At 39.8% G+C, this 115,481-nt stretch overlaps 6 protein-coding genes across 11 annotated transcripts; 3 read left to right on the top strand and 3 right to left on the bottom strand.

The window, feature by feature from the left end:
• Nucleotides 1-218: 218 nt before the first annotated feature.
• litafd (LITAF domain containing) lies at nt 219-6,787 on the top strand. Its single transcript, XM_032587960.1, has 5 exons — nt 219-346; nt 3,779-3,819; nt 4,348-4,443; nt 4,565-4,769; nt 5,693-6,787. The coding sequence occupies exons 2-5, from the start codon at nt 3,783-3,785 to the stop codon at nt 5,808-5,810; spliced, it is 456 nt and encodes a 151-aa protein (XP_032443851.1). The 5' UTR covers nt 219-346; nt 3,779-3,782; the 3' UTR covers nt 5,811-6,787.
• A 2,629-nt stretch (nt 6,788-9,416) lies between these two features.
• On the bottom strand, nt 9,417-36,767 carry usp7 (ubiquitin specific peptidase 7 (herpes virus-associated)). 5 transcript variants are annotated; one of them, XM_032587146.1, is made up of 32 exons: nt 36,655-36,767; nt 35,839-36,108; nt 31,479-31,583; nt 30,199-30,397; nt 29,680-29,818; nt 29,337-29,425; nt 29,124-29,232; nt 28,784-28,914; nt 28,579-28,633; nt 28,415-28,495; nt 28,096-28,186; nt 27,844-27,926; nt 26,473-26,582; nt 25,797-25,974; nt 24,025-24,169; nt 23,803-23,933; nt 22,184-22,318; nt 21,139-21,240; nt 20,287-20,392; nt 19,649-19,741; nt 19,507-19,574; nt 19,314-19,414; nt 17,968-18,121; nt 17,559-17,626; nt 15,202-15,304; nt 14,460-14,537; nt 14,248-14,348; nt 13,052-13,151; nt 12,692-12,811; nt 12,537-12,608; nt 12,335-12,425; nt 11,037-11,208 (listed from the first exon to the last, which is right to left on the bottom strand). In XM_032587146.1, the coding sequence occupies exons 1-32, from the start codon at nt 36,686-36,688 to the stop codon at nt 11,102-11,104; spliced, it is 3,549 nt and encodes a 1,182-aa protein (XP_032443037.1). In that variant the 5' UTR covers nt 36,689-36,767; the 3' UTR covers nt 11,037-11,101. The 5 variants fall into 5 exon arrangements, with proteins under 5 accessions (XP_032443036.1, XP_032443037.1, XP_032443038.1 ...); XM_032587147.1 differs by having other exon boundaries at nt 15,202-15,310; nt 25,818-25,974; XM_032587144.1 differs by having other exon boundaries at nt 15,202-15,310; nt 36,655-36,766.
• Nucleotides 36,768-41,111: 4,344 nt separating this feature from the next.
• Nucleotides 41,112-49,529, top strand: hapstr1a (HUWE1 associated protein modifying stress responses a). The gene is made up of 5 exons (XM_032587484.1): nt 41,112-41,531; nt 42,513-42,593; nt 43,522-43,589; nt 43,813-44,023; nt 46,448-49,529. The coding sequence occupies exons 1-5, from the start codon at nt 41,336-41,338 to the stop codon at nt 46,768-46,770; spliced, it is 879 nt and encodes a 292-aa protein (XP_032443375.1). The 5' UTR covers nt 41,112-41,335; the 3' UTR covers nt 46,771-49,529.
• A 712-nt stretch (nt 49,530-50,241) lies between these two features.
• Nucleotides 50,242-52,348, bottom strand: dctn5 (dynactin 5). Its single transcript, XM_032587485.1, has 6 exons — nt 52,184-52,348; nt 51,990-52,058; nt 51,779-51,897; nt 51,398-51,509; nt 50,939-51,041; nt 50,242-50,842 (listed from the first exon to the last, which is right to left on the bottom strand). Exons 1-6 carry the CDS (start codon nt 52,229-52,231, stop codon nt 50,745-50,747), a joined length of 549 nt encoding a protein of 182 aa, XP_032443376.1. The 5' UTR covers nt 52,232-52,348; the 3' UTR covers nt 50,242-50,744.
• Nucleotides 52,349-52,552: 204 nt separating this feature from the next.
• ndufab1b (NADH:ubiquinone oxidoreductase subunit AB1b) lies at nt 52,553-55,424 on the top strand. 2 transcript variants are annotated; one of them, XM_032587487.1, is made up of 5 exons: nt 52,555-52,764; nt 53,904-54,023; nt 54,191-54,278; nt 54,462-54,563; nt 54,641-55,424. In XM_032587487.1, exons 1-4 carry the CDS (start codon nt 52,594-52,596, stop codon nt 54,551-54,553), a joined length of 471 nt encoding a protein of 156 aa, XP_032443378.1. In that variant the 5' UTR covers nt 52,555-52,593; the 3' UTR covers nt 54,554-54,563; nt 54,641-55,424. The 2 variants fall into 2 exon arrangements, with proteins under 2 accessions (XP_032443377.1, XP_032443378.1); XM_032587486.1 differs by lacking the exon at nt 54,641-55,424 and having other exon boundaries at nt 52,553-52,764.
• Nucleotides 55,425-56,014: 590 nt separating this feature from the next.
• LOC116735530 (trinucleotide repeat-containing gene 6A protein) lies at nt 56,015-80,563 on the bottom strand. The gene is made up of 23 exons (XM_032587483.1): nt 80,296-80,563; nt 74,779-76,767; nt 74,502-74,673; nt 73,507-73,961; nt 73,259-73,390; nt 71,666-71,821; nt 69,098-69,286; nt 68,848-69,008; nt 68,657-68,731; nt 67,740-67,904; nt 67,087-67,230; nt 66,711-66,830; nt 65,427-65,561; nt 65,245-65,316; nt 65,015-65,156; nt 64,245-64,394; nt 63,974-64,144; nt 63,749-63,889; nt 63,166-63,273; nt 62,784-63,014; nt 62,598-62,668; nt 62,350-62,489; nt 56,015-61,213 (listed from the first exon to the last, which is right to left on the bottom strand). Exons 2-23 carry the CDS (start codon nt 76,523-76,525, stop codon nt 60,865-60,867), a joined length of 5,226 nt encoding a protein of 1,741 aa, XP_032443374.1. The 5' UTR covers nt 76,526-76,767; nt 80,296-80,563; the 3' UTR covers nt 56,015-60,864.
• Between the last annotated feature and the right edge of the window lie 34,918 nt (nt 80,564-115,481).

Genomic DNA, 115,481 nt, shown 5'->3' with positions numbered 1-115,481 from the left:
CGGAGAGAAAAACAGGTTATTCCCACACGAAGAAAGTAACAAATGTATGCACTCGCTCAATAATCCTTTAATAATCAGACATCCAGCTGGTCATAAAAAATAAAAAAAAAGCTAAGACCAGTACAGGCTGTTCCATCAAAACTACAGAGTGAGTCACTCGTGCTTCTTGTTCTTTGTTGTGGCGAGGGCGGCGCTGAGGGCGGGTTGGAGGTGAGGCTCATAGAGGTAGAGGTGAGACAAGCTATCAGCTCAGCTTCAATCCTCAGAAGTCACCATCCGCAGGAGGAGCTCACACACACCTACCTACACACACCTGTCTGCAAACTCACTGCAACACAACACCAAGGTAAGACTGTAAGAATATTTGCACTTTATTCCTAACTAATTCTTTTTTCCTAATTTAATTGCTATAAAGTTTAGGAAGTCACATACATATATACATATTTTTTATTACTACTGCCGGATTTTGGATATTGTGATAAATAACCTTCAGATTTTTGATTTTTCTGCCATATGAAGCTCTCAAGAAAATCTAAGGTTTTTGCATTTTTGCTTTTCTTTATTGAGATATTTAATTGTAGCAATTTGTCATATGCAATTTGTTTGGTTTGATCATTGGCTCTCTTTCAATACAACAGAATGGAAAAACAAAAAAAAACGACAATATCACCAAAGTTTAATATTTAAACACTAAAACTTAAAGTGTAAAAATATATTAACAACTTTGCTCAGGATATTTAAAACTATTACCAAAACCGTTCAATAAAATCAGACAAAGTTGGCGTAGCTATAGTTTCCCACCCATAAGATCAGATTTTAAGTTTGTTTCATCATTTCGTTGTAAAGCGATATAAAATCGACCCGCCCAAGAAAAAAGCGTCTGATGACATCACAAAAGGCACAGGGCGCCACCAAGTGGTTATGAACCATTTGAAACTCAAGTGCAGGATGTCTATGAAGCCTGTCCGGAAGTTCCTCATGTGGTTTAGTCTTTACTGATGCCAGCTGACCAGCTTGATTCTTGCACCTCTTGTGATGTCATCAACCCAAGTAGACCAAAAGTAGAGCTGGAAAGTTTATTTTGGTTTTAGGACGGAAGTCAAAAGCCTTGCGTTTCACACTTTATTATCCATCTGTGTTATTCTGGACATAGTACATATATTAGTGTAAAAAAAATTAACTATTTCATAGTAACTTTAATTTTTACAAGATGGGTAAAAATCACAGGCAGCGACAGAGGCACTGACTGGAAGTTCGATTTTATTCACTATTCAATGCTGTTGTTTGCTGTGTTGTAATTTTGTGAAGCACCCTACATCTTGTGAAAACTTCAAGGTACACACGTTTTTAAGTTTTAACAAAGGGCAGGAGCAATAAGAGAGTCGGTCTTTGTTTTTGGAGGCACTTGAGATGCTTTCTTTGGCCCAAACGCAAATTTTGATCAGACAGATACTGCCAGGATGAGAGGTGAACTGGGGAACTTACTGTTCCACTTGTCTCCAGTTTCATCAGATGATGAATCTAATCAAAATGCATTTACAAGCACCGTCACATTCAGGTTGGACCAGCACGGGTGCCACATACTGAACAGTAAGAGGCCACACCTGATACGGTCCGTGGGATTACCACGAGAAACAGGACCGTTCACAATCACAAAGGCAGAGTTAAGAATTTATCTCCTGGCCAAACTTCTCGTCTGGTAATCACCTAAAAACCTGCTTGGCAAGAATTTGTTTGTTTTCCATCTATCTTTTTTTGGGCAAAACTCAGGGCCATAGCTGCAAAACTCACAATGCACTTATTTCACACTCTTAGCGGCAATACCAGCAAATTTATCACACAATGGATTGTTTAACCCTTTGATTTTCTCAGATGGTGGCTTGAAAGCATCAAAGCAATGTGGTTAACTAGACTTTCTGAATGCCACACCTCACCGTTATCTCCACGACCTGTCAGATTTCCCGCTTGTGTCAACAAGCGGCCTTTCTAGAAGGAAAAACACGAGTCTGAAACTGATTTAAATATCTTCAACTGTTTTACTTGAAAAACCAGAAACCGGTGCCAAGCGTGAAGGTGACGAGGGAGCCGGTTACCTGGCCTCATGCCTTCGCAGCCGGCATGCGTTCTGATGAACGAGCGCACTGAAGTTACAGCGTCAAAATCTTAAGCACATGCAAGTGGACCAGACAAATCAAGACCTATTTCTCAGAGATCTAACTGTGCACCCTGAGTAGAAACGTACAGTGACAGCGTCGGGGGTCTGTCATCGCTAAGTTTGAATGACACACCCTGACTTAGTCTGACTCAGAGAGAAGCATGCTGCTCTGTAGCATTCCTCTGCTGGTTAAAGGGTGTATGCAGGCAATGTGCATGACACACTGAGATCTTTTGCCAACCCACACCAGAGTAAACAACTGTTTTGATGCTTTTAAGTCAGGGTTGAAGTTGGAGCTCATTAAAAAATATCATGTAATTTATTCTTGAACATTCTTGCTATTTTTTAGAGACCAGATAAGGGTGCTTTTACCCTCGTTTGCAAGCACCAGTATTACCAGCAAAAACCCACAAAACCCAATAGACACTGCAAAAACTTTTCATATTTTGATGGTATTTTATGTGCTGGAATGCATTTTTCTGAAATATTCAGGGAGAGAGACTTCCAAAATTAAATTACAATTGGATTGTTTTTGCAGTCATTTGTTTGAATTTGAAAGCAAAAGAAATATATTTTATTTGGTGCACCTGTGCCACCCCAGGTGGAATGGCGCCCTGAGTGGGGAGCCATACTACCTGTATTAAAGACTGCCACTACTTCCCACTAAGTGTTTTGCACATCATCATTTGAACAAATGCACAAAATATTTGAGAGTAAATGGCAAATTACAACACTAACATCACACTTAAGTCTAGCTTAAAGTTGATATAATAGAAGATTTAATAATTTACGGCATGTTTCTGTACAGGTTCTGAAAGTTAAAAGGTTCAACAACCAACTTAAAAGAAAAACATCTCTCCCATAAAAGAAACTGAATCAAAACCATGTAAAACCTACTTTCATACTTTACTAACTGTTTAATAACTTCAGATTGTTCTTCCATTCCACCATTTATCACCAATTCCACTGGCCAATCGGATCTGGTCATGAGGAGTACAGGACAGAACTGGGACATACAGTAAAGGGGAGATGAGCAAAGCATATTTCAAAACATTATGAAGCTCAAAAGAGATGTATTTCAACATACAGTGGGGAAAAATGTGTGTTTTAATGTTAATCTATTAAATCTATTTCAGTTTCTTTCAAATAAATTATTAAAAGGGTCTTTAGATACTTGTGCACTGTGTTTCTGCTCTGAAATAATTGTTGAATCATATGTAACAATTAGTAGGTATAGATGTTTTGGGGTTTTTTAAAATCTTTTTGTGGCTCCAGCGGTTTTTATTTATTAGTCTCTGGTCGAAGACATGCAGCAAACAGACATGACCTTGTTCCCGAAAGAAAGTGAAGAGAGTTTCAGTCAGTGGCCGCACCTGAAACCTGAAGGCCCAGACACACCCAGGCGTTTCCTGGGGACGCAGACATAATGGATGCACACAATGCAGAGCCAATACTGGCCCGGGACAGTGTAGTGGATGACAGATGTTTTCAACGAAGAGCAGAAAAATGGTTGTCAGCGGAGTTTGGCTCCCCCTGGTGGCGGTCTTGATGTTGTATCTCTTGATTTTGACCCTGACATCAGAAGACCTTCATATTCATTTCCTGTATTTTCTTTCTGTGTAGCAACATGAGCGCAAGGGAACCTCCACCCTACCTCAACCAAGGTACGTCAAACACACACATCCTCGTGGACACTGCCTTGCAAATCTTCATCCACCGTTTCGCTTTTTCCACATTGTTACAAGCAAAAACTTTGGATGTAGGATTACCATAATTGTGAAGTGAAAGAAAAATGATTTTCCTCAGCCTCATTTACTCTAATACTCCTAACTAAAATCCAGTGCAAGATGTTGAAATGACAAAAGTCATTTAGCCAGTGGATAGTTCACCTGTATGTATTTCTTACTTTATATAAACTCCATGTAAAGTAAACTTGTGCGTTCCCACAATGCTGTGGGAATCCTTTTATTGAGAAGGCATGGAGAAGGGATAGTCAATGAAAGGATGAATTCAAGTAAATGCAGTGGGCAATGGCCTAGTCAAAATCCAAACCTTGGAAATGACCTTTTCTCACATAATGACTGGTGGCAATGTGACAAAGGGTGAAATGGTTATTTTTGCGAGCGCATTAAGAGCGTCTTACTGGTCGTTAATTCCCTCCTTTTTCCTCTCCTTTGTGTTTGTTTAAGCAGATACTCAGGGGACAGGAGTGAAGGTTTACCACGTCCACACCCCGTTCACCCCTCCTGACCAAGAGCAGGTCGGCGCTTCCTCTGTGGCCAGACCAGGTACGGCGCCACTCAAATAAACACAGAAAGACATCAGTTCCTTTGTTTTGTTCCTTTTATTTTAAACCAGAAACTTGAGCATCGGAGTGACCCTCTAACCTGGTTCCCTTTTCCCCTTCAGTGTACACCAGTGGAGGGGGAGGCACCGGCGGAGGGGGGACCGGCAATGAGCAAGACAAAAAGAAGTTTGTGAGCTACGATGTAGGTCTGGGTCGTAGCCCTGGCATGACGACCTGCACATCCTGCCAGCAGCAGGTCATGACCAACGTCCATTACAAAGCAGGGACGTACGCCTGGCTCATGTGCATACTCTTCATCTGCTGTGGGTGAGTGTCTGGATTAAGCCACTCGCTCCACAAGGCTCCAAAAAAAAAAGAAAGAAAGAAAGGAAAACAGATTTGTGATTGTGAAACACAACTAACCGCTTGACTTTGCCTTCAAGGAGAGCAGCTTTCTTGTGATATTTTAGAATGGTCTTTAATAATAATAATAAAAATAAAAAGCTCTCGAGGCTTTTTGAAGCCCTTTCAAACTGTTTTTCAGGATTTTGAATACTTTCAACTTCCATATCCAAGTAGAACAGTGGAAAAGCTGGGAGGGCGTTTATTATTTACTGTGCAGCACATGAAATATTGCTATCATGTATTTCATGCTGTTCAAAAATGTGAATTTATTTGCTTCCTATTTAAATGCATGCATATTCTAAATAATCACATATATTAAACACACTATTTGTTTATTTGTTTTTCTTTTGTTCATTTATTAATAGCTAACCCCAGTCTTATGCACATGTTTTAATATGAAATTAGAAAATAAGAGTATTATTTCTTATTAATTGATTTTTAATTTTTAAAAATATGTTATTTTGATTTTATTATGATTTGCATTTTATGTATGTATAAATGCTAAGAAATATGAAATATATATATTAGATATTAGTTATTTAAAGCTAATATTCATTCACTATTAATTTATTAATTATTACATTTTAATCACTGATTTTTGAGTGTTTTCATATAGACCTGCCTTTGAATGACAAAAAATTATCTTGAACTCTTCAAAATATTTTTAAATAAAAGAACAAATGTAATATTTAATCTGATAAAACACATTGAAGTTCGTTATTAAAAGGTGACAAAACCTGGAGAGAGAAAAAAATCAAGAAATGTTCATACTTTTGCAACAGGCAGGGTGAATCTCGAATGTGCCGGTATGAAACTCAGCCTGTTTGTTGTTTTGTTTTTTGCAGATTGTTCCTGTGCTGCTGCTTGATCCCGTTCTTCCTCGACAGCTTCAAGGACGCGTACCACACCTGCCCCCGCTGCGAAAGAGTCCTGCACGTAGAGAAGAAGGAGTGCTGTAAATGATGAACAGCTGGGAGAGATTAACCCGTAGAAATAATCAGCGCCATCTTGTCAGCTTTGTCTTGCCTCTGGATTCCCCTGAAACCCGGAGAAGCAAATCGAGCGGTGTTTTTTTTTTCTCTCATATTGGGACATTGACTTGCTTACCGGTATTTCTATGGACAAACCGCCGATTTTTAATCGAGGCAAAAATGAAAAAAAAAAAAAAAAAAAATCAGACATTAAACAAACTTCTGCAATGCTTCAAAAATATTAGCAAATATACAGAAAATGATTGTATTGTCAGATATTTAAACAGTTGATAAAAACCTCCGGTAGGTTTACCATTCCCTACATACTGTTTTTTTTTTTTTTTTTTTTTTTTTTTACAGATCTGTTGTATTTTTCAATAATCTTTTTTTTTTGTTTGTTTTTTGAAATTATGCTGGTAAAATGAAGAATTGTTTACAGATCTCATGTTTCAAAATGCTGTTTGAAATCTAAACCAATCATCTCGCCACTCGGAGGGACTTTTAAACAATTAAAATAATAAAACAAATCAACACACTAAAGAAGAATTACAGGGTAGAGGCGAGAATAGCTGCTGGAGGAGAGTGATTACACAATAACTTTGTGTTGGCATGTTTTGTTGAAGGATTCTGCCTATGAGACTCTGCTATGAATTAACCTGCATATGAAGGTGTTAGTCAGGAAAAGTACACTTTTTTAAATCAGTGTGTGAAGAGCCGTTCACACACCACACCATCGTTTTGATTTATACCTCCAAACAGAATAGCCAAATCAAATTATGTATTTAAGTATAATATATCTATATGTGTAACCTTCTGTCTCTAAATAAAAAAAAACTAGCTGCTTAACGATACACTAATATGCTAAATCTCAGATTCATTTCTGGGTGAAACTGATGATGCTTGGATCTCCGTTATTCACTATATCTGCTGGAAAATGTTGCACTCCAATAAAAAGTAGAATATATAGATCAGATGGCTTGTCGTTTTTCTGAATGTAAAAACATACTTTTTAAAATTGATTTGTGTAAAAATGCTTATTACATGAACTCTGCCCTCAGTTAAGGAGGCTGTTTAGACTTTTTATAAGCAAGGAAACTGGACCTCCACAGCTGGAAGCAGATATTTATGTATGCTGTATAAAAATACACCTAACTGTTTTATTCTTATGTCTGACATTACAGAGAATTTGTTGAGTATTCACAGCTCTTCACTTTTTCCACCTTTTATGTTACGGCCTTATTCCAAATTGTGTTGCCAATTAATGTCTTTCTTTAAAATTCTACACACAAATACTGAATACTAAGAAAAAGGTTCTGAGTGTTTGTAAATGTATTCCATCCATCCAAGTATTCACAGCTCAAAATTGAGATGTTTCTACAATTTAAATGGAGTCCACACCTGTAGTGAAATGTAGTTGATTGGAGGTGATTTGGAAAGGCACATACCTATGTATACAGGGTCCCACAGTTGACTGTCCAGGTCAGAGGTCAAAACCAAGCGTGAAATCAAAGGAATTGTCTGTAGTCCTCTGAAACAGGATTGTCTTGAGGCACAAATCTGTGAAAGGACCCAGAAACATTTCTACTGCTTTAGAGGTCGGCGACGATGAGCTCAATGGCCTCCATATTTGGTAAATGTAAAAGAAATTTGGATCCAGCAAGACTCTTCCTAGAGCTGGCCGGTCATCTGAACTGAGCGACTGCAGGAGAAAGACCTTAGTCAGGGAGGTGACAAAGTACTGAATTATCATTCTGTCAGAGCTCCAGCATTCCTGTGTGGAGAGAGGAGAGCCTTCTAGACGGGCAACCATTTCTACAGCAATCCATTGATCAGGCCAGTGTGATTAGTGGCCAGACCCCTCAATGAAAGACACACGGCAACCCAGCCCATCTAGAGTTTGTCAAATGGCAGATGAAGAACTGTAGCAAGACTCTCTGGTCTGATGAGACAAAGATTGATCTCTTTGAGTGAATGCCAGGTCAATACCATCCCTACAGGGAATACAGTGACTACCAGGAACTAGCAGACTAGTCAGGATAGAAGAAAAGTGTACCAAGACGTCCCGGATGAAACCCTGCTCCAGAGTATCTTGACCTGAGATTGGGGCGACGGTTCATTTGTCAGCAGAACGACGACCCAAAGCACATGGGCAAGATCTCAAAGCAGTGGCTTCCGAACCACTGTAAGTGTCCGGCAGAGGCCATGCCTGATTTCTTAATTTTTCCCCCAAATATCACACAAAGAAGCAGCATGTTTGAGGTGTTGCCACAGGTGTACCTCAATATCTTTCAACCTGTAGGTGACCTGTAATCAGAAGCTTACAGAACCATGCAATAATCATCTGGGTTGTTCCAAATTGTTTAAAAACTAGTGAATGGAAGTCTCTTTGCACCAATCCACCAGTAGTTTAAGGCTGTGAAGACATGACAATAGCAGCCGGTGAGGACAGACACAGCTGGATCAATGTATATTAGAGCAGGGATAATGGAGCAACTATTAAAGTAGCTCTCAAGAAACTGGCCAAAAGAAGCAGTAGGATCAACTACATGTCTCTCCAAGAGAACATCTTTACTCAGAGCTTTCTGCAAAACTTCTCAGTCAGTGACTGGAGAAGGTCTATGAATATTGGTTTAAGACAGAGGTGCTCAGGTCCAGTCCTCGAGAGCTACCATCCTGCAACCTTCAGATACTTCCCTGCTCCAATACACCTGAATCAAATGAATGGCTTGTTACTAGGCCTGTTCAGAGCTGAATGACTGCTGGTGAGGAAATTCAACCATTTGATCCCAGTCTGTTGGAGTAAGGATGCATCTAAAAGTTGAAGAGATGGTAGCTCTTGAGGACTGGACATGAGCACCCCTGGTTTAAAATATGCCACAGATTCTTTGCAGGATATTTGACTAAACTTTGAGCTAGTCTAAGACATGATTATAATTTAATCTAAGGAAGATGAAAATCCACCTCATTTTAAGAGAAAGGCATCAGACCTCTAACACGTTTTCTTCCCAGATTGGCCTGTATTTAGCACCACCTATCGTCACCTTTCCCTGCTTGAGGAAAGCATCAAACAGGCTGATGTCAGCACTACCGCAATTCGCTCTAAGGATGTTGAGTTTTATTTCCCTGGTGGCTCAAGGCTACAAGGCTCAGAGCAATGGCTCTCTTTTTGTTACCCTTCCATTAAGCCCAGATTTGGGTGATTGACAAAGATCTAAACTTTGAATATCTCCAAAGTAATCCTGAGGATCTTGGCTGATTAGATGAACGGTCATGCCTCAGTGGGATTACAGTCGATAAAACAGATCTTTAAGTTGTTCAAAGCTTTGGATCTCATCCTGTAGGCTACCCCTGCTTTAGACGTCATCCCATCCTGATCTTTCTCATGCGTTCCTTGGTCTTCATGAAGATGTTTGCTTACTAATGCCCTCAAAGAAGGTGCTGCATATAATTTATTTGGGTCCTGCACATGTGGCTTTGTGTGTACTAATCAAATGATCTTGTAATGAAAAGCACAGCAACATCCTGATGGATGATAACCACCAGCTACTGCTTCACCAGCGCGTTGCCCCATATGGACCAGTAGCAGTCGAGTTTGTTGTTTTTTTTTTTCTCATTTTTATAGAAAATTTTTATTCAACATATATTTTCCAGCAAAAAGGCAATATACAGGAATAGTTGTCGTACACTGCTGCTACACTGATGATTTTCAACCGGAAAAGATCAAATCAAGGTGATTCTGCAGGTCATCTTTGTACGCAAGGTTTTTAAACAAGACAAACCACTGCAGTTAGGTTTTTTCAAGAAAAAAAAATCTGTAGGTAACAGAAAAAGAAAAGATAGTTGTCAATGGTACATCAGGAACAAAAAGAAAATAATAAAAAAAAAAAATCTACACACAAGAAATATGAACACCTGGCTCCTTCTGTACCCAACAAGAAAAGGCGTTTCTCTTAAATTTTACACGTTCATATTTTTAAATATACAATTCTTAAATGTCGTCTTTACAGAGCCAGCTATGCGTTTTTAAGGGGTGCATTCCATCTGTGCTTAAAAATAATAAAAAGAGACAGGAGGGGTGGGGATTCAGAGGGCTTAAAGTGTTTCTTACAATGCTGGTTTTGGCTCTACACAATCCTCAAACTTGGAGGGACTGCAGCTCGACCAAGCACGATGCAGTTCCTGCTTTTAACCACCAGAGGGCGACAGAGTCGAGAGAGATGAGGGAGAGTGGGGAGGGAGGGAGAGAGGAAGGAGGTGTGTGCGTGTTTGTGTTTCGAGGAATGACTGAAGAACTATTAAAAGAGGATGGGCGTGGAGGGCAAAAGTGTTTGTGCACGTGTGATTCGAGAGGAATTATTGTTACGAAAAACAGACGGTCCTGAGAAAGCTGCGACAGTAAGTGCCAACTCTCAAGATTAAAGAGACAATTCTGGGTTTTCTCCATTTATTTCCAACAGATGCCGATTTGCAGATTTTTTTTTTAAAGTTTTATCATACAAGATCTGCAAAAAAAAAATAACAGATTTACTGTCCTCCAACCAAACTAAGTGAGAAAGAATTGTGTAAACTTGGAAATACTGCTTTTTATTTTTGTTGCACTATGGGATGGGAGAAGGAACTACCACGAAGCTCTGAGCAAACATCTTTTCATCAAATTCAATACATAGCGGTGCAGTTCCTCTCCAAGCAACTTCATTTAAAACAATCCTCCTTAGCCCAGACGGAAAAAAAAAACAAAAAAAACAAGTGGGGAGAAAAGACGCAGTTTCCGCTTTTCAAATTCATCTTAAAGCCCAGTTTTACATGTCCCACTTCAAGACAGGCAACAAAAAGCAGGCAGTGAACAGGTAGAAAAGCCGAACAGCTTCAAACGTAAAGGGAGACAGTTTAAAAAAAAAAAAAAACAACCCTAAAATGTACAACAAAAATAAACAGTCAGGAGGTGGTTGGTGCAGTTTATTTTTCCTTTGAAGAATAATCTGTCAGCTGCAGCGAGATCCTGTGTCGCTGAAGACGTAGTGCCGGTGCGGAGCTGTAGAGGTGTCCAGGCGGGTGTTAAAGAGTGATGAACACACACAGGCATACAAGCAAGCACGCACACCCACACAGCCTCGCACACAAACACGCACACACACTCACACACACGGTTGGTTACAGTCTGTGGTTATGGTTTGTTAAAGTGGGAAAGAGGGAGGGAGGAAGGATTTGAGGAAGATGAGGAGAACAAAGAAGAGGAGGAGGAGGAGCAGGAGCACGAGGGGTCAGGAGGGGGGCTAGGCTGCTTTAGTTGTGGATCTTGATTGCTTTCTCCAGGTATGTGTAGCGACCTCTCTTTGGAGCTTTGTTGAAATGATCCAACCCTAGCCAGGGCCGCGGGTGGGACATGTTACCTGTGGAGGACAAGATGCCACAGAGGGTGTGAGGCAACTCGGCTGCTGCCCGATTAAAAAAAGAAAAAAAGATACAGAAACGTCTCCTGGAAATACAAAATTAAGAAAATGTGTTTCAGGCCAAAACAAGGCCCCATCACCAGCATCTCTGCACCAACTCAAATTAAAGACCTTTTAAGACCACTATGAATTAAATTTAAGACCTGTATCACAACAGCAAATTATATTTTGCCAGGTCTTTTTTTCTAGAATGTATATCGCATCGCACGTGTTGGCGACAGAAGTGAGCCGGTGCCAAAGACGAACGTCGCCCGGACAACTGGCAATAGTTTACACTTATCAATGATAGACGCAAACAAGACAACTAGCTAGCAAGGGTATATTAGCAGCTAGTTAGCGGTAGCATCAACTGCTTGAGTCACATAGACCATTACGTGCGACTCAAAGTTCTGCCTCACAGAAAAGTCTGACAAGAAAAATAAACTAGATAAGAGTAAATAGTTCTGCCACAACAAAAAGACAAACATTTCTCTGCAGTACTTTCTTTTTTCTCGTACTTATCTACGGTTGGAAAATCATAAAAGCAAATTCAAGACTTTTCCAAAGAGTTAGTAGCAACCTTGGCCTCCCCTTTCCCCGTTTTCCATCAGCCAGAGGCTTCTTCACAAGTTCTGTTAATGCTTAAAATAGGACGTTTATTGGCAGAGCGTCACTGTAAATAATCTCCCAAGTTTAATAAATGACCACACCAATAATTATTTACCACATGTAACTAACTGTTTGAAATCCCGAAATACCGCTTTAAAGTTTGCTCTCCCTTTCATTATATTAGGCAAAAAAAAAAAAGAAAAAAGAAAGCTTATTTAGAGGTCACCTAAGATCCTTTAAACCTATTTGTGACAGAACGTGGTTGAACTGATAACGCAGGGCAGCTTTCGGTTGCTCAAATGTTACTGAGAGTTCTTTGTGGAGAGGAAATCCCTTTTGAACGATAGTGACCTCAAACCCAAAACTGAAACTCGTATACATGGAGACATTTGTATATTATTGTGATGCTTAACATCCTGGACTGTGGATATTCCTGCACAGCTGTCGGCACTGGAATAATCTCAGCGACAGGAAATACCTGGCTGTGGCTCAAAGTCCTTCAGGTTGACCTCGTACTCGTCTTCGGTGAGGTACTGATGCCGGCCCATCATCACAATCGCAAACTTAAACTTGGAAAAAACAGACAAAAAGAAAAAGAAAAAAAAACACGCAAAAATAAATAACAACAATGATGCATATTGTTTTTACTTTTATTTCTTTAAAACAATATGACACCACACCTTCTCAAATTCTTTCTCCTGGATGTCCAGCATGGTCTGGATCCTCCTCATCACCTCCCTAAACGGCTCCCCCTGCAGGGAGGATGCAGAAATTTAAGTCACTTGATGAAGGAAAACAATCTGACAAACATTCGACACGAAGCGGCGCCACATGCCTGTCTGATCTTGAGCAAGAAGGGAATCCCAAAGGTGCCAAAGACTTCCTTGTGGAAGTGAGCGACTGGGATCAACATCTCAGTGTCCTTGTCCAAGTCCACCTGGTCCAAAGGAATCTCCTAAATGTAGAAAATGGGATTTTTTTTATTTTATTTTTTTTGTGTGTGTGTGTGTGTGTGTGAAAAAATTCTGGGTTGTATTTATTCTGCAGCTGGAATATTACAAAAACCAAAGCAGCACTAATCTGATTCTAAAGAAGCAAACTGAACCGGGCGCGTCAGGGCTGGCAGCTCTGCAGCGGAGATGCAGCTCAAGGAGGCGAAGCGGCTAAAAATACACACACCTCCAAACACACTTACCTCTATTCTAAAGGTGCGACTGGCAGCAGGAGATAAACATTCTAGCAGCTCGTCCTCCTGGTGAACCCCGATGATTTTATAGCTTACTATCTCTAACAGCCTGCAGGGAGGGGAGACAGAAGAGAGATTGATGTGAAGCCGCAGATGTTCGAACGCTTTCAAACTGTGAAATACAAGAAATTATGAGGAATTAAAAATGACAGCATAGTCATTAAAAAGGTGAAAAATATTCTTGTGGTTCTTTTGTTTTTATTTCAAGGTTTTTCAGGAAAACGTTTCCATTTTCCAACTAGATAAACTTACATCAGCTGAACACATTAAATAATACATTTAACATTAAATATTTATCCTTATGGTCACGGTTAGTGAAAGTATCAACATGTTGATTGGTGTTTAAATCAAACCAAGTCTAGAAATAAAGCAAAAAAAATTTGTAGAGATCAGTTTTTATTTATTTTTTCCAATTAATGCATATTTTGCAGTTAGTAACTCAAATCGCAAAATGATCTAAAGAGACTGACAGAAACCCAGGTTGTGATGTTAAGAATAAATGTCCTTACCCCAGCAAGAAACGGCTCAGTAACAGAAGACATAAAGACGTCAAGATAGCCAATTTACATTTTTCCATACTTATCCAGAAGTGGAAAATAAAAATCAAACATTTAAGGCATCTGTAGGAAATGTCTATTCTAGTAAATGTCAGAGGAGAGAAGATTTAATATTTGATGAGGCTGTAACAACCTCAAAAGTCACACCAAATTAGGACCAACTTCCACTTTGATTTTTATTTTAGAAAATAAATTAAAAAATGAAGAGTTTTGAAACTATTTGGAAATAAAAGACTATAATAGCAGCTGCACCTCTGTGTGTGAGATATGAGCCACTCAGGTGAAGTTATGTTTCTTTTAGACCGCTGTGTGTGAGAGAGACCAGTCTTACTTCTTAAAAAAAAAGATCAATTTAACCCTCAATTGGCTGTAAACCTAAAAAAAAATACAATGTGAGTGAAGTTGACAAAGAGCAAATCAGTGCACCTAACTGAATGTAGAATGTTTCTCAATTATTAATCCTGGCAAAATAAACAACACTACAGAAAAAATAATCCAGCAATTCTGCTGTTCACAATGAATCCTGATCAAGTTCGTATTTTTTCTAGTTTTAGAAAATCGGTGTCTCGCATATTCGGGGATAAATACCTGAGCTTCTCAGAGCCGTTTTCAGACAGCTCCACTGCCTTTTTACATTCTTCCAAAAGGTCCCGTACACAGCCATGTTTGTCAGGGTACAGGGTGATCTCCTGCAACAAAAGTGTGTGAGAAAAAGTCAAACAAACATTTGACCAATTGTATAAGTAACACAGAAATATTACATTTTTAGTTGAACAAAACAATCAAAGCATGTGGCTTACCTCCTCTCTGAACTGGCTGTTGAGCCATATGCATTTAAAACTCCTCCTGTTCTCAAAGTCTGTTATCTTCATCTTCAACTGTGAGCACAGGAAGAGGAAAACGCGTTTTTATTCGATCGCACAGGCTGCCTGTGATTCACCTCTTTCCATCACTTACGTTTGTACTCATCTAAAAAGGATTTGACCCAAATGTGATCATCAGAATTAAAAAAAAAAAACGCAGTAATGACTCATGGATAAACCTGGGAGCAAAAAAAAAAAACTGGGGGTAATTCCCCAGAACGTTTTTATTTTCTCTCTTTCCCAGCTGTTAGGCTACAGGTGGTTCACATTGTACCAAACGAAAAGCTACAGACTTTAAAACAGAGCAATTGAATGTATAACTACAATAGGATTAAACTGATTATGTACTTAAAAACACACCGGGCTCTCGTATTTTCTAACTTTAGCTGGTTGGTGTAAGCCTTCTGAGGTAAGCCCGAAATCTCGTTAGCTCAGCCTGGACAATCTACCGACAACCCACTGAACTGCATCCGAGTGCGAAAGCAGAACAGCGGGTGACGACACCTTCACGATAAACGGGAAAACAGAGTTTTAACACGTCTTTCTAGCCGATGTAATTCAGAAAAATGTCTTTCAAAATCCAAATTCGATGGGGGGGGGAATAAACTGATGGCACAAATGTGGCTAATCGGTATATAACAATTAAAAAGAAAGAAATCAAACATCCAAGCATTCCCACCTGCTGGTAGTAAAGCTTCTTGGGCTGCCGAGGTTTGAAGAATTGCAGCAGGTCTCGCAGTGTCCCATCATAGTTGTGTCTGAGAGGATTCCCTGGACCGTCCCTGTACCTGGCCACCACACCACCAGGCAGGGGGGGCAGGGCGGTGAAGGGAAGGAAGAACGGATGGAGAAAGATGGGAGAGGGCGCGGGGGAGTCATGGAGGAGAGAAGATGTGTAAGTTGGCATGGAGAGCAAGATGCACAGAAGAGTGAGAGGTGAGAGGGAGGAGTTACAGAGGAAAACAAAGAGAGAGGTGGAGGGGGGACAGGTTACACAACATTTCTCACAGCTGGAAATGACCAAACAGAAAGCAAGCAAGTCCAAGATGCAACTCAATTAAGACATTTGGAAAATGTTTAAAAGACTGGATATTGTAGATCATCTAAATCAAGCTTTTTGCCCCGGGGGACAAAAATTGGGAAATTTAACCTACTGTATTTTCCGCACTATAAGGCGCACCACATTATAAGGCGCACCTTTAATGAATGGCCTATTTTAAAACTTTTTTCATATATAAGGCGCACCGCTGTATAAGGCGCGTAGAATAGACACTACAGCAGAGGCTGGGGTTACGTTATGCATCCATTAGATGGAACTGTGTTAAAGGGAATGTCAACAAAATAGTCAGATAGGTCAGTCAAACTTTATTAATAGATTACAAACCAGCGTTCTGAAAACTCCGTTCATTCCCAAAATGAACAAACAGCTGTTTTATTATTTTCCCCGAGGTAAAGTAAGTGACGTGGTATTTTCGTGACACAGTTTATCTTTCAACAACAGCAAGATATAACATATAGTGGAGGGGAACTTTTCCTCGATTCAATAAACACGTAAAAAACAGTCTGATGGGCGCGCCGTGGTGGCGTAGCGGTTAGCACGACCCATATTTGGAGGCCTTGAGTCCTCGACGCGGCCGTCGCAGGTTCGGCTCCCGGACCCGACGATATTTGCCGCATGTCTTCCCCCCTCTCTTTCCCCGTTTACTGTCAGCCCACTGTCATATAAGGGACACTAGAGCCCACAAAAGACCCCCTGGAGGGGTAAAAAAAAAAAACAGTCTGATAATGTTACGGTAAATCAAACGTTAGTGCAATCACAATATATATCCACTTCCGCACCATTGATTCGTTCATGTTAAATTCTCTCTGCTGCTGCTCTATTCCCGTGTTCTACTGTGTGACTGATCGCCTTGAGCTTAAACTCTGCGTTGTAAGCGTGCCTCTTAATAGGAGCCATTTTAGGGTCTTTACACAAAACCCAGCGTGCACCGCACGCTTCTTCTTCTATGGGGGAAAATGAAGTCGGCGGCTGCTTACCTTATTTCCGAGACCTGTTGTGGCTCAATATTGGTCCATATATAAGGCGCCCCGGATTATAAGGCGCACTCTCGGCTTTTGAGAAAATTGAAGGTTTTTAGGTGCGCCTTATAGTGCGGAAAATACGGTACTTGTAGGCGACAAAATTTGTTAAATTAAAAAGGCAAACATTTGTTTATTGTGGTTTTTTGGTGTTTTATTTTACTTGCTCTACAATAAAGCTTATTTGTTATTAAATCTGTACATCACAAAAGAGCCAGAACATAAAAAAGGGCGTTGGACTTTAAAAAGCATCTTAAAAATCGGCTCTTGGAAAGTAAAAATGTCAAAGCTGAGCATATGGAAAGACGTACAGCTTTTAAGGTTTTTTCCTGTATTTCTTATTTTGCAGTGTTTGTGTTTTTAATCTCGGTATTTATTATTGTGCTCAACATCAACCTGCCAATGGGACTAGATACGGAGATCAGTCACCTGGCTAATATCTCATGTATTTACATGTGAATATTCATTCATAGGAATTGTCCCCTTTTTTAAAAATTTAACTTTAACTGTTGCCTGAATTGCTGAATAAAAAAAGGATAATTTTCAAAAATTTGGGGTCTTAACTTTTTTTCCATTTTAGTATTTTTTTAATTTATTTTTTAACCATTGTTGACTTGTTGTTGGAGGCCGAATAAAATCACTTCAGGGGCAATAAGTTGGCCCAACCTGATTTAAATATTTTTACTTTTACTGCAGCGAAAACTGCAACACGTCAAACGACTGAATGAAATGTATATATATTAAAAAAAAGCAATAAATGGACCAACAAACAAATTTAACCCCTACCTAAATATAATTGAAGACATTTTATGACTTTAGATTTAGATGACTATTACGCCTTGTTTATGTTTTATTAATTCATTTACAGTATACACATATTCTATACTTTATTTTAAAATAAAAAACTATTATGACGAATTATTGTGTGTCAGTGTGTGGATGGGACAAGCCTCCTACCCCTGGGACTTGAAGAACTGCAGCAGCATTGGATCTGTGTTCAACCTCTGTGCGACTGTCTTGGCCACCTGACAAAAACACACACATTACAAGAAGGTTAGCACCTGTCAGGCAGCGTCTATGCCTCGAGCAAATAAGATGAATAAAGAAAGGAAATAAAGATCAGATTTATACGTCAACCAGAAAGCTTCACATATCCTTGCATCAATAAGAAGATTTTCAAAGTGCTAGCGGGTTAACACCCGAGAAGAGTTCAACTTCGATTAAATAAGTAAATTTAACTTTAATATTGTTAAACGTCCTTTCAGCATGAGAAAAAACAAGATTTTTGCTCAATTTAGCTGTATGAAGGGATGAAAAGAGGTCACCTCTCAATTCAGGCAGCATTAATCAAGCTGAGCAACCGCACCTGAAAATAGTTCATGCGGTTCGAGAGCGTGACCACGAAGCCAGGGTCGTTGTGGATGGTCTTGTCACAGAAAATGACATCAACTCGGTGGTACAGATCCCGGAAATAGTCCTTTGCTGTGGGCAGCTCACTGCTGTCGTTCTCTGGGTCGTCCCTGTGTGGGAGCGGCAAGAGAACGAGATTAAAGCGCCGCTCACAGAGCAACAAACCGTACAGATCGATTAGAGACACAACGATCCATCAGTGTTACCACATAGAGGATGTGGGATGGCAAGACAGGGGAGTTGTGTTTTTCTTTTTTAACAGAGCTGCTAATTTTTTTTCTGTCACATTTATGATAATGCATTTTTTGAATTATGCTTCCCTGAATACCCCCAATCCCCTTTTTGCAGAAAATGGCTTGTAGGTGTTTCTGTTTCTGTTTTATGTGGACAGAATCAGTCATAAAGCCAAAAAGGCACACACACACATCTAAAATCACAACAACTTCAGATTAAAAGATGAACAAAGTTACAGATGACCACAGTTTTTCAGCTTTAAAAAAACTGGAGTAGGGAGCAAGTATCCAAACACGGTTCCTAAACCTGCTTCATGTCAAAACTCCCCACTTTTCCAGGCTAAAATTTTCAGATTTCTTGTTCTGTTCCAGTCTCAACGTGCTGCAGTAAAAGTAAAAAGGTCTGAAATATCAAATTGAATTTACTGTGAATATTTCTACAGTTTAAAACATGAAATATGTAAAAACTATAACATGTAAAAAAGGAGGGAAGGACGGAAAGGAGGAATATAGGATGGAAAAAATGGAGGGAGAAAGGATAGGAAGGAAAAAGCACAAAAGAAATGATAAAAAATGAAAGTAAAATAGGACAGAAGGAAGAAGGGGAAGCAAAAGAAAGGAAGGACACAAAGGATGAAAGAAAAGGATGGAATAAAAAAAGCATTGATGAAGGAAAGATAAAAGAACGCAAGACAAAAAAGGATACAGGAAAACTAAAAGGACAAAAAGAAAAAGAAAACAGGAAGGAAGGCAAAATAGTAAGAAAAGAAGCTAAAGACAAATTATGACTTAGCAGATAAAAAGATGGACAGACAGATGGACCAGTGTAGGAAGGACAGATGGACGAACGGTTGGAGAGACCTTGTAGACAACTCCAGAATTTTCCTGTTAAATTCTGGGAATATTTTTCTCCTTTCCATTCCCACACACATCCAGATCTGACACGTCTAAAACCAAACCCCCCCCCCCCCCCCCCCCCCCCCTCTCTTCCAGGCTGCATAGAAACAACATTCTGACCCGAGTGTACAGCTGGAAAACGCCACTGATTGAAATAAAGGGCAAAACTCACTTCTGGAAGACAATTATGTCCCCGTCCATGAGCTCGTCCAGGGCCTTGTCCAGAGAGACGTCGTAGTCCTGAATCCGCTCTGTTAGGTTGGGCTTTACTTCCTGCAGCAACGAAATCATCATCAAAGCAGGATGAAGTCAAACCGGTGGAAACCTGGTGAAAATCCAAACCGACCGCCACAAACAGAGCTCACCTCATAGAGGATAAGGCTAGTTTCCTGCTGAAACCCTGCTCTCTCACACATGACTGGCAGCAAGTCTCCTGGGCAGAGCAGAATAAATTGTTTTAGTACAAAATAAAAGATATTAGAGATAAACTTCCAGAGATATTCTTACTAATTTTGCAGGATATAGGTGTGTAGATATGTCCACAATAATTTAAGCTTCTGGTTTTGGGGTCGTACATCTTCAAGAACAACATGACATCATCTACAAAAAAAAGGGGAAAAAAAGCATATTAATTTTTAAAAATACATATTAACCAACCAAGTTAATTAAGTTCAACTGCAGACCAATTTAATAAATTTGAATATTATTGAAAAGCCCCTTCATTTCAGAATAACATATAGACTAATTACACAGAGATGGACGTTCGAAAGCCTTTATGTTTGTTAGTGATTTTCCATTTACAGATAGAAACATAATGTTTAAAATTAGAATATTACATCAGAACAATAAAATTAATGTTTTTTAAAAACAAAAGTGCAACCTTCATGAAAATGATGTTTAATAAATGCTTAAAGGTTGTTATTTTCAAAAGATGCTTTAAAGATGTATATTCTAATCTCCTGTCTTGATCATTCAAGTTTTAAAGCATAAAGATGGAATGGATTGATAACAAAGAAGGAAGGTTTACAAGAACATGTCGACTTTCTCTATTGAATCTGATCAAACATGCTTAGAGACCCTGAGATATTGATATTTAATGTTACAGAAGGATGCGTGATTGGATGACAGACATGAGTAAAACTCACGGTCTTTGTCGAACTTGGGTAACGTGGCTCCGCTGGCTGCCAACTCTGGATCCACAGTCTCCAGAAATATTGTCCAGGGGTTTTCATTGTCACTCAAGTCGATCATCTAATAAACAAAACCAAACATCCAAAATGGTGACCTTTCGTCATAGTTTGAGGCATTTCCCAAAGAATAAATATATAAAGAAGCAGCAAATATTTATTTCTCAGGGTTCGTACACCTTACCCACAGGAAAATTCAAGCACTTTTCAAACTTTACCAGCACCACACTTTAGAGGTAAAAATATCAAAAATTAGCTAACAAAAAGAAGTCTCTATTCCCTAAATTTTCTGGTACTTACAAATAATTTTGGTAATTCTAACCGAACCTAAAACCAGAAAGGTTTAGCTTGACTTAACTTCAGACAATGAGAGGAAAAAAATATTTGTGTTTTAATTAGGTGTATGAAATCATCTGGTTTCAACTGTAAAATAACATTTTCCAAATTTATACTTCTAATCAAACGTTAAATTGCACTTTATTACAAACCATGCAGTTTGAATATCAAGCACTTTCCAAACCTTGAAAACACCCAATTGAATTTCAAACCCTGATTTGAAGAACTGCTACCTGGTTTGTCCTTTAAATAACGGACTACAATACGGGAGCATATTTCTGAAGATCAATGTTTGATCAGAGTGCTGACGCCGCAATATCAAGGATTTTTATTTGTGGTTTTTAGTTGCGTCTTTAAAAACACTTCCTCCTAAATCAGAACGACTAGAGGTATGTGACTCGAACAAAACCTGATCAACTCAAGTGGCTCTGCTGAAAACACACCCAGAAAAACCTTTCCAAAGCAAACACGTACCGATTTGTTACAATCGGCCTCGTAGTCAAGCATGGCGGGTCGCTTGGTTCCGTTACTGCGGGCCTGCATGGGCCAAAGCCTCATCTGGTCCTGTGGGAAACCCTGTAGCACAAAAATGCTCGACTTTAGAATACTTTACAGAGACATGTTGTAGTTGTTAATAACAAAGACAGAAGGAATGAACGTTACAGTGAATGTTTGTGCACTTTTTTTTTTTTCTTCTGACAGTTTAGATTCTACTTTGTAGGCAAACAGGAAAAACGACAAGCCTTCAAACAGTGGTTGTTTTTGGCAGAGCTTCGAGTAAAAACAGAACTAGTTTAATCTGCAAGATAAATTACTGTATTTTCCGGACTATAGAGCGCACCACACTATAAGCCACACCTACAGATTAAAAAAAAAAAAACTGGAAACGTACATATATAAGCCACATTGGTCTATAAGCAGCTTTTTCTTTCTGCAGAAAAGCCGCTCTCCGCTTTTCTGCAGCAGAGGGCAGCGTCCTAATAAATCTGCTGGATTTATTAAGGCGCAGCCCTCTGTCTCCTAAGTTGAACCATGGTTTCGTTCATGCCGAGTTTACGTACAGCGGCTCTATTTCCCTCCTGTACTGCCAGATCGATATCCTTCAACTTAAAAGCTGCATCATATGAGTTTGAAGAAATTTCTCCGTCGTGCCTGCTGCTAGCATGTGCTTGTTCTAAATGAAAATTAGCACTTTCTTTGATTTCCAATTTTGACTTACAATGATTCACTTCCTGCTAAAGAGCCCCCTGGCGGTTGAAGAAAAACCCACAGAAAAGCTGCACCGGGCTACAAGCCCCATGGTTCAGAGTGGGGAAAAAGTAGTGGCTTATAGTCCGAAAAATACGGTAAGTTCCACCTTGACTTGAGGTTAAAAAGCAACAAATACCGGCATGATTTAGAGGTTCAGCTTTTTTGTGCAAAGTGAATTTTGTGGTTTTGATTTAGAGAATATATTACGGTAAAAGAAGCTTTTATGTTTTGTGCAAATCTGCGCCTCAAGCGAACATGAGCGACTCACCATGGTTTGGGAGAGGTTCTGGACAAACTCCTGCAGGGTGGAGCTTTTCAGGATTTTGAAGACTGTGTACTTTACTTTCTCTTCATCGTACATATCATTGCCCTGATGTCCACAGAACTGGTCCTCTGTCACCATCTAGATGTAGAAGATAGATAAACATATAGAATAAGAATGATGGAATGTTTAGTATTTTATTGAATGTTTAGTATTTTACACATAAATAAGCCCAGAAGAATAACCTCATCTGAGGACTGACTAGATCTGCATGTGATCTAATATCGACATAAAACTGAGAAAAGGCTATTTTATTATATTTCCAAGAATGTTTTGATTTCTCCGTTTTATTTATTTACATTCTAGATCTGTCACAATAACAAATTTTGCTGGATGATAAATAGTCACAGTATTTAGTTTGATAAAGATAATGTTGCTGTTTTGTGGATACTTTCAAGTAATGTTGATAATGGCACAATAATGCAAGTTCAATCCTCTGAAAGACCAACACACTTTAACTTTGTAAAGAACACTTAACAGTGGAGCCAAGTGATATTCTAAATAAAAACACAACAACCAAAAATAATAAACCAAATAAAATAAAAACCACACGCATCTGAAACCACAATTAAAATAGTTTATGATGTCTAAACAAAGTTACCCTTCAAAGTAGAAATTATTGCACTGATTTTAATTTGTCATGCGTTTGATTAATTGCAACAAGCCTATTTGCAAGTAAATATTAAAAACAATGCTTTTTAACAATTATTTGCTTTTATTTGTTCCGCTTTTTATTCATTTGTACTTTCATTCAAAAACAAAAATCAGATTTCACATCCCGTGGCAGAAAAATAATAGCAGTAAAACAAATCAGCTTTAGCTCTTTTCCTAAGGAAGTAAAATATTTAAACCAAGTGGTCCATCAAAGTAGAAGTGGGTTAAATAACCACACAAACTCATGCGAGGCAAAAAAGCCAACAAATGAACACAAACTATATTAGTTTGGGCTGGGAGAGGACCCCAAAGTATTAAACTAAAACCCTGCATGGACCTGAAGAACAAAACTTCACAAGTTTCAGCCTCAGGTCAGATTGAAAAGATCAAATTTGTCACCGAAACGCTACAAAACCAACTAAAATAATCACTCAAATTGCTTCTATTAAATGAGTGGTAAACAAACATGAAAGCACTTTTAATTACAGCCACATTCATCTAAACACACATATACACCGATGCACAGGTCAAGTACCAAGCTGGAATCGAACCCACAACCTTCTGATTGTCCCAGAAAGACCAATGATTTCAAGCTACAGAGATATAAGTAAAACGCTGCTTTTATTTTTCCCTGAAACTTGTATTCCACACATCTTGTTCATGATGACATCCACTTTTTCTTCACTTCCAACCATTAAACCTCCTCAACTTTTGGCATCCAGCAGGCTGAGTGTATTACTGCCATGCACAGAGTGAACTAAGGACAATATTCCAAATGGTCGTTTGAAATATTAATACTGCAGAGGCTGCTAAGATTGAATTAGAAATAGTTGTTGTGATTGATCGCGCAGCCCCATCAAAGACGGGGGAGTTCCTACATATTGCATAAAACCGCCTCGGTGGTTTCCTACCTGAACCTGCATGTAGAGGTGCGCCTCTTGGCGTTCCTTCCTCTTCTGTGCTTCCACCCTCTTCTCCTCCTGCAGACGCTCCACCAGCTGCTGGGGGATGTCCCCATCAGTCATCGGCTGGAGAACCTCACCTGAGTTAAAAAAAAAAAAAAAGAAGAAGAAATTACATCCATCAACCAAACTCACTTGAGGCTTTCGACTTAATTGAAGGGTTTCACTCACTGAGCTTGGATTCACGGATGTAGACCAGCATGTACGCGTTAGTGCAGTGACGGACCGACAGGTCGTCGTCGTGCCCACCATAGTTGTGTTCTATGGCCTCCTCCTTGGTGCACCGCGACACTACGTCGTCGTCGAACTTACACCACTGCAGCGGAAAATTAAGTGATAGGTGGAGACGGGGGTCAGGTCAGGAAGTGACTTTTCACACCTCTATGTGCAGGTTTTTGTATCCATACCCCTTCAACTGTTTCACATTTTGTCACTTTACAAATAAAATCGGTTTTACTGGGATTTTGTGTCACAGACCAACACAAGGGACTGCATTATAGAAGTGCACACTTTTCTGGCCAACCGCCGATCTTTAAAAAAAAAAAAAGAAGAAAAGACTGACCTATTCCAATGTGCCTGTCAGTTTATGGAACAGTTCTCACACTGAGAACAAACGATCTAAATTTCTTTCTGCATTTTAAAGAAATCCTTATAATGGAGCATTATCATGGCATTAAATAATCTGATGTTTTATGCATTTGAAATATGGCTGGTAGTGGTGTTTTGAGTTGAATAGCTAACAGCAGCGGTAGAAATATGTGGTACCTGCTGGCTTCAGCCAGCCAAATTGAAGACTTTGAGACTTATTTCAATTGAGTTTGGATCAAATTTATGGTTTTATATATATATAAAAATATCGGAAGTGATTAAGGGGGTCTTGCTGACTCATAAGAGTTGGCAACAGAAGTGAGCCAGTGGCAAAAATTGACATCATCCAGCCAACTAGTGATACATTTGCACTTATCCATGATAGACACAACAAAGCTATCCAGCAAGCGAAGGTATCTTAGCAGCTAGGGTTAGGGTTAGGCTTGAATCACAGGAAACAACGATGCCTGCGACTGAAACTTTTGACTGTCGAAAAAAAGTCACGCAAGAAAGAAAACTACATACAAGCTTAAACAGCCCTGCCACGACAAAATTTAAGACCTGTGATTTGTGTATTAACATCTAAAAAAAATTTTTTTTAGATGAATTTAAGACATTTTAAGTTTTAGGTGGATATATTTAAGACTTTTAAAGGATACGCGGACACCCCGAAGCAAATACCATGAGGGAAAGCTCCTAAAGCAGCACGAACACTGATATTGAGTTAAGGAGTCAGTTTGACAAGTTGTCGTTAACCAACAAGGGTGCTCTTTTATCTTTCAAGTACAACATATAAAGACTAACAACGTCTTTAAATGATTTAGGCTCATTTAATTTGCAGCAAATGTTGGGACAATTTTGTTGGAAAAACAAAATCCAAAAACATCCCCATGTTGAGTATTTTCCTTCGGTTGCAGAATGATTTACATTAATAAATAATATTTGACCAACATTCTTATTTTATAGTCTATTGTTATTCTATTTTATATTGGCCACAGTAGAAAAGCTGGGATATAATGAAATGAAATTACTGATAAAAACTGTAAATGAGGAATAAACTACACATCTTTAAACATAATGAAAACCGTAAATTGAGAGCCATGAGTCTCTGACTTGAATTTCTGTCGAAGCGGTGCAGGTGCAATACCGTGTCTTGGTCTGTTTGTGCTACAACAAGGAGAATGAATATGTTTGCAATTTTTTTGTCTCATAATGCTTTAATTTTAACATCACAAAATAGACGTTATATGTGGAACAGATCTAAAGCTTTAAAGCCTTATTACATGTAGCATAAACAAAACCCCACACCCACAGAATTTTTGGTGCAAAAGTGCGTAAAAAAAATTTGTCCTCACAATTGGTTCCTTGACACTCACTTTGCCGTCTCCTTTGGGGTTAAGATAGACGACGTAGTGACCGCCGTGGTTGTCCCCGCTGTGCACCAACACGGCGTGTAGAATATAGTTTGCGGGGTCCTTGGAGTCTGGCTTCTGCAGGAATTCGTCCAGAGGTAACTGGTCGGGAAACTCGAATCTGCGACGATGGGAGGAATCACAGTAGGAAATGATCGACAGGTTAACATCAGCACGCATGTCAAAGAAGAAACAAACATGTAGCGTTCAGGGAGGAAAGCAAGTGATGGCTCATGCAGGAATATGACGCAGGAAAACGTCACAACAATCTTCAGCATACTCATTTGGTTTTATTCCATTCGCTTTCATCTTTCAACTAAAGAAATAATCTGAGCGGAGAAATAATCTGAGCGGAGTCCATTCCTGCCATCGCAGGGCGTAGGTGGGGTCAGGCTGTGCTTTTCTCTCTGTTCACACTTTTCTGGAAATGAGCGGCACCCTTTAACCTATGGTAATATGGAGCAGACGCTCTAAAATTATACCCTGGCATCAGCCACCGTGAGGCTGGAAATGATCCACTTTGAGGAGGGCTTTTTTTGTGAAGCGATGCACGAGTAAACCCAGCAGAAAAGACACGGGAGACGGAGAAAGAAACAAAAAAAAAGAAGTCATGCTTTACCTGTCATTAATCTTGATATTTTGGTCAGTCTGTGGGTCATACATGAACCTCATCAGCTGCAGGTGAAGAATTGGAGGGAAAGTAAGGAACTTCACACCCTTTTCTGCCTCCTGCAAAACAAAATTACACGTTAAGACATTTGCGTGGAAGATTTACTGATGCATTTTGTTGCGGTGTTGGTTTCAAAGTGATACAGGAGACAAACTAAAATACAGAAAAATCCAAAATTCACATTTTTCCATACCAGACAGCCAAAAACTTCACTGGCCAACATGAAGTAGAAAACATTTATAAAGTGAGCGGAAAATGATCAATGGTGTTTGAAACTTAAACTTTCATTTTGTAAAGGGTACTTCATGGAAATAGAAGATATTTTAAGTATCAAAATTAAAATATGATAACCAGAAACAATTGAAAAACAAAACAAAAAAACATTAAAAACCACTTGCAACCAAGACCATAAATAAATCAATGACCATGTCTTTGTAAACAAAATTGACCTTCAAAAAAATAATCATCAGAATGGAAATTATCCAGCTCATTTTAATTTATCATGCGTTTAGTTGATTAATTGCTCATTGCAACAGGCTATGGTTCAGATCCAACCTATGATAGGAAGAGCTCTGGTCCAGATAATCCAAAAAAGTAAGTTTTTCAATCTAAACAACAACCTGAACATGTCATCCCCAACACGAAAACAGGTGGTGGTGGCAGCATTTTGCTATGATGATACATTTTTGCACTAGAGAATAAGAAACCTGGTCCGAGCTGATGGGAAAATGGACAGCAATAAATAGAACGTAACTATAGGGGGGGGGAAACTAATCAGAGTGGGTGTAAAACTCTGATCCTTGAGGCCTGGTTTCCTGCAAACTTTTAGATGCATCTCTAGTCCAAAACATGCCAGCATGCAATAAAGTTCTTCAGAGCCCTGCTAATGAACTACTTATTTGATTCAGTGTGTTGAAGCAATGAAACGTCTAAAAGCTGGAATCTGATACCCGTGTTAAAGGCTGGAGCAGAGATTCACCGCCTTAAAGATACAACCAGACCCGATGAAATTAAATTATTTAGATAAAAGCATATTCATGTGGTAGATTGGCTTAGTCAAAGCCCAGACCTAAAGCAACTGGAAGTCGGGCTAGATTTGAAATGAATGCTCATAATCTTACATAGACAAATAGCAATTCTTTAAAATCCATTCCTAAATCATTTTACTTCTACTTTATAAGTGCATCCTTCAGGAAATCCCAGTGCAAGACATTAAAGTTTGTGGTTGTTCAGCTAAAATGTGTGGGGGAAAAATATGATTTTCTGCATATTGCAAAAAGATGTGAATAAGCAGCCATGAGCCAAAACTATAAGACTTACTTGAAGACCGTGCTCTCCTGCGTCGTACTTGTTGTCTCCGTCTAGCTGTTCAGTCGCAACATAATCTTTAAATGACTCGAATACTAGGAACAAGATAAAATTAGGAGGAAAAAAAAATCAATTCATTTCTTTGGTTTCTTTTCACTTTACTATCAATTTTAGTGAAAAAAAAAATTAAACAAAAAAAGATATTTATGTAAATCCTAACAAATAGAAATTAAAAAAAAATAAAGAATGGTCTTGCTACTCAACTGTTCTTCTTTCCTTTTATGCTAAGCTGGATGTCGTAGTAGTCCTCTATCCGCTCAGACCGGTAGTCCACATGCTTACACTGGATATACGACTGAGGAAAGAACACAAACGGGTCAGAACGCGTTCTGCAGGACGAGTAAAAATAATCGTTCTCACAGGATCATGTCGTGATTTAACGCGCTTCTATTTTTAAACCTATACTGTCCAAAGATCCATTTGAAACCACGTTAGTCTGCTTCATGTCGGTTTGTTTACAAAACTATACAAGTTTGGAGCAAAACCTGAAACAGACAACAAGAGAAACTTGGGACAAACTTACCACCATCTTTCCTCTGAACAGCTTGGGGATGGTTCCTTCAACACAAGTGCCTTTCATCTTGTTCTCCACGTTGTCCAGCAGCTGGAACACATACGACATGATGCGTTTTAGGAAATATCCAGCAAACATCCAGGGATACTTTTAACACTAACGAGAAAACTTACAACTCTGCACAGCTCCTGTACGTCGTGCTGCATGAAGCTATCCAGTGTTTCCCATCTGCGCATTAAGAATACACAAAAAGAAGTTTAGTTAGACATAAAATCCAAATGGATGTTTTAGATTTCACTCCAGAAAGAACAAATCTACAAACATGAAATGCTTGTCTTTAGTCAATATATGTAAAAAAAAAAAAAAAAAAAAATCTACCCAAAAGACTTTGTGAGTTTCTTGGTGCCGACTGGTTTGTCGCTGTGTTGCAGTTCATAGAAAACCCTCTGCAGCGCCAGGGGAACGCTCTTGGATGAGTCGTCGCCTTCTGTGGGCATCATGTACACCGCCTACGAAATGAACAAGTTTTAGACAGCAATATTTTAAGACAGAGGTTGTTTCTTAATGAGATGAAACATTCAAATCACAAAAATTTCATGTGGTTAAAAGAACATGACTCGAATCTGAGAAATGCTTCAGGACTTTAATTCAGTGAATGTGGATTCTGGTTGACGTGTTTATGTAAAAACAATGAAGAGATTCCAGGAAAAAGCCGTACCCGTCGTAACTGGTTAGTGAAGAACAGTGTCTGTAGCAGGCTATTCATGTAACAAGTTGCTCCCTGGTTCTTTAGTCCAACATAGCCTGTGTGTTTCTTGGAGTCCCAGCTGGTTTTATCAGGCAAAAAAAAAGGAAAAATAAAAGATTTATAATCAGAGTTTCAGTTCAAAAAGATGCAAGTAAAGCCCAGCAGAGGGATAAATCTACTTACGCGACTCCGTGTGGAGCGTCTGCCTGGACATAGACTTCAAACGTGACTTTGTCGTCATCAATAAAGCCTCGCTCCGGATCCGTTACATCCTGCAATATAAAAAGAGGACATAAATTCAAACGATGAACTAAATTAAAATTGAGCAAACATGCATCACCCGGCAGTTAACAGGGAAACAAGCAGCTGAAAATTTCATTTCCGCGTACTGTCTGTATAGACGCTGCGAGTCGTCTGTTACACTCCCGTTTTGTGATGGAAAATGATAGGAAATGGTAAGAAATTTTTTTTTATTGAAATGCCAACCTTTCCGAACTGTTAGCTCTCATTGGGTTTGCGTACTTACACTCCAAGACATGAAGTTAGAGAAGCCCCAATCGTTTTCCTTGTGGAAGAATAGGTGACTGATCCTGCGGCTGAACGACTTCTCGTCGTCTTTGTAGTTAATGATTTTTAGCATGGCCTGAGCATGGCAAGACCACGACCTGGAACGGAAACAGCAGGATTACTTCCCAAACACTGAAACACAACCTTAAAAGAGAGAATCTATGTAGATGTTTTTTTTTTGTTTTATTGTAGTGCGATTATAAAGAGGAGACGAGAATGTTCCTGCACTTATAAGTGCTTAACGGATTTTGTGAAAAACAAAGAAAAATCTTGTTCAACAACGAAATTGGACCTTTGTGTTAATGTCTACTTTTAAAAAATTAAGGATCTACATGTAGATCATGTACACTAGTTATTGGATCAATTTAATCCTAAAGTAACAAAATTGACTAAAATCCGACAGCCCCTAATCACCACCAACCAAACATAATACAAAAACAAATCTAGAGAGAGAGAGGATGGAACCAAAGTCACATACGTGGAGTCTGACTCTGCGTTGCACTGCAGGAAGAAGCCGACGCTTTTCTGGTGAGGCCGGTCGGGGTAGAACCGCGGCATCACCATTATCTTCCAGGGCAGGTTCCGGACGAAGCAGGCCGGGCTGAGAACGGACTCGCTAAGGCGACTGAAGCGCTCCACGACGAACCGAAAGGTCGCCTCCGATCTCCAACTGGTGTCTGCGAGGAGACGGCGAGCAAGAGAGGACAAAATATAAAAACTGCAGCAGCTCTACCCGAGACTGAAACAGTGAGGGAGGAGAAAGTTGAGTCTAAATGCATTTTATCACGTTAACTCTATAAACTAGCTTGTATTAACACACGGCTCTGGTTCAGTCCAGAAAAAGTTCAAATATATTCAAACAGTCCTCAAAGCAGACCTAAGAAAAACAGAGGTGTTGCATTTAAAAAGCTGAAAGCACACTTTAAATTTAAATGACTAATGTTAAGTTAAAGTAATTCGTACAAACGTAAACAGACTGGTATTGTGATCTTGCACACTTCAAATATCGATTTGTTTGCACAATAAGGATATTTATTACACTGTACTTCAAAACAGACTACGGTAGCTAAATCAAGGCAGATAACCAACATAATACCCCTTTTGTTCAGTTTGCAGAGTTTCTACAGATCTCACCAAGTCAAATTTAAGAATTTTTAATACCATTATGTTCTGTATCGCAACAGAAATGTAGCATATTTAGCATATATTATATGGTAGTGGCAAGCTTTTTTACCCTGAAAACATGTAGCATTGTACAGCTTAGCAACAGAAGTGAGCCAGTGTCAAAAACAAACGCTGTTCATCTAACTGCCGATTAATTTACACTTGCTAATAATAGGTGGAAAAGAGCGAGGTAGCTAGCAAGGGTATATTAGCAGGTAGTTAGCGGTAGCCTCAACTGCCTTGAGTCACTTCTGCCTTGTGTGCGACTCAGACTTTTGCCTGACAGAAAAGTCTCACGAGAAATAGAAACTATATAGAATTTATGAGAGTAAATAGTCCTGCCATCACAAAATGTAAGACGTGTCATTTTTAATGTACGTTTTTTGTACGAATTTAAGACAGATGCTTGGATGCATAAACAGAAACAAAAAAAAAAGAGCGAAAGTAGAGAAACAAAACCAGCAATAAATAAAAACACTGATTGGCTCAACTTTAAAAAATTTGTTATAGTCAAAATAAAATATATAAAAATCATAAGATCTCAAAGTATTTCTCCAAGTATCATCTGTTAGCATGAGCGTTCATCCTCCTCACCGTCCTCCATATCCTCCTCTGTGTTGTTATGCCCGTCTGCCATGGCCACGTTACCGTTGATCACCGGGTTGGCCGGGATTCTTGGAGGGTCATCTGTCTCCCCAGCTGTGAAAAGGGGGAAAAAAATGATGACAACACTGCATGGATAAAGAGAGAAATAGAAACCATCTGAAAAACATTTGTGCATCATAAACAATGTGCTAGATTGTTTTTTTTCTCCCACTCTTTAGTAATTTAACTAAAACCTCCGAATATAAACACATTAAATCGAGTTTTTTTTTTTTCCTGATTTAGTTGCAACTCCTGGTCAGAACAAAACATATTATGCTCCACGGTGTTACACCCTGTTGGGGAAAAACCATGCCGAGGCAACACGACAAGTGTTTCCCAATGTGTGTGCGTGCGTGTGTGTGTAGACAGCTTGATCTCATCAAGAAGAATGTGTGTATGAACGCAAAAACCCCACAGAAAAGACAGAAGGGAAGAATGGGGTGGATAATTATGGACAGGACGCAGGATTAAGAAGCAAGTCATTCTTTAAACAAAACACACGACGCGCTCGCAGACGACGTTACTTATTCCATCTGAATGAGACGACTTGGCAGAGGCTGATTCAGAGGAACATGGATGGTAGCAGCGTCGCTTCCAGGTGGGAATACAAATCTGGAGAGGATGACAATGATGCTATGGTTTCTTAAATATGTCCCTGAGTGTGTGACATCTCTTCTCCTGCTGAGTTTTGTTTGTTTTTCTATAGACGCTGCTCTGAGCATTGAGTGCCACCAGTCAATCTGGTAACATGACTGAACCGTGCCTTCAAGAGGCTGACCTGGTTTCCCCCAAGTGGATTACACCACATTAACGGAGCCCGTCAGTCAGGTGCATGACAAGTTTGTCCCGCTTATGGCAGGAGTCTCGCCTGGAACCCATAAAGGTTTCTGCTTAAGAATGCAACAATTATTTCAATTATAGCTTCCCATTATTTCACCGACAGCAGGAAAAAATATAAACTCATTACTACTACTTAGATATATATTCCCACGTAGCGGAACAGTGAAATGTCTAAAGGGCAGCTTTGATTTAAAAACAAAACATTCTCAGGAAGCGTGTTCACAGGTTCAGGAAAACAAAAGCTTTCTGACCTTCCTAAATGTTTTAGGAAAAGCCACAGCATTAAAAGTAATGAGGGGAAAAACTGTTCTGACGAAGATGGCGAGCAACATTTAAGTGATTTCAAATATCAGCACTCGACTGCTCTTCGTAATCATGAATTATAAGCACATGCTTTTTACTGTGATCAAGGTGGTTCTACACATATTTGACCATATAACGCCCCCACTGAGATAGTGGTTTCCTAACAAGGGGATGCTCGAAACACCAGAAAAAAACAACTAAAATGAAAAAATAAAAACAGGCAATAACAATGCTTCTATTATTTTTTTTTCACCATTTTGCCAATTTGAAAAATAAATATGGGCTCAATTTTGTTGTGACATGTAAAACCAGGTAAGTAAATTATGTCTTTTTAAAAAAAGCCCATCTAGGGACAAGTGCTGCGAATTAGCTGTTGCTATTGCACTATGACGTAAACATGGGATTGCTGTTTTGTTCAGTTTGTCTATGTCGCTGTATGTCAGTCCCTACCAAATAAACTAATTAAAAATAATCTACAAATACAACTTTTCTTGAATAGTTATAGTGTGTCACTATTTCTCCCTCTTAAATTCAACTACCGGTACAAAGATTGATATACAGAGGTAGTGATCAATATAAACCCAAAGAGAAAAATATTTTTATACTCTCACAAGAAAACAAAAAACTTGTTTACAAAAAAAACAAAAAACAGGTCAGTCAAATTATTGCAACTTATTCTAATCGTTAAAACACTTTTTTTTAAACTACAGTTGGCAGGCTAAGAGATGGCTAAGAAAACATTCAATTATTAAAATATATTTCACAATTTTCTTACAAATATTGGTATTGAAACCATGAAACTATTATATTTTTTAATCAAGAGGTTATCTATTTATTTGGTGTTGGTTGCCTTAAACAGCCCTGTCAAAATAATCTGATATTTATTCTGGCCTTGACTGATGTCAGTACAAAACTATTCTGGTCATTAAGATAAAAGGCACTGGCACTTTGTAAACGACACTATGAAGATTTTTCAAATTATAATTGATAGGACAAGAAATCCTGGTTGTAAAGGTAGTTCATTTTTACACTTCCAGACTGATATGATTTAGGAATTAGGCAATGCTTAAAAAAATCTGGAAATAAAATAATTTTTTCTTATTCCATACATATTCAAAGCTGGGAAACAGTAAACACAAGCTAAATAAAAATTAAGCAGGAACCTTGAACGCATCATAGTTCACCTGTGGTGATGTAGATAAATGACTGTGGGATAAAACTGCAATCAACTGTAACTAAGACATAGTACAGCAAATAATAGCAATGTGTTAGAATAAACTGTGAAAAAAAAGTTAGACAATTTGTTTTCACACTTGTAAGGGTATAATGCTAAAAAGGGGCTGACTAGTAAATGCACCTGCTACAAGTGAGACAACTATTAAAAAAAACAATGATTAATACTGCAAATAATGAACAGACATGCTTAGTCACTGTAAAACAGAATAAAGTAACTGGTATTGCGTGTGTTACACGATTATCAATAATGTGTATCAGATTAGATAAGAATTAAATCACTAAGGCTAAATGACGCAGCGAGGCTCTCTTAAAAGAGTCTGAACGGACCCTAAAGTTGACATCGATAAGAGAAAAACAAAAGTAGCAATTATGCTGTTGGTATGTGGGGGAAATAGTCCACACACGTTTCAATAGCTCGTCCCGACTGCAAATCGATCTAACAAAAACACAGATCATTAAAAATGGCGAGAGCTCCCAGCCGTTTGGTCCTCCATACAATGAAGCAGCAAATCCCCGCGCTGCCTCCTGTGTGGGCCTGGCTTACCGCACCACTAACAACAGTCACTTTTCAGCTCTGGCAAACGGCTCTTCTGAAACACCGTTAAACGTATAAAACAACGGACTTATCCGGGAGGTTGAACTGTTGTTGGGGTTCGAAACTGTTATGATTAAAACGTAAAACGACAAAAGTGCATGTATCGTGGTGAACACAAGCTGGTACTGACGCATCTGCGTTCCCGTTAGCCACCTAGCAACCAGTAGCAACAAAATGATCTGCGGGGTCCTTATTAGGCAACATCAGCTGTACACACAAACACTAACTAGCATGCTAAATTCAATACAAGGTGAAACATGTAATAAAACGTCACCACTGTAGGATAGGAATTGAGAAAAACACATAAAGAAATCCCCACCGGGTTAGCAACCAAGGCCCAAACGCTCTAGCAGAATCGAAAAGGCCACCATTTTGGAACGCCACACACCCCCCTCCGTTAGCCTAAGCTAACTAGCATGCTAACCAGCGATGACAAAACGAACTGGGCCTGGGAGCTAATTTACCCGTTTAGAATTGCTCGTCATTCAAACTGTGTTCATTATGTTTGAGAGCCTTATAACTACAAAAAGAAATAGTTTACTTTCTCTGACTACGTATGTAATTTTAATAAAATGCTAATTTATTGAATTGCGGAGCGTTTCACTGTGCAATTAGCAGCCTTCAATTCCAACACGCTACTAGCATTCATCCTCTTCAGGCTAGCAATGCTACCTATCGAATAGTTACAAACGATAGAGTGGCAAACTACAGTTTAATCACAGAAACGTTGATGGACTATGCAGACAGGTATTTTTATCTGTCAAGTTCAACCCGGGGACTACACTGAAGAAAGATTAATCTACCGTGAAATGGATTCATGTGATTTGCAAAACTAAACAACGTTGTTTACAATTCTTTAGTTTATCAACGATCAACACGACCTGAAATCTAGAGATTGTGTTCCCAGTCTACACGACGTTTAATTGATAAACCACATCAGATCGCTTGTCACAACAGCGTCGGCGGCGAAAACTGAACGGCAAGAGAAATGCGGTAGCCGAGCCGAATGAATGATTTATACGGCCAATCTGCAGGTTTAAAAGACACCCAAACCAATTGGGTTTTATTTTCAAGCAACTTCTAGTTAAAAACATGGGAAGATAACTTGAGCACAGTTTGCTTATAGCGCAAAATGAGGTCAGCTCCGCGCGAGTCTGCTGCAACGGGCGCACAATCAGCAGAAATCCAACCGGCTATCCCAGCCAGCCTCGGGCCTTGTTGTTTACTGTAATGTTGCGCTCAGACTGCACCAACAAAACTTCACTTATTTGCCATGCAGCAGGAGAAAAATGTCAAGCATTTTGCAAAAAAAAAAAGTCTGTTCACCCTTCTTACCTTCCATCTCCATGTCCTCTGGTTCGCTGAGCTGCTGCTCGCCGGCTTTCTGCTGCTGCTGCTGCGTATGGTGGTGGTTCATGTTGGCAGCTGCTGTTGTGATGCGGTGCTCTCTGCTATCTCCGTCACCCTCGACCTTGTCCGGGGCAGGCTCGGCGGGGAACCGGGTTCTGGGCTGCTGGTGCGGTGTAGCCGCGGGATGTGGAGGTGGGGTGGACAGGTCGAGCCTCGGCGGCCGGGCCTGCTCTGTTGCGACCTCGGCCTTGTCCGCTGTCAGCGCCGGGGAGTGAGGAGGGGAGGTCAGCTGGGGAGCGGGTAGAGAAACGCGGACGTATTTGCTCGCTATTCGCCCAATCTCGGCGCTTTTGTTGGGTACAAGTCCCTGGCTGACGGCGGGGGATTTGGGACTCCGGGGACGGAGACCCGTTGAAACGAACTAAATCAATCCGGTTCAACCCCGGGAAACGAGAAGCAAATACCCCGTTTGCAGCTAGCGTTCAGCTACCTGACACTAGGCAGCCAAAAGGTAATACAGCTGCAACAATAAAAACAAAGGCTCATTTGCTAGGACACAATTAGCAGGTTTGCCAGCGGTATTCCCAGTCCGTCTGCTCCTCCGATTGCCCAACGACCGGGGGAGAAGGAAGGGAGAAGCTATCCATTCAAACCAGTTTCCACTAATGCTGATTTGGAAGTTCACGGAGACAAGAGTTACCAGGGCCTCGACATTAAACTATTCCCATCAACAACAACAAAAAAACGCCCCTAAAACGATCAACGACACGACGCGGCTCCTCGCTGCATTTTTAAACTAACCTCTCGACTGTTTCTGAGGAATGTGCCCGGTCATACGATGCTGTGCAGCGGCTCTCGACCCGCTCCTCCCGTGGTTTGTGATGTGTTGGGTCTGAGGGAAATCTCAAAATGGCGGCCGCGCTCTTCTCTGAAATGTCACATCCGCATGGTGATCCAAACACGAGCCCATCCCCGGCGAGGTTCTCATCTGTGTTAACTCATATGGGCCCGGTATGTTCCTCGCATATTGGACATATTACACAAAAGTGCATTTATGACCTGAAAAAAACTAACACTAATAGTATAATGATAATAATAATAATAAAAAAACGTTTATCCACATTTTTGAACGAGCGTGCTATGGGAAACAAAAACGATTAACGTCGAAGTAATGACACAAATCTTTTTTGAAACAAAACTTGATAATATTCGTAGCTCTTTCCCAAGGCATAAGCAAACTTAGCTGCTGCTGAGGCCAGCAGAGGGAGCCAAAGAGCAGTCTATTTTCTCGTTCTCAATGTTCAGGTATCATCAGTTTGATTTGTCTCAGAACTTGGACCTTTTTATTAGGAATGATGTCAAAACCAACTTAACTGAGTTGTTGCAAGTAGAAACAACAGTTGGATTCATTATGTATTGAAATGCTAACTGCTTTTAGCAATACATCACCATAACAATTATTTTTGCTTCATGTTGTGCTGTAAAGATAAATATTCGCGAATCAGTATACTGCAATGTGGGAACCCTTGGTGCATCCTGTTAGAAGTCCTAATAAACTTTGTGTTACATGGCAGTGTTAAGGAAGAATAATTTCCATGTTAGATATTAAACTCATCGATGCTAGGAGACCTGAGACTGTCTCATCTAGTCTATCATTTGTTAATCTTTTCTGCAGTTGTTACCTGTGCAGCAATGTCCATAAATGAAAGTTTTCATTGTGCTTTTAAACCTAATCAATTACATTGACATATCCATTTGCTATTGGGAGTACATTTAAATATTTAAATTTTGAGAAATTACATTTCCTATGCTAGTCATTTACCATTATTTTATAAATAATATAAAGTGATTCATTTGGGAATCAATGAAAAACTTTTAAATGTGCAAACAACAAGATTTACTAATTGAATAGTTTTACAATTCGCATGATCTAACCACTCAAACCACATACATTTTATAATAACTAAAACACCCCAGATTTATTTCCACTTAAACTGGCCAAAATCACACACAGGTGTATCAACATGGGTGCACAAGATTAGAAAATGTTTGGTCTGCAACAAGCTTCTAAAACCTTCAAAATGAAGGTTTTAGCAACTTGTGAATTTGACAAAGGTTTTAAAAAAAAAATAAAAATCTTGAACACTGTGTATGTCTGGGGCATAGTCTAAAAGTGAAGGATATTCAAAGCAACTGCTGACATGCCCTGTTCTGGCTGCCTAATGAACTCTAAAGGCAGACCATAAGGTGCTAAGAGAAGTTTCCAAACTCCCGTAATGGAACTACAACAGTCTTTATCTTCTGTTGAGTCCAAACCTTCACAACTAGAATGAGCTAAAATTATGTTTTTATAGAATGTGTGCAAGAAGAATAGTATCACTCTTAAAGGTAAACAAGTAACCCAGAGTAAAGTTTGACAAAGAGAAAAAGACCTCAACCTCTTCAATAACATTCTTTGAACAATAAAGAATTGTAAAACTGAATTATTTAGATCCTACAGCAGTGAACATGCTAGGTATGAACCAAGTTCAGCACTCAGGGGAATAAAAAATTAATACCAGATTTATTTTTTATTCACTGTTGCTTGATGACTAAAACAGAATTATTTTTGTTAGTTAGCTCCGGTTAAATTATTTTATTTTACAAAGATAAATTTAAAAAAAGGGTCCTAACTTTGATGTAAACTTGTTTTATTTTATATTTGCTGTCATTTTTATTTGCTATAGTTCTTTCATTGTTTTCCATCATATCTTCATTTTCGAAATTAAAACATTCTCAACATCTGCTGAGCAGCCTCAGCCTGTCCTTCAGAATAAAGCTTAAATTGTTAGCTTTTTAATGAAAAAGTCTCTATCTAGCAGGCAATAAATGCAGATTTTTTACGCTTTGCAGTATGTAAAAAACTACTTCGTTTACAAAAAAAAATGGAAAAGCAAAGTTTTAGCCATAGTTAATTTAAACAATAAAATACCTGTTAATTTATAAAGCATTGCATTGCAATTTAAGTTGCTAATGCAAATGCATGTTTTAGTTGTCAAAGCTGTAAATTCAGATTTTTTACTAAATTGAGTCATTGGGATATATTTTTTTTAATTTTCTGTAATACTTCCTTCCTTTGTGTTAATAATGGCAGATATAGTGAAAAAAGGGGGAAAAGTATAAAATGAATTTTTCTTCTTCCTGTTTGAAAAGAAGAAATATTTCCAAAAGTAGAGACAATCAAATATAACAATTATTTTCTTTTGTTTCTTGATATGAAGCACATTTAATTTTAGAATAATTCTTGATTTTACACTACTTATGAATTGAGCAAAAAATAATAAAGGGCCATTGTGTGAAAAACCTAAAACTGTTGATTTACTAACTTGGCATTTTGTGAAGTTCAAAAAGGTATTCAAAAAGGGTATACTTTCTTTTAGCTACAACTAGAGCTAGATAAGCTGCTTAAAAAAGTTAACTGGCAAGAGAAGAATTTGAGTAAAGTAAGAAATATTTTAACAATATTTAGATTGTTAATGAAGAAGTATCAAAACATTACTTAGGACCAGATTTTTTGAATCTTAAGATCTGAGTTTTAAAAAAGAACCCACAAACATAATTTATGTATTAATTGTTTCAGAGTTTTACTTTTTTAATCATTGTCTCCCAGCTGAAAGGTGGAAATGTGTTGCTATATCTATAACTTGCCAATAAATGTACATTTAAATAAAAACAAGCTAATATGTTGTTATGAAATAATGGCTCAACAGAACCACTTGCACTGAGCTTTCCTCCCTTGAATCCAGAAATTATAAAAATCATAATATTGGAAGTGGAAATGAACTGAAGTCTCTAAGTTTAATTAAACAAGCTTCCATTGCTCATTGCTAGCTCGTGAGGTGGGATAGCAATGTGCTCTCCCTAACTTGGGTCCTCCTGAGTTCCAACTACTGCAGCGGGCTGTTGCCTGTCTGGCATGTTGGGGTCTCAGGAGAGGTCTCTCCTGCTCGGTGCTGGGTGGTCTTTCTGGCAGAGCTGTGTGCATATGATGGGCTGTCATGGAGACTGGGTTCTAGGTCTAGCCTGTGTGGTATATGTGGCAGCTTTAGCAGTGTAGGCAGCAGGTAACAGGGCCAGGGGGTCCTGCCAGTTTTGCAATGCTTTCTAAGTTTCTTACCCTTCTAACTACTTTGTACCTTCAGGTGACATTTTCATCTAGATACTGTACCACAAATAATGTGAATATTTGAACATATGTTACTATTACAACAATTTGGTCTGCCAATGTTGATGCTGGCTACAGTCTTGATTTAATAAAGTCAATCGAGCAATTAGTATTCCAACGTGAAGGAACCTTTTTGTAGAGCAAATCTGCCCTAATGCATGTGGGCAACCAATTTCTCTATTCAGGAAATGCCAGGATAAGACAAGTGAAAAAAATGTATATGTAAATGTTGCTGATTGAGTTGTATGTGTATTATATTATGTTCTCAATTTATCAACTGATGGGACCAGAGTAACAGATCTTACAAAGACATACATCATAGCTAATCATATGTCTGTTTGTTTCTTTTCTTAATTTTAGAGATGCAGTGAGAAGTTTGAATGAAATACAAGCAAAGAAATAGCTGAAAATGTCTAATTTAGATTAATAAATTTTACTTTTGTAAAAATGTAATAACTTATTTAATTTGAGGTGAAGATAGCAGATAGTTTTTCATTCTTCTGGGTCACCATAATAAAATAGTAAATCTGAATAATTTGGATAGTTATGTATATGTACATAATACTTTGGATCTATGACATACTTTCAGTATGTCATACTGAACTTTGCAAAAATCTAAATATAAGCTATTTGATATCAAAATTATTAATGTATTTTATTGAATAATCTCTTTTATTTTCCAAAAGTAACTGACAGATTAGAACATTTATTGATAATAATATATTTAAGGTTTTTACATTCATTTTCAGCATACGAATATGACCTTTAAATTTTGATTTGTATAATATAATATAATATAATATAATATAATATAATATAATATAATATAATATAATATAATATAATATAATATAATATAATATAATATAATATAATATAATATAATCAAAGCTCCCAACAAAATTGCCTTTGAAAGTCTATTTTGCCAGTTTCCGGACGGACATGTTGGACAGCCAATCATAAAGCGTAAAGCCCTAAAGCCCACCCACAATGCTGATGTGGCCAATTGTTGTTGACATATGTAGCAATGGGTGGAGTGAAGTACATAACACGATAGTGTGTCATGTATATATCCCGACGTCGGCAAGTAGAGAAAAATAGTTAGCTAGGCTTGTCTTCTGAGGTAGTCGGGAGAGGCTGCGGTGCTAAATTAGTGAACAAAAAGAAAGAATACATAACAGTATTTATGACTTTATTTATATAACTCTATATATGCTGTCCAAATATTATCATATTAAAACGTTAGAAACGAATTTCCTCCGAGCTCTCTTGCATTAAATGGAGGAGAAGAAGGAAGACGGGGACTCGGAGATACAGGAACACGGACCGGAGCACTGGTTCTCAAAATGGGAGCGGCAATGTTTAGCCGAAGCCGAGACGATGGACCCGGGCGAGGAAGAGGCCGACAATGACCAGGATAAACTCTGGCATCTCTTCCAGAACTCCGCCACTGCCGTAGCCCAATTATACAAAGGTAAAAAAAAAAAAAAAGGCAGCACTTTCTTATCAGCTTGTAATAACTTAGCGAGAGATATGTAGCTATTTAACAACTGCTAGTGGGTTAGCAACCCGGATCTGTATCTACTGTAACTGTGGGCTAAATGCTAGCTAGCTTATCCAGCTTGCTAGCCGGTATCAGGAGTAGCGTTCACAGGTGACTTTTTTAAAGCTAAAGTTAGCTGGCTTGTGGTTGCCAAGGATTAGCATTTTCTTGTTTACGTAAAAATATATATAGTGTTATACGTTGTTTTCTGGATAAACAGAGCATAGCAATAAATAAACGATAGTGGCTACTTTTTTTTATATTATACAGTTTGTTGACATTAACTAGATCGTAGCTAACTTCACATTAGCCAAGTAGTTACAAAATGGCGATGGTAACAACAGTCGTAGCTACGCGACATTCCCAGCTGACTGTCAGTGTTAACAAATGCTATGAAGTCAAAGTGGATATTTTTAAACGGTTCTTTACATATTTAACGAGAATACATCACTGTACGGTTGTTGATAAAACTCGCGTTTCCCTGCTAATTCGGAGGCTGCTTTTGGCGAGCGTTAAAATTACAAGATGGCGAGGAAAATATTGGTTCCCTGCTTTCACGGTCTAGTATTTTACATATATAGATACCCCAACAGCAACGAGTTTGACGTGTTGTTTCTCTCGTATGTGTATTTCGCATGGCTTAGGAACTTTACTGCTGAGAGTGCAGTTAAGTTCGGTACTTTCTCTCCGCTGCCCTGTTGGCCGTCTCGCTGCCTGCTGACATCTATTTTTATGCCAAACCCCATCTCTGCAGTTGTAGAGGCCAGACAAAATGGCGTTTATAAGTGAACCTCGCTTCTTCAACCCCAGCCCTCGATGTGCTTTAGTCACATATTTCTCACAGAGTCCATATGAAAAAAGCCCAGTGTTGTGAGATATATCGTAACTCTCCATTTCTCTTCTCTTCCACAGACAGGGTATGCCACCAACAGGGCCTGTCATTGTGGGTGCCATTTCAGAATGCTGCTACTGCAGTAACCAACCTTTACAAAGGTAACTGTCCATGTGATTGGCATGTGCTTTTTAAGCTGCTACCCTCTCGATTAGACTTGATGGCATCAGTTTAAACGCCGAATAGAAGTGTGCCCACACCAATATTCACTCAGATGATGAGATGAACAGGTATCATTACTGTCCTTGTGTACTTCACGGTGAGAGGCTAGTCTGTCAAAAGTTGTATTGATCGCTGCATTAAATGAATAAACTTCACAAAATCACGTCATTACAGATGAAACTAAAATACTTTAACAGAAATAAGAGTGAAATTGGCCAGAGCTGCAATTTATCCTAAATTCAGGTCTGTGTAGTTTCTTCTGCAGTATATGCATTTCAGTGCCTTTAAAAAGTATTCACACTTGTTCATGCCTTGTCACATTGCAACTACAGGCTTCTATTTACATTATTGTAATCCTGTCTAGACTTATAGAAAGTAGTAGGTCTCCAAGATATGAGAATCACAGTAGTAGTAAATATTTACGATATTAACAGCAATGTTTGCCTATTTTATTCTGTCTTGTTTGTGCTTCTGTCCCTCTGTGACCTTTAGCATTTTGGGCAATGCTATTCGTTTCCAGTGTTTTTCATCTGTTACTGTGAGATGCTGTCCAACTGGTTGAATATTACATTAGCATGTCGTATGCAAGTTCATAGCACTTAAAATATATTGGTCAACAATTATTGCACTGCAAACAGTCCCTTTTGATATAAATTTGATATTATGATGTCGATGGTATATTTGTGCAGTTTATGGACTTAACGTGTTGAGAGGTTCAACGTGTACTAATACTTCTGTAAGGCACAGCATGTATTATTGTTGGACAAGTTTTTTTTTAAGTATTACACTATTTAGATTGACTAAATTATTATTAGATCCATGATTGCAGAATTTTTGGAAAATGATCAGTGATGTCTTCCACCTCAGAAAGTGTTGAAGCCCATCAGAGAAGTTGTGACCGGGGCATCCAGATAGGTCACCAACGGCGTAACAAGGTGGGTCTACGTCTTTGTACATGATTTATTTATTTATTTTTTTCCTCTTTGTGAACTTGGTAACCTGTGTCCTCAACATTGCTCTTTACATATTCCTCTCATATTTGTTTGCAATGCAGAAAACGGTTGATTTCAGATTACAGTTAAATGTCCACAGCAGCAGAAAGACCAGAGAAACGTATCAAGCTTCAATCGGATGATACAACTGATTGGTTCCTTGCAGGATATGCTGGCCTGGGTGAAAAAGCGCCGAAGAACCATTCGCAGGGAGGATCTGATCAGCTTCCTGTGTGGCAAAGCCCCGCCACACAGGAGCAGCAGGACCAACTCTCGGCTGGCCATGGTGGCCCCCAGCAGGGCTAATTCCCCAGCTGAGACCGGCTCATCTGTGGAGACGGACCTGCAGCCCTTCAGGGAGGCCATAGCTCTGCATGGTGAGGAAAGCTTAGTCTTGCTTTGACACGGCAGATATATTTGATATGTTTACTGGAACATCTGGGAGGTGTCAGGTAGAAGTTGGTTGGTGTTTTTTTCCTTTTTTTTGGTAAATGTTTCATCCACTAACATAACAAATCCATTAGATCTGTGGTAAAATTATTTATTTATAAGCTGAATGCGTTTCCTCCTGGTCGGCGTTATCTCCTTCTACATAAGTAACATCTGAGTTGTGGTGTGTGAGTTTATATATAGTTGTTGGTCACGTGATTCTGTTTCTTGCTTCAGTCATGCTTCTCTGCCACATGTCACCATTAGATAAGTTTGTTTTGCTGGGGTGTGTCGGCACCAGCCAATCCTAACTGCTGGTCCCGTTTTAACTCTCACCAAGGGAATGTCACAGAGCACAGCAGACTAAATCAAAAGTTTGTTTTTTTTTCTTTTTAAAATTTTTTTTTAATGAACTTATCCCATTCAGATGCATGCATACATGTTTGATTGCTCAGTAGCTTACTTTAAAGAGTTTATATTCTAATGTAAACAAAATCAGGTGGATCTGATGTCGAGTTGAAATGTGTGTGAAGTATTTTAGTCTCTGTCAGGAGATAAGGGAGTGTCCCTCTCATATTGGTACTTCTCTACTTTAGTGATTATTGTGTATGGGGACAATAGAGACAATTTTATGTTACTGTTGTCTAAATATAAATGACCCAAATGTAATAACTTTACCTGTTTAAGTTCCATACATTTTTAAATTTTTTAAGGATGATCAACTTGAGATTTTTATCTTTTATTTTGATTTTCTTGCAAGCTGTTTTCTTTAATTAAAATGTATTTTTGATCACTTCTTCCTTGCTCTGCAGTCCACAGTTTAAGAAACTTTCTGTGTTCACATTAAGTCTTTGGACACTTTGCTGTGGATGCCAGTGTCTCAACAGTTTTCACCTTGGACCATCAAACTAAAAGCTTTAATATATTTGATTTACTTTTGAATTACTTGGACTGCTTTGATAGCACCACTGATGCTGGTGTGTAGACAGCGCACATGTCGTCTTGAAACCGGGATATTGAGGAATGATTCATGGGACACGGATGATTTTGAATCCTTCCTACCAAGTCTTGATCAGACATTATCTCATCCAAAAGATGAATGCTACACACAGTTCAGTGTCTGACGAAAGTAATTTTTTATTTATTTTTATTCAGTAGGGTCCATCAGTGTGTAATCTAACTTAAGTGACTAGAACTATTATGTGAAGGCTTTGACGTTTTAAGAGAGAGAAAAGTAGAAAATGTAGCAGATGAGGTATCAACTTTTGAAATGTTTTAAAGCTGTTGGGTAGAGCTGAACGCTACATTGCATTACAATATGTGCAATTTAGCTGCTGAGAAGGACTGCTTGGGTGCATTGCAGTGGAGTTTCACTTTGTCATTTTCATAACTTCATTGTCCAGTGACCAAGATCAGAAAGCAAAAACTCAGGTGGCATCATGGGAAAGTGTTGCCTTAGAAAAATTATACACTGATGCATTATAGTAAAATACTGCTAATACCATTGGATTGTCAACGGATGCTTCTAGGTTTCAAGAGAGAGCTACTCAATCCAGCATCCTAGCATGGCAAACTGCAGATCTATGAAGACATGGCAGCACACATGAACTTGATTGGACACAGAGAGCATTAATCCAGAGACCCATTGTAGCCCTTTAAGAGCTGCAGCGCTTTGCAGCTTGGACTGGAGAATCTGCTGGCAGGAAATTAAATAGTTTGTCTTCACAAATCTCTCCTTTATAGAAGAAATGTTAGAAGGGGGAGAAATAAAAGACGCTGTCTGTGGTGGAAAACCAATCAGTGTGAAACAGGATACCACCTCATCTTGGTGAGGGGTTGCTTTTCTTCAGAGGAAGCTGGATGGAGCGGTGGAAAGATGGAGTGAGATGTAGCGTGAAAGATTTGAGACAAAAAGAGGGCTAACAGTAAAGGTTTAGATGAGGACATTAATCAATCAATCAACTTTTATTTGTATAACACATTTCAGCAGCAAGGCATTTCAAAGTGCTTTACATCATATCAAACACAGAAACAATGCAACATAGAATCAAATTCAAAACATGACATTAAGTCAAGTTCCATCAATAAATTTGTAATTGATTACTTTTCAAATGCAATCCTAAACAGGGGGGTTTTTAGTTGAGATTTAAAGGAAGTCAGTGTTTCAGCTGTTTTACAATTTTCTGGACGTTTGTTCCAAATTTGTGGTGCATAGATGCTGAAAGCTGCTTCTCCTCGTTTGGTTCTGGTTCAACATTAATGTGTTGGTAAAGTCCAGACTTAAAGCTAGATGTTTGCCATTTTTCGTTTTGTCGTCTTGCTTATTGCTGTCATACCAATTGAAGTTCGGTGGGCCATCTTTTCCTCCTCAGGTCTGAGCGGCGCCATGGCGAGCATCAGCGTGCGCTCTGGCGCTCCGGGTTCCCCGACGCACGTGAGCGGGAGCAGCAGCAACACGGGGAGCGTGAGCGGCGGCGGCGGCGCGTCCTCCGGCTCCGGGCCTGTGTGCCGCAGCAGGCGCAACGGCCTCCAAGACGTCGACCTGAACACTTTCATTACAGAGGAGATGGCCCGACATCTGGACTCTACTGGCGCCGGTGCCGCCGGGGGAGGAGGAAACAGGAAGCGCAACTCCACCCAGTGCAGCGACGTCATCACGGACTCCCCCACGCACAAACGCAACAGGGTGATCTGAGGTGTCGCCTGCGTGATTAAGGTGGGATGAAGTCTTCAAAGCCAGAATGGACGGACGGATGGGTCTTTTTAGTACATATGTGCTGATGTACAGACTTCCAAACATCTGGACTGGAAATGAAAGTGAGGCCTGAAGGCTCTCGGTTGCATTTGTTCATGAATTGTGTTCCTTGTCTCCTTTTCCAACACTAAGTACAAATCCACAATGAGAGCAGTGTGTGTGTGTTTGTGTGAGAGAGAGTGTAACTAAGTGGGAAGTTTGGACGGCCTCACACATTCCTCAGACCAAGCTGCCCTGGAAAGGAGTCAAAGAAGGAGGTCACTTACTAATTCTGGGATGCCGACGGTTCTCAATGAGCGGAAAGTACGGCGTGCAGCTCGACGAGCAAAAAGCCACTTAATCTCTGACACGCGTGTGCGCTTCCCTCCCTCAGTCTGTCATCCCCCACCCATCACCTTAATAAGGAAGAGAGGGCCATGATCAAACGTCGGACTCACCAAAAAGAGAAAGAAAAAAACAAACAAACAAAAAAAACAAAACGGACAGAGCATGTCGAAGGCTCGACGTCAGACGGTGTGTTTTCTGTTACTTCCTGTTGCCTGACAGCGCTGCGGCTCGTTCACCCAGCATCACATCAGTGGCATTTGTAGCCAGTTGCCGGGCGGATGATGTCTAGCAGGTGGAGATTAATGTTTGGACACTTAGACCATGTTTTTTCATCTTTCTGCTGGTTCCGCTTTGGGTGTGACTCGATGTTCTGCGGTTGGTTTTCCTCTCTTCGCCCAGCAGTGTTAAAGTTACAGGCTCATCGCCTCCCTGCAGCTGGAACAGCCAAGTGGATTCTACACAAATCTTTTTTTTTTTTTCTTTTTTGTCATATTATTATGATAATGGAAATTGAGTCTTATGCCCTTCCTTCTCTTTCCCTGCGTGTTATCATGAGATCCGCTGCAGTTTTATGTGCTCGTGTGACAATTCTGATGAGTTGCAATAAATATTTTAGGTTTTTTTTGCACTTAGCCTTCACCTCTGACTCATGCAAACAAATCGGCACTTCCACTTTCCTCCCCCACTTGAAGTTGGTCTTTAACCCCCAGCAAGTGCTTAAAAAGTGAGTAAAACATTTGATTCCACCCAATGGAGCATTTATGCATACATCCCTGTGTGAGAAATTATTTAATTTATTATAAATATCGTATTGGAAACTTGGTGCACATGAATCGCTCTTAAGCTGGACTTGTGTGTCGAAGCACTTGATAGGAACGGGGGGTTTTTTTATGTTCTTTTTTGCCACTCGTATAAAACAATCATTTTTGTGTTCACTTCATTCATAAAGTGGTTGTTGCTTCTCCTCTACTAATATGGATTACATCAGACACTGAGGTCACATAAATGAAGAAATTTGATTGTTTTTGGTTCAATGAATAGGAAATGGACATGGAAGGAGTTTATCAGATTGAAAAAAAGAGCAGTGCAGCCAAACGTGAACTTGTCTGTGGTTGTAATAATACCAATAATTAGATATGCACTGATCAGTCTTTTCCTGGTTGATTCAGTTTTTTTTTTTCTTTCTTTGTAAGGACTAAATAATTTTTTTTTAAAGTAAGAAATTAAAGCATTGGAATCCATTTATGCATCAAAAGCACAGATCCTGAACCATTATCTGATTTTTGGTGAACTCGGAAATGAATCAGAATACGGGCTGGTGCATTTATGGACTCAAAAAGGTGGGAGTTCTTAATTTTATACACATTTAATAGGAAAAAAACAAACGTGACTGATCAACGCCAGCTGAATGAAGCAAAGCAGATGTAACACCTGTTTATAAGTTAGAACATTCTGAGACTGAAAGTTTTTCATTTTGCTGACTTGATGTCTCATGCTCTCTGCTCTTCTTTGTGACTTAGTTCACTCCTTTCGGATTATTATTTTCTTTTAAGGATTAAAAATAATTAAGTTTTCTTTAAAGTGGCACGGCAGGGTATGCTGCTTTCGTCGCAGATTTCATTGTGTTGATTATTATGACATTTTACATTTAGCTGCTGCTGGCTGAAGGAAGAGCTGATTTGTCGATTCTGTCGAAGCAAAGTCCAGAACCTGGAGTTTTAAATTGATATTTGTTGAAACTTTAGGTGGAAATGGAAAGAACGTCCTGGTCAATAGGAAGTAGTTTTGTCAGGTTTTCCTGTTGCCATAATGTTAACATTTCAAGTTGGTTGTGGTTCAAGATACTGAGGAGGAATCTGAAGTGAATCCTGACCTGTCCACATCCTCTCTGGTGTCAATGTCCCACTGACACTCCATTTTGGTGTTGGTAGGGTATCTGACTGAAAACTGAGAGCATTGACCACCTTCTGTTGTTATGGCAACGTGTTGGTAAAGGAGATGGCGTTTTTCTTACCAGGAGATTTAAAAAAGATTTTTTTTTTCATCTTCCCTAAAGTTGAACTACGTTACCCACAATTCCGATTGTTATCCAAGCCCCTGTTCAAGTTGCCAGCCCGTTTCCTATTTTTTGGTTTGTTTAGAGTTGACATGTTTTTGTTCTTTTTCTCAGTCGGTCATGGCCTTCATCACCTTCATCAGACTGACTCATGCCACATGATGTCTTCAGAGCCAAAACTATGATCAGCTGTTTCTGGATACTTATTTGTCTAAAATAAGATAAATGGCTAATCTATATACTTAACAAATAATTGTTGGTATGATATATGTGGTTCACATTGTAAAATAAATAAAGCAGTTCAGTTGAAATGGTATGAGTTATGTGTTTTCATTTTTATTTTTTTAAAAAGATATATATTGTGGCACGGAGGTCTTAATTTTCTTTTTTTTTTTTCTTTTAAGAAAATGGATATCTAAACTTGAAGTCCTATGATTTAAAATAAATTGGAGTTTGCATAACTATATTTTTATGTGACGCAAAATTCTGCCCCTGCAACCCACGCTCCTAAACTCCTAAACCCCACATTGATTGGACAATGAGCAATGTAGCCAGCCAATCAGAAAAAGGATCTCGTTTCGGCCGTCTCACTTAGCTTTTAGCGAGGAAAAGTATAAACGGTTCTACTTGGGCATAGCCCTATTTTGACATACCCAACAAAAGATCCAGATTTAAATATTAAACTGTGAATATACTCCTAAAAATACACATATAATGGGAAGTTTCAACCAAAGTAACAGCATTTTCCATGTGGTAACGTCAGTTTATCTTAATTTCTCAAAACGTGTTTTTCTAACAGACGGAAAAACTAATGGTCACCTGAAGTTCTTCTTTGAACCACCAGAGGGCTCCAAGATACCGTATTAAAAAGATGCGCCAGTCCCTCCTCCCCCCAAAGAGTCACAATATTGTTTGATTATGTATTTCCAAATGTCAAGTGGACATTTCCCATGAAAAGATTACACTGCAATCTAAAGTTGGGCTCTGTACTAATAGAACTCAACATTGACATTATTAAAGATCAATAGTTTAGACAATTTCACACATTTGCATTTATTTACAGGCTTAAATAATTGAGTGTTGCAACAACTGTAAACTTAAATGACAAATGCAAAGCAGGCCCAACCTTCAACAACGAGATCAAATAAAAAAATAAAAATAAAAACAGGGTTCAACAAAGTCTGGGGTACAGTAGGGGAAAAAAGCAAACTAATGCATACTGTTTCATTTTAAGGGCGAAGGTGTAGGGTTACATATACAGCCAACGCTGCTGAAGATCCACTGGCTGAATTTTATAAGGTCTTGACCTCTCCTTCACTTACGAGCAGCAGATGAGGAAAAACATTGGTGTATAAAATAAATCAGGAGCCAGGTTGTTTCTGTATCTGACATGTTGGAGAGAATGTAAGGATTTGGAAGAGCAGTTAAATGAAATCCTAGTGTGACGTTTTGATGAGAAAAGTCCAGTGCAGTTCTCCAGGAGCTCCCACCCGTCTGAACGCAGGGCTGGCTTAAAGTGTAGCAGTGTGGTTCAGATCTGGCTGAGCGGCAGGAACTTCTGGTAGTAGCTCTTGGTTACATCAATCATGAGATCCTGTGTGCATTCTGGGAGCTCTCCTGAAAACAGACCTGGAGGAGCAGCAGAGTGAGAGAGAGGGAAAAAAGGACTTAAAAGCAGATTTGGTGGAAAAAAAGACAAATAAGTCTGCTGTGTGTCCTGCTGACCTGGACATCCGGAGAAGACGGTGAAAGGTGGCACCACTGTCTCAGGAGGAAGCACCGTGTTGTCTAGGATCTTGCAGCAGTCTTTCAGCACACATCGACGACCCTGCAAGACAGAACGAATACAATTAACAAACATCTCTGAGTTAAAACCTTTCACCGCCTCCAGAAGTCGTATAGATTCAGATTTGGGGGAAGTTGTGGGTCTTTTAATTTGTTATATGTAAACTGTATTTCTTCATACTCTATTTCCATAAATATTCTCTGCATGTCCTCCATTTGCCCCCCCCAAATAGACACATATTAATCTGATGTTTCGGCGCTTCTTGCTATTTTCTTCTCTTCAAAGCATGACCACCATGTGACTGCAGAAGACTGTAGCTGGGAGACAGTTCCACTTTTCTTCTCCTTTTTTTTAAGATAGGCTGTCTTTTCACTCCCCCCACCACCACCACCACTTACTATCACACAGTTCTTGCCGATGTGGACATAGGAACCGATCTGCGCTGCATTGACCACACAGTCCTCCTCGATGAAGACATGGTCTCCAATGTGGAGCGGGAAAAACGCCACACTGAAGCAAAACAGGGTTAAGGCTGAATGAATGATAAAGATACGCTGAATGAAAGAACATAAAAACAAACATAAATAAGACTCTAAAAGCCCGCAGAATGACTGACTGAAATAAAGTTTGGTTAGTTTTTTTTTCTGGATTACATACAGAGAGATGAAGACATCTGCAAAAACTCAAGCATCTGAATCCGTTTTAAGACAGAACTAAAACAAGATTAAATGTGACATGTTCAGCTTGAAGCCGTGGAACATGAGAAGAAGGCCTCTTACCCTTTGCTGAACTTTTTAAAAGGTGGTCGAATAACACTCCGGCTTTTTACAACACAGTGTCTACCCACTCTTACATTAGCCAGGTCCCCCCTGATGATGCAGTCATTCATCACGATAGTCTGCAGAAGAAAAAACAACAAGCAAAGCATTAAAGCCAGATTTCTCTTCTTGATAGCAGCGTTAGCTCGGCGCGTTCTTGTTGTTTTCTCACTTTGCCGTTCAGTACGATGTTCTGACTCCCGCACAGCACGGACTGCCTGCTCACTTTGTTTCCAGAAGCCTGTAAAAACCACAACATATTAAACCCCTCTTCTTGCATCCGACGCCCTTCTCCACATTAGCAGACAGCTAGTTAAAAGAGCCGCTACTTTAGCTACTAAAGGATTCAAACGCCGCATCTATTACCGTTTCAATGTACTCCGCTTTGTTGTACAATATTTCAGACAGCTCCATGGTTAGTAATTAGTTATAATATCAACAACAGAAGTGGTTGTTATTTGATAAAAAGCATCTAGTTATTATTTCTAGCTCTGAGTTCAGCCCTTTTCACTTCCTGTGTTCTGCGCATGCTCATTCAAGGATCGATTAGTCTGCCCTAGATGCTTCCATAGTTTTCCCTTTCTAATAAATTATTATTCGTATGAATGTCACATTTAAAAAGTTTCTATAGTACAATATAAAATATTAACCAAAAATAAACAGCAAATTTTTTTTTTTTAAGAAAAATAGTCTCGTATTTAACGCGCATGCGCAGATTGGAGCCCTTGACCTGGAGTCTTCTAACTTGCCTCCGATTCAGCAGGTTCTCCTACAACATGGCGGCCCGTGTCCTGCAGCAGTGTGTCCGCTCGCTCGGCCGGCCCTCGTTGAGGCTTTGCCCGGTCAACCTCGCGCTCAGAGCGGCTGTCGCCCCGGCAGTCCCCGTCCACCGACCTTTCTCCTCCGCTGCAGACAGCCGGAGGACGCGGTGGCTGGGGCAGAGCAGGGTAAGTTGCTGCTAGCGCGGGGCAGAGCTGCGGCCTAGCTGTGTGACCTACCCGATGTCTTTCAAAGCTCACAGGCTAATGCAGTCTGCTGCGGGTTTACTGGGATGTGTGACCTTTGTTTTAGCTCGCCGACTAATTTTTCAACACGATTGTGTGGTCACCTTTATGACGGAGTGCTATTACGATACAACTGCTGAGTTTTGTGGCTGGTTAGCACATAAAGCTAGCTGTTAGCAAGGTTTACTGGCATGTGTTGTTGTACTTGTGTTGGGTAAGTCTGCACCCCAGACATACATTAAATTAAATGCCTCTAACAGTGGATGAAAACCACTCTCTAAAGGCATGTTTTTATACACTCAGATTGCGAAGGAATAGCAGAAAGCTTCAGTTTACACAACAAACAAAGACATCATTATGGATTTGTTATTGAAAACTGGAGTCTTTGGGGTTAATTACTAAATATTCTGTGCAGTACACGTTTGCTTCACTGCTTTTTACAGGTGGAGACGAGTAAAAATGCAACTGGTTTAAATGAAAAGAGGTATCTCTTTTCCTCTCAGATTTAGATAAGTCCAAAACCTCGTTCATCCTATCCTCTCTGCAATGTAGTTAACATTTATTCCTACTTTATAACAATTTCTTAAGGAATTAGATCATAAAGCGTAAGTACACCAAAGGCAAACTTTTACGAGCCTTGTTTATGTTTTATCTTTTTTTTTTTTAAATCTTGTTTATAATATTTTTTTACTATGAACCTTCTTGTGTGTCTGTGATAAAGACACGATCATCTTCTCATAGTAGAAATTAGCATTACAAAACAATTCATTTGCCCAATAACTGCTGAAATACCTTTTCTAGCAACTTGAACGAACCATGGAAATGCTTGAACACGTCACTTGGTACATTCCTGTTCATTTCGCTGATTGTGGAAGTAGCCTAACTCAAGTCGTCTTCTGTCAGTAATGACTTCCCCACTGAAAAATGATTGTAAAAAGATTAGATTTTTGGGTTCCCAAGTGTCTGTTATTATCAGGATTTTGCTGAAAGTCAGTGGATCTTTAGTTTCTTTAACAGTGTAGAGAAATATGTTGATCTGACGTCCTGAGCTCTCCTGTCTCTTTCTCCCGGGCCTTGCTTAGATCTCATCAGTGGGGTTGCTGTGCCGACAGTATGGCGACCTGCCCCCTCTCACCCTAGAAACCATCAAAGACCGTGTCTTGTATGTACTGAAACTCTACGACAAGATCAACCCAGAAATGGTGAGTTACTAAGCAAGACAAAGTTTCTGTTGGCTCTTTAAGAAGTCTAGAAAACTCTGGAAGGTAGTTTCTATATTTTCTACTTATTGACTTTAATAAGTCAAGATAACTTATTAAAAAAAAGAAAACAATGAAATAAGTCACTAAATAATTGTTTTATTCTCCAGCTTCAGGTAACCTCTCATTTCATGAAAGATTTGGGATTGGACAGCTTGGACCAGGTGGAGATCATAATGGCCATGGAAGACGAGTTTGGTGAGAGCTGGTTGGTTAGTAAGCCAGGTTGAGAAGCAAAGAAGGAGAGATCGCCATGCAGAAATCAGTGGTTTATCTTATAGCATGAGATGCTCTTGAGCTAAAAAAAAAAAAAAAAGATTTGGATTTCAGTTTATTCCGGCTCATCGTTTGTTGGACCTCCCTATTCCGTTTCTGCTGCAGGCTTTGAGATCCCAGATGCAGAAGCGGAGAAGCTCATGACTCCTGAGGAGATTGTACAGTACATTGCAGACAAGAAGGATGTTTATGAATAATAGTTCAAAGGCAAGTACTTCCACTCTGCTCTCAGCTTCTCTTTAGTACACCTTCATTGGATTTTTCACATCACTTTCTACTTCCAGAAGGTGCCCACCCCATGGGAAGTACTTACGAAGCAGATCGGCGGCAGTTTTTTTTTCCACTTCAACACCCCCTCGTTCCCCCGTCAAGCTCTTCGCTCCATCGTAGCGACGTCTGCAGTCGCCTGCCGTGTCTTGTGTTTCACTGTATTTAAAACGAACATGTGCTTGGGAGCTTGGATGTTAAGAAGCTGTATTAAACGAGGATCTATCACAGCCCTGAGTTTTATTTTACTTCAGGTTCAAATTGTCAAATTGATGTATAATTTTCTCATGAATAGATCAATAAAGGCAGGATGTTGGGTTCTGTAAAGGCGGCTGTGGTCTCGTTTCATACGAAAACAGATGCGATTTGTTCCATCTGTTGTGTACAAGAATTAAGTTCTGTATTAAACACCCAGTATAGATTTCTCATTGTTTCCATTGACGAAAGGACAGGGAAGCAAAGCACTTTGGAGGAAAAAGGGAGCATATTTAGACAACGGGTTAGAATAGTCTGCTTATGCTTCTTACCTGGAAAACACTGAACATAAAATACCAAGAGCTTCCCAGGTTGTGGAGAAGCCGTGGAAATAAAGATGCGGTGAGCTTGAGCGTTTTGTCACTGTTAGTCTTTTATTGAGGGTTGTACCCAAGTTATACAGCTTTGTATGCTGGCTGCAGGAGCCAGAGGGTTACAAACAATAATCAGTATACAAGTACAGCCAACAGAAGACCTACTAACTACTACTCTACACCTTAATACAGATTCTCCTAAGAGTACTAAAATCCAGAAAATTAAACAGGGGGGGGAAAAAAAATACAGAACAAACCAAGCAACAACAAAAAAAAAAGGATAAAAAGATTAAATGAACCCAAACATAGACAGCATCAGGAGACATTCATTATTAGAGCACACTGGAGTTGGTTTTCTATACCATGTAATATCAGGCGACTTAATTTTTTTTTTTAATGTTTTTTTTTTTTTTGTCAATTTATACCCATACAAATAAAGATTGTCCTTCAAAAAGTGCAGATTCCACTGAAGTTAAGATAAAATCCTTTGATGAGCCAAGGAAGACATTTGGAAAATGAAAGCAAAAGGTACTTCCTGTTCTGTTTGTTGGAAAGGACCGCGTCCTCTCGATGATTATAGACACTGTAAGCTTATATTTATATATATATATGTATATATTATGTATAGTTTCAACAGTCTCCCCAAAGCAATGTGCATAATAGGTTTAAAGGTGATCCAACTACACACTGTGGATTGATAGAATCTCTATAAAAAACATTGTAGTTGTGTAAAATTTGCAGTTTCACCGGCCAAGCTGGGAAAATAAATGGACTTTGCAAATCTTAACCTGTCCTCTTTCTGCTACAACTGGCCCTGCTAGGTAATAAAGGTTTATCAGGTTTTGTGTTTTTTTTTTTTGTTTGTTTTTTCTTTGCTTTATTTTTAAAGTTTATTAGAAGCAGTACAATTCAAAGATGGCACATGTTTGAGGAACGTTATTGGGAATCCCATCTCGAGCTGCGTTTCTACAAAGGGATTTTTTTTTTTTTTAAATTTCTTTTTAATATAATTTAGAGAACAGAAAACCCAAGGTGGACATGGAAGCCTGGGTTCAACACTCCACTGCATAGTCTCTCTGAGCAACACCCGACCCCGAGAAAGAGAAAGGGGAACAAAAATAAAAGGTAAAAATAAATCCCACCCGCCCCCGACCCACATCTTTGTGCTGGTTAGACTAAAGCTTTTCAGGGTTTGTACATGTGTGGTCATACTAAGTGTAAAACAAAAGACAGCAGATTCTCACAGTTTTTGTTTTTCTTAAAAAAAAAAAAAAAAAAGCCTTAGCACTTTTGATCGACTGTAGGAGCCGTTGGGTGTGTGTTATGATGTAATATAGCATTTTAGTCACAGGATAGTTAAGAGAAATAACACAAGTCACATTATTTGTACTTTAAATATATATAAAAAACAAAAAGTAGTAGAGTATCACCAGTGACCTTCCCTCCTCTCCTACCAATCTCTTTCCTTCTTTCCTCCCCTCTTCTGGCCCTGTCGTCAAGCTGCTTGGCAGCGTTTTGGGGATTGTACATTGCTCATGGTGGTTTTCCTCATGTCATCTTTTTGCAAATGTTTTTGTTTTTTTTTCTTCAAGCATTTAACATTGTCCAGCTTTTTAAATACACATATGCACACATACCGCTTTAAAAAACACAACAACAAAAAAAACAAATCCCTTTCCTTCCCTAACAACCCTCCCTCCTCGATTTGGCATAAGTTCACTCTCTCTCACACACACACGTGCATCTTCACTCACACACACACTAACAGTAGATTGAACAAGACAGAAAGATAGAACAATTCTGCTGGGAACAAAAAAAAACAACAATATTATTACCGAGAGGCGTTTTACAGACGTTGCTTGTCCCTTCTCTAACAGCGCTAGCGATACCACCTCTGGGGCTGCTCAGAGCTCAGTCATCGTCCCACTAACGTTTAAGGTAAGGGTACTAAAGTAGGACAAAACCGCTCTTAAATAGCGCAGGAAAAATGTGCATTGCTAAAAAGAAAACAAAACCATCCCACCCCCAAAATAAATCAGAATGAACAAAGTCCTTTTAAACGAGCAGAAAGGGAATATGGACAGATTGGGGTTGACTTGCCCCATATTTTCTTGTCAGTTTCTTTTTCACTTTTGGATCGTCTCCCCTGTAATTGAGCTTAGGGTTTGGATGTGGGAGAGTTGATTCAAGATAAGCCAGCAAGGAAGCGAGCGGAACCCTGTGTGTCCCTGAAAACGAGCCTTATAAGTCACATCCTCTTGCCTGAGTCACAAAGGGGTTACAAAAAAAGGAGAAAGAAAAAAAATATCCCCCAAAAAACCAACTATTTTCAGTCATAAGAATCTCCCGCCATGATCGCCAGGCATGGTCAGAACATTCCCCCTGCTTTTTAACCCCCCACCTCCTCAACAATAAACCACGAGCAGCAGCTGCAGTTCCTGCTCCGTCCCATGCGGTGGCGACATGGCTGAAGATGCAGAATGGGTCAAATCGGAGCTCCGCTGAGCCTTTTTAACCGTTTCCACTACAATCCGAGGCGAGGAAAAAACAAAAACAACAACAAAAAAAAACTAAGCACCGTCGTCTGCAGCTGCAGCTCACGCCACACAATAGTTACCCTGTCGCTAAGCTAAATCCTCGCCCGCCCGTATGACCCCGACCCGAATGACCCCGACCCGACTCCGGTGCTTCCTCCAATCCGCCCAAGTGCAAAATCCAAGGCTCCTCGGTTCATTCTGTCAATTTAAGTTAACTAAAAAAAAAAAAACCCCTAAAAACACAGTTCAGATGTTCCACTTGATAACTTCACCAAGACAAAAGCACAAATAAGATATATATTTATATATATATTTATAGTTTAAGCAAAGAGATGTGGAATTAAGTAAACTAATCCTTGTTTTTGTATGATTGAATTATTTGGTAGAGAGCATTCAATACTGGCACACACCACTGTCAAGTCTGGCTAATACTCGAGGTTTATTCACTACATACGCCTTAAAGTCGTTTATTGTATATATTCACGGTGAAACTTCAAAAAAAAAAAACAACAAAAAAAAAAAAACAAAACACAACAAAAGCCGAAAAGCTTGTAGTACTTCTGAAATAAAAACTCTATATTGGTGTTGGGGGGGTGTTAATGTGTGCACGCCAACACACACACACACGCATAGCAGGCTGAACACGGGAAGAGAAAAGTAAAAATAACACGAGAAAAAGAAAATTAAGGTCCATGGCTTCGCTAATGCTGATCTCTCGTCCAACGTGCTCTGAAGCTTTCGCTCTGTCGCGCTAAAAATTGTGCATCATAGTAACTCAACAATCACTGGTATATAGGTAAATTTAATGTTCACGCAAGTATTTCTTTTGAAATCAACAGTTACATTCACACTGTTCTCTCGCTTTCTCACACACACACACACAAACAAATTTATGACGTCAGAAACTTCAGATGAGTACCCCACCCTTCCCAGACGCAAAGGATGGGAAGAGAAAACCAACCAACCAAAAACATGAAAGAAACAAAAAATAAAGAAAACAAAAACAGTACAACAATACAATCATATTCTATTTGTAAACAGGTAGAAGCCACTTGACTTGTTGCATCTTCGGACACATTTAGGATCAAGGCAATGAAATGTGGACGACTTTTGCACTGTTAAAATATCTTCAACCAAATATTTTTTGTTGTTTTTTTTTCTTCGTTTTTTGTTGTTGTATACCTTTTTTTAAAACACATTTGTGGCAATGATTATAAGCAACAAAACTAAACAAAAAAAAAAAAAAGCGTGTAGTCGTACTTAATGAAACATTTCAAACATTTCTTCTTTTGAGAGACAGGGAACAAAAATGAAAAGAAAAACCTCTCGGCAGGCCTCGTGAATACGAGAGGCTACAGTATGCATAGATACAGATTTTGCCTTTTCTCTTGTTTTTGTTTTTTTTTATTATTATCATAAGTGACCAGACATTTTACACTCACATTAAAAACAGTCCCCAAAGTTTCTACAACAATGGAGTGGAGGAGGAGGAGGAGGAGGAGAGCGGGATGGAGGAAGAGAGGGAGCGCTGGGATGATTTACAGTCCCTCCTCCGTCCTTCCCACCGTCTTTACCGGGAACGCTCCTCCTCCTTCAAAAAAAGACAGCATATTGAAAGCAGTGTGTGAGCTTCTCCAGCTTTAAAGCAGTTATTTGGCAGAGGAAAAAAAAAAAATTATAAGAAAAAAAAAAAAGACCTTTACATAGTTTTCAGTGCTAGATGTTGGATTTTCCTTTCCTACAAGGAGTAGTAGTAATTTTATTTTTTTTTTTGTTTGTTTTTGTTTTTAAATTCAACTACAAGGGGCGAGGGGGAAACTGGCTTGATTTCCTGAGAACCATTGCTGGTTATTTAGCAGACAAGAAGAGGAATAGTTTAAATAACCAACGCCATGGCCAAGAAAAAAAAAAAAAAAAACAAACAAAAAAACACTGATCCGAATTCCCAGAGTTACAACGCATCGTCTTCATCCTCAAGAGTTTTTTTTTTTTTTGTTTGCTTTTTTCTATTTCTTTTTATAATTTTTATATACACTTTTTTTTTTTTAGCTTTTTAAATTTTTTTTATTGTATTTTTATTTTAGTTTATCTTCTCTTTAAAATGAAGAATGGACACACGTTCTGCCTCCTAAGTCTTGTAAACAAGAGGTTGCAGTGTGGCACCTCCAAAAAACATTGAAAGCCTATTCTGAAAGTGCTGTTCCCTCCCCGCCCCGCTAGGGGGCGACCGGGAGGGCTTGCTAGATAGGCCCCGCCCACTTACTTAGAGCGGGAGAGGCTTGCTAGTCCCAGCTGCGGCTACAGTCCTTTGCACTGCAGAGCTCAACTTTCTTTAGTTTTAAAACAAAAATTGGTGCAATACTTTTAAATGTCACTTATTCTTTTCATTTTTCTTTCTTTCTTTCTATCACCAGATAATCATCCTAAGTCAGGCTTTTATTCTTGAACTTATCTGTTGATCTTGAACTCCACAACAACCAGTAAGGTAGGTGTGCCAAGGCAGAGAGGAGCGCACATATACTCATTCACAATGCAATCACAAACACACAAAGTACTCGCGCGCACACGTACGATAAGGACCTCAATGAGTAAACAGCTACACTGGAAAAAACTGGCTGCTCCCTCTATATTGCAGATTATATATACTGAGAAAAAAACCACATTCAGTGCAAAGTTAAAAAAAGCTCATACTCCAACATTGTCAAACAAAACGCCAAAAAAAAAAAAAAATGAAAATGTTGAAAATAAAAGAATTGGAATTCAAATAAACATGACGAATGAAACAAAATATATAATAATAATAATAATAATGAACTTGACTGAAGCTTTTTTCGGTCTGAAAGAGCACTACCTGGAAGCAAATATCCATCCGTTCACATTATAGAATTGGCCTGCATGATTCAAGTATTCTGACTGATATGTTTTTGGGCTAAAACAAAGTGGACATATGTGCAGAAAGAGAAACGTAACTTGTATTCCACAGGGGGAGACACCACGGCCCCCCGTTTTGTTGAATATCTTCTAAGTGAGAAAGAGTCCCAACCAGAGCGGTTGCGTTTAGAACTACTCTTTTCTTTCCGTTTTCTTCAGCTGATTATTGACTATTCTCTACTGACCCGTCTCCCGTCTGGCGCTTCACATGGAGTCCCCGCCCCCCGTCAGGTGGTCCACCGGGAGGAAGGAGCTGATTGGAGAGGGGCTGCTGATCCGCCCCGGCTCAGTGGCGCTGGGGTTCCCCCACAGGCTACTGGAGTAGTTGGACCCGCCCCACAGAGAGGATCTGTGCAGGTCGCCGCTGTTCCACTGGTTGGGCTCAGAGGCGCGGCTGGGGAAGGGGTGAGACTGATCCATTCGACTTTGAGAGGAACCGATGGCCTGCCAGCCAGAGGAGGGCGTGGCCAGTGACTGCCCTTGTGCAAAGAAGCGGCTGATTTCCTCCTCGCTGGCGAACTCAGCCAGTATAGTAGTGTTCCCCAAAACACACCTGCAGGGAGACGAAGACGAGTTTATGTTTGCCCCGACACAAAACCCTGAGTAGAGCTGTTGAAAGCAAAAAGGAGGGTTCATGCATTTTTTTCTACAGTAGAATTTAAGCACTTTTCCAGGATTTTCAGTCGTTTTTCAGACTTTTCCAGCATCGCATTTGAGACAAAAACAACACATAGAAACTAAAAAAAAATAGATAAATTCAATTCATCATTATATGATGTTTAGTACTGTTAATGATATTGTATTTTACATTCTACATCTAGGACGAGATAAACTAAAATATAACAACATTTTATGTTTTGAAATGTTTCCTTCACACCGGACAGATCCAAGAACAAAACACCAATTTAACTAAAAACCTTCCCAATTTCAATAATGCTGTTTAATGTATAAAATACAAGTCAAGCTTTATTTCAACTACACAGATCAATAATTCAATGAGCCAATATTTATTATATTGGAATAATCCAAATGAAGCACATTAAGGTAAATTGCCTTCCTGCTCAAATTAATTGGTTTAAAGCACAATACGCAAAAAAAGTTACAAAATAAATCATATATAAAAACCATATATATATGGTATTAAGCAAATAGAAATAATTTAGGTAATTATAGCTGACCTAAAACAATAAATGTTTGGTATAATTTAACTTAAGACAGTAAGAAAAAAAAAGTGTGTGTCTTTTTATTAGGCGTATGAAAACAACGATTTCCAAATTTAGGCTTTTAATTTAACGTTGGATTGAAATTTATTATAAAACTTTGCAGTTTGAATATCAAGCACATTTAAGAACTTTTTTACTTCAGATAGAAAGGGGCTTAAATACAAAAGCTCACAAAACTTCACATTTATATATATATATATATATATATATATATATAAGAAAAAGAAAAAAGTTTCTTCGTACTTTACTTTTAAGTTGTGTAGGTCTATCATATTATATCTCAATGCAGTAAATTCAAGTTTGTGGTTGCAAAATGGCAAATTGTATAAAAGTTTAAGGAAATAAATATTTTGCGATGTCAAAGCTGATGGAAAGAAACGTGTTCGCGAATGATATGAAAAGTTGTATGATTGACATTCTATAAAAAGTCTGTTGGTGAAAATAAATGTTATTAGTTCCTTCTTACATGTGCAGGCTCTTCTGGGCCTTGGCGGCTTCATCCTTTGAGCTGTAGCAAACCACAGCGTTACCATGTGGCAGGTTGAGGTGGAATGTGATCAGAGGGCCATGCTGCATGCACAGAGTCCTCAGAGTAGAGCCGTCAATCTGGGAACCCAAAATGAGCACGTAAGCTAAAACATCAAGCACTTGGATAGTAATAAACATTTAATTTGGGCTGTTTTTTTTCAGATTTATCTAAACTACTTTGAGTACCTGAGGTGTGAGATTTTTCAGAACAAGCCACTGGGTTCTCCCTGAGCTGCTGCTGTCACCCCAACTGGAGCCTGATTAATAAAAAGACAATACATCATTTAAAATATCAACAAAAAAAGAGAGAGAGAGAAACATCTCACTCTGTCTCCCAATAGTAAAATTATAGAAACATCCATGCTGTCTCACCAGGTGTGTATCTGGACTCAGAGGAGCTCCAGCCTCCCAGCCTCAGGGCAGAGCCGTCCCAGCCGGAGGAGGCGGGGCTGGGCTTCTGGCTAGTGAGGCCGGGCGGTGGTCTGGAGGGGGCTGCTACTGGCAGCGGCTTAGGAGACAGGGGGACCTTCCAAAGCTCATGGGCTAAAGAGGAGTTGGACACAGAACCGCTGCCAGGAGACCACTTTGACTCACTGGGTCTAGCTGCAAGGAGGGGGGAGACAGAGTTTGATTTTATTTAGAAAATGCAGAACTATGGACGTCTGATCCTTGGAAAGAGTATATTTACAGAAAGACGGGTTGATTTAGAGCCACGACGTGATTCCTGAGTCCTGAGATTGAGTGTGAAACGTACCTGAAGTGCTTTGTGCTGTACTGGTGAGGGAACCGCTGTGGCTGGAGGCACGAATGGATGACCAGGCACTGTTAGAAGGCATCGTGGTGTTCAGTGATGAGGATGGCCCTGGGAAACCATAGCAACAGCGTTATTTCTATTCTGTAATCCTATTTAAAGGAGTGCAAAGTTTGGAGTTTCTGGTGAATCACCAATCTTTAATGAAAAACCTGATTTGCCAATTCCGATTTTGGTGGATACCATTTTTCTTGTCTACAAAGTCGCTAAATGGGCAACAGTGGGATGACTTTTGTTAACCGTGTAGGTGCAGACGTGACCTGGTGGGCGGGTCAGTCAGTCAGTCCTCTTTTACAGCAGAGAAAAAAGGGGATAGTGGCTCAATTTCAGACCTTTGCAGCGGTAGATAAGGTCAGTTTCTCAAGTATCGGTTGGTCTCCGATCTCTCAAGGTTAAATAGAGGCCAATTTATTGGTTGACTTGACTCCTCCGAGTACCCTTATTTACAAAACTTACAATCACATCTTCGCATTTGAAGAAAGGAAGTAAGATGGGCGACATTTTAAAGACGTTTGCTGTGGCCTACCGTTGTTCCTGTCCCTGAGGAGGTCTGTGTCGCGGACGGTGTTGATGGAAAAGTTGTTGATGACACTACCAGGGGTCACATAAGGGTCAGTCTCAGGGTCGATGTTGGGGTAACCTTTCCAAGGCTCCCCGGGCCGGAACTCTGCAGATAGTCGTCCACAATTATTAGCAGTCATTCAAAAGAAACTATTTAAAAATAATTTTCCTATGCTGACGGGGCCTCTACCTGGGGGCCAGGTGACAGTATTTCCATGGGGAGGAGGGGAGTTGGCACGGGGTGGCCAGCCATCCCCCACAGAGCCCATTGATTGACCAGGAGGACTCAGGGGAGACAGGCCGGGAGACAGGAAATCATAGAAAGGAGAGTCGTCCAGACGGAGTCCAGACGACATAGCACCTGTAGGATGAAATCTCAGGCTTAGAGACGCAAACAAGTCTACAAGCAGACAGCGGTTTTTCAATGTGCCGTTACTAAATGCACTTCAGGAGTCACGTACCAGGTTTGCTGTTCTGCTCCAAGGGGTCAGCAGCCCAAAGTTTCTTCAGTCTGGACTGGGGCAGCTCTTTGTAGTTCACAGCTCCTCCGCCACTGCTGCTTCCACCCCCAACACCCATGTCAAGGTTTACATTCTGGTTAGAGTTCAAGCCTGATGGCAAGAGATGGAGGCAGAGGTCAGGAACAGCGAGAGTACCATCAACTTGATGAAAAGTATTCACGCCATTTTAACTTCTTCACATTTTTCACGTCACAACCACAAACCTCACTGCTGAACTGAAACGTGGAATGAATTTGTTTCAGTCAATCTGAGTCGAATCTTTGCAGAACATTCAGTCTCTACAACTGAGTCTTTTGGAATATTTTTGCCCACTTCTCTTTGCTAAAACAAGGTTTCCCTCTGGAAACCTGCTCAGCACAGTGGTAAGTCCACCAGCGGCCCACCGTGCAGCAACTATAAACGTAGCTTAATCCATCTAAAACCCTATCTAAAATAAATGACGCTTCCCCTGGTGGGAGTCCCGCCAGGCTTATGGTACACTAGGAGAACCCTGCTAATAAAGCTCAAGCTCAGTTAGATGAGATTAAGATTACTTAGCATCTGAACATCAGTTTTCATATCTTGTTACCAACAACAAGTAAGATTTCTTATGGCTTCCCTTCCTTCTTCACCCATACTTCAGTAAACCACAAATAAAAATATGGCAACCCCATTTGAAATCTGAGAAACTCTGTCTGGTGATTTAGATGATTGACTAGGAATCGACATACCAAAGGAGAAGTTGCCGAAGGACCCAATGGAGGAAGCGTCCTTCTGCAGGTCTGGGGTGTTTTGGGACAAGTAGTTGTCGGGGTACGGTTTGAGTTGCCGTGGAGGCTGCATCATTGATGGAGACGAACCAATGGGACGTGTCTGTGGAGGAAGGAAGCAACTTTAAGACATTTTACCTGCATCTGGTGGAAGTTGGCTTGAAATTAGGAAACATGTTGGACCAACTCACCTGTTCAGTCTGACGACCCATGGGCATGGCCCTCTGGCTTTGAACCTTTTGCTGTTGCTGAAAGAGAAGACGCTGCAGACAGACGACAGAGTCAAAACACAGAACAAGAATCACACCAACCCTTTAATGACAGTTTGAGCATTTTAAGCAAGCGGGGTCTATGCAAGCCTCCAATTTCATACTTGTAACTGGCTGATCTGGTTGAGCTGTGTCAGCTGGTTGAGCTGGGAGAGTTGGTTGAGCACAGCCACCTGCTGACCAAAGAGAGGGTTCAAACCACCGTTAGCTCCTGGGTACTTCAGCAGAGAGGGAGGGACCTGGACCAACAGAGAAGGATGCAGGTTTAAGTTAAGATCTGGCGTCTTTGAAAGATGAAATGAGACAGAAAAACACCATGATGTTCTTCCTCAAAGTGAAGTGGCTTGTAAAGCGCCACCTAGCTTGTGACTCCATTTGCTGAATTAAGCTCTGACTGGATATAAAGGCTGCATTGTCTTTATTTGAGACGCAATTTAAGTAAACAAAGCCAGTAGTTCTTCCGGTTTTGCAATGTTATCTTGACCATATCAACGAATATATTTAGATGGAAATTAGCTACAATAAAACGGTATAATCTGGAGTGCATTTTGGAGACAGAAAAATAAACATAAAATTAGGTGAATAAAGGTAATTTTTCATACTGCAATCGGCTAGCAGAACTTATAGATGTGTTATTTAACGTTACATTTGAAATGTACATACTGAGCAAAATGTCACAAAACTCCAATAATAGTAAATAAACAAGTAAATAAATTATAATGAAAACTATCAATATCAATATATACAATAAAGATGAATGGGAGCTTATTAGTCTTATGCAAACAGATGGTCATAGTTGAAAATGAGAATTTGTTCTTCTGCCAAAAATAAAAGAAAAACTAAAAAAAAAAAATTATGACTAAAATTGATAATTTACGGTTTTTATACTCGAGTCTGGACTGGATTTTACTCTTTTATATACTTTTTGATACTGCAATCAGAATGAGCCAAACACTAAAAGCTGCAATCTATAGTCTAGTCAAAGCTTGTTAAAATAAAAATTGTGATTCTTATGTTGGCATGAAAAATGTTTTGGTTTCTCCCTCAAAACTGTAAAAATGTCAGGTTTTCCATCTTGAACCAAATCTTTTCTATCAAATGAATGGGAATTTTGGCATCGCATTTTTTCTAATTTCTTGCAGATATTTCAAGCATTAGCTAAAAGACACAAACAGGAGATTTACACAAGACCTTCATGTAATTAAAAAATTCAACAAGTTTGTTCTGTTTCTTTTTTTTACTTGTTTTCCAAAAATAAAAGATAGAAAAGTACAAATTTCTGGCAGGTTTAAAGAGTCCAAGAGTTTCAAAAAACAAAAACAAATGGTTAACAGTTGATGAATGCCGCATGATTATAATACAATTACTGCATTGTTAGTTTGTTCTACCTGAGAGGGAAGGATGGTTGGAGGCACTTGGTTGCGAAGATTGGGTTGAGGTGGGGGTTGGGACTGGGGGCCTCCTCGGCCCTGTGCTGCGCTGCCGCCACCCAACATGGGGTTTACATTCTGAGGAGGAAAAAGAAACAAAAGGAAAGAAAAAATAAACCATTTTACATAAAGTTATTTAAACAACCAAAATGTAACAAGAAAAACGACCAACCACATGCTTTTTAACAGTTTAAGGTCTAAGATTTAATAAATGCCAGGAATTTAGTGGAAAGTAAGTCACAACGCCAGCCACGTAATGTGAAGAACAAACAAATCTGAAAGCTCAAAATAAAAAAACAAAACAAACAACCACTCATCATCCTTCCACACTCACCTGCGGAGCAGCCCCAGAACTAGAGTGGGAAGGGGATGGCCCGGAGTTGAAACGGGGGATAGGCTGAGCAGAATTGCAAGGGGAAAGGCTCATGCTTTGATTGGAGGAGAGCTCATCAGAAGCAGGGCTATCATAAGCGGAAAGCTGCAGAAATAAAGGCCCAGCGCGCACGGCACATGGACGGCAAGCACAGAGGGACAGGAAGCATGTCAGCAGCCAAATAAGCACAGAGAGGGAAGGGAAGAAAAGAGACAGTAATTAATTTTGCATAACGAGGAGGGTGAAAGAGAAAATTCTGGACTCTAGGGTGCGAGAGAAAAGTGCAGCGAAGCAAAAACAGATTTGGGATCGAGTCGAAGCACAATAGAAAACAGACCCGAAAATTTAAACTAAAAGGAAAAGCATGAACCTCGCAGCAATCTTGTCAAACTCCATATGAGAGGCCATTTATCAAGTCAAATTCGTGACAAAACTACAAGTAATGCTGTGCAGCAACTGAGAAGAGTTCAAACTGATAACATAAAAAAAACAAAAAAAACACTGCAGACATGCAATGTGTCAGAACAACCACTTAGGGGCAGAAGAGTGCAAAGAAAGCAACAGCTAACCAGACATCCCTCCCATCTAAAGGCTTCATAACTGAAGCTGCGTACCTTCTCAAAGTAAGGACGATCTACGACAGAGTCCTTGTGATACTGGTGTCGAGAAACTGTGTTCTTCCCCATGACGCCGTTGTAGTCCCCCATGCTGCTCATGTCCATACGTTTGTCCGTCCCCATGCCTGATCCTGGTTTCATGGACTCATCAGGAGAGTCCCTCTGCAAAGGCAAGAAGATTTAGATTTAACCTACATTGTTTGAGGAATATAATCAAGAATTTATACACAGAAAGCATTTGGCAGGCAGAAAAACTTAACATAAATAAACACCAAAAGCCAGTTTTGTTTCTACAAGTGCATCTCCTATTGAAAATATCACTGAAAATCTTTCAATTTCCTACATAAAAAAGTTGAGCCTCTTCACTCTGCTTCCAGACTCAGACCTTGATTTTCAAATGGTGTGCAAAGTTTAAATTGAATCTAAAATGATGAAATTAAGAGTCCTTTATCTCTTTAGCAACAGGTAACTTCTGACATCGTCTCTGGTCCAGGAATGCAGCAGCTGCTGTATACGTGTGTCTGTGGCTCTTAAAGCAATAAAATCTACAAACTTCTAAATTGGCGTTTTCTTCACATTCCCATCAAGACAGAATACGTTTGTACAACTTATTCTACCAGTTTTTCCTTTCCATAAAACTTTCCATTTATATGCTGAAAATGCAGCAATCTGAACAACTAGCGTCATTCTGTGCAGACCATGATATCTCTGGGCTGTATATTTGTGTATGTATATTTTTTGTATATATTGAATTACTGAAATCAATTTCATTTTTTAAAGTTCTTAAAAATATACCTATATTTTAAGCATGTTTTTCCACTCATCTCTTCAGTGTCCAAGTTGTACTAATGATGTGAGATTATTGAAACATTCAAACAGAAACTGAACTTTGAACAGAATAGGATGAAGCTTACAGAGAAAGACATGCTGTTGAACTGGGTGATAAAAGGTTTCCAAGGATCGTCCTGCTTGTTGACTGGTTTGTTCATCTGAAACACAGATTTAAAAAAGCAACAGAGACTCTTAGTTTGTCAACAAAAAAAGGGGAAAAAAATTAAAGTATTTCTGCCTTTTTTAATATAATTGTGTGTGTAATTCGACAGACCTTGTTGGGGCCTTTTTGCTTGTAGTTCCACGTGTTCTGGTCATGAGACCGGTTGTCCTGTTGGTTGTTGGTCCACATCCCAATCTCTACCTCCTCTTCCTGGTCCCAGCTGTTGCTCATGGACACGTCCTCACTACCCCATGTCTCCATAGGCTTGGGACCTGCAAATATTAAGAAAAGATGTAACGACAAGAAAACAAAAATAGGCAGTACGGTACATATGTGAGGTGAAAACCTGCCATCCACCTACCGGACTTGTGCTGATTGCCCCATCCTGACCCAGATTCTCTGACGTCCTTGTTGGGTTCATCCCAGCTAGCGCTGGTGTCCATGGGCTTCCCCCAGGCAGATGTCCCGTTGTCCACCGTCACAGGTGGACCAGCAGAAGGTTCCCCCCATGAGGAAGACTCCTTCTGCTGAGAGTAGGGCTCCCCCCAACCTGCAGAAGTGGAGAACACCATATGAGCCGCTGTGAAATTTCTAAAGTGTCCTCTTCAGTAGTTGAGACATTGTTGGCATTCAGAAGCACTTCTCTTTTCTTAAACACAGGGAGCTTCTGCAATCAGTCAAACCTCTGGTGTTTAGACAGCTTTTTTAGTCTGCTTTAACTAAGAAAGGGTTACGCCAATGCCAGTTTGATTAAGCAAGTGTTTATTTAGATGTTTAGCCTTTATATAGTGAGAAACGGGTTCAAAAGGCTCTTGTTACAGCTGACCCCACAGACCTGCAGCTTTCTCCTTCCACAGGAGGAGTTTGGGGGGAATGCCAGGGATAGCTTCTTATAAAAATAGGACTGACCACGGGGTACCCAGAGGTTTCAAAGGCCCTCCAGTAAATGTGCATACAGTTGTAAACTTGCATAAGCCAACATTCATTAAGGGCAAATCTTGATATTGATGGACACTAGAGGTGGGTATTATATTGTTTATCATTTATCGTGATACATTTTGTCACAACATACAATGTTTCGTGATACAAACATTCCAATTAATGTTTAGAAAATCCAAAAAATGTCCGGCTCATCGGCAATGTGACATGCATATTGTGTTGGGATAGTGCAATTTACGATTATGCAGACCCAATATGCACGCCTTGTAGCAGAACACCAAAATTTCCAAGTCAAAATCTGCTATTTAGATCGTTAACCTTTCAGTTTATTACAAAATAACTCAATTTAACATCAGTCAGAATTAGAGGTGGTTGTTACATTAGAGTCCATTTAAACCAGAGTTTCAGCAGCTGTCACCAACTCAAATGTAATACCTTTGACACCATTGTCAGATCTATTGTCTCCAAAAACATGTACAAACTTCGTCCAGTCAACTGTTGATAAATGTGCACTTTCCAATGATGGACACAAAAAAAGCTAGCTAGCAAGAGTAGGTTAGCAGTGAGTCACAGGGTGTAATGAAGATGTCTGCATGTAACTAAAGCTTTTGCCTGACATAAAAGTCCCACAAGAAAAAACAGACTATGCAACATTAAATAGTCCTACCAAGACAACACTTAAGATCTGTAATTAATATATATAAACCCAACTTATTTTTTAAAATTAATGTAGGACTTTTTAAGGCCTTCATTGTAGGTACACTAACTTAAGACTTTTTAAGGATGTGCAGACATCCTGTAAACAGTCCTCCAAATGTATTCTGCCCATTTTGTAGCTTTTAGTAACTTTAAACATCTGGGTAAAAAAAAAGAAGCATCCTCACATCATGAGGTTGTTAGCATCTACCATTTTATTTCTAAGAAGTAGAATTTTTTTCTCTTTGAAATTGTGCAAAACATTGTGAGGCTCTATTCCTATCATGCAAAAATATCTTAATGTTTATGAAAAATATGACAAATGAATATGTGCAAAACACTGAGGTTGTTGTAGTTGGTTCACTGCACAAGGACATCTGAATGGGCTCAACACCCTATTTGTGCATTTCTCTTTCTCAGGCCCTTTCTGCAGAATAGCTGCCTTACACTGAAAACGTTCCCATTACCAACGCAGAAGACCTCCTCCTTTGCCATTCATGTTCTCTCTTGCTCTTTTCTACTTCAACTTAACAAAAGTGTATGTGCAGAATTGCTGGGTGAACAAAAAACAAAAGAAAGAAAAAAGAAGAGGTGAATGAGAAAAAGAAAAAAAAAGTGATGCTCTTAGCATTCCAGAGGGATGACTCAACTAGCTTTTGGAAAAAGCTCTCAGCGCAGGCAACACAGTAAGAGGACTGAGAAAGGGTTTTACTGGCTCAGTTTTTGCCCATGTAGCTCTGAAAAACATGCACGTGTTATTTGTGAGCATCCGCACAAATAACACATTTTAAGTCAGAATTTGATGAATAACTGCTCACTTAATGTGATATATTTACCTAAAAGTTGAAACTTGCATGCATGATCTGCTTTGAGATTACTTCATACAATTTAAGAATATACCCCAAGTTCCATAACTTGCATATACTAGGTAAGGTCATTTTATTTATTTATTTTCAGTAACAAGGCAATTCAAAGTGCTTCACATGAATTATAATGAAATACAAACACGATACCAAAATAAATTGTTCTCCCAAAGTTATAGTTGTTTTCCTGTGGGTCCAATCAAACTGTAAATCTTAATATTTTTATTTCTTAAAAATGACAACTTTTATGCCGTTTTTTTATACATCATGTAAAAACAGAAATATCTGTCATGTTTTGGATTTATCCCTTCACTCTCTGTAATGAAATGTCAGCCTGTCAAGAGTTTTCCTCTTTATTGTATCAACAGAAATTTAAATACAATAGTGAAAAAGGCCATTCGTATGTGCGTGTTAATATGTTTGCAACCTACTTGAAGTGGAGGTTTTGTCCTGGTTGACGTGCTGCACAGGCGGCGGCATTGAGCAGTGTGCTGGGTGGGGTTTATTCTGAGAGGGTGGGGCCATGGGCTCCGGATCTGACTGAGTGGTCCTGTTCCACATGTTGACAGCGCCTCCACTGTATTTACCTGTGAAAAGTTTCCAATATTTTTATAAATAGTATGTTTTTATTTTTCAGGCACAAATATGCAAGGACATTTTGGATATTTTTTTTTCAATGAGCCTACTCAGCTGAATAATTCTTTGAATACAAATATGCTACTAACATACAGCCTTAAACCTTGTGCAAATCTGAAAGCTTCATTTGTCTGTCACTTTGCAATAAAAAAAGATTTTCAATCATACTTAAGTGCTCAGCTGTTAGTTACCTTTAATGGTTTAATGTAAGGCCTATTTTTTTAAAATCAGTCTCTTTAACTAGGATAGCTCAGTTTTCGAGTCCTTCCCATATCGGCTCACCAGGGCCAAAAGGCCGGAGTCCACCCTGACAACTCTGATGGCTCAAATTAGCATCCCTTCTTCAATTGTAAATGTGGTCGTTGACCGTCAGGCCAGAAGGTAGGAATGTGAATAGTCCATGTTGGGGGTGGGTGCAATCTATGATGGAGGCAGCTCTACAGTAGACTCTCCTGTAGGTAGTGCTCTTCAGTTTAGTTTTGAAGCATACATGAAGTGTTTTTGGAGAGATGTGACCTTTTGCAGCTGATCCATGATGTTGTGCTGCATTATCCAGGTCATTTTGCCAAATGTACATAGAGTTTGCAAAACATACAATCTGTTTCAAGAAATGTGCAAAGGTTTTTCTAAAAGAAATTAGTAATGTTTCTCTTTGAAATAAAGCTAAGAGGGTATAAAATGACAGTTTAGAAAGAGCAGCATGCACAGCGTGGTTGAGACTGAGGATACCACCAAAAGGAAGCCAAACACGGTCACAGATTACAACAAAACAAAGTGTGGTGTGGATGTGATGGACCAAATGGTGCGGGAGTACAGCGTGCGTGCAGGAACACGGAGATGGCCAGTTGCGGTGTTCTACAACCTGATTGACATGGCAGCACTGAATGCACATGTGCTTTATCAGGCATGCACTGGGGTGAAGGAGAGACGGGTAGACTTCCTTGTTGAACTTGCTAAAGAGTTCGGTAACTCTCATGTGAATGAGAAGAAGGCACACAAGGAGAAACTGCTTCGGGAACAACCTTCCACACCCAGCCCAGGCAAAAGGGCGAAGTGTCAGGTCAACCAGCGAACATTTTTCTCCTCAAACATTGTCCTGAGCCGTATGCAACGAAATTTCGTTCTTTATACACCCTGTGCATTGAAAATGACAACAAAGTCAGTCTAAGTCGAAGTCGAAGTCTAAGTCTATTGTGCAACTGTGAGATGCGTTGAGGCCATTACCAGGGTACTGATAAGGTAATGGCCCTATTTACTGAACAAAAGCACCTGCTAGATAAAATCCTTCAGGCCAGTTGGACTATCGAAGCCGAAATAGGTATACGTCAAAGTGGACTAACTTGAGCTATTCTAGTGTTAAAGAGATTAGTATTTGAATTGGTCATTACCAGGATCTCCCCAGGCTGCAGTTCCGTCATCGATCTCCATCCTCCGACGGATGGACTCCGGAGAAGGTTCCTCCCATCCAGTTGCAACGTTCTCCTTCTGGCCTACAGCAGGCATTGGACCACCAAGCCAGCCTGAAATAACAAAACCCTGGCATTAGCTTGTTTATTCCTCTCAAAACATTTCACTATAAACGCATTCAGTTCAGCTATGATCAATTCTAGCAACGACAAACCCTCTTGATCCCCACCTGTGGGTTTGCTGGAACCCTGGTTGCCCCTGGACGTGCTGGATTCAGGACCTTTACTCCATTCGTTAGAAGGTTTAGTGTTGGCTTCCCCCCAGTTCTGAGCTCCATGGTTGTTCTTCCCTGGCTCACCCCAGCCTTGGTTGGGCTTGTGGACCGGGTCTCCCCAGTTGGAGCTGGGGTTTGGAGTGCTCTGGTCAGGAGTATTCGATCCTCCGCTGCCTACCCAGGTGCTGCTGCTGCTGGTGGTCCGGCTCGGCTCACTCCAACATCCGGAGCCGGAGCGGTCGCTGTCGCTGTCCCACCCCACTGAACCAGCGCCCTTCTGAGGTTCCCCCCAGTGGTTGCTGACTCCTGTTCTGGTGCCATCGACACCGCTGCCCCATCCTTCACTACTGTTTCCACTGTTGGATCCCCATCCCTGCTGTGTTTTGGGTGTATTAGTCCATGTCATTGACCTAAAGGGGGGAAAAAAGATTGGTAAATTATAAATACACACTGAAAAACAAAAAACATAATAAAATTGTTATTGATAAGTATGGTTGAGAGAACATTCGGAGGGAAAAAGTGATTACTAATATGAAGGAATACCAGGATCTAAAAGTTTTTAATTAAAAAAAGAAGCAACAATTGGCTCTACTTCTAAAATCACATAGATAAAGTACTGTTACAGATGCATTATAATACACGCTGAACAAATATTCTGGTATGAAACCCCAATTTAATTCTTGTAACAAGCTGATATCAGCTGGTTAATAAGTCTGGTTAACCGATATTCTAATCATACACCTATGAATGATGGTTGCCGCTCATTTTTTCTTTCAGCCAGCTGAGCAACAGCAAGAGGTATTCGAAAAGTGAGAGTTGCAAAGCAAAATTTTCAACTTTCTGGTTTTTAAACCATTAAAAAGTAAAAAAAGAAACTCTCAAAATAACTTCTTAAAACCATGATCAGCAACCCCTGCTTGTATACAGCTGGAAAGTTGGGCAATGCTTACCTGTCGTCTTTAACGTTGTTGTTCCAGGTGTTGCTGCTGTTACCACCCTTGTAACTGGATCCATCATCCCAGCCACCTCCTCCTTTACTGTCCCAACCTGATGTTTGTTTCTGCTCTCCCCAGCCAGAGCCTCCACCATCAGGGCCTGAGCTGCTTGGCCCAACCCCCCAACCTGCAAGAACATCCAAGACACAATGATCAACTTTCCATCTCAATGGTTTTATAGTAGGAGCAGTAGGTTTATGTTGAATATTTCAGATTAAGGACCAGCTCCTACCTCCAGAGGTCTGGGAGGGAGCTGCCGTTGTTGCTGTGCCCCAGCTGGAACCCCCGCTGCTCTGCTTTCTTTCATCCCCTTTAGGACCCTGATTGACCATAGGAGAATTGACATCCCAAGCGGTGTTCTGTCGTATGGGCGTTTGTCCCCATCCAGTGTTGGACAGAACCCTCGGGTCCACATCGGCCCGGGTTATGGCTGGCGTCATCGACGGGGTATGGTCGACTTTCTTGCGGTTTCCTCCTTTAGACTGGTTGACGTCTCTGTCTGAGCTGGATCGACCTCCGGCGCTTTCACAACTTCCTTCGCTTCCTCCGGAGCGGCCCCAGCCTCCAGTGACACCTCCCAGGCCCTGACTACCACCGCCTGCTCCTGCTCCTCCCATACCCATAGCGTCATCCTCGAGGCTCTTCCACCCATTGTTGGTAGAACTTCCTTTCTGAATTCCTGCTTCTGAATTGTTACCAGTCGTCGCCGATCCCCATTCTCCGTTTGACATTTTGCTGTTAGAGGTGGAAGAAGATGATGACGACGACGAGGAAGAGGAGGATGCGCTGCTCCCCCACGGGCGAGGGATCCCTGCTGGAGGGCCCACAGTAGTTTGGTTTCCACTTCCAGGAGCTTGGCCTGTAGAGCCTGGGATTTGATTAGGGCCAACGCTCCAGGACAAGTTACTTTGAGGCTGGTTCGGGGTGTTGGTGGGCCCTTGGTCCGACCGTGGGGCCCCAGTGTTATTGTGGTTATTATTACTCTTAAAAGCAGCAATAGAGGAGTTCTGGGAGTTCACAGTGTCTACATTAAGGGGGCTTTTGTCTACAGGGTAGGTAGCTGCGCCCCAAGGCGTACCAAAAGCCCCAGTACCCCCTGATTCTCCTTGAGGGTGCTGGGGAGCTAATGAAGGGCTCCCATTGGCCAGCGGCCCCCCATTTCCTCCTCCAATGGAGCCCCAGGAACGCTCCCCGCTGAGCAGGTGTGAGGCGGTAGAGTCTGGTGGACTAGAGGTCACTGTGGCGTTAGTAGTAGTAGTAGTATTCATCATGATAGTGTTATTTGGTCCATTGGGTTCAGTGTTAAGGTTGCTAGGCAGCAGACCACCATTGCCACTGTTGCTGCCTCCTAACACCTTGCTGCTCGATGTACCATTATTCACCTCAGTGTCTTCCATCATACTGCTGCTGTCTGGAGCTGCCATGCCCCCCCAGGCCATTATGGGCCCCTGGTGAGGAACTACACCCAGTTTGGAAGTCATCCCCTGAGCCGGTGGAGGCCTTTGGCCCTGGCACACCGGGTTTGGGGTTGTATTCTGTGGCCAGGCACCGTGGTTGGCATTTGGGTTTAAAATGTTTGGGTTTGACCCTCCATTTATATAAGAGTTGCTTCCACCGATTGTGTTCATGTTGCTGCCTGACTGGGAGCCCCATACACCACTACCGCCAAATAGCTTGTTGTTGTGGTTACTCATATTATTGCTGCCAATACTGCTGGACCCAGCCATGGAGTAGTGTGAGGATCCGGTGATATTGTTTTCATTATTTGCGTTGCTTAAGGTTCCGATGCCTCCGACCTGACAAATGTTGCTGTCTCCGTTCACGCCGACACCAACCATCATGGTGGATGTCAGAGAGGAGGGGGAAGAAGCTGTTGAGGACACGGAAGAAGAAGTGTTGGCTGACATCATCATCACTGTAGTTGCAGCAAGGCCGAGGTTCTTCTCTGAACCGACTGAAGAGTTAGAATCTGCATCCATGCATTCTGATGCCAACTCCGGATCAGACCCTGAACCACAGCCAGAGGAGGATGAGGAGCAAGAAAATGAAGAGGAGGAGGGAGGCCAGACAGAGGAGCTGGGTGAACAAGTGTTATTGGATTTGTCGGAACTCCCGTCACCTAGGACTTTGCTCCAGTTGCTGTTACCATCACTGCTGCACGGGGAGCCAGAGGACCAGGAGGAAGGCTCATACTGGGAATCCAAGCCAGGATGCTCCAAACCTGAGGAGAACAGGATAGGACGCTGTTGAGATTTGAGCGTAGAAGCAGCTGTAAAAAATGCAAAACTATCCATCCTGAAGCTAGAACTGGTTCGTGAAAGACCTAAAATGAAGTCTAGTTAAACTTTTACTCCTCTATAGGAGGGCCATTCCAGGGTGGTTACAGATTCTCCAAAAAGCCTGAGGACTAATAGTTGATTTGAACCCCTTTCCACCTGGATACTTTCAGGAAGGGACTTTAATAATCCAATAAATTCCTAGTTAGATCTCCTAATGTCCCAAGCAGGGATCTTCAACCCTTACAATCCAAAGAGTAATTTTTGCTCTCAGCCCAGTTAAATAAACTGGTTTAGGGGCTGCAAATGTCAAGTGATCTTTTTTTTTTTGGGGGGGGGGGGGGGGGGGGGGGGACAACTTGTGATTTTTTATATAGAAAATTTGTTATTGAAAACTTAAAAATTTACTTCTATTTTCAGGTTTTAGAGAAAAAAAACTTTTGAATGAGTACATTTTAAAATGGTGCTTTAAAGAAAAAATTATCTAAAAATTAGTTACTGGTATTTTTAGTACCATAATGAAAATCTGCTAAAACCTGCAGATATTATAGTTATATTTAAAATGAGTTAGCAATTTAAAGACAAAGTCATCAAGAGCCTAAAGCCTCAGGTTGCAGACCCCTGGTTCAGTGTTTTAATTTAAAACAATATTAAAATAGTATTGTAATAGTAGCTCTGTAAAAGCTACAGTGCTACTATACATTACCAACATTTTGGTAATGTTGATTACCAAACATTGCTTCCCAGGCTTCAGTTATTACATTAATAAGAATTGTTTAATCATCTTACAAACTCTGCGACTGATCTCTCACTGACGCCACTTCATCCCAAAACAACTATAGACAACATCCAACTGTACGAGTAGTCCATTACGCCACAAAAGAAGAGAAACAGACCTCCATTAATACTACAAACAATGGTTTGGTGTATTAAGTCCGTTAGATGGTTTTCATTTAACTCCTCATTCACAATCTTATATATTGCCATTTTGTCCAATCTTTAATTTGCCAACTGTTCTGAATGCCATTGCTGCCAAAAGTAAGCATGGACACAGCTGCCACCATTTTGTCTCCTCAGCAGGACACAAAAGCATGCCAAAGCTATTAAAGAAGATTCAGTGAGGCAGGCGACTGGCTGCTGACGAGCCGTTGGAGGGCATAGGAAGGATGCCAACTGCATGAGGAAAAAGAAGTTGGCAAGGGGGAGGAAATGAAGGCATCTAAGATGGAAGACCAACAGCATTCAGATCTGGCATGTTTCTAAAATTAGATTTCACAGACTGCATCCAGTTATCCCCCCCTTCACCATTAAACACCCATTCTGTCACTGTGGCGTCTGCCTAAATCTCCAGGAGGCATATTTACTCTAGTAATTCTGTCATATTGCATTAGTATGTGGTTCTCATAGCAGGAAACAAAAGTTTGACACTAAAACCAAAGCTCAATGAACCCTGATAATTTGACCATTGTATAAAAACCAATCAGGAGAATATTTAATGCAACAATTACATTTTCAATCACAATTCAAAAGATGAGGGTGGTCTGTTTCAATGATTAACAGTACAAAACTTGGGTTAGTAATGCCATTTCAAAATGAAAGCATCTAATGCAGCTCCCCATCTCCAGGTACAAACAGGAAGTGTTCAGAATGATGTGGTTCCTCTGGTTAACTAGTAATGAACTTGTCAGATTTCTTAACCTTCTCTTTTCCCTAAACCTGGCGGGACAGCCAAATAATAATAATGCAAGGCATGTTATCAATTAAACAAACAATTCTCTATGAAAATTGTCACCCGAGATGCAACTTTCTGCCAAGCTTTACAATAAAACCATGAATGAAAATATAGTCCACTTCAATATTTACGTAGTTTATTATGAAGGCATTTAAAATTTAGTCTCATTCCATTTGTAAGAAGAAAATATATATTAGTGATAAAAATATTATTGAAAAAGTATTTCTAATAATGTTAACATTTAGGCTGCAGGGTAATTCTACCAGCTTCCAATGATCTGTTTTACAAAAAATTGTGATTTCAACTGGTGATTGTGACATTTGGTTTGTTTTTGTTAGTGAAGAAAGTTCCTAAACCAGAAAGACAGTTTAATGAAGACAAGTTTTGTAGCTGGTGTATCATGTCAACAGGACTGGCTGCAAGTCGGCTAAACACAACCAGACGTCTGAATGTTTTCAATTCTTTTTCCTTTAAACAATCTTCACTTCTAAAGCCTCCATCTGAAAAAAATAGTCCCTCTCCAGCGCAACTTACTATGTTTGCCAGATCTTTCCTTACGCCCTTCAACATTCCCTTCCTCTCCCATTTATCTCCATTCCACCGATAAGCAATGAACACAATGCACCGTCAATAAAGGTCAAGACCCAGTCTCACAATTTCTTAAAGCAAACAATCATCATAGGGCATTACAGGAAAAAAGGGCATGCAGACAGAAAGTTCAGGAAGAAGCCATAATGTTGTGTCACCTGTTTGATTAGGGGAATGGCTGACGGAATCCCGAATGGGAGCCATGCCTGGAAACAGAAAGCAAAGGATCAGGCTTGAAAGGGGACAGAGACAGAAAAAGGTTTTAGAAATTGTTAAAGCTGAAATGCAATTCAATGAGAATCTAGTAATGCAGAGCGCTAATGTCAAGAACATTCAAGAGAATAAAAGCTTGCAGTATGTTAGTAGCCAGTGTATGCACAAACATTTAGGGCAATAAGTAACTATTGCCTTACTAAATTCATTGTTCTGACGATTAATCAGATTTTTTAAAAACATGCATATTCTGCAGATTTTTCATTCACCCACTAAAGATTTTACACAACGGTAGAAAAACATTTTTAAAAAGACAAGAAAAATAAGTTTCTTTTTTGTATAAGACAGACATTATACTGCATTTTAATCATTTCAGCCCTACCTACATTTACAGTTATCTTTAGTCAGACTTTATGACTTATAATGTGTTTTCACTTTTGATGAATTAAGGATCTCTGCAAATCAAGTGTTTATTTCTTCATAATCATCAAAAAACGTATATTGGTGTCAACTAGAACACCTATCCATGCATTCCTAAATGCTCAAATCAATAAAAGCTAATTTATTGATTTTCATTGAGGGTGTAATAGAATATAAACATATTTATGTAATTGAATAGTTGTAAAAATGAGTCAGGTAGACATTATTGCACATACAATCAAAAGAACATATTCCTTTGATGCAACAGGATGCTCACTCAAATGGTTAACTATTTCCCTTACATTATGGTTCTCTTATACTAATTCTTCAAAATTGAATCATAATAAAAGTGTTTAGTGAGTTTAAGCAAAAGGACGCCTCCACCACATTCAGATCCATCTAAGTGAACATTTGTTTACAGGCCCTCCTCAGGACTGACATCCATGGCAAACAGTGCGTTTATAAAGCCTGGTGTCACCATAGGAAAACATAGAAGCTCCTTTTGCTTTTCACAGTTTACCTTTGAGTGCCACTGGTGGCTGCAGCTCCTGGCTGGACAGGAGGGCTTCCCCGACTTCGGTGGAGAACAGGCGACCTTTGGTTCCCAGGGTGACAACGGGGAGGTCAGCGGTCAAAGCTTGGTTTAGCGGAGCCTCAAGGGTGTGAGGTGAGGAGGCAGAGCTTGTCAGAGCAGGCAGCAGGCTGATCAGCCCCCCTTGGCATTGCTGGGGACTTTGTGTGTGTGGGTGTGTGTATGGATGGGGAAGGGGACTAGGGGGCTGTGGTTTTGATTAAGGTCTTTGTCTTGACCAGGTATGCTCTGGCACTGCAAAAAAGAAGAGAGAAAAACGTTATTAGTGTTTTTTAAACAACTATACTAAGCCTGGCGGGCCACCTGGCTTTACTTGTGCACCCACCAGGCTAACCACTGCTTATGTATTTAAGCCTTTTTAAAATGTTTGCATTTTTAAGACCTTATAGTTGGTGTTAATCTTCCAATCTTTCAGTAGCAGTAAAATGATTAAGTGATATTTTCAAATTTCCCATCAACTTTAAACATTTTCTTAACTTGAAAACACACGACAGGCTGCCGGATGAATGACTGCCCCAGCACCCAACCACCAGGCTTAGCAAGTTTTCTGGGGGAAACCTTGTATCTTCAGAACCTTTTTAACAAGGGGAAAAAACTTAAAGCATTTTTAACATTTAACTTGAGATTTCACATTAAAATATATTTTCATTTCCCCTTTTCAGAAAGAAAATTAATTAATGAAAACCTGAAAATAATCTAGCATTCAAGTATTGAAGTGTGAAAAAACAATAGTCTGGCACCTTTCAGCCACGATCACAATCGCAAAAAATAAGTTAAAAAGAAAGTTAAATAGCTGTCAGCTATGACACTAAAAATGCAATTAAAAAAGCCTGGATGTATGATCAGCTTGAACAATCTACTGATTTGCATTTGGGTTGAAGATGAACATTTACTAGCATCTCAGTTTGAGGAGGTAATGCAGCAGACAGTTACAAAACTGGCAAAGCTGGATGTCCGGAGCATGACTGTGCAGGCCCATAAGGAAGCAATCAAAGGTTTTCAGACTTCATAACTCTCACTGTGGAATGAATCAATTCCTGTTTGATCTTTCAGGTAAAAAAAACAACAAACAAAAACAAAGCAGCAACTAGCAGTAAATCATCATCTTTAATTCCCACAAGATAAATGATTGGTATCTCCGTTAACTGTATGGCTTTGCCAAGAGCTCATCTTTAACAAGTACAACTTTTTTCCCTACCCAATGTTGCAGTTTCTGCTGCATTTTAATACAGACATCTACATGTATACCATCACTGAGATGAAATGTAATGACACATTAAATCATAACACAGGGTTTCCCCCACTGTATTATAAGCCTGACAGGCCACCAGGCATTACTTGTGCCCCCACCAGGCTAAGTGTTGGTTACCTGAGCTTTTTCATGTTTTCATTTTTAAAAGACTTTTAAGGATTTTTATTGTCATACCATTTCGTAGTTGCTTGCTAGTTGGTGTTCGGGTATTAGTCGTTCAATCTTCCAATAATGCATAAATGGTGAAACCATAGCAAAAAACTGCAGATAGTTAACTATTTATTCATCAACAGAATATTTAATAAAAAACAGAATATATAATAAAAATAAGACTTGCATAGGATGAAAAAGACCTACGGTTGCTTTCTAACCTGCTACCTTTGATCAATTCTGGCTCGTTTTCACCCATTTGGACTTCAACATCTAAATAAATTTAGTCTTTGTGGATCTTCAAGAGGCTGTTTTTTATCAACACGCTCTAACTTACACAGTTCTACATTTATTTGACTCAGATGAACAGAAATACAAATGTGCATCTTGCATACATTTTTCAAACACCGGGAGCGCTTCCGGGCAGGTTCAATCATGTTTACAACAAAGCAGCATGCTATAGGTGGGTTTCAGGGAAATACTTCAGGGGCAGCAATCTGATCAGTGAAATGGAAACAAGTTTTTGGCACAGAGCTTCAATCTTCAGGCTACGGGAAAACGAAAATAGCCCTACCTCATACGAACCTCTAAGTAGAGGCGTTGTACAAATTGTTCTGTTGCTCAAAGCAGAGCATTGAACAAAACTGTCATATGGGAGACCCAATTTGTAAGACATGCCTTTAAAAGGCAGGTCTTACCATCTTTGCGGTTATTTCTACATGTTAAGTAAAAATTAATTGCATTTTGTTTGATTTTTAACTCTTCCTTATTTGGATGAATATTTAAGTTGAGAGTATAGCATAAGAAAAAACAAAAAGACCAAACGGACGATGAGATGATCACCAAAGATGATCTGAAACACATTGCAACATTAGTTTCCTATGTATGTTGAATTTTTTTTTTTTAATGCAATTGCTACCCCAGCTAGCGCCAGCCTGTCTCATGTTTCTGTCTGCATGCTAACTGCGACAGCCCCTGATGCAACGCCTAAAATTAGTTACTCATTGGGCAACTTTCAACTCAGATATCAAGAACAGCATCTGGGGGTCTTGTTCAACCAAAACTAGCCTGTGTTGCCATGTCATGTTTACTGAGGGAGTGAAGCAGAACAAGTTCAGCAAGGCAGGAATCTTAATGAGGGAACAGGACAACCCAGAGACCGGCTGCAGGAACTGGTTGGTGGAGTCCGTCTGCAGGACTAGACGCTCGCTGAGGAACTGAGACCTTCTACTTGCACTTAAATTCCTTATGTATGTAATCTTAAACAAGTCTCAGCGAGAGACGCACTGTCAGATTATTCAAAAACATTCTCAAGTTGCATCCTTTGTCTTGAATTGGATTGTTGTAATTTATTTCAAAAGGGACAATGTACATCGCATAATATGCCACAGTGAGCCATAAAGGCTAGTTTTCATCTGTAGTCCTTCAGGGTACAATCAATGTAAATGCAATTAAGGCTGAATTGATTAATTGAATTAATTGTGATTAATCTATTACTGAAATAATCGTCATCCAATTTAGTAACTGATTAATTGTTAATTGGAGTACAGAGATTCCTAAATGTGGCCATTTCCTGAAAGAGCAACACAAAAACATATAAACATTTTGCATTCAAGATGAAACAAAAAAAAAACTAAATATCTTTTATATCTTTTTAGTTTTAAGCTTCAAATCCTCAAAATAAAATCTCCAAGTATTAATTCTACATTTATTTAATTCATCTGAATAGCATCTTTTGCTATCCAACTATCAATCCAAAAATAATCATCAGACTAGTAGACAGTATTTCTTTTCTACAAATGATCAATTGTACACAAAGGGAATACAATGTTATTGCATTCCAGGCAACTGAATTTTTATTAAAGTAATTGATTTGCTTATTTACATCTTTTAATTTATTTCTATTCATGTGTACCAAGGCATAAGTTATTAAATGAAAAATCGTCAGAATGTGCCAATTTTTTTTTATCTGCTTAATCTATTATTCGTCATTGGCTTACTAAAACAATCATTAGTTGCAGCCCTAAATACAACACATTACGGTGCAATAAAGATGTATTAACAAGCTCCTTCCATCAAAAAAAGAGAATGATAAAAATAATTTTTTATCTAACAAAATGTTATAAATTTAAAAAGAATAAAAAGCAATATATCTCACCACAATACAAACAATAAGTGAAAAAAGCAGAATGGAAATAATCTTATGTTCAGTGCCTGTATATTTGAGAATCTAAGAGTCACTATTTTAAGTTTGTAGACGGTTGTTGGTAAAATGCTGGCACACAGTGTCCAACTAAATATTTCAGGGGAATCTTTATGGACATCGCTGACTGTAACTGTATCCTCCAGGCTTAAAAAGCTGTCAGCTTGAAAGGTTTCTGCTGCTTGGTCGAGCTTGTTGAGCGCTAACAATTTGTAATAGAACAAAAACCACAGAACACAGCGAGAAACAAAAAAGGACATAGTGTTGAAGTCAGCTGTAGAAAGAAACATCGCTTCAGGATAAAAGGACCAGTGTTTGGAACGACACGTCTATATTTGCCTCTTCCTCTTATTTTTTTTTTTAGACCCCAGGTTAGAAAATGGGTGTTCGCTCTTTCTGCCTGTTTAGAGCACACAGACCTATTTATAACATTTCCAGTTCAAATAGCAACCAGTCTGTCCTCCAGCCAACACGATAAGAGAACAAACAAACCCATGTGGACAACCACCGAGTGTGCAGCGCAACCTTGTTTAGGCAACAAAGATAAACTTATTTTTTGAAATCGCAGCATGCAATAAGTGCTGTATGAATACAGTAAAATACAGTGTGGTGAACAATAACCAATGCCACCAAACCACGCATAACCATGAGCCAAAATCTTTTCTTCGGTAACTCGCTAGTAATTTTGGGTGAGTCATCAGAACCAAGAGGCACTATGCAACTCACTGGAAATATTTAAAAAGGAAACAGGCTTTTCTGTAACATCTCCATTAGACACACAATAAAATAGAGCTATGAAATTAGTCTCAATGGTAATTTTAGATTCAAATAATGACTTCATTTTATCATTATTATTATTATTTTAGAATAGTCTGCTTTAAATTGCGCATTGCTGCCTTTTTTGAAGGCAGAACCTTGTTTTGAAAAGTCAGTGCAAGTAAAATGCGTCAAAAAGAGAGGAAGACTGGCGCTTATAAATGCACAGAATGTTGCAGCAAATGTAAGGCTCTGTGATAAACTGATTGTATCGATTCATCAAAGTAACATTTTTGGAAAATCCAGATTTTTTTCCACCAATGCACTCCTTGGATTTCCATAGTTCTGAGTGATGGCAGCACACCCGGGGCAGCCATCTTGTTTGACAAGAGTGTTTTACATCTTCTTTTTATTTGGACTTTGAATTCAGGTCAACTGTACAACATAATATTAGGACCTTGCTACAGCTGTTTAATTACAAGAATAAAATTATAATATAATCAGATTAAAGTTGTAATACGAGGCGGATGAAGTAGTAATTTTATGAGAACCTAAACACAAAAAAAATCTGATGTGTTGAACCAGATTAAACTTAAACAGAGTGATATATTACCAACTATAAGAAAAAGGACAAGAAATTATACTTCGCCATAGTCTCAAATAAATACTTTTGCAATGTGGCCAAATTTGTTTGGTCGAAATAATTAGTTGCTTATTATCCTTTAGAACTCATTCATTTTGTTATATAGCTATTGATATTTTAATTTTGAAAATATTGAAGCATTTACAGGGAATTTGATGCTACTAATGTATCCATTGTTTTTCTTTCCCCCCCCCCCATCAAAACCATTTGAATTATTCAACTGTTACTATGCAACAGACCTATTTGAAGCATTATACTTTCTGGCCAAAAGAAATTTGCCAACATTGGCATCGAGGCAGAAACAAGCCAAGAAATAACTGGTTGAAGAAACTCTGAAACAAAAATACTTGCTCTGAAGCGTGTTGTTAAGAAATGTGGTACTAAATTAATTTTCCAGTTAGCTTAGCTTTCCTTAGATACATGAAAAGCAACTCATTAAAATATTGTTTGATGATAAAACTGTAAACTGTAACAGTAGGGGGTAATTTTTTAGACACTGATGGCAACTTTAAGGAGGTAGTGTGAAAAAATGTGCATACTGTCACAATGAGAGGTACAAAATGGAGTATTTCCAGACACCTGAAAAAATTACATTATTCCAACAGCTTAAGTTTAATACACGCCAATTCAATTTTTGCTCAAAAAAAGTTAAATTCAATTGTGAATATTCAAAATATCTGTTATGTTTCATGAAATATTACTCATCACAGCAAGAAAGAAAGTTCTACATACCCAAAATAGCCCCCCCATTATCTATAGTTCTTGAGTAATTTAACATTTTAAAATGTTATTCTTGAGAAAAATCAGCCTAAATGTGATTCCCGACGCTTAAATCAGCCCCTGTTATGACGACGAAGCTTCAACACCACTCCTCATTCCTTTGGGCTTGTCCAAGCAAGATGACATCAGTGTCAAGAGCAGCATGCACGTCTCCCTCTACAAAGCGAATACCTTTCTGTATGAAATGATACGTCAAGATGAAAGAAACCCTGGGGAAGCGCAAGCAAATAATCGCCATTTTTCAGTAAATGTCAACTTTCTTCAATTCGCCAAAGATAAAAATGGGAGACTGAACAGAAGCGAACATGGGGCTCCCGTGGGTCTGCGACTCGTATCAAAACAACGTGACGAGCATGCACTTACATGTGTAGTTTTGCCGTGTGCAGGGGCAGATAAGACTACTTGTGGTAGTTCACTGATGTCACAGCGACTTTGGGATTGGGAGGAGGTAGTAGGGGCTTCAAGAGGCACCCACACAGGGCTGTGAAATGAGGGGAAATGTGCGCAGAAGCACAGGCTTCATGTCTTTGGATATGAGTCATCATCCGCTGGTTTGTTCATTATTCAGTCATCCATTTGATTTAACAGTAACCTGCCCACCCACATTTCTGCTTCATCTGCTCGGCCAAAAGTTTAAAATTAGTCAGTGTCAATGTTTGTTTTTCGTTCTTGAGATATTTTAAACATGGGACTGAGTGGTTTTCTGCCCAACTTCTACAGGAATGCTTTAAATGAAATAAATAAACCATTTTTTTGCTGTTGTTTTTTTCAAGTACTTAAATTCAGGACTCCTGTGTATTGTTAGTGTATTTCAACCTATAAATGCAAAAGTTCAATTTAAAATTTCACCAAATGTTTCTGCAGTGATCAAGCTTCAAATATGCGAGCGGATGCACTGTCACGACCTGAGACTGTATGGAAATGAATGAAAACAGGAATGAAAAACATATCTGCCATTTTTCACAAACTGGACAGTCTTGTTTTTATCTGCTCCATCACCCGAAAAACATCCGTCCATTAAACATCTACAGGTGCGCGCATGCGTGCACATATGGTTTCCAACAGCTTGTTCTGTAGTAGGATCAGACTAGTCTTCAGGCTTAGAAAAGGAAAACTGAAACTTTCAGCAGCACAACTCTGACTTCATCTGGAAAACAAGATTTACTATGTAAAACTGTTAAAACTTTGTGTTGCAATTATGGAGAATGTCACATGTGGGCAGAGATAAATGTAAAAAAAGAAAAAAAAAAAAAGCATTATAGCAACATATGTGTGCCAAAAATGGAAAAGAAAGCAAAATTAAAACGCTTCAAGGTCAGAGAAAGTTTTCTTGCTCGAAGTAGCAGTGACAGCTTGCCTTGTAACAGTAGACGGGTCAGTGGAAACTAAGAGCAATCTAAATGGAAAACACTACTGTGTGACATGGCAACGTACACCAGCACAGTCTGAGTAAACACACTCCGCTACTGGATCAGAAATACTGCACCACCAATCACAACGTGCTGCAACTAAAAGGTGTAAAAAAAAAAAGAAAAAAAAAAAGAGGGATAAATAGAGGTTATTGATTGTGCAATGTAAACATGTTTTGACATACTTTCTACATCTAATATTCCGTGTGAAAAATCATAAATGTTTAACCTCCCAGTGGTTGGAAAAAAACTCCCCAAACAGTAAAACGGCTTTGACGTGGTGCACAAAACGCAACTTTATTTATTTCTTCTTACCTTCTGTCCAGTCCTTTATCTCACTGGATTCCTTCCTTTTCAAACTCTCCGTCTCTCTCGCTCTTCCATCCACCGTTCTTCCCTCTCTGGGTGCGTTCCCTGCAGACGACATTAACAAGCTTACTCTCCAGCACCTCGGGCCTTCTATCGAATGAGATTTGCTGTTTTTATTTTTGTCGTTTCATTTTTAATTATTTACTTAAGTGGTCGCTGCAAGTGGTCCGCACAAGCTAAAAGGTGGAAAGTGAGAACCTGAGAGTAATAGGTGTGTTGGTGCACTTTGACCTCAAATGACATCTACCATTAAGTGGCCTATGAGGTCCAGTTTCCCCTTCTTAGAGTGATGGAGTTTAGATGCTCTGGCTCGGGTGGGTGTGCCATTTAGCCGGCAGGAGAAGGCTGCAGGCTAATCTGATAATGAGATTACTGCTCAGCACTTATCTTCGCTTCACCCACACGCTGATAGTAAAACAACTCGGGCACCAAAACCACAACAGTGATTATTATTTGGGATTCATTTAAATTAGCAGAGCTGCACAGTGGCTAATTGAAAATAAAAGCCACACGTTGTGTAAAACATATCTCTATATAAACGGATTATAAAATCGTAAAGCATCTTTTTTTTTTTTTTTTTTTAATAGTCCTGACCTGAAAACTGAACTGCATAATAAAAAAAATGGACTCCTTTAATGTAAACCAGCGCTGACCCAATATGCATGGCCTTCTGGTAGCCTGCCAGTTGATGCATTCTTCATTAGCTCTTTGCACTGCTCCACCGTAAACAAAGCGTACAATATGGATGCTATTTGGAGAGGGTTGCAGAAATATGTGGGCAGTGTTAAATACGCCAAGTCGGTCCAAAGGCAAACTACTCGCATCGCTTTTAAAGTTGTAAAACCGGGAGTCTGTTTGTGGCTGTGGGAGGTTATCGCTACTCCTGCCAAGATCTCGACAGAGAATCTCTTTGGTGTGAAGCAACAATAATCCTTCACACCAAACTGAAGCTTTAATTCTGGTCAACACGTTCTCAATAATCAGTTGTTTTCCCTTAATCAGTTGGAATCCAACCAGATGTGGCTTTTTTCCCCCCCCCCTCCCCGTTTTCAACCCCCACCTGAACAGTCACCAGCCATTTACTTCCAACTGTGAAGAGTTTCAGTAGGTGGTTTCACATAAGAACAAGAGGGCAACCCCCCTACAGTGCATCCATACACATTACAGACAGCATGTTTATGAATGGGTCATCATTCAGCCTTCCCCCGACAAGTACAGTCGAAAAAAGCAAGGCGGGGGAAGCATGATACTACTATACATGGAGAAAGTATGCATTTTATCCCATTACTTGGCCATATTAGGGAGATTATTTAAGACCCCAGCAACTAACGGTGCTTTAATTGATTTATGTTTAAAGAATGTTTGCTAAAAGACCCTAAAAAGAAAAATGTTTTTGACTTTTATATTAAAACCCGTGTTTTTTTTAATGTTAGAATCTGTTTGAACAAGCAGAAAGAATAAATTTAATACGATTTATTTGTAAAACCGCCATAAACCTAACATTTTTCCTGTGGAACATTGCAGATTACGAGTAAACTTGTAACTTTTAAAGGCAAAATCTGTGTTTTTTTTAGGGGAATATTCCTTTAAAATACATGTCTTCCACAGCTCTCCGAGGATACAACCCACCTTCAGGTAAAACACATTTATTCACAATAATGCAGCTTTCCCCAACTTGGAATAATTCAACTTGAGTTTATATTAAATCACTTTTAGCTCTTTGGAGAGAAGAAAACAAGACATTGATAAGTTTTAACTACAACTATTGAGCGAGCTTCTAATTCAATATGTCATTCATCGGGAAACATACTAAATCCCCTTTCAGATCTGAAAAACCCAAGATAAACATCTACAGTTTCATTTTGACTATAACACTCGCATAACTTCTTTGCCGATCAGAAACTGGTATACTCTTACATCTGTTACCGTAAAATTTCACATGGCTTCATCGCTCATTTATTTCGCCAATCTAAATGACCTGGACCAGGAATCGCTTACAATCCCTCTGAGCTCTGGAGTGGCAGCGCCCTGAAACCTTTCGAAGCAAACGCAGGTAAAGGCGCGCCCATCCCTGATAAACAAACACCGCAGAGTGGCCGCGTGGCTAATTTGCACATCATTTTTCATCGATTTGCATCATTTTTATTCTCGCGGAGCCTAAACAGCCGAGGTTTGCACGCAGGGCAGACGTACTCCACTAATGGACGGTGCATATTTTTTCCCTCATCACAAGAAGCAAAACACCGAAGGCTTTTATGGCAGAGCAACATGTGACATTTCTAGGCGAGCTGAACAGTATCTGCATGGTGGTGCCAAAACGAAAGCAGTTCACTTCAGGTCAAGATAACCCAAGGAAGGCTAAAAAAATAAATAAATAAATGAAAGAAAGGGGGGAAGGAAACCACTCTGTGTGGCTTTCAGGGGAGCAATGAGTAAATTTTTAGATTTAAAGGTTTGATTTCAAATTTACCATACAAAAAAAAAAAAAAATGCAAATATACTTTTTTAGGACTTAATAAAGAATCTATATAAGAGCAGGAGTGCAAACATTGCAAGTTTTGACCTTTCATAAAAAAAAAAAAAGTTAGATTTTCAAGAAACTTACAGTTTTTTGTACTAAAAAGAACACATTTTGTATAAAATCTAAAAGTTTAACACAACAACAACAACAAAAAAAGCCCTTCCAAAACATCGGTACCTCTCCCAAAAGGTGGTTAAAATAAAGACGCTGCAGCGCTAGACAGCTTGACAACTTGTTTATGCAAAACTGCATTTCTGTGGCTCACATCCTGTCTGAGCATGCATGGGTCAACTAACTGCATCAAACCCTCCGTTTCTGTGCCTGACTTGTTTCTACCTCACAGCCGCCTGGGTGTGGTTTATTGCTCCGAGGGGCAACGATGAACTATCTGATCCTCGTAGCCACAAACGCAGTAAAGCGGCTTATCTTGGCAATTTATGACGCCGCGATATCAACATATAAACACGGCAGCGTGAGCTTTGGGGTTCATTAAGGTTTTTAGAAAAATGGGACAGAAAATTTTAAGACCTAATCTAGAAAAAAATGACAACCAAGCAAGAAAGTTCAAAATGAGCTTTTTAGAATTGTTCATATTTTTCAAAGATTGGACTATTTTTATTAATCCCAGTAGAGTCTAACTCTATGTGCAAACAGTTCATATAAAACCATAGAAATAGGGAGAAAAAAAATAGACAACTGGGAGAAACTAGTGTTAGAAAAATTAAACATCAAGTTTACATACAGTACCTAAGAGCAGCACTCAAAACAATAAGATACATTGTACAAATGCAACAGGAAGGAATTCTGGATGTATAAAATGCTTGATTGCTATGTTAGTCTTTATTGTTGATTGTATTTATACATTTACACATTTAAAAATGTACAAAGACAAAACCTTTTTTAAGCTGACCTTGGGGAACGATAATCCAAGCCCGAGAAAAGTAGTAAACCGTTTTAGTACCCTGGAATATTAATAGCACCGTTTCCCATTATTATGTCTTTATAATACTTTCAGCTGGAAAAAATGTTCCAGTGCTGGGAAACTATTAAACACAAAGTAGAATTGCAACCAACCAAACCTGCATGACAGGGTTTACTTAACAACCTAGACACTGACTCTAGTCTGCGTATTATTTCAATATACATAGACTAGAACGCAAATCTCCAAGAACTAAAGAAAAACACAAATATGCTAAAAACAAAAGTGAGAGCACAGAAGTTTCCTGAAGAAATTTAGTGACTTAAAAAGAAAAGAGGGACTAAACTGTTCAGTTTTGAATGAGTTGATGATCCACAGCTTCATTGTGTGCCTGCGTGTGGAGCACAAAGAGCTGCACAAACACCCCTCCACACAAAACATCAGGATTCTGGCTTCTCATTTAGCGATTTTAAAACAGCAAAGCTTACTCAGCACAAGCAGCTTGGACCAACCCAGACCCACCAATTCAATTCAAGCGGAACTGCATGTGCTAGCATAAGCAGGGGTTGCCCATCCCAGACAAACACACGCCGCTCTGCACGACAAAGACAAGCTCTTTATCACCTAGAGAGAGAAACAGCTAGTAAGTTGGGTTTTTTTGCCAAATACTGAAGTGTACATGTGCTAATCTACCCTCCACCTGAGATAGAAAGTGAAACACATTTCAGATCTTTAAAAAAAATAAGAAAAGAAATCAAGCTTTGAGGGGTTTTTTTTCTTATTTTTGTTGCATTCCTGAAACAATTTACAACATCATTTTATAATTTTTATAGGTTTGGTCAACATTTTGCTGCTCTTATTTGACTCTAATGATCCCAAACTGCAGGAGGCGACTCATGCTACCCTGGTTTGATTACGTAATAAATGCACAATTTTAGTTATATGTGAGCTTTTAGCATTAAGAATGACCAATTTTCTCCGGATTTCATGAAAAACATTTACTTATAAAAATATGTATACATGTATAAATAATTATGCGAGTATATGTTAGCCATTTTAAGACTGCAAAATGGCTAACACAAGTGAGGTATTCATAGCGGAGTGCAAGACAATCTCTAAAATTGTTAGTTTCTGCATATCTACCAAAAATAATATTCTTCACCAGTACTACTGATTTAAAACCAACCGTGGTCTTTACTGGCAGAACTTAACACACTGATGTGGACGTGTGTGTTTATGATGGTCCACCGACCTGTTAAGATGCTTCAGTTTCTTTGGTGGCAACAGCTTTCGATTCCAAATCTCTGAAATAAATAGAAATGATAAAACGTTACTCGCTTAAAGATTCAAAACAATGCTACCACAAGCTAAAACTTTGTCATCAAGTTATATCTATGGTGATTGTGTTAATATACTGTTATTGTCTTAAACTAATGTAATCAAAACACATGCCAATTTGTTCGGCTAGATCATGACAGGGTGTGAAGACATTATCTCAGTGTCTATAAACGTGTACAATTAATTCAGCATTAAAAAAAAAAATGTTTCAAGAAATGTGGAAATTCAGGTTGAGCAGCATAGCAGGAAAACACACACCCAAGATCCGCTAAATGCCTGCCACCGTGAATGAGAAAATGAAAATAGAAAGAGAGTGTGTGTGTAGGTCAAAGTTACAGCTCGGGTCCTGATCGGCCATTATCTCAGCTGTTGCCCGAGTTAGAGCTTAACCAACATGGCTTCTCCCGAGCCTGAGGTTTGTTCAGGCGATTTCAAATGCAGAAAGCTTCACTGAACATTAAAGTGTTCTGATGCACGTAAATGATAATGTCGCTGCATTTACGATTACTGTCTGATCGGTGAACATTTTCAGCTGAATGTGGCTGCATCGGGGGGTCGGGGGCATTTAGCTGCACAGTTTGCGTGGTGCTAATGTACCGACAGAGGGCGTTAAATGAGCAGATTTTAAAAAAATAAATAAAAAAAAAAAACATCCTATGCAAGTTAATTTTAGCACAAAAAAATTGTGTAGCTAATGTAAACACGCTAAATAAAAAAAGCTCTGCTTTATATTTGCACAGCCGTGTTCCTAAAAAAAAGTTGCATAAATGCCAAACAGTAGTTCACTGTAACTGCGTCGTCGAATTAGCTACTGCTAACGCTAGAAGCTAATGCTGCTAAGCGGCTAGCCGGTGTTGTATCAAACGTAAGTAACGTAAATTAAATAAATTGGAAAAAAAATAGTACATGGGGACTAATTATAACATTTTACTTGTATATAAATTCTACACCCGCAAGAAATATTGCTTCAATGTACCGAATAACTTCTTTTGAGAGTAATGTTCGCACAGATGTCGAACAGGGGTTAAACTAGTACTAGTTGGCGCAAGGTTAACCTCTGGATGCCTCCTGGATGTAAATATGTTACTCAGACCATTTACTTTCCAGTATGAGCTGCATGAAAACCCGACCTTGCGTTCATAAACTGCAGAAGTACCAATTCATCTACACAAACGCGTCCAGTACATGAGCTAGCTGGGTTGAAACAGCCGAGGCTAACTAAACAACAGCGACCTGGGTCTCCCTGCCTCGCACTCCTCCAGTGAACCAGTTCGACAGAAAGAGATTTTCTTTAAAAGACACCGTACAGGAAAACTCACCTCTTTGAAGAATAAAGTGCAACAGAGTGGAAAGGAAAGCCGACGGTAAGGCTAAAGAAATTCAACGCGTTTGCAGCATCTACGAGGGTAAGCATACATCCTGCGTGATCGCCATTTTCTTCATTCGCTTGTGCTCTGCTTTCCCCTCTGAGATCTGCGTTTACCTCACCGGGTGTGTGTGTGTGTGTGTGTTCTGCTGGAGGAGGAGAGACGGGGCAGGAAACACATAACCACTTCCTCTTCACTGAGAAGTGAAACACAATTAAAAGTAGCCAAATGGTATCGAGAGACAGAGCGACTGAAAAAGAATGCAAATTTGTAGTAAAGGCGAACAGATTCTTTTAAGAGGTCGGTGTGAAGGTGAGGCCACTCTTTAAAATGCAATTACTTTTTGAACAAGAAACACAAAATTACCACAACAAAATAAAATAAACAAATGACACAGAATGAGGTTTTATCTTGAACGTAACACAGGTAGTAACAATACCATGAAACATAAAAATAAAAACAAAATCCCATGAATATACTGCTTTTATCACTTTTTTCCTCCTAATTCTGCTAAAAATATTTTAGCAAATGTATATCACATTTACAATAATTTATTTGTAGCACATCTTAGTCATTCCAATTGTAGTAAAAAAATATATTGAATAAAACAATTTAAATGGTATAACCCAATTAATTAGTCGGGCTACATACTCATGTAGCTAGCCTGCAGTTGGTGGCTTGACAGAGATGCCACTCAGAGCTATAACTAGTTTTTAAATACTGCTGGGGATTTCGCTGTTTGTCTTTTACAGTCAGTGGTCGAGAGAAGGGGCACAGCATTTTATTACAGGAAATATAAATAATAACGATTTATTCTAATGCAAATTCTATTGTAGCTTCTAAAGCCAAGAAGTTAATATTGCCCAAATGCACCTCATTATGATTTTGATATTTTAGGAAAAATCCAACTTAAGACTGAACATGTGTGCTCTTGGATTATGGCAGACAATTTCCACCATAATGTATCACTTGTATAAAAGCTTTACAATTTGTTCACCTGAGTTGTGGAATGATTATAGTGCTCTTGGGTTCCCCCTGTTGGTTTGGAGGGCACAGGCAACGTCCTGGGTCGCCTCTGGTTTTGGTTGTGGGAAAAAGGTCAAGATCAAAACAACAAAATCAAAGAAACAAGCAAAGGAAATTAAATTTAATTAATTTAAATTAAATCAATTTTTTTTTTTGATACAGTGGTTGGAGGTAGCTTTATCATATGAGGAGAACTCAAAGAAGAGCCACTGTGAAGAAGTGAAGAATCGTCTGATTTTCCAGGCTCATACCAACAAGAGGAGATTCCTGGGTAGACGTAGAACTTGGTGAACGAAATATACATGTCTTCTGACCTGGAAGTGCTCCTGAAATTTAGTAGTGCTTTTGTGTTTCTTAACTTTGCTGTTAGGTTAAGTTTTGTGGTGCTTTGGACCAACGTGCAAACAGACATGGTTATTTTTCTTTTAAAAAGTCTAGTAATGACACACAAAATGGAAAAAAATGCTTAAAATAAACACAACTAATACTAGCTACTCAATCCGTTGTGATGCTGCATCCAGGATTTTAAAAGGACGTTCCAGCACAGTCGCTATCAACATTACTTAGATCTGTGGATTATATACACACTATTTCCTGATACGACTGATGGCGTTCCAAAGTTTTCCGCTGCCAAGAACAGATTTTTTTTGGAAGACAGCTAAAGCCCTTTATTTAAGAAATTCCTTGGCTTCAAAAAATGCATCCTGGAAGAGGGAAACATCAAAAATCTGTCACACAATTGCATATAAAAGATTAAAAAAATGTTTTTTTTTCCTTTGATCACAAGCTCTTCTCTTATATCCATGTTTGGCTCAGAGTGTTATGTAAGAGGAGGGGGAAAAAAATGCAAAAACAACAGAGAAACAAAGTGTGTGGAATCTGCAAACCTTTCATCACGGAGACAATGCTCACTGCTGCCTACAGGAGAGAAGAGCGGTGTGTGCGCGCGAGTGTGTGATTGTGGAAAGCGACGACCATTGACCCAGCAATTGCAAAAACAACCCCCAGCCTTGTTCGCAAATTACCTCCCTTATCTGTGTGTTTGACTGCGAGGAAGAGCAAGAGGCAGCCTTTGCCTGCTGCCAAGTACTGGTTTTATTTGACCAAGCTTCAAAGACACTGAGATTAGATTGCGTAGTGTATGAACTAGGTGTTTGCGACACAAATGTTTTAAAATATACAATCAGTAGTTAAATTGATGGCAAATTTGTTGCAAGTATGGAATTTAGATGTAATAAATATTGGTCAGAAGGATTTTATTCTGCTTAATAAAAAAGATAATAAAATTAAACAATTGTTCCAGTTTCACTTTTGAGGCAGTTGCATGGTCCATGTAGAAAAGCATTTACATTTCATACATGGCTGCAATAAATTACAACAGTGTAGTTGAGTTAGAAGTTTACATAAACTAAGGTTACTATACGTTCGTACAACTTGGGAAATCCCGGATGAGGCCACCACTTTACAAGCTTCTGATAGGTTCACTCATAGTAATTGGAAGCCAACCTGATAGAGTATTTTTTGTTGAAAAATCCAAGGAAATCAATGAGGAAAAGATTTGTGGGACCCCCATAAAACTGGATCACACACCGTCCAAGTGCCTGAAGGTGCCATTTTCTTCTGTTCAATTAATTATGTGCAAGTAGAAATGACATGGGGATGTCCAGTCAGGAAGGGACCCGGTCTGAGACCCAGTCTTAGAAGAAGTTATGTGCATCAACCCCAGAACAAAAATAAATATCTTGTGCCAATATGGGCTAAAATGCCACTTAGAGGGGAAGAAGTCGTGGCTTAAAAGCCACATGCAGTCAGGAACAAAGATTTTAAGTGTTTGGCTATTTTGATCATCATTACATTTAAAGGAAAACAGGACGAAACAAATGTTTTTGTTTTATCACTGTTGATATTCTGTTCTTTGTTTCTTCCAAATTATGCCTGTATTTTATTAATAAAGGTTTGAATAAATTTCCATCTTATCTGGGTCGGTCTTTGTATGCTGCACATAAAGGAAAGGACACCGCATAGTGTGCTGACATGACGACTGATCATTTGGGGGCACTTTGACACATTTATGCAAACAAACTTCAAAGCTTAGCAGTCTATCAGGAAACAAAATATCCCAATTTCACTGTGTGCTCTGCTCATGTAAATGACACAAGAGTTCATGTGTTTTTTTTCATACCCTCAGAACAGCTGCCCCTTGTTAGCAAGTCATCTTTTGCCAAAGCAATCTCCAATTCTGAAACGGTTACAAATCAGTGTTTCTGCAGTGATTTCCGTCTCATATTAGGATTAATATGTGGATTGTAAAGATGCACAAAAGAGACAATATGCAGGCACTCACATGAGTGTCAGCTGGAATTGAAAACTTAATTCAAATAGAATTAGAAAACAGCGGAGAAATTGAGAAGATCAAACAGCTTAACGGCAAACAGGACATAGAGCATTTTTTTCTATTTGCGTTAAAGTTGCCAGGTAAAAGTCCAAAAAGCAACACAAAATCTCTGTAAATATTAAATTAAAATGATAAAAAGCTGAAGAATAATAAACAGTTTTATCGGGATTCGAGTCTTTGGTAATGGTCTTCGATAAGGCCGTCACCTAGATAGGAAGAGGACTGCATAACGCAGCGAGTCAGAGTTTAATCATTTACTCCTTTAAGCCCACACACACTTACTACACACTCTGCAGGAGGAAAACCTGGTTACTTTGACAAACAATTACATAAGGCAGAAACATATGTCCATATTTTTTGGCAGCGAGGAGGACAAACAGGAGAAAAATGTTTGTCATAAAAAAAAGCAGATTTTGGTCAAGTAAATCCAAGGAATCTCCGGTCCGTCTCTTCAAATTGATTTCAAAGCATCTGCATAAAATGTTACAGTAAGTAACATCATGCTTTACCAACTCCTTGAGCACAAATTCATATGTTGTGTTAGTTGAAGTTTGCAACATGGGCACTAGATTACATTAAATGCTGAAACTTTATTGTTTGGCCTTCGATATTTGTGTTTATTCGTCAACCTCTATGGATACCAACATATTCTCCCATAAACATTTTAATAAATGTTGTGAAATATTCATAGGCATCAATCTCTATGGCAAACCCCTCCCTTAGCTTCCACTACATTTTACAGCCATTATGTTAAATGTTGCTTTAAAAGTATGTTTTTAAAGGTTAAGTTTTGCCCACTGTTGCAGCCGGAAGTGCAGCGTCCACATTTTTCAAAAAAAAACTCCAAGTCCTTATGTTGATTGTAGTTTGAAGTTTAGCCTTTAGGTGTCACTACATCAAGCACCTTGAACCTTTAATAGCTAAAACGTATGAACAGATTGGTGTTAAATATATTATATTTATGTGTCAGTCTGTTAAAAAGGAAAAATATTCCCACCAGAGACGTGGAATGTCACCTCTCTGGTGGGGAAGGAGCCGGAGCTAGTGCGTGAGGTCGAGAGGTTCCGGCTAGAAATAGTCGGTCTCACCTCGACGCACGGCTCTGGTTCTGGAACCAGTCTCCTTGAGAGGGGCTGGACATACTTCCACTCTGGAGTTGCCCAAGGTGAGAGGCGTCGGGCAGGAGTGGGCATACTTGTTGCTCCCCATCTCGGCGCCTGTACGTTGGGGTTTACCCCGGTGAACGAGAGGGTAGCATCCCTCCGCCTACGGGTGGGGGGACGGGTTCTGACTGTCGTTTGTGCTTACGGGCCGAACGACAGTTCAGATTACCCACCCTTTTTGGAGTCCTTAGAGGGGGTACTGGAGAGTGCTCCTCCTGGGGACTCCCTTGTTCTGCTGGGGGACTTCAACGCTCACGTGGGCAATGACAGTGAGACCTGGAGGGGCGTGGTTGAGAGGAACGGCCCGCCCGACCTGAACTCGAGCGGTGTTCTGTTGCTGGACTTCTGTGCTCGCCATGGATTGTCCATAACGAACACCATGTTCAAGCATAAGGGTGTCCATATGTGCACTTGGCACCAGGACACCCTAGGCCGCAGTTCGATGATCGACTTTGTCATCGTTTCATCGGATCTGCGGCCGTATGTCTTGGACACTCGGGTGAAGAGAGGTGCGGAGCTGTCCACTGACCACTACCTGGTGGTGAGTTGGCTCCGGTGGTGGGGGCGAAAGCCGGTCAGACCTGGCAGGCCCAAACGTGTTGTGAGGGTCTGCTGGGAACGTCTGGCGGAATCCCCTGTGAGACGGAGCTTTAACTCCCATCTCCGGCAAAACTTCGAACACGTCCCGGGGGAGGTGGGGGACATGGAGTCTGAGTGGACCGTGTTCCGTGCCTCCATTGTCGAGGCAGCCGATCAGAGCTGTGGCCGCAAGGTTGTCGGTGCCTGTCGCGGCGGCAACCCTCGAACCCGCTGGTGGACACCTTCGGTGAGGGATGCCGTCAGGCTGAAGAAGGAGTCCTATCGGGCCTTTTTGGCCTGTGGGACTCCGGAAGCAGCTGATGGGTACCGGCGGGCGAAGCGGCATGCGGCTCGGGCGGTTGCTGAGGCAAAAACTCGGGCGTGGGAGGAGTTTGGAGAGGCCATGGAGAAAGACTTCCGTACGGCTTCGAGGCGATTCTGGTCCGCCATCCGGCGTCTCAGGGGGGGGAAGCGGTGCAGCACCAACACTGTTTATAGTGGGGATGGTGTGCTGCTGACCTCTACTCGGGACGTTGTGGGCCGGTGGGCAGAGTACTTCGAAGACCTCCTCAATCCCACCAACATGCCTTCCACTGAGGAAGCGGAGCCTGGGGACTCTGGGTTGGGCTCTCCAATCTCTGGGGGCGAGGTCGCCGAGGTGGTTAAAAAGCTCCTCGGTGGCAGGGCCCCGGGGGTGGATGAGATCCGCCCGGAGTTCCTTAAGGCTCTGGATGTTGTAGGGTTGTGTTGGTTGACGCGACTCTGCAATGTCGCATGGACATCGGGGGCAGTTCCCCTGGATTGGCAGACTGGGGTGGTGGTCCCCCTGTTCAAAAAGGGGGACCGGAGGGTGTGCTCCAATTATAGAGGGGTCACACTCTTAAGCCTCCCTGGCAAGGTCTATTCAGGGGTCCTGGAGAGGAGGGTCCGTCGGATAGTCGAACCTCGGATTCAGGAAGAGCAGTGTGGTTTTCGTCCTGGTCGTGGAACGCTGGACCAGCTCTACACCCTCGGCAGGGTCCTGGAGGGTGCATGGGAGTTCGCCCAACCAGTCTACATGTGTTTTGTGGACTTGGAGAAGGCGTTCGACCGTGTCCCTCGGGGAGCCCTGTGGGGGGTTCTCCGGGAGTATGGGGTACCGGGCCCTTTGATACGGGCTGTCAGGTCCCTGTATGACCGGTGTCAGAGTCTGGTCCGCATTGCCGGCAGTAAGTCGGGCTCGTTTCCAGTGAGAGTTGGACTCCGCCAGGGCTGCCCTTTGTCACCGATTCTGTTCATCACTTTCATGGACAGAATTTCTAGGCGCAGCCAAGGTGTTGAGGGGATCCGATTTGGTGGCCTTAGGATCTCATCTCTGCTTTTCGCAGACGATGTGGTCCTTTTGGCTTCATCAGATCGTGATCTGCAGCTCTCGCTGGAGCGGTTCGCAGCCGAGTGTGAAGCGGCCGGGATGGGGATCAGTGCCTCCAAATCCGAGGCCATGGTCTTGAGCCGGAAAAGGGTAGAGTGCCTTCTCCGGGTCAGGGGGGGTGTCCTGCCCCAAGTGGAGGAGTTTAAGTATCTCGGGATCTTGTTCACGAATGGGGGAAGAAGGGAGCGGGAGATCGACAGGCGGATTGGCGCAGCGTCTGCTGTCAAGCGGGCGCTGTACCGGTCCGTCGTGGTGAAGAGAGAGCTGAGCCAAAAAGCGAAGCTCTCGATTTACCGGTCGATCTACGTTCCCACCCTCATCTATGGTCATGAGCTTTGGGTCATGACCGAAAGAACGAGATCGCGGATACAAGCGGCCGAAATGGGTTTTCTCCGTAGGGTGGCTGGGCTCTCCCTTAGAGATAGGGTGAGAAGCTCAGTCATCCGGGAGGGACTCAGAGTAGAGCCGCTGCTCCTTCACATCGAGAGGAGCCAGTTGAGGTGGCTCGGGCATCTGGTCAGGATGCCTCCTGGACGCCTCCCTGGTGAGGTGTTCCGGGCACGTCCCACCGGGAGGAGGCCCCGGGGAAGACCCAGGACACGCTGGAGGGACTATGTCTCTCGGCTGGCCTGGGAACGCCTCGGGATTCCCCCGGAGGAGCTAGAAGAAGTGGCTGGGGAGAGGGAAGTCTGGGCCTCCCTTCTGAAGCTGCTACCCCCGCGACCCGACCTCGGATAAGCGGAAGAAGATGGATGGATGGATGGATGGATTCCCATCCGGAATTTCTTTTTTCTTCAAGCCTGTGGTTTGTAAGTAAGGAGGAAAATAGTATGGCTTTCCACTGACTTTGGCATCTTGAGCTGAATCCCTGAGTTCTGCAAAGAAAAATATGGGGAAAGAGAGTGAAGTCAGAGAGAGGAGAGAAAATAAAAGAGGGAGATTATGTGAAGAGGGGGCTGAGGGGTGCATGAGACAGACAGAAGAAGGTCAGAAAAAAGATTTGCATGTCAAGTAGTGATAGGCTTGTCCTGAGTAGAAACGTTCACACTCACAGGCTGAAGCGTTCACAGTGTGCGCACTGCTTATGCATTATATTTCTACTGGTTCCTTCAGTGTGATTACTGCATTTTAGAGGCCTCTTTTGTTTCTGTCAGCATAAGTGCAGTTTGGTAGTAATTATAAGACTTATTATGTCAAATGAGAAGTTGTAAATATTGCACAAAAAAAAATACAGATTAGACTGCTTGCAAAGACAACATACAAGCCCATGAGAGTTTAATATCTCCCTATTTTTCAATGCACAGTTAGACCGATTGACCTAATAGGCAGAATATTTTAGAGCGGGATTCAAACCCAGGACCTTCTCGCTGGAAGACATCAGCTACCAACTGCACTCAAATTTTTTTGTTCAGTTTTTGAGGCATATTTGTACTTATTTGTGTAAATTAAAGCACTAAGCCTCCTACAGTTTTAAAATAAAATTCTTTGGTATTAGTGAACCACCGACCTGCCCGATCCCTTCATCGGTTCCAGATGTTCTTGCCTTTTTGTCAATTTCTACCCCCCATTTTATCCTGTCCTATCAAGTACTTTCAAGTATTTTCTATGAATTGTTTAGATTTATGGTCACAAACACGCACCAGGTTTTGAATCAGCAGAAAGTCATGCTCAGTGTGCCACAGTAGGTGTCTGCATAATGCATTCAGGTTTATCACCTATTTTAAATTCATCCTTGTTTAATATTCATACGCGTGATTCAAACCTGGTGGTAGCCATTTATTACTGCAGGAGCCTGTCACATACATCTCTGCTGTATATATATTTTTTTACAGGGTAGGGAGTGGTAACACTGGGCAGAGACATGCAAAAATCCTTCCAATGCAAAATGTTCGGTTGTATCAGGAGAAATAATTTTTGAAAATTAAAGACGTTTCATCTGTTTGACCTCCAACTTTCAAAACAAAACAAAAGCCACTGCTGGCAATGTTGCTTTGTGGGGGATTTTAAGACGGTGTCATAATTGCAAAGTGGAACAAAATATGTTTAAATTGTGTTCTACGTTTAAAGAATCTAGAAGAGGTGGTGGGGATTTGTCTTCAACCTCATCTTATTCTGATAAACATAAATAAAATGGAGTGTTGGTCTGCTAAATCTCCCAGAATACATTGAGTTTGTGGTTCTAACAAAACAAAATGTGAAAGGAATCAGAATTGTGATGAATACGTTGTACGTTGCTAAATCAAATCTTGAATGGGTGTTCAGCACAGGAAGTGGGCAAAAATGTGTCTATTTGGACATCTAATCACTTTATTAACCACACCAAACTTTGGAAATAAAAGGAAATTAATCTGTTTCCTTAATTGGAGTATATCTAGATGCTTAGATAGATAAGAGGACTCACTTTTTTGAGGAAATGATGGTGACCACATTAAGTTTTAGCGAAGACACCTGAACTGTAGAAGCTCCTTTAAAAAAATGGATGGCAAAAGAAAATGTACTTGCATGTGCAGGTGACAATGAACTTTAAATAAATAAATAAATAATTTTTTTAGAGTGGTTGGGCTGCCCCCAAGCTGGTGCCTCTCTAGGAAGTAAGGCGCCTCGTACATATTAAAAATTAAAACTGTCTGTGATCTAAAAATACATATATATCCTATATGGACCCAAAATCAAGGCATCTGCATCAGATACCTCTCTTTTCTCAGCGAAACAAAACCAAAACAACAAAAATAAGAACACCCGTGTGCACGACACCCTCTCAGCGTTTTTGATTGTTTAGGTTCCATTCTCAAAAGTTTCATGATTTTTACGCTCCGCTTCAATGCAGGAATATTGGAATGTTGCCGGGGTTTTTTTTTTTCCCCAGCCGGAGGGGAAAAAGGAAGTACAGCAGGTGATTGTGACCTCATCCTGCGACGGGTCTACAGCATCCAGTCTGAGCTGAGAACCATTGTCATGGACAGAGTCAACGCTGCCCCTTTGTTCGTGCTGGCTGAGAGGCAGAAAGAGAGCGTAAATGCACTTCAAAGTGTGAATGACAAAGAGGAGAATGGCCTGATGGGAGGGAAGTGTCGTCAGGGAAAATAAAGGAGAGGAGAAAAGAGCCGTGTCCTCACGGTGAAAGGCTTTGTTCTGTTAAAAGTTTTGCCACTTGCAGCCATACATTAATGTAATCAAAATTCCCCGTTTCTTTCCTGTTGGGAAGACCCCAGACTTTCAAATGCAGCGTTTTGAAGGTCTGATGATGATGCAAATTTCTCAGTCAGTTAATCTCATGAATAACATTTTTGCTCTTTTCTCACAGATGAAAAAGGCAGGACAGTGTGAGTAGCCTGATGTGAATTGTTTGAGAGCTCAGAATGTTCCAGTGCGAGGTGGGGGGAGGCTGTGAGGGCGTGTGTGTGTGTGTGTGTGTGTGTGTGTGTGCGTGTGTGTGTGTGTTCAGGCTGCCCTGGCATGCTGCCAGTCTCTGGGTCTCTCATTACCACTGTGCCTGCATAAGTGTGCATGTGGGTCTTTGTATGTGTGAGTGCGCGTGCGTGCGTCAGTGTTTGAGCGCGCTGCGGGAGCATGTCAGTGTGACGGGCGTAACCATGGCAACGCCAGAGCAGGTTCCAGATGTAATGCATCATATTTCTGCAGGAAGGAGCTCAGCCATATCCACAAACACACACACACGCACGCATGCACACCCCCACATCCCCACACAGATTAGTTTAATCAAGCTTCATTGAAATATCTCTGCTGCCCTTTAAATTTTCCCCTCATTCCAAGAGAGGAGACCGAGCGACTGGAAAAACGCACGTAAATACACACACAGTGTCTTACAAAAGTATCAATAACCATTAACTTTGTCACGTTTTTCTCATTAAATGTAAACCTGTATGTCTTTTGCTGGGATTTCATGCAACAGACCGAATGCAGGACGTGGAAAAGCAAAGCAAAAACAAAACAAAACAAAAAGAATATGTTGCAAAAATTGGTTCACCTGTTAAATGATCTTCATGGGAAAAACTGAATTTGATCACATTGGTTCCTTATTTTAGGATTTAGCTTCAAAATATCTGAAAAGTGTGGTGTGCTTTCATATAACTAGGCTTTTATATTTGCCATAAATTAAATCTGCTCCAACCTACTGGCTTTAAAGGTGACTAAATTAGTAAAAAAGAGTCTATATAAATCCAGCAGTTTTGTGGAAGGTAACTCTGGAGGAGCTGCAGAGATCCAAGTGGCAGGTAATACACAAATCTAACTTTTTCTAAAAAATGTAAATAAAATAAAAAGAAACAAATATTGTTCAAAGAGCCTGTTTAATAAAGCTTGTCAAAAAATAATCCACTCAAGGAAACATGGTGGTGGCAGCATCAGGTTATGCTTTTCTCCAGTAGATACAGAGACATTTGTCAGAGCCGATTTGAAAACAGATGGAGAAAGATACAGGACAATCCTTTATATTGAAACTTATTTTGTTTTATTTCTGCACTGCTTTTTGTCAGTGTACCTCATCAAAACCCAATATAAATAAATTTAAAGCCTTTGTTCTCTATTCATGCGTCAATATATTTTTATCCACTAAACTATATATATATATATATATATATATATATATATATATATATATATATATATATATTTAAGAATGTTACAACCATCTAGGTTCTTTGAGCTTGCGGTGAGGTACCTTTGCACATCAAAATGAATCACACCAAACTTCCTGTGTTTTTATTGTTTCATCTGATAACCCAAAGATAAAGATCTCAGCACTTTATTTAGCGTAGTCACAGTCCCGCATGTGGTGTTGGTGCCTTTTCTCACAAAGCTGAAGCTCAGGATAAGGGTTCAAAAGTTGCTACGTAACATTATTATGTTGCTGTTGTTCTTTTATGGGGGAGTGTTCATGTGGTTTAATGATTCTCAACCACTTTTTTTTCTTTCACTTTTGTGCACACAAACTCCGGCTAATATGTTTACAACTTAGTCTACAAATGTATTCTTTAATATACTGTATATATATAATCTCAGCCGGGTTTTTATATCAGACGTCGGTGACGGCAGGTGAGCTTAAAAATAGAGCTAAAACTAAGCACCTCTTTGCTAAATGTCTGAGACTAAAACTATAAAAGCACATTTTATTTCCCCGCGCTCATATACCTACACTAAAACCCCGCCTCTCTTTAAGCTTCCCTCCTTTCATCTCTTCACCCCGTCCTCCTTCACTCTGTCCTGCTATCTTCCATCTATCCCTGCAGCAGGCCTCCAATAAAACCAGGTTCCTCTGTTAGCGGTTCGGAGTGTGGAGACCTCTGTTCATGTGAGAGAAAGGAGAGCATGTATAAAACAGGAAGGAGGCGGTATCAAAGTGTGTCACTGTGTCAATGAGAGTGTGTAGAGTTTCCATCCGCATGGCTTATTCATGTCGGCGTAGAATTACAGGCAATCCAAACATAAACAATCGCGAGTAATTATTCCCACTAAATTAAAAACTGAACGAAAAGTAGATCATCTTGAGATTTTAAGTTGAAGAAAAAAATTAACAAATGTAAAATTAAAAACAAATAATTTTGTGATGAGTGTTTGCAGGTCATAAAGAAGATGCTGCAACCATTTCAGGTTCAGGGAATTCACAAAAAGTTGACTGGATTGAATTGTTCCATTAGTTTGGCAAACATTTACATTATTGAAGTTAGGAATGAGAGTCTGAAGCGCAAGTCTGAAAAAATGGACAAAAACCCTCCAGATAAAGTCTAATCAAGCTATATAGATATATTATCAAACTCTAAATTGTCTACATTTAATGTGTCCAGGCAGATTCGGTGGGACGGATTGCTTTACTGTGTCAGAGCAGTAAAGCATAATAATAATTAAGAATAATAATTCTACAGTGAATATAGATAAACGTAAAATACTCCCCTGGCTGCATATTTGATTTTAATACATTTACGCAAGGATAATTTAAAAAAAGATAAAGATGCGTGATTTGACCCGCTCCAATTAAACCCGAGACGTAAACTGACAAATGTAATAAGAGAGGAAGTCTGAATACTGCAGCTCATCCCGTTTTGGCAAGGCTGTGGGAATTGTAGCCATGGTTTCACGCTTTTAGCTGACAGGAGGAACACCTGACGTGTTTTTCTTCCCTGCTGCTTCAAGATTTAACATGTAGTCAAAGAAAATGTAGTTTGTGAAGAAAAGAGAAAGCAAAACTCACGAAAACAACCGACGACATAAAACTGAAAGTAAAAAAAACAAAACACAAAAAACACCAAAAGCTCAAACTAAAAAGAACATAAAATTGAAACAAAAACAAAAATGTTGAACGTATAGTTGACCTTGTTTTATTTCAGAAATGTTACATGGTAACATCAAGATTAATAATAAAAAAGTACAGCAGCGTTCCTCCTCCTCTCTGACTGTCTCTTACACACATCCACAAGTTTGCATTTCTAACCATATTAGAACGTCTATTGACTTCCATTCATTTAAGGAAATCCATTAGTGCCCCTAATGTCTGCTCTTTTCCTAATCATTACCAGTTTAATACTAACTTACACTACACTCACAACACGGTTCTAAGGCTAACAAATACGAAAATAGAGGTTCACAGATGAAAAGTGACCATAAACACCATAGATAGGCAAATTTTACAAGGTGAGGAATGGTGACCTCCCACCTCTGTCAACCCAACAACATCTCCATATCAATGGCAGCAAGATAATCAGGGTGCTGGTTCACACAAGCCCTCACACACACACACACTTACACACGCCTTAAAGAAAAACTTCAGGCCTTTGTCCTTATACTTCCATTTCTCTTATTTCCTCGGTGTGTTTTCATGTTTTTAATTTCTGCACACGCAGAACGCAAGTATGGCATTAGGATGTTGTTTTCATTCTCTTTAGGGTTTCCGCGTCAGAACTGCTTTTATAATGACTACAATCCAAATTTACACAAACATTTTTTTTTTTCCAAGTATCTCAATCTGAGACGTTTCACCTGAAGGAACCAGAAAAACCTTGTGACAAAACTACTAAAGTAATTTACTGGAAACGTTCATGATAAAAGACAGTTTGAGGAAGAGAATAATCTCTGAACCTTATGTTTTGTTTTGTTTTTTAATATATCCAAGTCATATTACAGTGTACTATATAAATGAACGGCTTGGAGTCAAGATCTGCAAAATTGAAATTAACATCCATCACAGGAATACAGAGTCAGCATTAGTGCAGGCTAACATCATAAATATACAATTAAAATTAATACAATACAAATGGATACATGTTTTTTGGACCTTAGTCTGTAATGTGACGAAAAGTTTATTGCACACATAAAAGAGATTTCAGCAGCAGCCACTGTCCAGTGGTCAAAACAGACGCTGTTAAATCTCCCACTGGAATGATTTACCTACACAGTGAAGGAGAAGCTGCAAGTTAAGTAATTTGAGGATCCTTTATTAAATGACACTACGCAGTTAAACTTACTGGATACTGAAAGTGACTAATTATCGCAGTAATTCCCTTCCTAACTAAATAAAAAAAAAAAATTATATTTCCTTTTTTGCATAGGTTTGACATGTCAAATGTAAATCGTGCATGTTTAACAAATGACTACTTGAATTAATTGAAAAATAAAATAAAATAAATATTTGTGAACGCTAAGGCCTTCTGTTCACCTGATAAATGTCATTACAAGAAAAAACTAAATTTGATCAAATTCGCATGTTATTTTAGGATTTGGCTTCAAAACATCCACCTTCATTAAACCGCTCTAAATGAACCTCACCACTGTTTCATTTATCCTTTTATAGTTTTAGTGGGAATGATTACTTAACATCTACCTCAGTTTATCTCTTTTTAGTTAGTTTCAGTTAGTCATTGCCACCATCTTGACCAGCAATCCATAGAAGAAGAGATGAACAGGAGCTAAAAATATTGTATTAGTAACAACAATAATAAGTTATTATACTTTTTTCTTTTCTTAATTCCAAGAATCTCAGGTGGACCTTTGGGCTTCTTCTGCGGAGCTGCTTCCGTATCACAATGCAGTGTGTCCATTTTTACCCTGATGACAGCACCCTAATTCCCATAATTCCCCTCCCCTCTCCATGGTAATCAGCTGTTGTTGCCATGGACGTACAAATTAAACAAAGTGCTCCACGGTCTAAGCCACAGAGGGAGGTCAACGTCAGGCTCGCAAATAGCGACACAAATGCGTGCTCACCGCTTTCGAGGGCGAGTACTTCATCTTGTGAAAATGTCTGTGCTGGTGACTCACTCTCACGTCTCCCTTCATCTGTCCGAGACACATGTTTTCAGGAGGACATGCTCGGCACAGAAAGGTTTTCCTGCTCCAGAGAGAGCGCTCTTAACCTTTTGCAAACAACTATAAATAAGGTGTCTAGACAGCCGAGCCGTGGGCCTGCCCTCTGGTGGGAGGTCCACACACAAAACAAGCAAATGTGACAACAGAGAAGAGGGGGTTAGACGGTACGCTGTTAATAAATATGCATGATCTGCACAGTTCTTCAGGGGAAAAAAAGAAAGAAAAAAGAATGATTCATCCCGTTGCCTTACTTTTGATGGCCTTCACGCAGAGACACTTGGAAAAAAGGCAGATGGAAAACAATGTTTCTTTAAGAATGGTTTTTTCTTTTTATTTCAATCAGTCAAATTTTATTTGCACAGCGCCTTTCAGCAACAAGGCACTTCGTAGTGCTTTACATCATAAAAACACAAAAATCATAGAACACACAGTCAACAATTGAAACATTACGTTTTGTCGAGTGCCATCGTTACACACCAGATTCATATTTTACTAATCGATAATTCATTGGTAGTAGTAGTCAGCTTTTTATACTTGCTGTCTCACAATTTTTTCCATCTGTCTTATTAGCGTTTCTACAGGGTGGGCCATAAGTTTCCATACGTAGGAGAACGTAAAATGTATATTTCTGTTATATTTCAGATTCCCAAGAAGATGCGTTTGATAAAAGAGCAAAGAATTGAAATTATACTGATGACTTTTGGGAAGCAGTCGCATGGTTGCACAAATCTTTAACAGAAAACATGGAACGAGCGTCACATGTGACACTGTGGCAAAACGTATTTGCAAGTTTCAGAAAACTGGAAATGTTGCAGATCAACCACAAAATGGTCCAAGACATGCAGCGATTACACAGAGTCCCACAAAAATAAAACTGTTGTCTACTATAAAATGTTAATTTTTTCTATGTATGGAAACTTATGGCCCACCCTGTATTTTAATTTTCCAAGTATTCAGTATGACGACTTCAACGGGTTGCTGATTTTGGTTTCCAAAAATCCCCCCCACCCCAACACACACACACACCCACACACACACGCACACACACACACACACACACAATGTCACAATGTAGAAGTTTCTTTGTAGAATAAAGGTGTGGTAAATATTTCAGTATTCCCAAATTTTGTAGATTTCGAAGTAAATAGGATCAAATATCCCGAATCACATAAAATAATAATAATTAAAAAAAAAACAGAAGAGAAATAACCCTTTAATCAGATTGGTACCCAAGCGTCATTGGCACAGCGTCAGGCCAAATCTTTGTACAATGCTTGGCAATCATTATATTTATTAAAATAATTACAGCTTTCTTGATGATAACACAACCTCCATCCATGATGAAACTGATTTGATTGAGAGCGCCGGAACAGCTAATTAGAGCAGTGATGAGTCAAACGTTTTCATTTTGGATCGCTTCAGTGTTTTCCTGCTTTGCAGGGAAGCCACTTTGTTTCATTGTCGCCGCACACAAAGAGACAATCTTTCTTGTTTTTGTCAGAAATTGCCAAAAACTGAGCAATTTAATTATTAAAACAAGATGGTTATATGATAGGGAACCGGGTCCTGTTTTTAAGCACATTACTTAAGCACACATTAGAAAAAAACCAAAAACAAAACTTGGTCTGAAAAAGCTAAACTGCTCTGTTCTGGATGTTTAAAAACCCGGCCGGCATGTGAAATAAAAAACTTTCCAGAAATATTCATATTTTTTCCTCATTTCGTAACAATCACAAACTTTGGGTTCTTTGTAGGATTTTATGCAATAGATCTACAGACAGTTTGGCATGATTGCAAAGTAGATGGAACGTGACACATATCACCATTTTCAAATAATCTGAAAAGTGTGGCATGCACTTGCATTCAGCCAAACTCTCTCCAGCGCCTCTCAAAGCTCAGTTAGTTTTGAGTCCTAGGGTTTGCGAACATCAGTTTAAGTCCTGTCCCAGAGACTCAATGTGATGTAGGTTCGGACTTTGACTAGACCACTCTAACACACAGATAACAGAGGTGAGGCTGCATGTTAAGGCTGAGTACTGCTGGAAGGTGAACCTCTGCTGCTTTTTCTAAGATGTATCAGAGTAAACGGTCTGGATGTAGGATGTAGTAGTGGTGGCTCTCCCTGATGCAGACAAAAAAAAAAAAAAAACGTCGGCTCGGAAACGTCGGCAGGGTGAATTACCACCTGCATTCTACACACACAAAAATGAGACTCTATGCATCACAATGCTGAGAAAGAAAAAGTGTTATGTTAATTAGTTAGAGGCCACCGTCTCTCATACGGAGGTGAGGAGGGATTTAAACCCCTTCTTAGACAGGACATAGCCGGCCCTGGGCAAAGGCACAGGCACACAGTTCGCTGCAGCCTGAGAGGCTCATTGTTATTCTGCACACAGTTGTGGTCACAGACAGGGCCAGGCAGGCAGGAATCTGCACACACACACACACACACTGTGTGGGACGGAGGGGCGCATGTTGTCAGGACACCTTACAAATGCTAAATTCCACACCAGATTAAGAAACACAAAAGCAGATCTGATTTGCATGGACACAATTGCACAAGCCGCAGCACACATTCCATCAGTCCGAAAGAAACATCTGGCCTCAGCAGACTCCCTCACTCACCACACGCCTCCAACAGAAGAAACCTAAAGCCTCTCAAGGGTCTCGGTAATGTTAACGCGTCTGCGGAAGGACAGTCCGGCATCGCTGTCCCACTCTAAGCGTCTTTGAACTCAGCGCCTCGGTGCGTGTGGCTGATGTGAAAAGCGTCACGTGTTCCTCGCTGCTTCTGACACGAGAACGTTTGAACAAAACGTTCCCGCAGTTGCATTTAAGCTAAGCTTCATTCATCTATTGAACTGTATGTTAAAGATGTGAGAAGTTTGCACATTCTCACAACAGTCATCAATATAGATAATTTTTTCAGGATGATAACACAACACAAGGTTATCCATTATATTTCTTTAATCTGCACAAGTGTTAAAATGGAGCATACAAACGTTTTTTTATTTTTATTTTTTTTACTATTTTTGATGCAGTATTGGATCACCTGGACCCAATACTGCTAATGTGAAAATTGCTGGCCCTCTTTTATTAAACCATATTCAGTTCATACAACTAACATCTTCTTCAATCAAGACATAAACAGCTCAGTAAAAAAAAAAAAAAAATTATTATTATTGTTGAATACTGTAATTATAGTATTAAGTGAAACTAACCGCCAGTGTCCCCACTGCTTTCTGTATATATCATCGTTACAATGCAAACCATCAGTGCCACTCGTTCTTTATCTATATACACAATATCTATATCTCTTTGCTATAACCCTTTATAGTCCATACATACATAGTCTTGTACACCTGTAAATAAATATTTATATCTTGTAGAGCACCTCTGGATAGATGCAAACTACATCTCGTTGCTTGTACTTGTGACAGTGCAATGACAATAAAGTTGAATTCTATTCTATTCTAATTCTATTCTAACCTTGGTCATTCAGATCCATATCAGGTCTTGGATTAGGGACAGCGGAAGTCCATCCAAGTCACCAAATACATGACTGGAAAGAAAATTTGAAGAAAAAACACATACACTGTCTTTCATTAGCAGAAATATACCAGCTTACCACTACTACTACATATTCCATCCAAGCAGCCCTTTGTTGCACACGGTGGTGTTCATGTATTGCACATCGAGTTAGAGGCAGAACTGCACTGGGTACAATCTTCTACTTATGAATAATTAAAGGAATCTTTACAGGAAAAGTTTATGAGTACAACTACCTTATATTTGATTGGGAAATGAGCAGCAGAGTGATAGGTTTGAATCCTGACCAGCACCTTTCTGCAAGGCGTTAGTTTGTTTTTCCCATGTTTGGTTCTCTGGTACCTCCAGCTTCTTCCCACCATCCTCTTTTAATTGCTCACAGGTGTGAATTGTGTGCATGGCTTTTTGTTCTAGCTGCCTCGGTTTTGCCCTATGATAGGCTGTTGACTCGTCCATGTTGTACCTTGGACGAGTCAAGGTACAACATGGACAACATGTCCTAATTTACACAGGACATGACGAGGTACATCCCCCTCAGAAATGACCTTGTTGCACTTGTTGAAAGCCCAAACAATACCCAATGTTATATTAAAATGTTACATAATCATATGTATATGATATATTATATTACATATGTATTACCTGAACACCCACTGGTAAGAATCAACCCAATAGCTACAACTGCAAAGCTCCCAAAACTGCCCTAACAAGTGTTTGCTGATGCAGCCGACCCTAAACAAGCCAATTTGCATATGCCCACACACACACACACACACACACACACACACACACGCACACGCCCACACACACACACACACACACACACACACACACACACACACACACACACGCACAGCCTGGTGCTCTTCAGGCAGACCTGGCACCGTGCCGGAGCTGAAACGTCGGCATTCATCAGCAGCACAAAGAAGGGAACACGGAAGAAAGACAGAAACAAAGCAAGAAAAGGAACACAAATAAGGAGAAAACAGGCAAACAGGAAGGAAGTTGCTGCAGCGGATGTCGGGACGACAGGCAACAACATGAGGCTGAAGTATAAATCTAAGATTGAATACCTCGTTTCTTGTTCACACTACTTTGGGAGGGCAGGAGGGATGTTCCTCTTGACTGCTACAAGGTGGACCTGTCTGCCTCCCTGGATTTTTGTGCATTGCTCTAATCTTTTTTCCCCATTTCGCCCTTTTCTTTCTCCATCCAAATTTGGCTCAGTGCAGATCCCTTCCTTCCTTCACCCCACTATTGCTGTATAGATCTGTTGTTGCCTTTTATATGCTCTGTTAGAAATGGTGAGTCTGCTTGTCTGCTGAGCGTCCCACACCAGACATAACACACAATGATGCACAGATTGATGTTATTTTCCCAGTTGCACGTCCCAGAGCAAATCAGCAAACAGCAGAAAGAACACACTGAAGTTTAGTAGCTGACGCTGAGGATAAAAACAGCAGAGGATACCTTTTTTCTTTAAGCTCTGAAGACGCCAGACTGTCCCAAGTGTCCTTGCATCCCTCTGTCAAAGGGCTGGACGGCGGCCAAGTCGGGGCATCCCTCACAAACGATTTCCCCGGTTCGGTCCCAGCATCCCTTGGCGCTGATTTCCTCACACAGCAACACAACATGGAAAACACAGAAAGGCACACAGGGGCTAGATATTTGCCATTTTTCATGCAGCGAGTTAATGAAGCACAAAACGATTGGGAAGAAATCAGCAGACAGAGGGCATGACAATCCCATCCAGCACAGACAGCAGCGTTGCTGAGCACGGCTTTTATTTTGGTGCAACACAAAGCCCCAACTAGAAATGCAAAAACATTCAATATTAGCATCCATGCATCCTTATCCTTGGCAAGGTACTGGTTTATGCATGATTTATGTGTGAATTACACAAAAATGTATCTTAAATGAGAATGTGTTTTCCTAGCTTATAGATTATTTTAAGGGCTGCTGCAGATCATATTTATTTATTTTTTGCTATTGGATTTTGGCTTCAGGGCGTCCAGAAAGTTTTCATCATTTATCATTTATCTGATGGAGGCGACAGATAAAATTGGGCTGGCACACAAATCCGAAAAAAAAGAAAAAAAAAAAAGGCTTTCTGAAACAGTTTGAGTTTTATTATGACTTCAATAAGTCAGTATCACTTTTCAATACCATTAAAAGTTTAATATAACTAAATTCACAAAGTGAAACTCAAAACCATTCATAGGTTGCCATGTTGGATGCATTTTTGTGTTCATTTAGTTATCTCGTCGCTAATGGAAATTCAAAATTCAGTTTCTCGGAAAATCAGCGTACTGTGCAAGACCCGTTCCTAATGGAGAAAATAAAGGAAATAAAACTAGCAGAAGTATTAGCTTAGTGCATTCAGTGGTTTCATATATCTGCTCTGGTTAGGAGGTTCAGGAATTTGACAGCAAGATGCTGCAAAACAAACAAAAAAAAACTGCTGAAGAAACTCATGAGTCTTTATGAATTACAGGCTGTCTTGATGCATTGGTAGGCATTCGGTAGGTTGTTGTTTATATCATTTTCTTTTACTTTTCTTGATGTTTTGCAAAATCTGGATTTTTAACAACCTATTAGAAGTTTTAATTTGTTTGGAATTAATTTCTAACTGTAAAATACATTTTGATTTGATCATTTTTTTGTTTGATAATTCAAGTTTTAAATGTTTGATTTTGTCACAAATGTCTTCCCTACACTGTAAAACGTGGTGTTTATCAATTTGCTAGACTCATAAATAAAACAGGAAGGAAAAAAAAAGAGTTCAACAACAATTCAAATATGGATCCTTTTTTATTTCCTCCAAACAGGAAATACGAGACTTTTTTTCTTTTGAATAATTAATTCAGCAGCAATTTATAACATTTACAAAACTAAAAAGAAACAAACAAAATAAAAACAGCACAGAGGGTGGAAATCATAAATATTCACAGTATCAGTTCTGAAT

The sequence above is a fragment of the Xiphophorus hellerii genome, chromosome 16 (assembly GCF_003331165.1).
Source record: "Xiphophorus hellerii strain 12219 chromosome 16, Xiphophorus_hellerii-4.1, whole genome shotgun sequence".
NCBI classification, from domain to species: Eukaryota; Metazoa; Chordata; class Actinopteri; order Cyprinodontiformes; family Poeciliidae; genus Xiphophorus; species Xiphophorus hellerii.
Note: the sequence above shows the minus strand (reverse complement) of the source record. Positions and strands in the feature narration are given on the sequence as shown.

What these genes read in the sequence shown, in the direction of transcription:
- litafd (XM_032587960.1), top strand. Translation starts at nt 3,783, where the DNA reads ATGAGCGCAAGGGAACCTCCACCCTACCTCAACCAAG. An exon ending in TCCACCCTACCTCAACCAAG is followed by an intron (nt 3,820 to 4,347) that starts GTACGTCAAACA and finishes TTGTTTAAGCAG; the next exon opens with ATACTCAGGGGACAGGAGTG. An exon ending in ATACTCTTCATCTGCTGTGG is followed by an intron (nt 4,770 to 5,692) that starts GTGAGTGTCTGG and finishes TGTTTTTTGCAG; the next exon opens with ATTGTTCCTGTGCTGCTGCT.
- hapstr1a (XM_032587484.1), top strand. Translation starts at nt 41,336, where the DNA reads ATGGAGGAGAAGAAGGAAGACGGGGACTCGGAGATACAGGAACACGGA. An exon ending in GTCACCAACGGCGTAACAAG is followed by an intron (nt 43,590 to 43,812) that starts GTGGGTCTACGT and finishes GGTTCCTTGCAG; the next exon opens with GATATGCTGGCCTGGGTGAA. An exon ending in GGAGGCCATAGCTCTGCATG is followed by an intron (nt 44,024 to 46,447) that starts GTGAGGAAAGCT and finishes TTTCCTCCTCAG; the next exon opens with GTCTGAGCGGCGCCATGGCG.
- LOC116735530 (XM_032587483.1), bottom strand. Translation starts at nt 76,525, where the DNA reads ATGGATGCAGATTCTAACTCTTCAGTCGGTTCAGAGAAGAACCTCGGC. An exon ending in ATCGTCCTTACTTTGAGAAG is followed by an intron (nt 67,231 to 67,739) that starts GTACGCAGCTTC and finishes TTATTTCTGCAG; the next exon opens with CTTTCCGCTTATGATAGCCC. An exon ending in CAACCATCCTTCCCTCTCAG is followed by an intron (nt 65,562 to 66,710) that starts GTAGAACAAACT and finishes CTGTTGGTCCAG; the next exon opens with GTCCCTCCCTCTCTGCTGAA.
- ndufab1b (XM_032587487.1), top strand. Translation starts at nt 52,594, where the DNA reads ATGGCGGCCCGTGTCCTGCAGCAGTGTGTCCGCTCGCTCGGCCGGCCC. An exon ending in GGTGGCTGGGGCAGAGCAGG is followed by an intron (nt 52,765 to 53,903) that starts GTAAGTTGCTGC and finishes GGCCTTGCTTAG; the next exon opens with ATCTCATCAGTGGGGTTGCT. An exon ending in GGCCATGGAAGACGAGTTTG is followed by an intron (nt 54,279 to 54,461) that starts GTGAGAGCTGGT and finishes TTTCTGCTGCAG; the next exon opens with GCTTTGAGATCCCAGATGCA.
- dctn5 (XM_032587485.1), bottom strand. Translation starts at nt 52,231, where the DNA reads ATGGAGCTGTCTGAAATATTGTACAACAAAGCGGAGTACATTGAAACG. An exon ending in ACATCGTACTGAACGGCAAA is followed by an intron (nt 51,898 to 51,989) that starts GTGAGAAAACAA and finishes TTTCTTCTGCAG; the next exon opens with ACTATCGTGATGAATGACTG. An exon ending in TCGGCAAGAACTGTGTGATA is followed by an intron (nt 51,042 to 51,397) that starts GTAAGTGGTGGT and finishes TCTGTCTTGCAG; the next exon opens with GGTCGTCGATGTGTGCTGAA.
- usp7 (XM_032587144.1), bottom strand. Translation starts at nt 36,688, where the DNA reads ATGACCGGGCACATTCCTCAGAAACAGTCGAGAG. An exon ending in TGTTCAGAGGAAAGATGGTG is followed by an intron (nt 28,187 to 28,414) that starts GTAAGTTTGTCC and finishes TTCTTTCCTCAG; the next exon opens with TCGTATATCCAGTGTAAGCA. An exon ending in ACCTATATCCTGCAAAATTA is followed by an intron (nt 19,575 to 19,648) that starts GTAAGAATATCT and finishes TGCTCTGCCCAG; the next exon opens with GAGACTTGCTGCCAGTCATG.